Here is a 142,294-nt window from a genome sequence, read left to right as displayed (position 1 = left end):
CACTGAAATGAGGATCTTTCACAGACTCCTCACCCGCCTGGAGAGAGTGCGGTCTGTGACACATTTTGTGCTGTCAGGAAATAAAGGGTATTTTGGGGGGGTGGGGGGTGTTTTAGGAAGCGGTTGGAATGATGGTGGTGGAGATGGCAGTTGGGCTTGAAGTGTTCTCCCCCTGACAGGTTCGTTTAGAGTCGAGCTCTCCTGGCTTCAGGTTGCGTAATTACCTATCAGGTCTTTTGCCCTCCCACAATTCACTAGCACCCAGACGCACAGCTCAGAATTCTGAGCATGTTCCTTGCTTCCTGTTTTTCACTCACTCTTCTTCTTTCCTCCTCCTCCTCCCTCTCTATCAGTCTCTTTTTCCTTTTCTTCAAGTCTTCATTTCCTCCTCTGTACTGCCCTCTACTATTTTCAGCTGTCAGCCTCGCGTCAATTCCTCACTCTGTCTATCTCCTCAAACTGCCACGATTCCTGCTCTCTTTCTGTCTCTGTCTCTCCCCTTGTCTTCTCTGCTATCTCCCCCATCTATCTCCCTGCTGCAGCTCGGAGCCTCTGTTAGCCATTATTTTTGCGGTGAAAGAGAGAAGGGAAAGATGTCAGACCAACCTGGAGCTTTGAGTGCTGTGATATCTGATGAATAATGGACAAACTGCCTCCGCGGCAGACCAAATCTGTCCCCCGAAATGAAGTTTGATACAACAGATATGTGCTCACTATTCCAAGGGGAATAGAAAGTAGGCTACCATTTTATATTCCATTACATTTATTAATTTAGCTGACACTACATGGGGTAGTCTGGGTGAAAGTCTAATTAATTAAGCTTCAGATGAAATATGCCAGATTACTAAACCCTTCTGACAGAGCTGACTGAATGAAAGGCACAAAGTCATTATTATTGTTAAGAAACATTGCATACTACTACAATACTATTACATATTACAGTGATACAGGCATAAGACAGATTTCCCAAATAATTGTATTCTTGTATCTTTTGTGTCTGTCAGTTGTCTGCCATTTGTTTGCATTTAAAAGCCGTTAAAATATTGTGACTCATATCAATTACACAGAAGGGCCTACACATAATGAAATACGTGCATTTCTGTGGATTTAGTCTTCGTGAATGCTATACCCCATATCAGGGGCGGTTTTAGGCACGGGCGACCCGGGCAGCCGCCCGGGGCGGCACTTTTTCATAAGACGTGGGGGGCGGCAAGAGCACTTAAAAAAAAAATCATCTGGGCCGCGAAGCGGTTTTCTATTATCTATCATATCACTGTGTGTGGAATTGGCAAATTGGCGCCCCCTGCAGCTGCAGGCGCCTCTGCTCGCTAAGAAGGTGCCGTGGACAGATCCTGCGTGAGAAGGGGGAAGGGGAGGGGGCGCGGGGATCCACTGTATAGCAGTCACACCTCGACTTTCTTCCCAATAACGCACATTCATAACATTATAATTACAGGCCTATAATTCCTGCACGTTTTCGTTTTTCTGAATTGTGTGAAATGGCTAATACAAATAGGTAATACAGAACGATGATGTGGTCACCAAGGGCAAGGTGAATTGGTGGAAGGAGACCACTGACTGCTTCAACTTATCCAACTGGTGAAGGTAGTACGTAGTTAGCAGAGTATAGGTAGATAGATAGATACTTTATTTATCCCGAGGGAAATTAAATACATCTTTTACAGAGTAGTCTATTACATTATCAAGAAAGCTATTGAAGGATGCTCAAGTGGACAAGGTAAAAATGTGTTTTCAGTCAAGTGTAACTTAACCTAAATTCCTATTAAGGCAACCAGCTAATGTTGAGCACCAACAGAATTGTTTGCTAGCTAGCGTTAGCTAGCTGATTTGACCATAGGGTATGAACATGTTCATTCATCTGACACTAGGCTAGGTGTTAGCGAAGTCCCGCTAGCCACAACTAACAGAATATAACAGCATACAGAGTACTAGTATAATCTTAATAATGAACAGGTCGATAGCTAGCTGGTTAGACCATATATTTCCTTTTGACACAACTATACTAGCCAGCGTTAGCGAAATCCCGTTAGCCACGATTAGCTAACTCAACTATACCATAATGCATGTTGAGTGCTTAACCTAACTTGCAGAGAGCTGGTTAGCTAACATTAATGTACATGATGTGTGCATTGATTCTCTTAAGTGTGTTAGTCAAATTTTCTATTGAAGGATTTGTGCAATTGATACATTTAAGTTTGTCTTTCACTTATATTGTTATAATAAAAAATAAATAAGATTCTTTTTTTTCCGGCGGGGGGGGGGGGGGGGGGGGGGGGGGGGGGCGCTCAGAGGGGGTTTCGCCCGGGGCGTAATTCCATGTAGAACCGCCACTGCCCCATATGTGCACTTGGCGACGGCGCAGTAGTTGGTTCAACATTCGCCGCTGGTTTTCGGTTCCACCTTTAAAAAGCGCATTTTCGCCGCTACATGGCACTGTTTACCGCAGTGTTGAACTATCCTGCAGAACTGGATGAGCTTCACTATCGCTCAAGCAGCCAAGTGGTCAGTCGTAAAACAAAACGTGCAACTACACATGAAGCGCACAGTAGCAGCTTTTAATGACTTGATTGGTATAGTTTAAGTAGGCTATTTAGCAGAAGCTTTTTTTCAAAGCAGCTTACAACATATTGGATAGACTGAGGCCATGCGCAGTAATAAGAATAATGCAATGTGTAATGCAATACAAAATGTATTTAAAATAGGCTATATATTAAAGTAAACCCGTAAATTATTATAACACAATACAACAACAACAATAATACAAATAATAGTAATAATGTGGCGAGTTGGCCCAGAAGAAGGGAGGCGGACACAAAGATGTATTACTCACTCACTCACTCTAAAGAAAAATCTATTGCATTCACTATGCAGGGAACCAGACATTCAAACAACGGGCAGATTTCGCACGGTACATTCCGAAACATTCCATGTCGGTAACGTAGCACTAGTAATGGCAATGGAACTGCTTACCTCCGGTGAAATAAATTAAAGGCAGGCAACAAATAGGCATATTTAGCTCAAATGCAGTCTATATTTTCCATGTTATTCAAAAGTTTAATTTGGCTTTTGTTTCATTACTCATTACTTGATTTCCTTTGCTGTACACGAATCAAAAAGTAGGCTATAGGCTATAATAAAAAGTTAAATTAAACCAAAACCATTTGCAGTGGAGTCTATTCTAAAGGTTCTCAGACATACAGTGGGGGAAATAAGTATTTGAACCCTTGCCGATTTCGCAAGTTTGGCCACTTGCAAAGAAATGTGTGATCTATAATTGTAATGGTAGGTGTATTTTAACAGTGAGAAATAGAATATCAACAAACAAATCCAGAAAACTGCATTTTATAACATTTATGACTTTATTTGTATTTGATGCAGAAAATAAGTATTTGAACCCCCAAGCAAATAGCAAGAATTCTGGCTCCCGATGACCAGTTATGTGCCCAAGAAGCACATAGATTAGTCCTCATTAGGCCTAACAAGGTACACCTGATCTCAACTGGTGACGTGTATAAAAGAAACCTGTCCAAAGAATCATACTTCACACCTTCAACCTCACCACCATGGGCAAGACCAAAGAGTTGACCAAGGACGTCAGAGATAAGATTGTAGACCTGCACAAGGCTGGAATGGGTTACAAAACCATCGGCAAGCAGCTTGGTGAGAAGCAGACAACTATTAGTGCGATTATTCGTAAATGGAAGCAACACCAAACAACTGTCAATCTCTCTAGGTCTGGGGCTCCATGCAAGATACCCCCTCGTGCGGTATCAGTGATCATCCGAAAGGTGCAGAATAACCCCAGAACTACACAGGGGGAGCTTGTGAATGATCTCAAGGCAGCTGGGACCACATTCACCAAGAAAACCATTGGCAACACACTACGCCGTAATGGTTTGAAGTACTGAAGCACTCACAAGGTCCCCCTGCTCAAGGAAGCACATGTACAGGGCCGTCTGAAGTTGGCCAATGAACACTTGAATGATTCTAAGGAGGATTGGGAGACAGGATGTGGTCAGATGAGACCAAAATCAAGCTCTTTGGCATCAACTCGACTTGCCGCGTTTGGAGGGGGAAGAATGCTGAATATGACCCCAAGAACACCATCCCCACCGTCAAGCATGGAGGTGGAAACATTATGCTTTGGGGCTGTTTCTCTGCCAAGGGTACAGGACGACTCCAGTGCATCGAGGGGACTATGGATGGGGCCATGTAGCGTGGAATATTGGGCTTGAACCTCATTCCCCCATTCCCTCCCATTGAAAACACAACCTTAAGGATTTGGAGAGGATCTGCAAAGAAGAGTGGACCAAAATCCCTCCTGAGATGTGTGTAAACCTGGTGACCAACTACAAGAAAAGTCTGTCGTCTGTGCTTGCCAACAAGGGTTATTCCACCAAGTAAGTCATGTTTTGCTAGGGGTTCAAATACTTATTTTCTGCATCAAATGCAAATTAAGTCATAAATGTTATAAAATGCAGTTTTCTGGATTTTTTTTGTCGATATTCTGTTTCTCACTGTTAAAATACACCTACTATTACAATTATAGATCACACATTTCTTTGCAAGTGGCCAAACTTGCGAAATCGGCAGGGGTTCAAATACTTATTTTCCCCACTGTAACTTAATTGTAACGTCTTATTCAGTACGTTCACCTTGCAAAGAAGTGTGGTGTACTGGAAAAAATTGACGGGCTCTGTTGTAGTGGACATCGTTTGTACACTACAATTTGTGGCGCGCAGCTGGGTTTTTGCAGTGCACTATGGTGAATGAACAGCACAACAAAATGGCTGATTGATTCACTATATAGTGGGTAAGTGGACGTTCCGAACATAGCTCCAGTTCTGCAGAATAGCTTGACAAATGCGGTAAACATTGCCATCTAGCGGTGAAAATACGTCACTGACCAGTTTTTAAGGTGGAACCAACACTAACGGTGCAAACCCATGACAGCGACGCGATACGCTTCCATCACTTTGAGTGGGCGTGTTGTAACGTGTGGAAATAGCATTTTCAAACTGTCGGAGACGACACCAAACATTCTGATTGGCCGCTGCGGGAAAAATCGCTCCTCATTTGCATAGGATTCAACATTTTTCAACTTTTATCGGTCGCGTCGCCCAAAAAGGTGGTCTACGTCACAATGGATTGGCTCCCGTTGAAATGCATGGGATTAGAATATCGCGTCGCTCGTAACGGTGTCATGGTTTTCCACCGTAACAGTGCGACTTTTTGATGTATGTTTTTATAAGCAACTACTTTTGGTATGATCTTTAAATTAATTCAAATATTATTTGGTGATGTCAAAAGCACACCTGTCCACGCTATGCACCATGTCCACTATCCGTCCAGGCTAAACACCATGTAGTTATGTGGTCTGGGACGGAACACATTGCAAAAATGAAAGAAATGCCTTCACAGCATGACATCGCCAACAGTTGGTGGTATTTGCAAGGTTTTGCCTGCTTTTACGGTAATTACTTTTCTAGTTATAGACCAACTCCACCATGCTGCATGCAGCGAATGTTGAGCTAACTTCAGCGTTGTCACTTGGTAGTTGTGTTTACAAACTCTGAAAGGATATGGTGATTGATCATGTCTCTACGTTGTCTATTGTAGGGGGATGTGTACATCAATTTGTGTGATCTTACTATATTTATTTAGATTATAGAGTCCCAACAATATTGTTTCGTGTTGGGGGTGCCTGGGTGATAGTGGACTGTTGTGGGTGACAAGTCTGTTATCGTTCAGGGTGTGTATCCCTTTTGTGTCCGGTAGAGAATGTGTGATTGTCCATCATTAGTTATGTGTTGTGTCAATTAATTCTGTATTTCCCCTGCCTAGCGTGTCAGTTAGGTTCCTCCTGTGTGTCATTACAATACTAAAAATATGTAGTTATAGTTAAGGTATTTAGCAGACGCTTTTGTCCAAAGCGACTTTTCCACAAGCAGTGAAAACAAGAATGAGAAAATTAAGTAATAGCATAATGAAAGACATTTTAAAATCAATCAATCAATTACTATTAAATTAATTATAATAATAATAATAATAACAACACCAAAACTATAATTATATTTATACAGTATGCCTAAAACAAATTAACTAATTAGACAATTGCTGTTTTGGGGAAATGTGCACCCGTAAATAAAACAAATTAAACATGACTAAAACTAAAACAAAAAGACTGACATGCGTGTGAGCTCCCCAAAATGATTACACGTTTGTCCACTTGATGGAGCCCGAGGGTCGGTGGCATTCCTTGCGAGCCAGGAGCGCATCACTAGGGTACCGCTCCGCTCGCCTTGACCTACGCTAGTGTGAGTTCCCTGGTTCAGATCTACAGTGAGGACAACCGCGCTCACAGACACGCAGGTTCTGCGTTTTGTCCCAGCTCTTAACGCCAAGAAACCTCTCTTTCTGCCACGATGCCTTCGAATCAGAATACTCAAGGTAAAATTACCAAATTTTGCTATTTAAAACGTTGTTTAAACGGTACATTTTTAGTTAGATACCTCGAACAGCTAGGCTGGTCACCTAACGTTATCAACTGGAATGCTAGTGCTGTGATGTTGGCTAACACTGCTGGAGAGGTTCTTATCAAACCTGCTAGCCTCTGTTAGCAAATATAGGTAAAGCTAGCCTCAGTGCAATGTGAAATTTCGAATATTTAAATAAGATTTGTAATGTCTGCAGGAGGAAAAACCTTTGGAGTACTGAAAGCCCAACAAAGGGACAGACTGGAGGAAATAAATAAGGTGGGATATTCTTCGACTGCCATTCTGTGTGTCTATCCTTACCACATTGTGCCGCCGGTTTTCTCGTATTGGTGTCTCGTATTAACGTTAATGCAATTCAGCACACTTGGCCTTGAACTCGTCGATATAAACCCATTAATCCTTTGAAAATAAGGGCACAATTAAACGTTTTAAAAGAGAGGAAAAGCTGCATGGCTTGTTATGAGTCGTAAGACAAATTTGAATGTGTTGTAAAATATGATTCTGTCAGTTTGTCGATTAATTCTACTTAGATGGCCACTTGACATAAATTACCCCGCCGGCTTCTCCCCCTAAGGAAAGCCACTTGTTGCTTTTATGTCAGTCCCAGCTGTGGTGTTGGGTGGGGGGTACAGCATGTGCTAAGGATCCTCCCTTGCACGACCTCCCAACGGAAACCTTTGTCAATGGCTCATACTCTGCGTTCTGACCTTTTATAAAGCACAATTAGCCAGTATATAAACTGAAAATAATGCTTCTGAATCGAGCAGGGGCCCCGTCTTCACCCTTGAGCCTGCAACCCTCTTGCGCTCAGACGGGAAGCAGGTGTCTCGATAGCGGAATGAATGCGCCCATTGTGTCGCGTCTGCGACGGTGAACCAGAGCAGCTATGGCATTTGAGCCTTCGCAACGGTTCCCACAGTCCCTTCTCTGTTTCTGTCTTTCTCTCCTTTCTTGGGTTTCTCTAGCAAGCTGTCAGATAGGTTTGCTTTGCTCTCAGTACTGTTGCCGGAGTTATTCAGGTTGTCGTGCCGGGTCTCGGCGGGAGAACTGGTGGGATTGAGCTGCTGATGGCAAGGGTGCGCCTCATCAGTGCATTCAACCGACATAAGCTGGCTAACTCAACGGCATAATGCTACTAGCTGCATTTAGCTGGAAGGAGTAATTATAATGGGTATGAAATGCGAAAGGGCTTACAACTTGGATATGATTTTAAACCCTTGTGTTTTCACGTTTGAAATCAGCGGTGTTGACTTGGTGATTCAGAGGGTCGCTTTCCTTCCTATCTCTCGCGGTCATGGTCATCTCTGACTACGCGCTGGCGTCACTCTTATAGCCGAAAGTAGGCGTGAATATCGGCGACAGTATTATCAGCCCCCTTTTCCCGTCTCGCCGACCAAGACAACCGTGTCAACACTGCCTTAATCTCACTAGTTGGCCATCTCGTGCCGTGTGTTTCAGTGATGAGTCAGGTCTTACTGTACCCTTTCCTTCAGGCATAGATGACCACAAAAACACTCGTGAAGGTTATGTCAGCACATTCCCTTACAGGCTAGCACAAACACTCTAGCTTATTCCATACTCCCCCTTCACACAGTCAACCACACGCCTGAATAGGACACCTCACACTCTAAATGAACATTGGTAAAACGGGCAAATTACCTAAGACAAGCCATTGGTTTAGACACTGACATATTCACCTTGGTCGTGTATGAATGGAAATATGATGTGAACCATATTGTTTGATTGCTGTCTCGCATGTATACATATAGTGTTAGGTGCCACTATTGTCTTGCACTTAAATGACAAAACCTCTCTATGACTAACACACACACACACACAGATGTTTTGGTGTGCAATGTGTCTCCTGTGTGGTGTAAGCCCCCAGCATGGTAGCATTGATGGCCAGTTATCGGTCCTGAACTGCCTGCGCCCAGACAGACTGTGTCTATTGAACCCTTTTCCATTTCAAACACGGCTTTGGCTCCGCAACAGTCATCATAATACTCAGCTGGGTCTGTGCCTAGTGTGTGTTAAATCATCATTTTGACAAAAACTCACTCATATCCTGCACACCTCTCTCTCTATCTCACACACAAACACAAACAGATATGCATACACACAGGACATTTGTGATACACTTTTCGCTCTGTCATGCTCAGCATGACTTTTTCCAGCACATTTCTTTTGCACACACACACACACACACACACACACACACACACAGTCATCCACATTTAGTACTGATTGTCAGACTTCCATATCAGCTGTGATTAAAACATCTATATATACACCATCTCTGTTTTTTCATTCAGAAATGTAAACACAAAATACACACTGTATATATTCACACATCCTAGCCTTAGTGACACACACACACACACACACACACACACACACACAGACAGCGTTAATGTCTGTCCACAGAAGCAGCTTTCTTTAGTCTTGGGTCATCAGTCGGGGAGCATGTTATAAATATATGAATCTGCCCAAATGACTGAGAACAGTGCAGAGGATAACAGTCAGTGAACCACACAGCTTCCTCTACAGTTAAAACACACACACACATTTTGGGTCACACACACTGAGGGTTTGTTATCCAAGCTGTGCTGTTCTCTAGGTTTTGTCTTATGGGACTGGATGACTGGGAATCTGATCTGTGTTTGTGTTTCTTTCTCCTCTTCTCCCTCTTTCTCTTTATCCCTCATCTTTTTCTCTTTCTTTCTGTCGCTCTCTCGCGCTCTTTCTCTGTCTCTCTTTTTCTCCCACTTTTTGACTCAAGGAGTATATGGAAGATCAGAAGTACCGAGATGAAGAGGATCTTGCTGAGAAACTGGACTCCTTTAAAAGTAAGCAGGACTGGTCACTCAGACTGTGTGTGTGTGTGCGCGCACAGAGCTGCTCTAGTCTTTCCGTGGCTTCTCAAGCTGTGGGTGTTTGTGGTTGAGTGTGTGTGTGTGTGTGTGTGTGTGTGTGTGTGTGGTTGTGGGGTTTTTACCACAGCAGTTCTGCAGTGTTTGTGGCCACTTAGGTTGCAGAGACGGTGAAAGATTACCAGTAACACCAAGATGTATATTGGAGAAAAAAAATTGGTGAGACTGTAGGACATAGGAGCGTCCTGGCCTGGCTCCTAGTTGGGCCAGTGTGTGTGTGTGTGTGTGTGTGTGTCTAAGCCACTGGCTCCTAGTTGGGCCAGTGTGTGTGTGTGTCTAAGCCACTGGCTCCCAGAGTTTGGCCAGTATGTGTGTGTGTCTAAGCCACTGGCTCCCAGAGTTTGGCCAATGTGTGTGTATCTAAGCCACTGGGGTGATCCGCTCACAAACATGTCACCAGTCCACTGGCCTCACCCGGCCTGCAGCTGGTCCAAATATGACACAGCTGGCTGCATCACAGCTGAGCCCGCGGCTCTGAAATGAAGTTCTGATTCTGAGGACAAACTGCCCTCCCGACCGTTCCCTGTTCTTTCTCCTTGCCAAACCCTGGCATTGCCATACCACTTTACATACCACCCAGTATACCACTTTCTATACCATGTAGACGGGATACAATATACCATAGTCATTGTCCTTCTGTCTCGAGGTATCAGTGAGACCTTACCCCTCATTGGGCATGTATTAGGTCTGTGAGCCAGATTCATTCTTAGATTGGTAGCAGCGGTGTGTGTGTGGACTGTTGTGTATCTTTAGAGAACATCTCTATTAGCACACTTCCTGCTTTAGATGCTCGTTCAGAGGCAGAACTAGGATGTGTGTATGAGTGGTCCCAGAATTAGTGAGGGTGTGTGTGTGTGTGTGTGTGTGTGTGTGTTTTTCTTGGGTGCTTGTAGGAATGCATGACTGTGTATACAAACATTGTCTGGTCTCTAGGCTCTTGTGCAGGTGTGTGTGGTGGTGGTTTTCCCAGACAACCCTATACCCATGTGAGTGTGTGAGAATGTTGTAATGTGAGTTGTATGTTTTTGCATACAATCTTGGCACACAGATTGTGGCACCTGTGAATGACCTATCTCTTGTGTAGGCTGTGTGAGTGTGGATCTGTTTACCAGATAGCTCTATCCTAGTGTGTATGGGTTATGAATGTGTGTGATTGCGTTGTTTTCTGTTTTAGACCGTTTTGGGGGTTTGTGTGTGTGTGTGTGTGTGTGTCAGTGTTGTGATTCATGTGTCCGAAGAGAAGCCTTCTCCGCAGTGGCAACAGAGGAATGTTCCAGACCTCTCTGCCTCACCACTGGTGGCTCCCAGGCCTGTGTGTGTGTGTGTGTGTGTGAGGCCATAGGGGAGAACATGTGGCTTAAGACGAGGTAAATAGAGAGTAAGAAGTGTGTGTGTGTGTGTGTGTGTGTGTGTGTGAGTAATTCAGACAGCCAAGCTAAATGCTAAGACCAAGATCTCACAGACGACTCCCAGTGCTTAACTTATGATTTCCCCTGCAGATACCACTGTTATTACTAACCCCACTCAGAGCTGTGTGTGTGTGTGTGTGTGTGTGTGTGTGTGTGTGTGTGTGTGTGTGTGTGTTTGCGTGTGTGTGTTTGCGTGCGTGCGATTGGTATAAGCCAAAGAAAGTTATTGCATTGTATATGAGAGACACGGGAAGTGTGTGTGTGTGTAAGGAATGTGTATGGAAAGTGTGTGTGTGTGTGTGTGGTATAAACACACACACACGTGTGTATACAGAGATACTTCCCAGTTTTGTGAATACATGTGTGTAAATTAATGTGTGTGTGTTTTGCAGTCTGGGAGCCAGGGTATGTGTATGTAGGATAGGAAGACACACACTCACACACAAGGTCATTGACCTATATATAGATAGATAGATAGATAGATAGATAGATAGATAGATAGATAGATAGATAGACAAACAAACAATCTTTAAGATTCACTCTTCTCACACACACAGACACACACTGACCACTGGGGGCCCAGGGCTTCTGAGGGCCTGTATTTCCTGTTCTTCTGCTTGCCCTTACACCCCTCACCTTAGACTCTAATGCTTCCTTCCTGCTGGGTGATGAAGTTGAGCTTCCCTGTATGGGACTGTGTGTGTGTGTGTGTGTGTGTGTGTGTGGAGGAATGCTTACTTGTTTTTGTATGAGGTTTCCCGAGATGGACCACAGCATGCACAGAGGGAGGGAGAGGGACATGGAGAGAATGAGGGGGAGAGAGAGGGACATGGAGAGAATGAGGGGGAGAGAGAGGGAGGGAGAGAATGAGAGGGGGAGGGAGAGAGAGAGGAACATGGAGAGAGAGAGATAGAGAGGGAGGGAAGAAGGAAAGTTCTGGAGTGGAGGAAAGAATAAATGATTTGCTGAGGACATGAAACGAAGAAGGAATGAAAACATGAGCTGCAGAAAGAGGTGTTTTGTTCTGATTTGTAATTGTATGAACGTGAAAAACCTCAAAGAGAAGACAAACTGTCCCTGTCCTTAGTGAGAGAGAAAGCAAACGGTCTCCGTCTTTAGTAGGGTTGGGTACCGAGAACCGGTTCCAATACAACCGGTACCTACCCGGACCGAAATGCAACGCAGAATTCGATGCTTCATTTCGGTGCCTGAGCCAATTGAAAACGGTTGCTAGGCAGATTCCGCGGGGCACATGTAAAACTGCCCCAGCTTCCAATGTAAACTTTGTCCTGTGTCGCTCACGCTCATTGGTGTTTTCATAGCAACAGTCTTATGACAGTGAAGAGCATGCAGCATTTCACAGAGCAAGCACAAACAGAACTAGCCAACAACCTTTTAACAGAGAAAATACCGAAAGGTAAACGGTCAAAAGTGTGGCTGTATTTCGCACAAAAATATTCAAACATCGCGACGTGCAGCAAATGCAACAAAACAATTGCGTGAAAAGAGGGGAGAGAATGCAAGAGTCAACGGCAGATCAGCAACCGAAGACTGAAAAGTATGATGACAGCTACACTTAGCCTACGGTAGTCTCTTAAAGGGGCAGTACACATTTTCTCGTACTCAGTGTGTTCAAGTAACAAGATTAACTATAAACAAGATAGAAAAGATAGGTATAAACAAATCATAAAATGGTGAAATTTCATGAAATAAATGCAAACAAAATAATACATTTTTGACTCCAAAGGCAAGAAGTTTGAAGCTGTTTTTTGTATTTATTTATATTTATTTAAGTATACTATAAACTGTTGTTTACAGTTGATATAATATTCATAGTTTGAAGTTAAAATTTTTGAAGCTGTAGTTTGAAGCCAAGTGTTTTGTACTTTGTACTATTGCCTTGGCAATAAAAAAAAGCCTTTTTTTAATGTCGTCAATCGTCATTTTTTTTAAATTTTTTATAAAAGTATCGGTTCCGGCACCGTTTAGGCACCGGTATCGTTTTAAAAGTATCGGTTATGTATCGGATAAAAACCAAACGATACCCATCCCTAGTCTTTAGTGAGAAAGAAAGAAAGAGAGTATACATACATAAGTAATAGTGGGAATAGTGTGTGCGTACATTTGTGCATGTGTGTGTTTGATGCTTGAGTCCAGGTGGATGTTTTCTGTCTTGTGGTTTAGGTTGGATGGTCATCAGGGCCAACACTGCAGATGGAGTTTGAGCTGAAAAAAAGGCATAGGAGAACAGCTCCTTAGAAGTGTCTGAAGGAGGACAGTCCACTACAGACTGACCTGGCGAAGTTCTGGACATAAACAAGTCACCTTACTGTGGTGGCGTCGTCATGCAATATGTGCACGTTTCTATAATGTACCTATATCAGTAACTGGGGGCAGCTGTCTAACGTCGTCAATCCAAATACCCATGCTGCTGCTGTCACTGTCAGACTGAGTCTCCACGACTTGCCACCGCAGTAATGGGAGCGGTGCAAGATGGCGGAGCACACCAATCGGTCACCGGATTCGTCCTTGTAACAGCTGTGTGAATGATCAGACCCAACAGAAAGCTAAATACCAGTGTTTGTATTGTAGCCTCTAAGAGACGGGACTAAGAGACTGTGTGTGTGTGTGTAGACGGGACTAAGCAACTGTGTGTGTGTGTGTGTGTGTGTGTGTAGAGACGGGACTAAGAGACTGTGTGTGTAGAGACGGGACTAACAGGACTAAGAGACTGTGTGTGTAGAGACGGGACTAAGAGACTGTGTGTGTGTGTGTGTGTGTGTGTGTAGAGACGGGACTAACAGGACAGTCAGAATAAACACTAGTTGCATGTTTACTTATCTGGCTTGGATTGGTCGGAATTCAGAAGAGATCTAGTACAGGCCAAGTTCCATAAAACTGTTTGCCACAGACCGTGTGTGAGAGGAAAGGTGAGTTAAGGCAGAAAATGATATAATGGGTGGCATCCTCTTGAGCTTTTCAAATGGAGAGGCACCATCCATGCTGGAGACTAGCAAAAAAAAACACACACTGTCTCTCTCTCTCTCTCTCCCCCTCCCTCTCTGTCTCTCTCTCACATACACAGGCCCTTGTTGTCCCTGAAGGGAAGGGATTGGAGGGGTCTGGAATGTCACTGGGCGCAATTGTCTCTGTCACACACACAAACACACACACACACACACACACACACACGCCATAGTTGGGGAACTCAAGGCCCCCCGAACAACAGAACCACTTTTGTAACCAAAGATCCATTCAGTGCTGAGAGATAGAGGGGGAGAGAAAGAGAGAGAAACAAAAGGATGGAGGGAGCGAAAAAGAGGGGGAGAGAAAGAGAGTGGGGGAGGAATGGAGGGAGAAAGAGAGGGAAACAAAGGGATGGAAGGAGAGGAATTGAGAGAAAGAGAGAGGGTGAGGAATGGAGAGAGGGGGTGATGGAGAGAACAGTACTGCTCTTACAGTAGATGTATACCCTACTGTAATACAGCAGAACTGTGTGTGTGTGTGTGTGTGTGTGTGTGTGTGTGTCGTTTTACATTCTGTCATTATTTGACATTCTCTTGTAGCGTGCTACCTCTGATTGGCTACCATGAAATAGAGTGATTATTTAAAGGGAAAAAATCATGGTAAGGTATTTAAGCAGAAACTGAATCAATAAAGAGAGAGATCTACAGAGATGGAAGAAAGGATGAGGGAGGGAGAGAGAAAGGGAGAAGAAAGGAGAAGCAGAAGCAGACCAGAGGTATCAGCATCTCCACTATACTGGTTATGTCTCTTTCTGTATCTCCATGCTCCTTTCTCTCTACCTCTTCCCATCCCTATATCTTCCTCTGGCTCTCTCTCTGTATCTCTTTGCCACCACATCACCCCATCTCTTTTCTTCTCCTTCTGACCTCAATCTCTCTAGCTCTCTCTTTCTCTCCCTCGCTCTGTATCTCTCTCTATCCCCCTACCTCTTTATCCCTCTCTCTTCTCCACCCTATCACCCCGTCTCTCTCCCTTCCATCCTCTTCACTCTCCACCACCTCAGCTGACCTCTAAATGACCTTGGTCTACCACACACACACACCTGCCACTGACAGGTGTGTGTGTGTGTGTGTGTGTGTGTGTGTGTGTGTGTGTGTGTGTGTGTGTGTGTGTGTGTGTGTGTGTGTGTGTGTGTGTGTGTGTGTGTGTGTGTGTGTGTGTGTGTGTGTGTGTGAGAGAGAGAGAGAGAGAGAAGCCCAGTTAACTCATTAAGCCACTCTGTTTTTCCAGGTCTTAAAACATTGATGTTTTTTTCTTTTCCAGATAAATATGCAGAGTTTGACCTTAACGACCAAGGAGACATTGGTGAGTTTCGGACTGTGTGTGTGTGTCTGTATTGTGTAGCAAGCATGTCCACTTGTATTGTGATACTTATCCCCTCTTAAGTATAATTAAGACTCTACTGTGCTGTACGTGTGTGTGAGAGACGTCCCTGTCTTTGTGTATGTCTTTCTGCACTATCCCCTCCTAACTGTAGTTAAGACTATGCTCTGCGTATCGAGTGGGGTGTGTATGTGTCCGTGTGTGTGGGCCTCCCACTGTGAAAGTGATACTCCAGCCTCATTTTCAACAGGTGTGAGGCGTACACACACGTGTCTGTTTGCAGCTTTTGGCCCAGTTGGGTAGTGAAACATCCGTGAAATACTTTTCTTTCTTTCATTGTTTTAACATGGGCTGAGGACCGCTGTGTGCGCATGTATGTCAGGCAGTTACTGAATGTTGCTGGGATGGTGTATGCAGTATAAGCTGGAGTGACTGTGTGTGTGTGTGTGTGTGTGTGTATTAAAGACATGATGGGTCTGAAGCGCATGATGGAGAAGTTGGGCGTGCCGAAGACGCACCTGGAGATGAAGAAGATGATCTCCGAGGTAACGGGAGGCAGCAGCGAGACCATCAACTACCGCGACTTCGTCAAAATGATGCTGGGCAAGAGATCAGCCGTGCTCAAACTGTGAGTGTTTGTGTGTGTGTGTGTGTGTGTGTGTGAGAGAGAGTGTAAGTAAGAGAGAGAGAGAGTAAAGCCTTTCACATACAAAACCCATTACTGTATTGGGTGAAATCACCACGGGATAGGTTTTCGTCCCCGCTCCATAACGGTAAGGTCACGGGTGTTGTGATTTCCCAGCTGCCTGTATTTAACGGGATGCTACGGAGCACAAACCTCTGCGATCTCTCAGCCCAGTTAACCTAGCCTCAGAGACTTTGCTAGCTGTCAACTGTCCTGGCTGTCTCTGTCTTATGGAACCTTCTTAACAGTTGGCAGTTGCTAGGGTGTGTTAATATGAACTAATTAGCTGCTAGTTAAGTTAAACTTATGTATTTGTGGATTCGACCAATGAAGCTGCACAGTCACCCTGAGCATTTCTGCCTTTTCCAATTATAATTTTAAAGTTAAAAAAGTTAATTAATAGAGCTATCATTTCATGCAAAGGGAACTCTGCCATTTAAACCTTAGCTAGCAAAGCAACTAGGAAAATAATCGTCAGGGGGATAGAATAACGATTCAACTTAACCATTTAGCGTCCATTCCCACACGACACCATCAGAGTAAAACAGCTATGAATAAATGGCTTTCAGTATGAGGTGGAATAAGGTGCGTGTGCATATTTGTGCTACTTTGTGCGTCCAGTGCTTTTTTGAAAGGGGGAGGGATTGATGTCACATTGTAGCCTGGATGCCAGACGAACTTAGCCACGCCCACACATTTTTTGGTCGGGAAGTTCGGTCTGGTGTCGCTCCGTTGGGGAGAAATGATCTCCTCACAAAAATCTGTGAGGAGATAGATAGACCAATCAAATTGTCAGGGCGGGCTTTATACGATGATGGACAGATGATCAACCCTAACGTAATCAACCACGTCACCAAAGAGCTTTTGGGGTGAATTCGTTTTCAACAAACATGGCTGCCGTTGGAGAGCTGAAATGTGGAAATTCGAGTCTGTTTTAGAAGACATTGACAGCACATTCATTTTGAAAGAGGAACAGAGAAACGCGATCAAGGCATTTGTCGATCGAAAAGATGTTTTTGCCGTCCTTCCTACGGGATCCGGTAAAAGTTTAATGTATCAGCTGGCCCCATGGTCTACGTTATGGTCATACTACGTTGCTCTGATTGGTTCTAGATATATCTAATTGAGCGAAGAGGCATTTTTTTCCTGGTTCGGTTGAAACACGCCCCATAATCACAGTCCAACGGAGCGGTATCAGACTCATATTCTGACTAGAATTATGAGTATGACATCGTCAGGCTAGTCACATTGGGTATTTAGAGGAAATTCCATTTGCATATGTGTGTGTGTGTGTGTGTGTGTGTGTGTGTGTGAATTTTAGGAAAAATGCGTCCAACTTGTCACTAACATGTGTCACTCACTTTTCTGTGAGAGAGAGAGAGAGAGAGAGAGAGAGAGAGAGAGAGAGAGAGTGATGGACAAAGAGAAAGAGTGTGTGTGTCAGGGACTGTTGAAAGAGAAAGAGTGTGTGTGTCAGGGGCTGTTGAAAGGACAGCTGTTGTACGTGTCTGTGCCAAATTGCTGCTCTCACACCTGTTCTTTTCTCCTCCTTGGGAGTGTGTGTGTGTGTGTGTGTGTGGAGCGTCAGCATCTCTACCGCATGACCAGTTTGTTTTTGTTGTTACACCTCCGCAGGGGGTGGAATTATGGTGTCATCTCTGTTCACCACATGGTCACTCCTGCCTCTCCATGGTTACATAACCCGTCCCCTAACCTCTTTGATTGATGAGCGGAAACCAGATGCAGTGTGTGTGTGTGTCTGTGTATATGTCTGTGTGTATGCATGTTTTCGAGTGTCTGCCCGCACGTTCCTGTGTGTACATTCATAATCATGCAGTGTGTTTGTGTCATTGTGTCCGTTAGCCGGTAATTACCATTTTTTGCCTGGTAAAATATATTTAAAAAGTTAAAGGCCGGTTAAAATGTCCAGTAATAATGCTCATACAGAACATCTAACGTATCCTTAAACAGGACATTAGTGTTTGACCAAAGGAAATAAATCAATCACTGAACTAAATCTTAACGTATATTTTATTGATTAATCCATGTCACAAAATCCGACCACTTCCTACTCCCATTAGACAGCGTGGGAAAGAAATTGATTTTATCCAATCGCATTCAAAAGCAAAGCACTTTGAGCTGCATTGTTTTGTATGAAAGGTGCTATACAAATAAAGTTTATTATTATTATTATTTAATTCTCCATGAAGCTTCTGTCTGAGCTCCGCCCTCTAAAGCCTTCTCCATGTCCATGGTTGTGGCAATGCCTAGAAAATCTAATTTGGATTGTCAGACACATCATGGTGATAAGATAATCTAATTGTTCTATTTCTACAAAGAGGGTTTGTTCCACTGCTATGCTGATAGCCTTGTGTAACCTAGTTGTAGGCTTGCAGCATAGGTTATGCAAGAAATATGGTTTCACAACGACCTCGCCAGCAACAGTAAACAATGCATTTCTGTAGTCTCAGAATGCTTGAAATGGGTATGGGTCTAAAATCGAAAATGTTTTTCTCCCTGGCTGAACATTTCTTTCTTTAGTTTTACGGCTTCTGTTGCTTAGCAGGACAGTTTGACAGTTTTTGATTGCTTGTCAAGCACGATCATGCTGCAAAGTTGCTATTGCAGCATAAACAGTGGCAGACGGGTAGGATTTGGACATTATCTATTTATGTTAAATTTAGTTGCCCACCCTACATCCAAATACCCACAGGATGACATCCTGGTAGCAGTCAAACTGATTTGAGGATGTTGTCATTCTAGGTGTCCTATTTGTGTTTGTTACAAACATTAGCATGCGTTGGCGAGTTTCAAAGTGTGTGCAGAGTAGGGCTGGGTATGGGCACAGACGCCTCAGTGTTATTCAAGTATGATTCACAAGCTTTTGATTCAGTATTGATAGAAATTATTTGAAATACTAGCAGCTTTCCATATTTGGAGAGAGATTTAAAAAGCTCTAAAAGGAACATACATTTATATAAACTAATATTTAAAATGCAGAGTCGTGGAAACAAAACGTGAAAACCACCAAAGAAAAGGCCAAGGGCTTGTCTACCAAATTCTTTTTTTTTTTAGGCACACAGGGGTATAGTTGCTTTAACAGTGAAAACATACATATAACAACAGGTTGTCCTCTATGCGGTCGCAGGTAAATGAGATCGACATCTAATGGAGAGCACTGGTAATAATTGGATTGCCTTTAATACGAAGCCATGTTTAACCATTGCAGAAATCAACCATTTCTTTTCATATTCCATTCACACATTTTTTCAGATCGGTATCAAATCGTGTGTGTGAGAGAAAGATGGATATATTGTGAAAGTGTGTGTGAGAGAGAGATGGATAGAATGTGAAAAAGTGTGTGTGTGTGTGAGCGAGAGGATATAGTCAGCGAGAGACCCACTTAGCTGTGCTGAAATAAAGGTGCTCTAGTTTGGTGGTAGATTTCTCATAGCTCAACTCAGGACAGCAGGGTCAGCTTGTTATCTGGCAGTGCCACAGTATCAGTCAGGTCAGCCAGACACACTACACTGCAGCCCACACCAAAGAAGGTCAGTCCAACACATAAGATGGCAGCACACTTGTGTAGTTCCAGTGCCTCTGTCTTGTCATTTATGTATGTATGTATGTATGTATGTATGTATGTATGTATGTATGTATGTATGTATGTAGATAGCGCTCATGGAAGTGACCTATTTCATTTCCAAAATGAAAAAAGCTTGGTTGTATCTGTAGTTCTCGTCAGAATGAGGTTCTCAGTCATTTTAAAATAGCTGGGAAGCAGAGGAATGCGCTAGAATAAGGGTGCACTGATTGGACTTTGCTGAGGTTTTTTTCTTTTTGCCTTTTCAGTGGGGCATAATTGTCAGGGGAACGGCCTCCAGTGGAGCCTCTTGAAGGTGTTTCATTTAAAATCTTCCCCCTATTTCTATTAGGGGATCTAGAAGGGGTGATGCTGAAGGTCTGTCTTTAATGTGTCGTCATGCGCATGGGGATTTTGGAAACTTTAATAGACTGCATACATGCGTGCATGCACAGACACACACACACACAGAGCTTAGACGTTCATGATGTTTGTTAGAAAGCTAAATAACATACTGCAGACATCCTGCAGATACCATATGAACATGCAAATCATCCTGTGTGTGTGTTTGTGTGTGTGTTGACTGCAAACATGTGCTCACTGCAGCATGTGGCTTGGACTCTCCAAACGCAGTCATTTCCATGGCCCCTTAACTGAACAAATCCCCCTGTAATCCTTCATACTCTAATCACTGGAGCAAAAGAGCAGTTTCTTTTACCCGCTCTCTAACTATGTGTCTTTATTCTTCCTCTTCTCTCATATACATACACACACACACACACACACTCTCTCTCTCCATCTCAATCCCTGCCTCACTTCTATGGAAGTGAATGTTAAGTTGACTGTGTGTGTGTTCACTTCTCTGCTCTGTCACAGCTTGGGTGTATTACCACTGAGGGTGGTCAAGTTATCTGCCAACAACTCCAAATTGAGCCTTAAATCTACTAAGCACTTCCTCCAAAGCATATCACACACATACACACTCCCAAAACAAAAGCTGATTACTGGCTTATGAAATTAATGGAAGGATTGGAGGCTTTAGATGTCAATCATTCATAGTGGTGACTGAACTGGGCAGTTCTGGACATCCCCAGACTGTGCTGCAGCAATGCTAGCTATTGAAGGTCATGCAGAGGGATTCTCTACCTTACAGGGCTTGTGTGTGTGTGTGTGTGTGTGTGTGTTCGGTAAATGTGGTGAAGACTTTGGTGAGCAATTTTCAGTGAATATATGTGAACCTGCAGCGTGTGTGTGTGTTTTGTGTTTACATTCATGCGGGTGTGTATTTCTAGCAGTGTACGTTGGGTTTGTGGTGAGCATTGGATGTATGGGAAAGCTGTGACGTGTGTGTGTGTGTGTGTGTGTGTGTGTGTGTGTGTGTCTCTGTGTCTCCTCTTTTCCACTGACTCTAGTTGTTCTATTCTTTCTGTTCGCTGTTCTCAGCTTTCTGTTCTTTTTCCTTTATGGTGAATTCTCTCTGGACTTCACACTGACCTCGTTCTGACTTTGCGCGCACACACACACACTTATCAGTGACTTTGAGAGACCTGCCAATGACTTCATACACACACAGTCACACACACACATAAGACAAACACACATACACATTGCTGAGTTGTTATCTTACCCTCCAAGTTCCCCTTCTCCTCCTCTTGCATTCCTCTGTCCACTTATCCACTTCAAGAGTCATCACACACACTGACACAGACATGCCTACATACACACTGACACACTGGCTTATTCACTGGACTCTGAGAACAACGAGGGAGGGAGGGAGGGAGGGGAAGAGGGAGATAAGAGAGTGGTGAAAGAAAGTAACAGAGACAAGCCGGGAATCTGCTCTGCCTTTAAAAGCTACTCTCCTAATTCTCTACCTCCTATTAGTTTTTCTCTATCACCCTATCTCACTCCTCCTCTTGGCTTTCACACACTGGCACTCTCTCCACCTCCTTCTCTTTCTCTCCCCACCCACCCCAACTCCCTCGTTCTCTTCAGTTGGTAATGTATGCATTAGTGTGTGTGTGTGGTAATGTATGCGTGTGTGGTAATGTGCGTGTGTGTGTGTGTGTGTGTGTGTGTGTGTGTGTGCGTGCGCTCTGTCGGTTGGCAGGGGAAACTTCAGCAGCTTTCTATTCTTCTGTTTTTCTTTCCCAGGGGGAGAGGGTTTTTTTTTTTTCACATTGGACAGAAAACAGACCTCTCTTTCTCTTACACTCTACGCTCTACCTTTCTCTTTCTCTCTGTTTCTCTCTCTCTCTCTCCTTTGCTTCCATTTGCTCTGTTCCTCTCATTAGCTCTTTCACCTTGTCTGTCTCTCCACACCTCTCTATCTATCTATCTATCTCTCTCTCTCTCTCTTTCTTTCTTTCTTTCTTTCTTTCTTTCTTTCTTTCTCTCTCTCTCATTTGCTCCTCTTTTTCCCTCATGTTCATTCGCTTGTTTTCTCTATCTTCCCATCACATTCACCTGCTCTGTCTGGCTCTCCTCCCCATCTGTCTGTTCATCTCTCTCTCTTTATCCTTCAGTCCCTCTGGTCTCTCTCTGTCTATCCCTCCCTCTCTGACACACACACACACTCTGCCTCCCTCCCTCTCTCTCTCTCTCTCTCTCTCTCTCTCTCTCTCTCCTCTCTCTTTTTTTTCTTTTTTTCTTTCTTTCTTTCTTTCTTCCTTCCTTTGCCTTTTGGCCCAGTTGAGAGGAGTTGGCAGTGACTGGTCACAGCAGCTGTGCATCAGTTACATTCAATGTCTGATTGGGTGGCAACGTCTAGCAGGCTACCCTCAGTATGTTGGGTCAGTTATAGCTAATTACACACACACACACACACACACACACACTAGGCCACACTAGTTACGTCATTAAGCATGTTGTTGCACAAATTAACTAGTTCACTAGACATAGAATATAGGTTCTTTCTAGACTGATGGAGTAGCTAGAGTTCATCACTTTGTAATGAGAGAAGAAAACAACAATGACAGGGAGTCACATCAGCATGACTGAAAACATTGAACTCTAGGAGCATTTCAAACCCTGGCCCCCACAAGGAGGATCGTCATGTTTTAATTAGTAAATAAAGTACCTTGAACCAAACATCTCATTCAATTACTGGTAGAATCTGTATATAATAGTAGTATATGCCTTAAAACAGTTTTTTGTTTATAGTTAAACGCAGAGACGCTCAGGCAGGACTTTGTTAAAAAATCTGTTGATTTGACCCACATACACACATACACACACAAACAGCCAGACCGACACAGCCACCTTGATGCCCCCCCCCCCACACACTCACTCACACACACACACAACAACAACGCATACAGAGGAAAGACAGGCCAGACCCATATGACTGTTTGTTGTCTACGTGACACCAGTCATGAATCTGACATATTGATCAGTTCATGTGCTTTAAACACAACGGTACATGCACACATGCACGCACACACACACACACACACACCCTCACATACACACACAGCACATTCTCACAGTACATATGTAACGGATGGAATGCTCTCACATACACCCACACTTTCACACACACGTGGCATATTTGCAAATAAGGCTCAGTACACATGCCATGCGCAAAGGCATGCTTTGTATAATGTAGTGAGCACACACACACACTGGGCCTAATGCATCACACTCTGGTCTATCTGCAGTTCTCTCTACAGTCCAGTCCTCAGTCACTCTCTCAGCACTGCACAGGGTTAGCAGTGTGCCAGCTACCGTTCATGCAGTCTGTGTGTAAGCTACCCTGTGTGTGTGTGTAGGCTCCTTGGGCGAGAACGGTGACCTCTTTTCTCTGGTAGATAATCCTGAACTTCAGGCAGGAACCCTGCAGCGCTGGCCCCAGCTCACTCAGAAAATTGGGACCTAAAACAAGAAGCTGTGGGGTATGGAAGTGGAATTCTGGGCAATGTAGTTTTTCAGGATGGTTTGGGATAAGGAAAGCAGTGAAAAGTCGGTTGTATAGTTAATTCGGAAAGTTTTCAGACCCTTTCACACTTTCCTTTCCCATTTTGCTATTGTTTCAGAGTCGTCTTTTTTTCTCGTCAATCTACACACAATACTGTGGGGGTTTTTTTTATTCAGTAAAACTAAAAGACTGAAATATCCAGACCCTTAGTTATGACCCTTACAGTTGAGCTGTGGTCTATCCTGCATCAATGATCCTTTAGATGCATCTACAACTTGATTGGTGACCACCTGTGCCTAATTCAATTCATAGGACATAGGGAAGGATACAAAAACATTTCTGCAGCATTGAAAGTCCCCAAGAGCAAGGCAACCTCCATCATTCTCAAATGAGAGATTTGGAACCACCAACAGTCTTCCTAGATCTGAGCACAGGAACCCAATGCTCACTAGGGATGTAGATCCAGAGTTCCTTTGTGGAGATGAGAGAACCTTTCAGGAGTACAACCATCAGTGCAGCACTCCACCAATCTGGCCACTCTACCATAAAGGCCTGACAGAAGCCATTCCTCACTAAAAGGCACACTAGGGCTTTTCCAAAAAAACACCTGAATGACTCTCAGACCATGAGAACCAAAATCCTCCTAGTCCAGCTTGTGTGTATGTATGTATGTATGTATGTATGTATGTATGTATGTATGTATGTATGTATGTGTGTGTATGGATGGTTGGATGTAATGTATGTATGTATGTATGTGTGTGTGTGTGTGTATGGATGGTTGGATGTAATGTATGTATGTATGTACTATGTATGTATGTATGTATCTATGTATGTATGTATGTATGTATGTATGTATGTATGTATGTATGTATGTGGTGAAATAAGAGGTCTGTGTGTGTGTGATTAGTGAGAAGCTGGTGGTGTGTGAGTGTGCGTATGATCACTGCTTGTTAAGGGCTTATCAGAGCTTTGCTGAGGTTTACCAGAAATGGAAAGCAAGACTTCAGCTCTGAATAGACCTGTCAGCTCTCATACATACCCCCCCCCTCTCTCTCCCTCTCTCCCCCCCTCTCTCCTTCTCGCTCTCCTTCTTTTTCCCTCTTTCTCTCATGCTCTTCTTTTTTTCTGCTCACCTTTCTTTCCCCCACTTTATTGACCATTATTGTTTTTACCCGTAACTGTTTCATCCCTAATCACTGTATGTGTTTGACGAACAAACAAAGCACAGAACACAATGTCAGTCTATCTCGCTCTCATATTTCACTCCCTGTCACTTTCCCCCTCTCTCTCTCTCCCTCTCGCGCTGTCTCTCTCTTTCTGTTCTCCCTCTCTAATCCTCTTGTTTGACTCAGTGGGTTGCCGAGCTGATCTGTCTGGTTTGGTTCTCTTCAGCTCTGACCAGCAGCACTTTCATCTCAGCTGCAGCCCCTCCACTGCCTCTCACAGGAGGCCAACCTGACATTGCAGGCTGTCGCCAAAACTCCCTGAGTGCCCAGACCAGTTCTCTCTGTGTGTGTGTGTGTCTGTCTGTCTGTCTGTCTGTCTGTCTGTCTGTCTGTCTGTCTGTCTGTCTGTCTGTCTGTCTGTCTGTATGTATGTCTGTTTAATAGGCAATTCACACTTTTAGAATAGTTATAGAATGTAGCATAAAGAATATTTTATAATATTTCAGAATTTTGATGAAACATCAGATCCCAAGCACTGGGTGAGTTCATATCTGAAGATAAATAAAATCTCTCTCTCTTTCTCTCTCTCTCAGGGTGATGATATTTGAGGACAAGGCCAATGGTGCTAGCGGTAAACCAAATGGACCGCCCCCCAAACGAGACATCTCCAGCTTACCGTAGACCAGAGGAGAATCGGTTACCTGATCTGGATCCACCCCCCTTGCACCCAAACCCCGCCTCTCCTAAATGGGGCGGGGCTACATGTACATAGCCTTACCCAGCATCCTTTGCTCCAGAGGAAGCTCAGTGGCTCGGTAGAGAGGGATAATGTAAAATCACAAACACAAAAAGAAAGAAAAAAATCTATCTATATATTTGCTGTGAAGACATAAAGCCGCAAAGTAGCTTTTTTTTATGAAGAAAAAACTGCGTGTATATATTTATATAAAAAGGTGACGGAAATTCTGGTGTTTCTAATTAGCGTTTGAGTAATTGAGTTGTTTTTAAGAAGATGATCCAGTATTGAATCTGTGATTGGCGAGGCTGCTACCTTCAACAGTAATGCTCTTAGTAATGTAACACAAAATGTGTTTAAGTGTAGTTTCCAAGTATGGGCAGAGTAACATTTACCCGATTCATAAGATAAATGTAAAGATTGTGAGGTTTACAATTGTAAGTTATGGGAGGGTGTTTTCTTAAATTCTTATAATTTGTATCATTGTTGTTATTCACACGTGGTTGGTTCAGTTTGCCATGCAGAAGAGGCTTGTTATATGGAAGAAGACCTCTGAAGAGCACAGTAACTGTAGAAGCTAAAGTTGTCATCCCATCATGTGAGCTCTGCTTTGTGTGATGTCATAAAGGTTTATCGGGGCAGATGTTAACTACAATTCTAATTCCATTATGTCGGTGCAACGGTTGTCACCATGGCAATTGGCGCAAAGTGGTTAATATCGGTTTCTTTCCAAACTCTGGATTTTTTTTTTTAATTGTCAAGTAGACTAGTCTTTGAAGAGAAGTGTGGTGAAAGTCCTTTTCCTATTGTCTTGTGTACCCATAATAGTACTGTGAGGGTTTTTGCTGGTATAGGTTGTCAGGGTAACATGAGATGTGACGGTGACTATAGGGATATTCAAGTGTTTTTTTTTTTTTTTTTGTCAAGGCAGAAATGCATCATGGGTATGTGAGCCAGACAATCGTCTTATGTCCTCCTGTGATGTGAATCTTCCTCTGGCCCAGCAGGAGGGCCACTCTGTGTCCTGCTGGGCCTCTGCTCTTGGAATAGAGAGAGTGAGAGTGACGGCGGGAGGGAGGGTAAGGGCCAAACAGAGCTGCTTATTTCTGCTGGCATGCTTTAGGAGAGGGGAAAAGGGAAGTAGAAAAACACACTTGAGGCTTGCTAAAGGCCACATTCCTCTCAGCTTAGTTTGGCTTTCCTCTCTCCTTCCTCTCCTCCCTCTCTTTCACCCTCTCATCTCCAGCTACCGTTTTCTGTCTTCCTCAGCATGTGAAGTACCCTGTTTGATCCCTGAGTTGGTGTGTTTATGTGTCCACATGATAAGAGCACAGGTAGTCGAGCACCAATACTGAAGCACATTTTGTAGTCATTTTAGTCATTTACAGTAAGAACACGAGAACTTTTCTATTTGCATGTTGGTAACGGGGACCCCTACAGTAAGCGTGCTAATTCCTCACGGTTTCAGTCCGACCAGATTACCCAGAGAGGTGATTTCAGAGTCGTGACCGAGATTAGCGTTACTTTTTACGTTTTACGTTTAACAGATGCATTTATCCTGAGCAACTTGCAGGAAGCTAGCAGGTGACTCAGGGACCAATGGAACGCAGATGTGGCCGAGATCTTACCCTCGTCTCGCACGCGTCCACTGCTCTCTGGCCAGGCCCATATTTAACATACCTTAGCCCCCTGACCCCCAGGCCCTCGTTTCCCATATAGAACCTTAATGTAGAACAGATCTGGCCCTGATCTGGTGCAGAACCAGGGCAGCCGTTCTCAGGGTTCTAAGTCCAAGATCCCCCAGTTATGCCACAAGAGGACGACTCTGGTGTTCTGTACACAGGAAGGTTAGACTGCATCAGAATCTTATTTGGTTGTGGAGGTGCATGAAAAAAAACGCTTCTTCCAGTCATCCTTTTAGAACCCTTAAGGATTCTTTTTTAGAATATGCATAGGTTCTCTTTTAGATAAGCGGTTCAAGATTCCATAACTTGTCTTTTGGATCCCTTTAGGAGTCCCTTTAGGAGTTTAGAAGTGGGAGTTGGGACAGAAAGCTCTTGTCATTCACTCCTTCATGTGGAGCCCCACTGAATGCTAACTAAGCCCCTTTAAGACACCTTCAGGTGCAGTCTGCTGCTGCTTAGCCTGGCTAGCCTGGGCCTCTGTGTCTGAACTCACACTCCTTCCAAGTGCCTATCTGTGAGAGTAGTAATGGAGGAGACTGGGGGGTCAGGAGCTCTCCAGGGGAAGAGGGAGGGGTCAGTCCTGACCCTCTATGATTCGCCATTCAGCATTCAGCATGTAGATTACGGTCCCTCCTGGTGTGGTCTGGCCGCTATAGGTGTGTTTGTGTGTGTGTGTGTGTGTGTGTGTGTGTTCTCTTCAGGTTTGTAACACACTCGGTCTGCATGTTTGTGTGAACATGTGTATCTTTACTGACTGTGGTTGCTTAAGTGTAAGTTTCATGACTTACCTTTGGCTGATCGTCTTGGTGGTGGTTTTGTTTTATATACACAGTGAAGTTTATAAGTTCAACTGCAGACAGATGAGCATTTCTCAACATCACTCCCTGCCATCCTGATCCGTTTCATTCACACACCGTTTCATTCTCACCTTGTTCTGGTGCTCTGTTGAGACGTCACCAAAGAACCATTCAGGGTTCTGTACTGCACCGCCCTTACCAGTAGAACACCATCAGGTTGTGAGACGTTCATGCCGAGGTATCAGCTGACTGAGGAACCGATCCGGCTCCGTTCTCGGCGTCCTCGTGTAGTTCTCCCGTCTCACGGGTTTCTGCCTCGTCTCACTTTTACTCCTGTTTCACTCCGTTCATTTCCTGGTCCGGATAATGGCGTGCCGTAGAACAGGTCTGGACCAGATCTGGCACACATCCGGCGTAGAGCCGCACCAGGTCTGGTCCAGGGTCGGCGCCTTTCCTAACGACCACAGTGGGGCCCAGTCATGAGCCCAGCCGAGCTCCTGGATGTGTGTTCTCACATACGCGTGAAGTCCATCCCCGCAGCAGGGTGATCTAGAGGCCCTGGAGACCGACCCTTGTTCTCCCACCTTCTGCTCCGGTCAGATCCTCCAGGAGCTCGGCTCTGCATCCTCTAACTCATGAGGCCCACGGGGGGGAAATACACACCTGTCAGGCAGGGTTTGTGTGTGTAACAGTCGCTCTGCTCTGTGCCTCTGTGTGTGTGTGTGTGTGTGTGTGTGTTTGTCTGTGTGTGTATGAAATTGCATTTGACTTTCTCACTCGTGTTGAAGCATTAAAGCATAAGGTTAGCTATACTGCTACAGCTAAAGCACATGAGTAATTTATTAGTGCTGCATTTATTAACCTCTGGCATTTTCATTTGTGACTAGTGATGCCATTTTTAATATTGTCATGACCTGTATTGTTATTTCTAGATGGATGTTGATCACCTGTGTAATAGATTAAAATACAGTTTTTGTTTTGTTTGTGTTTTTTTTGCAAGCACCAAAGGAAGTAAAAATGTTTTACTGTTACACCGATGCCATTTGTGATGACTCATTTTTTCTGTGTGTGTGTGTGTGTGAGAGAGAGAGAAACGGACAGGAGAGTTAATGTTTGTCATTCTGATGGTTTTGGAATGGTCTTTTGGTTTTGCATTTTAGTTTAAGTTTAAGAGTGTTAATTCAGCCAAGTTGCAAGGAACAGCTTTCAGTGTGTGCTTTTCTTTTCTCCCCGAGAATCAAATATTAACACGTTCCTTTTTCTCCCCTAAATATTTGATCCAAAAGCCCTTTTCTCATAGTTTTTTACACAATTGGTTTCCTTTATAGCCTTGCATCCAGATTACGCTTCATAACCATTCTGTCACGCCAGCTCTCAATCTGACACAAAAATCTACATCTTCAAGGCTGAACTAGGACTCCTGGGTCAACCGCTTGTTTGCCAGCTGCTAAAAATAACCCAGCATGCCGCAGGGCTGCAGTAAGCGCGGCCTCCAGCAGTACTCCGTGCACAGCCAGGGGGGCAGACACCGATTGGGGCGATTAATAAATCAGAAATGCCATGAGGGAGGAGGGCAGTGAGCTACCTACCCCCAGGGGTGGCCACCAGTTAGGGATGAGCAGATGGACTGAGGGTGCTAACCCAGTTTCTCTGTCCCTCTCTCTCCCTCCCTCCATCTCTCCCTCGTTCCCTAAGTATGTTCATACATGCGCGAATATTATTCAGGAGGGCGCATTGCCACCCAGCCGAATTAGCACACGAACCACAAACAGTGGCAATGTTTGTATAAACCTACACATGCTCTACATACAACTACATGTGCTTGGATGAGGACTCTGGTGCTCACAGTGCATTCACCTACTCCCCTTAATCTGTCATTAAAGCACGGGTGAGTGAAGATGTGTGTCAGTGAATGTGATATTTGGCAGACTCTTTTGTGTGTGTGTGTTCAGATGGGATTTTTATGTGCCTACTCATGCTCAACACATTAGTGTGTGGAAGCACATTGCTGAATGAGTGCACGCAGCACAGAGCAACATCTTGGCTGCCGAAGTTCACAGACAGGGTGAAGTAGGAGCTCAAGGCAGACCTAAAAGCAATGGATCTGCCTTCAGCACGGATCAGATTTGGCCCGGATCTGGCCCGGGCTCCAGAGGGACAGGATGTGTTATTACAGTCCAGCTGCAACAGAGAACCAGGCAGCTGTGGGGTCAGAGATCTCAGTGGAGGCTGAGCCTGAGAGAGGGGCCTGGTAAGCAGGGCTTTTTGCTGTGGGTGGAGAGAGAGATAGAGAGCGCAGGGGGGAGCAAATGGCACTTAAGCATTACCCCAGAGAACTGGCAGACCAGCGATAGAGGAAGCACACTAACAAGCGTGTTAATGAGCTCTAACATCAGTCTTCATTTGAATCCAATCAAAGGATGCCTGAACAAACTATTATGGCCTACATCTTGCATGGCAGATTTTTGTTAGTTATTTGTTTAATCAAAACAGACCCACATCCTGTAGTCATGACTGCACCTATTAGGTCATGTGTACTGCCAGCAAAAGTGTATTTTTTCCGAGGATGCATTTCTTAAAGGCTCCATTTTTGTTATTCTTACACATCGACTCCCTCCCTGTCCCTCTCTTTTTATGTTCTTAATATAGCTTGAGAAATTTGAAGCTGGGATCACAGATGCGTTTGATCTTAAAAGAAAACTAGCTTTTGTTTTGCTTTGTGTTTGATTGAAATCCTGGAACAGAGGGAACAGCCTGTAAGACGACTGATTTCCTGTGTGTGTGTGTGTGTGTGAGAGAGAGAGATAAAGAAAGAAAGAGAGAGAGACAGACAGAAAGAGAGGGGGAGTGTGCGTGTGCGAGAGAGAGAAGGGGAGTGTGTTTGTGTGTGAGAGAGAGAGTGTGTGTGTGTATGTGTGTGTGAGAGAGAGAGAGTGTGTGTGTGTGTATATGTGAGTGTGTGTGAGAGAGAAGGGGAGTGTGTGTGTGAGAGAGAGAGTGTGTGTGTGTGAGAGAGAGAGAGAGAGTGTGTGTGTGAGAGAGAGAGAGTGAGTATGTGTGAGTGAGAGCATGCGTCTATATGTGTAGGCAGCATGTGGAGGTGGGGGGATTACGTAGCTTGTTCTGGTCAACTGTCCAGTCGCAGGTGTTTGTACATGTGATCCTGCTCAACTGTTGTCCTCTCTCTTCTTCTCCCTGACACACACACACACACACACACACACACACACACACACACACACACACACACAGGTCGAAAGCCTGGTTCTATTTTAATGAGCTTTGAATCACATCAGCTTTGTTGGGAGACACCAGGTTGAGAATTAGCACTCAGTGACTGCAGAGGAATAGACTAAGCGGTCAAGTAAATGAGGAAGTCAAGCCATTCTGGCCAGTGATCTCACAGAATGAGACGTGTATGAGTGGTAGTATGTGAATGTTTAAATGAATAAACACGGTTATAAACATAATGTATTTATTACACACATGTGGGCCTACCTGTATGTAACATAAATTCATTTCTAACATGCTTAACAGAATACATTTCTGCACATACTTGATTATCATTTCATATATTTCATGTTATTATTTGAGTAAGAACGCCTCGAAAAAAAGAGTTTTATCTTGAGCTCCTGTATATTTACAGTCTGGAATGTCGTTGTACCGTTATCTACTGGCGAACAGACCAAAAACGTGAATTGAGAAGAAACAGCTAAAGCAGAGACACGTCTGTATTGCCATCTGCTGGTTGAACGAATATCGGGTTTGGAATTGAGTTAAATGTAACGCTGCACAATAATTCTGAAGCATCGAATACCCAACATAGCACTAATTTAATTTACTAGGTAACGATGTTCTCTCGATGACTCTATCTCGGGGGAAATGGCCCTGAAACTATGCTCTATCGTCCACTGTAGGTAGGCAGACAGACAGACAGTTAAATCCCTACAAATCCCCTCTCGGAACCAAAGTCACTGCGCATTGTTTCCTGTGTGCATGTGTTACAGTTACAATGTGTTTACCTAACGTGAGGGATATGTCAGTGGATAAAGTTTGACAGATTTGTTAAGTCCATCAACATTTATAGATTTTGGACATGAAGCATCAGACATCATTTACGTAAAAATACCCTGGAAGGACACAGTATGCGTTTTGGTGTAACATTTAGCATCTTACGAGCGGTAAGTGACAGAGATTGTCAGCGACTCTAGCCACAGACAGTCATTCATTTAACCTTAAGGGCTGTAGTATGTAACATCTCGCTAACCGATACAAATGAATGATATTACCTGTGCTGTATCCTGCAGTATGCCGGCTCCTGCAAGAATGGAGGTCAAACGTACAGGTGGAGATGGCAAGGGAAAAGAAGCTATCGGTCGTTACCAGGTCTGTCCAAATCGTCCCTTAACCCACAACAAGGGATGGAAGAGATAAGATATTTCCCACGCTCATATTTATAGAGCTAAGCTTGTCCTTTTTTCTCATCACCAGATGATGTCAAATCGCCACGACAGGTGGTCAGTCCGGACATATCAAAGTATGTCTGTTTTGCTCATGATTTTAGATGTAGGATACAATGGTTGTGTACTGGTACTGTTTGTGTACTTACATCACCACTTCTTTAGAATCAGAAACATTGGGATCATGGCGCACATCGACGCGGGGAAAACTACCACCACGGAGAGGATGCTGTTCTACTCCGGCTACACCCGAGCGCTGGGAGGTAAGTGAAAGCGAAGGGTTTTGGTACTTAGAGGTTGAGGGCGGTTATAGTGCATAGTCGGCTACTAGATGATGTAGAATGAAGTTTAGAATATTCTCTGGAGAAACAGTAGGAGACTAAGCAATGTGAGTAATTGTTACTATGAATTAACTGTTACAGGTAAGTTTAACTGCCAGGTAGTAGGCTAATCAGGAATGTAGCCAAGCCACTGTACATTTTCTATGGCCCAAAGAATCATCACCACTTTTTGCCATCTACTGAATGCATCCCCTCTGCTTCACCAAAAGAGGCTTAGAGATAAATACATCAAATACATCAAATTACCAAATACCATAAAGATGACCACATCTAGGGTAATTCTTAGGCCCTGCAGGACTAAACCTCCTTTGTCTTTTTCTCCACTTAGATGTGGATGATGGGGACACAGTGACAGACTACATGGCACAGGAGAGAGAGAGAGGCATCACCATCCAATCAGCAGCCGTCACATTTGACTGGAAGCAGCACAGGATCAACCTCATAGACACACCAGGTGCTCTCTTTAGGAATTCCTCCTCTTCAGTTACTTCCTTGATGTTCCCTCCCTATGTGTCATATCTTATTACATTGGTTTGGATAGTCTTCAGTGCTTGTTGCCGATAGTCTTTGTGCTGTCTGCATCCTCCTTACAATAAGCCAATCAGGACTGATGTCATTTGTTACAGGATTAGTTTGAGCATTATGAAGATTGCTGGTGCTTACTGTGTCAATCGTGATTGCTTGTTAATGGTGCATGTTTTGTTAGAAACATTGTCAGGAAGTTATTGAAAGTGTTTGGTGTTTGTCATCACTAGTGTTATCATCCAATGTGGCATGTTGTTATTGTAGGGCACGTTGACTTCACTTTGGAGGTGGAGAGAGCGCTGAGGGTGCTGGATGGGGCTGTGGCCGTGTTTGATGTTTCAGCAGGAGTGGAGGTGAGGGGACCGCGCCGCAGCACCTAAGACAAGGCTGGACATATCTAGTGTTCAACCACACTTGAGTGGGCCAGGAAAGCGTGTTTCAATCATAGGTGTGTGTGTGTGTGTGTGTGTGTCTTCGTTCTTAAGGCCCAAACCATGACTGTTTGGCGGCAGGCAGAGAAACATGAAGTGCCTTGCATGTGCTTTTTGAACAAGATGGATAAGCCTGGAGCCAGGTAATATTCATGTATACACTCTCTCTCTTTCGCTCGCTCTCTTTCACACACACACGCATTCACGCACACACACTTCACTTCAGTACCATCTAGCAGCTCTCTTGTGTCATTGCGGCTCTGATTATAGGTGCCTAGAACAAAACGTAAGGACAATGTAGCAATAGATTGCAATGTACATTTGTACAGGTTGAATGAGGGTGAGATTTGTGTTTAATTGTCTCTCCATAGTCTGAGCCTCTCCCTCCAAAGTATGAAGGACAAACTGAAAGCCAACCCAGTCCTGCTGCAGGTACCGACATGCTTTATGCCATCACAATCAGAATCGCACTGAATAAGTGCATGCCTTTTCTGGCCAGTTATTCACTTTGGATAAAGACAACATCTTAAATGAATAAATATATGTAAATGTGTGTGTCAGTTTCATTATAGATAGAAAGATAGATTGATTAATGTATTACTTTATTGATCCCCAAAGGGAAATTGTAGCGTTGCAGCAGCAATTCACATAATGATAAGCTGTTACCAGTGATCTAGACCTCAAACATAAAGAAAGGAGCAATGTGACACCGTCTCTGTAATGTTTAATTCCAGATTCCCATTGGTAGTGGGAAAAGCTTCAGTGGATTGGTGGACCTGATCACCAAGCAGCGAATGGCGTGGCGGATGAGAGGGCGGGAGGATGACGGGCGTGTGTTTGAGGTGAAGGACCTGGGGCCCGCGGATGACCCGGAGCTCCTCCAGCAGGCCAGTGAGGCCAGAGGGGCCCTCATAGACCAGGTGAGCCAGACACCCTGACAGGTGAAATGCCCCCATTACCAGACACTGGATGAATATTTGTGCTTTATAGTTAGAAATGTTTTAGTCTGAAGTAAGCTATCATTATAGGCATAGTTATGACATTATAATTGTGGGAGATGATAGTAGTAATGTGAAGGTGGTATTACATGAAGGTGCAAAATTATTTGATATAGTATAACGTTGGGGAAATGTAGATAGAACTCCGAAAGTTCTCTAACCATGATTTAGATCAGTGACTGTGGATGGGTAGGGTAGATGTCTGTTAATGTGTCTGTGTGTGTGTGTGCGCGTATGTGTGTGAGCTTAGGTGGCAGATCTAGATGATGAGTTTGCTGAGCTGCTGTTGGGGGAGTTCAGTGAGGACTTTGATGCTGTTCCTCCAGGGAAGGTAAGTGGAGAAAACAACACTAATGTGCTCTGTGTGGTTGTGTGTGTGAGAGAGAGAGAGTGAGAATGAAAGAGAGAGAGAGAGAGAGAGTGAGAGTGAGAGAGACTTTTCTATTTCGAGGGAGTTTCTCACATATCCTTATGAATTTTGGTCTATGATACTGATCCTCACACATCTGACTGGTATATGATGTTTAAGCTTTTGTGTGTGTGTGCGTGTGTGTGTGTGTTTTTCAGCTTCAGCAGGCAGTGCGGCGTGTCACACTGGCACGAAAAGGTGTTCCCGTCCTGGTGGGCAGTGCCCTGCGCAACAAAGGTGTCCAGCCACTCCTGGATGCCATCACTCTCTACCTGCCGGCCCCCAATGAGAGGCACCACGACCTGGTGTGCGTCACAATGGGCCAGATCAAAAGATAAACACATGAACAGACAGCAGAGACAAGAAACTAGTACACGAGCATAGCATAGACGAGAAACTAGTACACGATCATAGCTTAGACAAGAAACTAGTAGACGATCATAGCGTAGACAAGAAACTAGTACACGATCATAGCGTAGACGAGAAACTAGTACACGATCATAGCGTAGACAAGAAACTAGTACACGATCATAGCGTAGACAAGAAACTAGTACACGATCATAGACTGTTTGTTAGCCCTGTTCCAGGTTGCCGGTTTAAGTCTCTCCTTACACTTCCTCACCTGAGTGGACTACCAACTAAACTGACTAAACATTGTAGTAACATGTTCCCCCTGTAGCAAATGTTAAGACTAGGAGAGTAAGCCCAGTTCATGAATAAAATATTTGGAGTTGTTGTCATATAGGTTTTGCATCCATACTAGAGTTTCTCCAACAGAGAGCTGTATGCTGCCTCTGACACAGCAGTTTATTGTTAGTAGTAAGTAATGGTGTTGGTAGTGTTAGTAAGTAGTCGTGTTGTTAGTAGTTAGTAGTATTAGTAGTAAATTGAGGGTGTATTAGCATTAAAGTGATGTTTGCACTAAGGTGCATGTTTCTCTTAACAATCATGGATGTAAGAGTGACTTGTGTACTAAAGAGTGTGTTCTCCTTGCAGGCGCTGGTATAAGGATGACCTGTGTGCGTTGGCTTTTAAAGTCGTCCATGACAAACAGAGAGGGCCGCTGGTGTTCCTGCGGATTTACTCCGGTTCCATGAAGCCCCAGTCCTCGGTCCATAACATCAACAGGAACGGAACGTATGTTGTCAACACGCCACGTCATTCATTCTGAACTGTACAAACACTCGGTTTGAAGACAACTTGATGACAATGAGGACAACTCACTTCTGTGTTTTGATCTTAACCGCTACGTTATGATAGAATGTATACCTAACCTGTACTGATGTTAGCTTGGGAGAAAAGCAAGCTAAATGAAAACATGTAAATATCAGTGTAAAAGTCAAATAGTGAAATGATGAGTTGTCCAACAGCTGTTCGTAATAGCATGGTGTTGTCTTAGGGAGAGGATGAGTCGTCTGCTGCTGCCGTTTGCTGATCAGCATGTGGAGATTCCTTCTCTTAGTGCAGGAAACATCGCCCTCACTGTCGGACTCAAACAGGTGTCAGAGACACAGCACACACACACACACACACACACACACACACACACACACACACACACACACACACAGACACAGACACAGACACAGACACACACACACACTTAGTTCATGATGCACGTTTAGTGTGTACGAGTATGACACACATATGAACACAAACGTACACATTATTTCAGACACTTCAGTGCAAAATTTCTAGCATACATACTCACTATGCAGACACATAGACACCCATACAGACATATGCACAGTAGATGTCCTTGATAAAACAAGACCTGACCTTTTGCATGTGTGTGTTTATTTTGTATTCTTGACAGACGGTCACAGGCGACACCATCGTGTCCTCCAGGGCATCTGCGGTGGCAGCAGCCAGGCGTGCCCAGGAGGATGTCCAGGAGAGGAGCACCTCAGCTGGGGGAGAGGGAGGCAAGGAGGCCCCGGGACTGGTCCTGGCCGGGGTGGAGGTGCCTGAACCCGTCTTCTTCTGCTCCATAGAGCCTCCATCTATGGCCAAACAGGCCGGTGAGTCAGTGCCACTGCCAAAGAGACGCTCGTAGAAAGGGAAAATAGACTTAGATAGACGTCAAAATAGACGTCATCTTAAATTTTCCTCAGATTTCATGTATTTGTACTTGTGTGCGTGGGTGTGTGTGTGTGTGTGTGTGTGTGTGATTTGTGTGTGTAGACTTGGAGCATGCCCTCACTTGCCTGCAGAGGGAGGACCCCAGTCTGAAGGTCCGCATAGACCCAGACTCTGGACAGGTAACCGCACACACGAACGCACGAACGCACGCACGCACGCACGAACACACAAAGACACAAAGACAGACACACAATCATTCAACATTAAATCACAGAATCAACTTACAACTGTTTGTCATATCTCCTCTCTTTCCCTCTGTTCTGTCCCACCTTTTCTCCTCCTCCTCTTCTTCATCAGACCGTTCTGTGTGGTATGGGTGAGCTGCACATTGAGGTCATCCATGACCGCATCAGGAGAGAGTACGGCATTGAGACGCACCTGGGCCCCCTACAGGTGGCCTACCGAGAGACCATCCTCCAATCAGCATCCACCACAGGTGAGCTCAGTAGCATCTCAGCCAATCACACATCACTTCAATCTAATGGTCAGAAGCGGTACTATCAAAAGGACACAAACTCCTGGATGTGTAAGACATGTCCAAGAAAACACCCTTATGCCATTCTTCTCTCAGATGCCTGTAGTCAGTATGACGGTAGAGTATGGCCATACAGGATTATCAGGGGCAATAGTACAGTTGAAGTAAAAGGCCTTAACACCAAAACAGATCCCATGATCGAGTGAAAGGGAGTGATGTAGATGTAAGATTGTCAAACCGTAATTTACAGGCAGAAAGTGTATGACTTCACCACTAGGGTGCACTATAGAGCAAAACTTGCTCCTGAATGTGAATACCCTCTACGCGCGCGTGTGCGCGTGTGCGCGTGTGCGTGTGTGTGTGTGTGTGTTGTATGCTTCTGTGTTTTATAGTTCACCTCAGCTCTTGGATGGCCTTCGCTCATGTGTGAGGTTGATATCGCACCACTGATGCATAATATACTATGACAGCAAATCAAGCATGAACATCTCTGAGCACTGATTAAAAATGTACCAGAGTTAATGAGCCAGATATCTCTCTGATGTGTATTATTGCTTTAGAACCTCTCAGATAAGAAGGATTGTCCTCCTGGGTAGACCAAAGAAAGATGGGCAGGTTCTCCAACTGTCCACCATACTGTCACCTTTTGGTGTTAATCTTGATGCTTGGTGATGATGGATTGCTGGAAGAATTCCATAATATATTTAATTTGGTGTCACTATATTTTTAAATTGAATGTTGTGACTTGGATGTTATCGTCTGACAGCTCTGTGTGTGTTTAAGACACTCTGGACCGGACTGTGGGGGAGCGGAGACACGTGGCCACTGTCAGTCTGTCTGTCCATCCCAGTGACGACCCATCATCCTCTTCTTCCTGTGACGTGTCCTTGGAGGAGGAAGTGGAGCAGCAGCTTCCTGCTGAGCTGCGGGAGGCGGTGGAGAATGGTGTGCAGAGCTCTTATCTCCAAGGTAACCAGAATCCATGACCTGAGAAACCAGGGTGAAGGGGGCTCAGTTTCAATATGCGTGGAAGACAGACCTCACTGGCCTAGATCCCTCCAGATACACACACACACACACACACACACACTGTGAACCTGACCTGTTTCACAGGTTAATACCCTGTAAGGGCTATTTTTGAACTGTTCCCGTGTCACTAGGGCCGTTGCTTGGATACCCGATGCAGGGCGTGAGTGCCACCATCCAGAGTGTGGGCATCGAGCCGGGCACCTCACCAGCCATGGTGGCAGCTTGTGTGTCGCGCTGCATGCTCAAGGTGCGTGTGTGTGTGTGAGAAAAAGAGTGACGCTCTTTAATGTGTAAAAAAAGTTCAAGTGAATGATATATTGTTGAATGATTAGAGGCAGTAATTGACTATTTGTGAAGATGTGAGTGATAGATATTAAACTATAGTTTTAAGTTCTGTGGTGTGTGTGTATGTGTGTGTGTGTGTGTGTGTGTGTGTGTGTGTGTGTGTGTGTAGGCGCTAAAGCAGGCTGGTGGGCAGGTCCTGGAGCCGGTGATGTCACTTGAGGTGACAGTGGAGGAGGAGCTTCTAGGCCCTGTGCTTGGAGACATCGCCCAGCGGCGGGGCGCTGTCCAAGATATCCGGAGTCGCCACGACAACAAGGTGCTGCTGGCCACTGTCCCACTGGCCAAGATGATGGTGGGTTGGGCAGGCAGCACAAACACATCCAGACTCCTCCACAGATCACATCTGTGAATAAATCTTCACTTCCTTTTGATTTTCAGGGCTACTCTACAGTCCTGCGAACTTTGACCTCCGGGAACGCCACCTTCTCTCTGCAGCTGTCCAGCTATGAGGCCATGAACCCGCAGGACCAGACTGCTCTGCTCAACAAGATGGCAGGCCTGGCATGAAGGCCTTTCCCTCTGCATGCCAATACAGTTGAGGAAAATGAGGCTTTAAACCAGGCACTTGAAACCTAAGGCCTGGCAACTCAACAGGAACTAATGTTGCCGCCGTATGCAGTTCCTCAGTGAAGCAGTGGTTTACCATGGGAGGACTTCATCTCAAAACTCAGAAAAGACTGTTATGCAAAAAAAGTGGGAGGTGAGCGTGTCATTGACATAAGGACGTTACTGGGTATTTAAAATGTGTATGTCAATAAATGTATGTATGTATATGTGAGATTTCTCATTGAATGTGACTATGTGTGTATGATTGGAAGTGTTGTGTATGTTCAGTAGGTCACCTCAAAACACACACACACACACGCAGGCACGCACACACACACACACACACACACACAAAAGTCACTTCAATCACTTTTATTGTCATCCATAAAACATTCTGAACAATTCACAAAATTTGTAATCACAAACAGTTGTTTTATAAAAATCTGACTGTAGAGATCACATTAAACCAGCAGTCAATGTAAATCTGGAACAATACCTGATGGTTTGTCACAAAATGATTTGTTTGAGCATAGAAACACACACACACGCACGCACGCACACACTCATCCGAATAAAAAAAAGACAGTGAAAATCGGCTCAGTGCATCAGGGACGATGGGTTCTCGCTGTGTGAATGAAGATCATCTGTGGTTGGTCGGTGCTTAAGAAGCCATTGTGGCTTGCCGTTCTTCCCTTTTCAGTTGAGCACAGGCTTGCTATAGTTCTCAAAGGTTTCCTTTGTACTCGTGCGGACAGTAGCCCACAAACAGAGGTTCGGCTGCAATACCGCGCCTGGACACACAGACACAAAAACTCATGATGATCATACTTACCAAGACAGAAACCAATGATTAACATTACAGAATATCATGCCTAGACACACTGAAACTGAAACTCTTGATAAACATGCTCATTTCAATTCAGTTATTTAATTCAGTTATTTAATTAAGTTATCTAACTTGAATCAAACATACGTCCTATCCTATGTTTTTGCCTATCTACATCTAAGATGCTGAATATGAACATAACTAGGAACACATCCTCCTCATAGGCTTCCCAAGCATTCACGAAATACAGGACATATTTCTGGGCATGGTGCGGTACTCACTCGACCATCCGACAGCGGTGCTGCACCAGGCGGACGTAGGCTTTATTCACATCCTTAACGCTCGCGTCACTCCATAGACGCTCACTCACGGCACTGGCACGCGGCCTACAGACAGACAGACAGACAGACATCTTTGTTTAGAGGCAAACATGAATGCATTCTGTAGAGGTCTGTTTTAACTAGAAAAGAACAGCAGTTTAGGCTCTGTGGATGAGGCATAGTTATGGTGGTGGTGGTGTTGTGTGGGGTGGGTAGGAAGCCCACGCTAGAAGTCTCCATCTTACCAGAGGCGGGGCGTGATGTTGGTGGCATCCACATACTCTCCCCAGAGACAAGCCTCTCCTCCAATCACAAGCTTCTTTTGCTCGTCAGTGCCTGGGGTCAAAGGTGAAATGTCCAGTTAAAGGTCAGCCCTCAGACAACTCCAAAAGCAGAATAATAATAACAACCATCATCATCATGTAAAATTAGTATGAACACGTAACTACTGATATGCACAGTCTAGCTAACATTTACCACACAAATACATGATCAGATGAATATGACTTTAGCTGATTGAGGATATTAAAGTATATTTATATAATGGTTGGCTTATCACTTGTTAACTACTACTGCAAATAAAACAAAATAAGGTTCCTCGTAAACAACAATGTCATCACCTGCATTGCTAACAATCCTGGAGAAAATGTCACCCCAGGCTTCCCTTTGGTTGCACTTACACACACACACCCTGCCTCATATACACACACACACACACCCTGTCACACACACAACCCTGTGACTCAGCAGTGAAGTCTTGTGACTATGAGACAATGTATTATCCTAGTGCTGCAAGTACATGAACAAAGAGAGAGACACCCTGTGGACAGGGTAAACTTTAACTGACAAAGTCAAGTACAACTGCAGCTCCAGACTGGATCATGTGACCTCAGCATAGAACCTCCAGTGCCAGACTGTCACTAGTCATCATGTGATAGGCAATCGCTTGCTGTCACACACACACTCTCTCACACACACACACACACACACACACACACACACACACACACACACACACACACACACACACACACACACACACACACACACACACACACACACACACACACACACACACACACACACACACACACACACAGTATGAGGAGAGTACAGTATCCATCTTAGCTCCACACACACACACACACACACCGGTGAAGTTGCAGGGGTCGGCCTTGTAAATGTTGACCCAGTCCTGGCCGTAGGAGATGCGGTTGAGGTACCAGGGAGTGGAGAGGAGGGTGGCAAACCCTGCAGCAGTCACACGCGCCAGCTCAGCCTGGTACTGCACCTGACTGCCCTTCCACACATGGATCAGGGTGTCCATATTCAGCTACACACATGCATACGCGCACACACACACACACACACACACAGAAATGTGTGCAGAGGCTTTCTTTAAGAGTTGTCCACAAGCAAAATATTTCACTTAATTGGCAGTTTAATTGGCATGTTTAAGTCATAGCCTTCTATTCTTGCAGGCATCTTAGTATTACCATGAGCCTGAAGCAAGGCAGGTACTGACTTATACATGCAAATGCCTCTAGACCAAGCATATCAGTGAGGACATCTGATGGCTGGATGACACTGATTAGTCCACGGTCAGGTTTTGCTTGTCAGTCTATGGTGCATTGTTAAGAGCTGACTACAACACATGCAGCAGCAGCATAGTGGGAAGCCATAGGGTTGACCATAGAGATTTATTGAGGGAAACACAGCAGGTGAAGGGGATTGTGGGACAGCTGTGGGAGTGTGGAGAACAACTGGAGTCATCAGTGGGATTATTTAGTTTCAGGGTGTTAAATTAACACAGAGTGAAGATGGAATTTATAATTCATTTATGGATTGAGATTTGAGGGATAAGTTAGAGACAAAAGGCATTGTGTTCCATCCTGTGAGATATCATGGTAGCTCAAGGAGATGACCCTCAATCTCCCCATGAGGTCCTGGAAAACTTAATGGGTCACACACACCTGCGTGCACACAGTCTTTCAAGGGTTTAACCATTTGAAACAAACGTTTTAGGCCTATTCTTTATTATTTATTTTTGTAAAGCCTGCCAGGATATGTGTCAACTTCGAACATATTAACCCATTACACAGGATGCATTAACACAGGTTTGCTCCTAGTTCCTTGTCAACACAGAAATGCGCCACTCGTCCAAAAAAGGGAATGTGATATTTTTTGCCAGATAGATAAATCAGATAGAGACGAATGTCACCACACTAACATTTACTCCAAAATTCACTCTTCTGCTGAAGTTTTCATTTATTGCCGGAGTTTAAGACAACCCAACGATGCAGAGTACGCCGTTTTCTGCCTGAGCTTCCCCAGCCAAACTAGGGCCCATCGTGTAAGTGGCACAGGTTCTGACAATCATGACTAACTATTAAACACAGAAACCCTCAGTTACCCAGCAACTAGCTGGGTGAAGATCTAAGAATATTAGGGTACATCCTGGATAACAATGTCTTACTTTAGAGTAAGTAGTGGGTTTCCCCCATAACTGATGAGGTGTGGGACCTCCACACACTTCATCTTTGCAAAATCCTCCTGGTAGTTTACCGTATTTCCTGACTATAAACCGCACCGTATATAAACCGCATTACAGTATTTACATAATTTTACAAAACAAACCTGTGTATTGATCGCACTCGTGTATTAACTGCAGTTTATTCAACGTTACATCATCCCACCACGTAAAACGAAATGCCATGGTTGTGGTGATAGTGCTACTAGCCATTTAAAAGTCGTATGGGATGGGCATTTCAAGCAAAAATGGTACACCCTCTCCTCGCACACACACACACCCATAGGCTTCCTCATTCCCATTCACAGTGTTATGGTGCTGTGTGGGAATGGATGCTAAATGTTTCAGTCGAATCGTTAATAGTCCCCCTGGCAACTACTGAATTAACGAGAAGAGCAAGGGGGAGGAGGGACTTCACCCCCTTTATACACTAGACTGGTATCAGAGTAAGCCCTTGCTCCACTGAGGTCCTATTATTTCTCATCCACAAGTGGTTGTGATCACTCTGAACCCAAGACTGCCTTTTAATGGTGAGGTGATTATGTGAATTTAAACTTTGCTTCAGGTTATGCAGCTTGGTTACTATGGTTGCCTAGTTGCAAAGCTAGCTAGCTAGAAACTTTAAATTGCAGAATTGTAAAATTGCAGAATTCCATTTGCATGATGGGATAGCTAGCTAATTTTACTAAATCAATGTGTAAGATATGGAAAATGGTTGGGAAATTACGGTGGTCAGATTGACTTTTGCTACATTCACACCAACCACACACACACACACACACACACACACCATTAAAGTTGTGGGGCTCGACGCTGTATATGCGTTTCCAGTCCTGCCCATAGGCGATATCGTTGAGGTACCAATTAGCCGAGAGGAGGGCTCGGTATCCAGCACCAGTGACCTTGGCCAGTTCCTCCTGGTACTGCCTGCCCTTCCACACAGTGATCAGTGCATCCTGCTTCAGCTATAAATAGCCAAAAAATACATAAAAAAACAGAGAGACTAGAGCACACATGTAAATAGTCTTCCACCACAACACCAATAAAGGCAACCCAAACAGCAGAGAGGTACCATAAGCAAAAGCCCAAAAAAAGCCCAAAAAACATGTAGCCCACAGTCCCCCTGGCCAGAACACCTCTGGAACCCAGAGGGAAAACAAGCACCTGCCACAACCTCCAAATCCCACCGTTGGCACATCTAACGCTTCCTTTCTGCACAATCCCACCTCTGGAACATCCAACGCTTCCTTTCTGCACAATCCCACCTCTGGAACATCTAACGCTTCCTTTCTGCACAATCCCACCTCTGGAACATCCAACGCTTCCTTTCTGCACAATCCCACACAGCCTTTCACACAGACAGACTCAAGCAGAGTTTTATCAGTGGAGGCCAGAGATGTCTAAAAGTAGAAGTGTCTGAAACTGCAGTGCCATGATCTGTGGTTGATCTGCAGCCTGGCAAACAAAACAAGGAACCATGTCTTATGACCTGTCCTTTTGGTTTATCGATAAGCTATTGTTTGGTAACTTGTGACATTCCCATATAGTTCTTCTTTATAAGAGTCATCATGGGGTTTTAAAAAAAGAGCAAAGTCTGTTTTTCCACATGTGGTGAAAGTCAAGTGGTCAACAAAGTAGAACTTGTTGAAGTAGAACAAACCTGAACACATACTCAGATAAGACAGAACCTTTCACACATTTAAAACACACCAAAGTCATCATGTTACACTGGCACAGTGCTTTCTCTTCTTGAAGAGAGCTCACGGACACACGGACACACAGTTTCTTTAGTGGACATCAGTGAAGTAGGACTGGCAACACAAATGTTCAGATAGACCATCATAAACCGTTGGAGACCGTTACTACCACACCAAGCTTGTGAGGTAAAGTGAGGTCACATCCCTTGAGAGTAGTCCAGAACCTTCCCAAGCAGACGTCACTGAGGCAGGGTCTACTCATCACCTCAAAGCTGTTCACGCTTTCAGTCAAACTGAACAGGTCCATCCACTGGACATGTCTTTGCACAGTCTGATGAACTGCTTTAGTACCCCGTCTTCAAAAACAAACACACCGTTGAAATTGTGGGGGTCCTCTTTGTAGAGATTCTTCCAGTCCTGGCCATATGAGATGATGTTTAGGTACCAGGGGGCAGATAGAAGGGTTTGGTATCCAGCGGAGGTGACACGGGACAGCTCATCTTTGTAACCGCCCTTACCCCACCAGATCCACACGTGAACCAATGTCTCTGGCTTCAGCTGAACACCACACACAGAGATACACGCGCATACACGCACACACAAACAGAGTAGGACAATGAACACCTGCCACTAAAATGATGCATCTGAATTATAATGTCAAGACGGGGCTCCGTCTTGCAAGTCCTTAAGCAGCGATAATTAGATACATCTCACCCAAGCACTGGCAAGCAACATTCACTAAACACAGACAAAAAGAAAAAAGAAAACCGCATTCACTCTGAGATTTGTAACTGGCTATGAGATCAGACGACAAAAAGACACCCAATCCCCCAGCAAGCCAGACAGAGTCACACATGCATCACATTTCACAAGAGTGTTCTTTGATAAGAAAGAAAGAAAGAAAGAAAGAAATAAAGAAAGAAAAGAAAAGAAAAGAAAAGAAAGCAGAGAGAGCAAGAGTGAGATGCAAAAAAGGAATGGAGAGAGACAAAAAGAGAGAAAGATATAGAGGGAAGGGAAGCGAGAAAGAAAGACAGAAAGAAAGAAAGAGATGAGTAATTGCAGAACAAGTACTGATGGAAGTTGCAGCATTAACTTGTCATTATCTACACACCGGGCAAAGACGAACCCAAGCGACTTCTGCCAAAAAAAATAAAAAATCCCCCTCCACCCAAATCCAGCCTGAGCCACAGCACAGAGGGAACCCCAGCGGAATACAAAAGCCCCACATCTGGCGGCCATCTCTCACTTCTCTACACACAGCCACGAGAGGACAAGAATTACTTGTCAAGCCCAAATGTAGCTTTGACTGTAGAAATCACACTGGGTGCCCATATTGAAAGGAAGGGTCAGAGGCTACATGCCTAGTGGCCATGGTCACTTATTTCTGCTGATACAGACCCAACATAGTGGCCCCAGCTTTGAGGATGATGACGGCTGGCAGAAATGGAAGCACATTCGCACTGTTGCACAGGAGTAAGGTCAGGGGTAAAGGTAGGCCAAAGTCAGGCCAAAGTCAATTAATGAAAGGTTTGGTCAGCTCTTGCTTCCTTGCTAATACAGAAATAGGTATGTATAATAGGCCACTCTTCCGAAATAGGGAACATGATATTTTTTGCCATATAGATAAATCAGACTTGGGCAATGATATTTTATGATTGGCATATTGAAAATGTTTCGTCACGCCCATATTCAAATTCCACACCTCGGCAGAGAACTTTGTTTATGGCAGGAGTTTAGACAACCCGCCCGGGCAGTTTCTGCCAGCCGTTATCGTCCTCAAAATAGGGGCCAGTGTGTTTGACCCCCGCTGGAGCCGCTCATGTAGACAAGCCAACAAAACACACACCTATTATTTTACTATAAGCCAGTTTCAGGAGCTGCGGTTCCAGGATCTGTGTATGGGGCCAGTTTGGGAAAAGACAAAAGGAACCACAGCTTGTTACCAGTCCTGACTATGGTTTATTGATCATTGCTTGCGTGAGGAGGTCAACCTCAGCTTCGTTCCTAATTAAAAGGGGAACCGTATGAGGTTTTAGAACAGAGATGTTCTCACATCAAAGACAACACAAAGTGCACACCACACTGAACCCTTGCTGGGGTGAGCTCAGTAGTCCTCACACCTCCAACAACTGAGAGGCCAATCATGGACCATCTCTTGAGGTAAGCACACATTCTGTGAGTATGCCCCACGACCTTCACTGACCTCCAGGAGGCCATCAAGGCAGAACCTACTCATCTCAACACAGGATGCTCAATCTTTCACTCTTCATGAAGTCTATCCATCAAAAGTTCTAAATGTCTTTGTGAATATGCAGCTTTAACTGCTTTTTGGGTTTTTTTTTAGGCTGAATCACACACACCATTGAAATCGTAGGGGTCGGCTTTGTAGAGCTTCTGCCAGTCCTGGCCGTATGAGATCTGGTCCAGGTACCAAGGGGCGGAGAGGAGGGTCTGATATCCAGCGGCGGTGACACGGGACATCTCATTTGTCCACCCGCCCGCATTAAACCAGATCCACACGTGGACCAGTGTGTCGGCTTTCAGCTGAACACCACACACACACACACACACACACACACACACAGGGACATAATGCGCTCCTGCTTCTAAAACAATGTTTTTGTCTAAACACACAAATCACAGTCAGCATGATTGCCTCTTACCAAGTTACAAACCTCAGAGAAACAGAAATCACCCGAAAGCCAGAGCAAGCAGTAGGCCACATTTCCCCTCACTTTAACCACAATGTTGAGGATGACATGAAGTCAGTAAGCACAAACTCTCCAAACACACTGAGAAAGTCAGAACCAGCCTCTCCACGTTTACGATCATCTCGTTTTTACGCTTTCAAACGGAAGCCTGAGAGTAACATTTTTAATCATTCCTTATAATTAAGACTACTGTAAGAAAAATACCAACCATCCACAATAATCAGAAGGTCTCATTTTGTATAAAAGTTCTAAATCTAAGGTCCTGTAATAAATGAACATTGTTGAGCTAGGTTCTAACAGGACCACTATGTTAGAACATCTACAGACAAGCTGAGTTTTAAAAAACAAAAAAGACTAACCACTGAAATTGAGAGGCTCCACCTTGTAGTAATCCTCCCAATCCTGGCCATAACTAATCCAGTCTAGGTACCAGGGGGCGGAAAGAATGGTGGGATAGCCCGCCCCTGTCACTTGCTGTAGCTCCTCCTCCAGATTGTTGTTCTTCCACACCCCCACCACAGTGTCAGCTTTCAGCTGCAACAGGCACAGTGATTGGCTGCCCACTAAACAAGTACACAGCTGATTGGCTGCACACTAGCTAATTCAACAAGCGCAGAGGTGATTGGATGCACACTAAATGCGTCCGGCATGCTGGGTAGCTCACTGTCCTGAACAGCATTCTATGCAAGAGCTGGGAGTCTGATTCTACGTGTTTGAAGTTCAAGGGCTCAAAGCTTCATTAGCAGCAGAAGCAGCATGCATGGATTACTTTGCCAAATGATCATTAGAGCCTTATTCATATATTATCTACTATGCTGATATTAGACATGGATGTCTTGTCATGTTTTAGTTCACCCCAAAATCATATTCAATTTAAATTCAACATACTTTATTTATTACTATATACATTTAAGTGCAGGGGAAATGGGAGTTATCCATTTCAGTCATTGGCTGAGGCTCTGATGATCATGTAAGCAGCCACCCTTGGTGAAAAGCTCAACTTACCTTCACTCCGTTGTCAAACACCTCCTGCCAGATCATGTACCCTTTATTAGTGGTGCTCACAATGTCCAGGAGCCTATAAATATGCAGAGGAAACACAGGCCAAACAGATTGTGTCAGATCAGAAGCAGACATAAGCCATGTTGAAATCCAATATTATGAGTTTCCAGCTTGAGTGAGAAGATGCACACGTGTCAATCAGAAAGCTGAAAGATAACCCGCCACATGGAGAAAAGTTTACGCCTCAAAGGTCTCTTCATCAGACACCAAAGGTCACATAAGGAGAAATCCTGCAGCTGCCATACCGTGCTGTAGTTGTGTTCAGGTGTGTTTGTCACAGTACCTCTGGATGTAGTAGGACTCCAGTTTGCTGTAGTCTTTGCCAAACCCCTGTTCCGCCATAAACTTTGTGATATCAGGGTTGGATTTCCTGTTGGTTAAGGGGAAATGTTCAATTACGTACAACATTATCTTAACAAAAGCCATCTGTATTGGGTGAGTCAAACTCCAAGTCTGACAGGTGTATATATAGTTCTTTGTCCTAAATCAAGTCAGTTATTGATAGTCACGGTCTGCTGAGTCTGTACATCACATGACAACACTTTCCTTTCCTGTTACTCTGGAGAGGGAACTACCCCTTTTGCCACCTAATGGCAAATGTGATATAAATCAAGGAAGAACGAAGAATGAACATGCAGAAATAAAAAAATCTTGGTTTATCTGTAAACCCCCCAACTGGGAGCTGTACATTAAACATGTTTATTAGCCACAGCACTCTGATAAGTCACTGGCCTACTTGGCTAAGATAAGCGAAAGCTAATTAGCCTTCTGACCAGCAGGAGAAGTCGACCTCGTCTCCCCCGAGGTGCACGTAAGCGTCCGGGAACACGGAGCTGATCTCCTTGAAGAAGGACGCCATGAAGTCGTAGGTGGAGTTAAGCATGGGATTGACCGGCCCGTACGACCCACTAGGAGTGGCGCCCGAGTAGCAGGGGGTCAGCAGGTCCTTCTGGCCTACCAGCCCAAAACAGGAAGTGAGGCGGGAAGTCACATGATTAATAATAGAGAATTTGCACGATCACACACTTGGATCTGATAAGAGATTCCAGGAAAAGTATATGTAATATCTGTTGCTACTTGAAGAGTTAGAAAAGCCAGTGAATAGCACTTTCTTTAGCTCTCCTTATTGCAGAGACAGAGAGTCACTTGATTAATTGAGTTAAGAACTTGAAACAAACACACACGCACATCAGTTCAATATTTCAGAAATAGACACTGATAATTCTACAACTCCTCTGCTATTGCTCATTTAAGGATAAAAGGACATTGAAAGGAATCATCTTAAGCGCTCGTTATTAGTCTGGAGACTCCCTGCCTCGTAACAGCATGGTACCGAAGTCTGTCTGGACGTACAACCTCTGATCTCACTCACTTTTGCCCCACGACTGCGTGTGACCTGGTGTGTCAAACTCTGGAATGACCCGGATACCCCTCATGCGAGCGAACTCGATCACCATCTTCACGTCGGAGGGAGTGTACACGTGTGTGTACGGGTGATAGGCGCCCTGACCACACAATGGGGAGAGAAGAAGCTTTAACAGAGGATGCTACATCAACTTGCCTGCTTAACTGAGCTATATGATTATGTTCATGGATGTAGGTCATTCAATGCTCTTTTTTTCCAGGCATCAAACTGTAGAGTGAAGTCTGTTTGTTTCTATTTGTGAGGCATGGTACTACACGCCTACTCATACTTCATCCCCATTATGACAATCATCAATCAGGTCGTCCTCACTTTCCTCATAGTCATGACTCATAACCACATTAACCCTTCTCAGTAATAGGGAAGTGAGTGGACTAAAGGAACCCAAATAGGTCCCAATCCATCATGGGTCAAATTAGATGCGACCAGAGAACTATCAGACTGATGAAGTGAAATAGCAACCAAGGCTACAGCTGCCCCCATCAAGCCCTCTCCTAGTGTAAGAGGAGTCTCCTGTGAATGGACATTCATTCGAGATGACCTGGCAGATGAGGCCAGATCTGGCCGTTATGTGGGTAGAGACTCACCTTCTGGCTCAGGTCGGGGAAGGTGCGACTCACGTAGGGGAAGGACGGGTCATCTACGATGTGCCAGTGGAAGACGTTAAACTTGTTCATGGCCATGGCTTCCTGTTAGGGTTGAAAACAAATCTCTTCCTTAACACTCATGAGTGGGGAAGGATAGATGGATGGATGCAAGAACATTAAATATGACCAGTTCATCATATTTTAGTCCTACAGTTCTATCACAAACACAAAAAAGGTTCTAAAGACAAACAGCTAAGGTCAGAGAAGAACCATGCTTAACTCTCCACTAGAATGGATAGATGGTTAATGAACAGACAAATCCACCCTTCATCCATTCATCTACAAAAAATAGGTAGATCATGTGTTCCTACCACACATTTTGCATAATGCTTCCAAAACGATGCTATACGCATGTGACCTGAAACGGCACTAAAGGCCAGCTTACTGCTGATGAAAACAATCAAGTTTTCAAGTGCATGACTGTGCAAAAGATCCACTTTTGCCCCAGCTACACTTTCTGCTAATATCAACTTGCAGAGGAAGAATGTAATGTTTCCAAACAGGCTTTAAGTAACACTAAAGTTTATTTAGCTACCATTACAAACCAGTTTAATGAGCGTCAGACATATATCACAGGCCTGAGCCAACAGAGTCACCTGACTTGTAAAACGCCAATGGGAAAAAGCACCACCCTATCAATCAGGTTTTGTTACAATATGACAGTCACCTGAGTCTCATCTAGACACTCCTGAACTCTGACCAATCCTCAGGTATGACACACACACCTTCATAATAACCTAATTACCTGAATTATCTACGTCAATAACCACAGACAACCTATTCCACTGTTGGAACTGTGTATGGTGCTCAGATTGTATGACAGACTTTCTTTTCAGAGTAATTTAAGGCCTTTTAACAAGGCTTTAAGTAGCAAGACAGAAGAAAGGCCTGGGATATTGTTCATCAACAAGACAGCAAGACAGCCAAACAAAACCAACATGATTACATTTTCACCTCTTCTAACCTTCAGTTACATTGACATTATATGGCTTTAGTAAGTGGATGACATCCTGTGACATGCTGTAATAACATGACAGTTAAGGACAGCGGTTTTAACCTTGGCAGAGTTGTTCAGAAAATTTGCAAAACAGCACTACTCTTCGCCACAACATGTGATGGCTGCCTTGTGATTTCAGCTGCAAACAGGAACAATAAATAATATCGTTTCACCACAGCTCTGCTTCACCAGCTCAACCACAAGATTTCTAAATGCCTACAGCGGAGGCGGGACGCACCACTCACCAGATTGGCCAAGATGACTTTGAGTGGCAGGTAGTGGCGAGATGTGTCCAAAAGCACTCCTCTATGGGCAAACCGGGGGAAGTCCGAGATGGCCGTCTTATTGATATTTCTCTGTTGAAAGAAAAAACAAGAAAAATATTGGTGTTTAGGGATGCATGTACAGCTCTTGTGTATGTTAACAGGGTGTCTGTTTTTTTATGCAGTGCTTTAGCTGATACAAATATATAGTTTCTGATACTTCACAAATGTCGTGTTTTGTCTTATGACTTGTTGGACCAAAAATAATTCCAAAGTCCAATCAAGTTATTGTTTAACGTTAAATGTGTGAACGCCCTACATGGCTAGATGAATCAGAAACATTCAAAGTCTGAATATAACAGTTTTAATAGATTAAAAAGGTCTTCCAATACATCACAAACATCTTTCTGTCAGTGTCATTGTTTAGCATGACAAGTTTGAGCACCATACATATGGCATGGCCAGAGTACACAGACACATTCATGACCAGGATATAACAACTTTAATGATTTAACAAGGACTTACACTTCCATACGCATCTTCATACACCAGCTGGCTAAACGTCTCAAGGCCTGTCAGGGGAAATAAGTTATTGTTTATAAATCAATGTGGACTTTCCACAGACGACACAGGGGTAAATTCACTGAGGGCGAATAGATCCGTTTCAGTGTCCATGGCGTGAAGGCTAAAAAGTTACATGATTATTGAGGAAATAATGTCTCAGAATTATTTGTAAATGCATGTACCATGTTCCACAAACATTTAACGATTTACAAATGTGTTTTTCCATCCACAAACACAGAACTCCTTACTTGTGACTCATTTTAAGTAACGCAAAAAATGAATTTATATTTGTTAATATATACTTTATAATTTGTAAATATACATCAGGGTCGCCGACTCTGCTACTGGTAACATTGTAACCCAGTACAACCTGCCGCATGGACGGGTGGTCGGCGTCTAAATCCCCCCCGCCCCCCTCCATTGTATGCTGGTGAGGAGGGTGGCATGTCACCCAGCAGGTTTAAAAACAAGACCTGTCAAAGGGCGGATGAGCTCCTCGTGAACCAACGGCCATCTGACTATATGTTACTGTGTATGCAAGTGTGTTTGAGTGTGCGTGTCTACGCACATATGCACACACTTTTGTCAGTCAGTGTGTGTGTCTGCTTTTGTCAGTTGGGGTGTGTGTGTGTGTGTGTGTGTGTGTGTGTGTGTGTGTGTGTGTGTGTGTGTGTGTGTGTGTGTGTGTGTGTGTGTGTGTGTGTGTGTGTGTGTCAAATGAACATGTCTGTGTTGAGAGGTTCCCAGTGGGCCTTATGTAGGTGATTTCTCTGTTACCTCTCAGGGCTCCCCACACCGTTGGAGCTTGGAGCACTGCTGACGGCTGGTCTACGCTCAGCAGATCTGCAGAGGAGACAGGACATGCAGTTCTTGAGAAACAACACCACCTTGTGACCACTTGCTCAGTTCAACTGGTGAGTGTAAAATGCTATGAATGTAAAAAGCTAGCTAGGGTTTACATCCACAGAATGCATCTTTAGTAAACAACAGTCTACATTAAAGTGTTATCAAGGGGAATTCCCCAGATTAAACACATTTAGACGTTTAATCTTTTTCCAAAGCACTTGTCATGTTTTGTGCATGTTTATCAGTGTCAAACAATACACGTTTAGTTCTACACCACCTATTAAAATAAACTGACGAAACGTTCAGCATTTGACTGAAGCCAATGGTGTAACTAAAATTAGGTTTCTTAGATTCAGCCGCCAGGTGACCGTACGTAGATTATCCAGTGACACTAGGTAATCTCGGCATTTAAATGGATTTGTGTGCGAAACTATTTAGCGTGTCATTCTGCTGGTTGAACAGGTTAGGGCGGTCGACATGCAGCAGAGACAATAATCATACTCACATGACTCGTCGGACTTCAAACCCGGATAGCCGTCGCATTCAGAATCACTTGATGTGATCAAAACCTGAAGCTCCAACACTTCTTCGCCAACTGTCTTTTTCGGCTCTTTACTGAAGCCTTGTTTCTTCATGTAGCCAAATATGTAGTCGAAATACCTGTCATTATAAGAGTTTCAGTGGATTCCCCATGCTACAATCGCCACTTCTCTTGTTAATGTATACAAATTAAATCGGGAATGTAAATGTACATGTTTACATCCTTGTGTCTTATACCAGTTAATGATTAACAAGAACCAATTTACCAAACAAGTCCCTAACTCAGTAGGAAGTAGTAGCCGTTGATAACAGATAGCAGGGGGGTAGGCCTACAGTACAAAACAAAGACTTACCTGCGAAATGCCGTTTGCAGAAGACTACAGCCGGGTCCAGCAGACGATTGTTTAGCATGGACAATCTGGAAGTTGGAGCTGCTCAGTTTGAAAGCAGTTACGGACGTCTGTACTTTTTGTGGCATTGGCCACAGAGACAGATAGTCCGTGTCTTTTAGTTTGTGGCCGTCGTAGTCCCAGATGTCTTGATATGCCTGACACACAGCGACCACTAACACTAGAATCCCCAACTTCACAAGAAAACCCATAGTGCTTTCTATCAGAAACACTGAAGCTGTAGTGTACAGCGTAGTGTACAGTGTAGTCTAGTTTACAGTCAGCTGAGCAGTGGCGGTAACCGCGCAAACACAGCAAATACATTGAAGGGGAAGTGGGCGGTATAAGGGGCGGTGTTATAGATGAGTACGGAAGTAAGGCATAGTAGCAGGATGCAGTCAATTCCATCGCTTGTGTAGAAAAGTAGGCTGTGACATACAGCTGAATTTGTGCAAATCTCGTATTATTCAATGTATATGCAAAGTAAGTGACAGCCATGATTTTTTTAAAATACATTCCTCGTGGTGAATTTAGTGATATACAAATCACAAAATAAAGATCAGAGAAAATGTAGTTTTTGTTCTTTTTGTTTTGTTTATTTGAGTAAGAACCAAATCAGTTATTTGTGTCTTCATTGCTAAGATTGTTTTAGGGGGCACCTAATCTATTTCACAAACAGTGTACTTACCAAACTAGAGCCCAGTCCACCGCAAAGCAGAAAGACCTGCAATGACCTGCAAAGGCAGCGTCACCTAAAATAGTACCAGATTACACAGCCATGTCCACTTCTGCAATCTCCTGCAAACCGACAATAATTGCAACACAGAACATTACCATGATTTTAATTCTAAACAGGAAAAGATGTTAAATTCCTTGTGCTATTGATTTGAGACATCCCACAGCGGTCAATCCTCTCACTGTCATATGCAAGTGCACATATCCAACAATCTAACCTAACCGAAATAACAATTGCCCAACGATAGATCTGGCGTCCTAGACTTACTCCGCTCGTGATGGGTTAGGACACTTGCCACTACCAGAGACATAAGATAGACCTTGCCAAGGTTTCACAAATCTCAGTTCAGGTTAGTTCACGACCCCAAGTCGTTTGCCAGCAACTCAGCCACAACCACTGGCTCGCTTTTTCAGCAGCCTCAGACAACTCCTTTAAAGCTCCTGTGAGTGACCGTCCTAGAAAACCAAAATCCGACAGAAGTGTTGTGGTTGATTTAGCTACAAAGCCTCTGTCACCTATCTCCACTGGTCTCGTGTGTGCTTGCCAACCTCATTCCCTCGCTTCCGCTGCTTTCATCTCTTTCGCTCTTTCATCGCCCAAACACATCTATGCCAACATTAGGTGGCTCCATGCTGAGCCTGTCTAGTGGCATGAACTTCTCACTTTCCCTTAAGCTTTCGGTATGTGATGCATTCAAAGAACACTCTGTTCATGCATCTCTTGCCACAGATGATCCAATTATCGGCAGATCTGACATCTCCCTCAGTAAAGTGACGTCCCTGGTGTCATGTCTGCTCGTGAAAGTGCATACTAACAGGGCAGCTGCATGATGGTGTCCAGGCAAGATCAATGGTCTTAGTTTGCTCTAGCAAGACAACCTCCAACCCTCAACCCTCATCCTGGTCAATAAATGGATCCAGGGACCATTTGAATGTTGACATTGGATGTGAGACACTGTAGCTCTTTCTCATAGGCCTCACGTTGGTCTCTTCTGATGATGACTGCTGTGCTCTGATTGAGAACATCTACTGCTAGGGGAGTGATGTCATCCCCATACACTCCTGAATGGTGTTGTCCTTTCCTTTCTTGAAGCACCAATAGCCCTTGTAAGAGAACTCCAGCGTGAGAAGCGATTGAAGCGCTGAGACCCAAGATGTTTAGGAACTGTGGTTGACAGTGCCGTCACCTGTGGCCAGAAGTCAGAATCTTATTCTGGCTCCAATAGCTTGAATGTTTTTACAGCGGTTGGCACATCTGTGACACAGCCTGACTCAAAGCTATGTCAACTGAATGGGAGACGGACGAGGGATGAACGAAGTTACAATAATTTATTTACAAAGATAATGAAATAAAGATAACACAGTCAAAACACAGCCATCTGCAACAGGGAAGGGATCTCTCTCGGGAACTGGAGAAGGAGTCCTGATATAGGCCAGAGCCAAACCGGGCACAGGTGTAACTCATCAGCCTGATGTGGAAACCTGGAAATGAACCAGCAAGAGGGAAAAGACCCCTAGTGGCGTGGAGGGGGCGTCACAACATCTTCAAGCAAGAATGCTAAATTATATTTCTTAGATCAGTGTTTTTCAACCTTTTTTGCGTCAAGGCACACTTAAAACACAGAAAAAATCTCACGGCACACCAACAACCGGAAATGATATGAAAATCAAACCCAAACATAGTTTCAGCATGAGCATAATATACTCTAATGGTCTGCTGGGATAGAGCATATTGCAGTGTGTGCAGGATTGTGTTCTGTGTACACATAACCCCACTGTTGTTGTGGCAGTGTGCTTCGTCTGATTCTTTGAACTCGGTTGCCTATATAAAACCTACTTTTCTCATTGTAAATGTGCCCGAGCACGTTAGCTCAGGTAAAGACTCAGAATACACTTTGAAATTTAGATTATATACCAACAATGCCTTCAAAGACAAACGTAAAGTCGAAGAAGTTGTAGAAACACAGAGGAGCAGACCATGCTTTCCAATTAAAAAAACAGTGGGAGTGACAGACATAATTTTATACGCCGCGGATTAACATTGTTTTTGTCCCTATGAGAGAATGAAATGGGTTTTGGGAAATTGTCAAAGTAACTCATGTGGTAGTTAAATAACTGCTCAACAGAATCTGCATCAATTCCGTTCAATAAAACGCATGTGTACTGTATGTCGTCTCCGTATAGAGTTTAGACCCCTTCATCCATCTCTAAACTATCCCTCTGCTAACAGCGAAAAATAACGGACTGCAACAACTCAGTTTCACAAGGTGAGCAGAAGCTAACCATAGGTAGCTTCATAGACATAGTATACTATACATGTATACATGTCTATGGGTAGCTTTACCGATTGTGGATCACAAGTGTTCTCACAACAACGACGCTGTTAGATAGAGTCACTAGATGGCGCACCAAACCCTTCTGAAGGAAGCGGAATACGCACACCGGAAACAAAGTCAAAGGCGGAAGCAGCATGAATGGAGAGCTGCATGCTTACACGGAGGTGACCTTATTGATACGCTAGTTTCATGTTTAAGAGCAGTATTTAAGCGCTTCTATAATAGACCCATAACAGGCAACAGAATATGGCTGAAGCACATCAAGCTCGGGTATCAAAAGCTGTTGAAGATATGGTTCAGAGCCTGGAGCGAAACCATATACGCAAGATGCAGGTAAGACCATAGACATATATAAATATGTCTATGGGTAAGACTCCTTGCACACACAGGTTCTGTTAACCCTGAGAGACTCTGCCTTGCCTCTAGCCGGTAGCTATATCGCTTTACTGATCTCTTAGATATGCATAGGTATCTTAACATAACTCATGGAAACTTGTCATGTGAAAAGAATGCTTAAAATCCCAGAGAAACACTCTCACAGTTGGAATACACACTAAGCAACAACACTGACACCATCATTGAATTCATCTTAAAAAGCCTAATAGCCTAACTGATCATTTCCATAATGTTTCCATTACTAATGCCTTGGATGTGTTGTCTGACGACATATGCCCTTAAGTATTGTTGACCAATGTGTCATCAGCAATAAATGGATGGTTTGTTGGGGACCCTAAGGTGACCGCTAAACAGTTGAATTACAGTGTTTCCGAAGCAGTATGCAGACAATGGCTCTAACAGACAAACAACGTCTAAATGATGGAAAGTCCACACACCACTTAACATTGTAATCGTCTCCATCAGTAACGATTAGAGGATTTAGAAAGCCGCCCAGTCTAATCACCTTTTCTCTCTCTGTTTTGGCTGCGCGCTCATTCAGGGCCGTATGTTCCAGTGTAGCGCAGACTGTTGCGAGCGCTCTACGGACAGCATGACGCAGGTGCATCAGTGCATCGAACGCTGCCACACACCCCTCGGTCAGGCGCAAGGAACAGTGACTGCGGAGCTTGAGAAATTCCAGGTAAGGCCAAAACGGCTCTTCCTTTACAGGTGTCTCACTGTCATCAGGTTAATATGGACCTCATGAAGACACTTGAACATTTAACTGATTTCTTCAAATGCTCAAAGTTTACAGTCAAAATTGTGAAGCTGTTCTCAAAAAAAAAACCAAACGATAATGAATATTGCCAAAGGCACCAGAAAGGACTGTAGTCTGAAGTTGCATGTAAATTGTGCACATATTACAGGTTATGTAAATGCCATGAGAAGTGAGTTATTTTGAAGTACTTGACTGATTTAGCCATTAAAGTGAATTTGCTTATCCACCAAGGTTTAGTTATGTAGTTTCATTTCAGTATTGCTGACTAGATACGGCTAATACAGCAGATAACAGGGCAGATAGCCCTAAATACTCACTGAGCTCAAGAGGAGAGCCCCCACCCCCAGATGGGTGTAGTAATTATGTGATGACTATGCACACTCAAGTGATCAACATATCAGTATATCCACCACAACCATAGTAACAACCTTGCTTTCTGAATCTGACTGACTCACAATCCGCATCTCTCCACTCGCAGGATAGGCTGTCCCGCTGCACCATGCACTGCAATGATAAGGCGCGGGACCTGTTTGACTCAGGGGCCAAGGAGCCGGCCGTCAGGGCCATGATGGAGAATTGTGTAGGCAGCTGTGTGGACGACCACATCAACCTCCTGCCCAGTATGACACGCAAGCTACAGGAGAACCTGGACTCCATATCGCAGTTGCAGTGACAAGCCTGGAGGAAGCGTAACGCTGGTTGGGTCGATCTGGCAGCTACGTCATAGCAGTGCAGATCGGGGGATGAACTAGTGTCATAAAATTCCCAAGAGGGGGATTTATATGTATGGTTAATCAGATTCAAAATAAGGCAGCCAAGAGGGCTAAGAGATGTTTGTGTACCATGAGTTATAAACTGTGGGGGGAGGTTTAGTGCAGATTTTCTAGTCACTGGAAAATCAAATGGGGGGGGGGGGAATGCTGTCAGCTTGAAACTGAACGATATGTTGTTGGTAAACAGCATAAGACAGGGAAGAGCAGTTGTTACCGAAAATACAGAATATGGTGCTTAATGTCCAGCTGACCTGGTCAGGCTTTAGGTAACAAGGCCTTGTGTTTATTACTCACCTGCCTCAGTGTCTTGTATGTCATTCTAAAATGTCATTTTTGACAACTCCGACTTATGCTGTATCTCTGTCTGTCTTTATCTGTCACCAGTGGATAGTGATGTCAGCACTACATGTTTGCATGCCTTGTGTGTGTGATGAATTATTGCAGATTTTTGACAGTCTGTGGGAATGGAGAGAGGCTGAGGTTTCAGTTTGGTGCCCGTTCATGCATATCTGCCTCCTAATCTTAATGCGTTTTCCCCCTGTGAAACCAGTTGTGAACTGTGAAGCACCGGCCTTCTAACCTTGTTCTCTTGTTTGTTTTTGTTCAGACAATAGATCAAAGAATGAAATAATTCAACAGTCGTCTATTATAAATTATTCAAGCACACATTTTTTCCACACTGTCCTGTAAAACATCAAAAACTGTTTTTTTTTTTTAATCTTTTCTAGGATTTTTAAGTGTATAAGGTATAACATTCAATATGAAAGTAAACTGAAATGCAGTAGTAGGGATCATTTGTTGTCTTTGTAAACGTATGTGGGAGCGCACGCACACACGCATATAAAATCAAATGGTGGCAGTATGCCACACCATGTCACATCCCGTGCTTCAGAACAGAAGTGAAGAGAGAAACACCACTGCAGCTGGTTAGTTGTGTATTTAATGGACATTTGGCCATGTCTTCTGCCCAGTGTTGGTTTGGTCCCAACTTCACGACTCAACTCTGAACAACGGGCAGCAGTCAGCATGATGTGGAAATGTTCACAAATGTAAGACATCATACGTCGACCACAAAATACCCAGTTACATCAAGGAAGGGCTAAATATACCCGTGACATGAGAGGAGGGCAGTGGAATGCCCCCGTTACATCTGGGAAGGGGCTTAAAATACCCCCGGTATATCTCGGAAGGGGCTTAAAATACCCCCGGTACATCAAAATAGGACAATAGATGCCCCATTTGCATCTTAGGAGGCCCCCCCCCCCCCTCATATCTGAGGGCAGCCCAAAAATGCCCCCCTAACATCAGGGCAGTAGAGTATATAAAATGCTCCCTTGTACTTGAAAAGATGGACGGTAAAACGTCCCCAATCCTGGCTCCAGAAGGTTGTCCGAGTCCCGCATTTCATGCGAGTAGAGACAACTGTTTTTCCTTCAGCTTACCTGTCAAGAGGAGCACCTGAGAGGACTGGCCGCCTCGCATCAGAGGCAGCACACACCTCTAATAAACACCCACATCTCAGAGCACCACAGATCAGAACACTCAGCTTGTGGACTGGATCAAAACGATACCATTATAAATAGGAATGAAACATAAGGTGTTCTAAAGAAATAACATAAAAAAGGCATGTAAAAAGAAAGTTGGATTCGCTGAGAATGTTCTTGAATGAGACAAAGGTGATTCAAATCTATGTAGCTGCCCAGAGCACACTCAAGTGTGTTGATTTGTTATTGGCATTTGGATTTGTAAATGATAAAAAAGGCTGATGGAACAAAAACTTTAGACTGATAAGGCATGTGAATGATTGTGTGTGTGTGTGTGTGTGTGTGTGTAGGGGGGGGCGGGGTCATGAGACACTCCTGGCACTGCTCTCTGGCTCCGGGGCCTCCAGGCGGCGCTCAGACTGGGGCGATGTGTAGAGGAAGTTACAGCACACGTAGAGGGGGAAGAACAGGAGACGGCTGTCCAGGTTCATCACCACATACTCCTAAAAGGGGAGGGGGAGGGGAGAGGTGGGGTGGGCGAACAAAGGTAATTACTTACTCTTGCAAGCACCCAAACTAGAGGTTCAGGCACTTATTTACAAATGAGGTTAAAAGACAGACTCAAATTCCTGTTTTTGTATTTTGTACATTGTCGACCACCATTCCCTCAGTAAAGGTATGTTTTTACTTATATTTAAGTAAATAAAACCGTAAGCGATGGTAGCTAGTGTGATGCGTTGAGTTCACTAACCTGGTCCTTTTCCAGGGTGAGGAGCTGGTAACCGGTGCTGCGACTGCAGACCAGTTTACCGCTGTTGTCAAAAGAGGCCAGCCGTAACCTGAACAGATAAAGGGATTACAAGCTGGGACAACAGAAGTTCATTTTAGGCAGGTTAGGCCTCAGGTGAAGGGAAAACACAAGTCGAGACATATCACAGTAACTGGCATGCAATCATGGTGGCAGCTAGGCTGAGTGAGACTAAGTGAACATATGTGTGACTGTGAGGCTGCAAAAGAGTGCAGGTGGTCTCTGGAATCAGGTATATCCTGCAGAGCGATGCACAAAAGAAGCACACCTGTACGCCAGGTGTCTTCGTGGCTGTAGGCTCACAGCGCCCCCGCATGGCTGGCTCAGGGTATTGCGCTTAAACATGATGAAACGGTTGGTGTAGGTCACCAGCAGGTCAAAGCCAAAGTTGAAGCCCGTCCATCGCCAGCAGTACTGCAGAAAAATTAAAATTGCTCATTTAAACCAATCAGTCAGAGAGAGACAGTCATACAGAGATCCATATCAAATAACAACCTAGAGCAGGAGCTAAAACTTAGAGGTGGGACATGTTGCTTTGTTGACAAAAAACAAATGCATCAAACTGTGTTTTATAGCTGAATTATATAATAGTGAAGGCATTACAGACAGACAGTGGTACACACTATCCCTGTGCAATGCATTCATCTTTGTTATACCTCCGGATACCTCCATCATTTGTTTACATTTTTGACCTTGAAATATGTAAGCAACAAATACAAAAAATCAGGTTATGTAATCAGAGCGCAGTCACATGATGTGACATCATGTGATCAGCACTCAGGCATGATTACTGAGGAGTAAAGAAAAAGGTGAGGACCTACATCTCCATCTTTGCTCAGCTTCCTCCCACATCGCATACTGTTCAGCTCAAACTCCTCTTTGTTAGCTTCTTGAGGTCTATGGTGGGAAGGTATACAGAAAGAGAGAAAGAAAGAAAGAAAGAAAGAGAGAGTGTAGTTTAATACACTACTACTCCAATAACTAGCTAATAACCATGTGTCAACTCCTCCATTATTGATCCCAATATTACAGCTATCAACAACAATTGTAAGCATGTGCATTGGTTTATCCTTGTGTTGAATATCTTTTCAAATAATTGAATTTGATTAAAATCAAAATACATGTCTAGATGTCAGATCCAAAATGTAAGGAGGTGCTTCTGAGCATGGTCTTTATAGTTTCCAAAGTCCAATGCAGATGAATAAGCAGAGGGAGCTGAAGGTGTGCTTCTCACCCGTGGTCGTTGTCATGTTCCGTCCTCAACATGGTGAACCACTGCTGCTTGTACATGGAGGTGAGCCAGTCTAGAGGAAACACGAGAGGATCACATTCACAACAATAACAGAAGCACACGTATACTAGTCCAATATATCTTCCCAATACTAGTAGTCGTCTCATACCTGGTGGGAGGATGTTGTCTCGCTCCAGGATGCGTGCTGAGGACAGGTCGTTAATGATGTACTGCAAACGAATGTGACGGAAGACAGGGGCGTAGGGCAAGCCCTCCTCTGAGGTCAGGAAAGGCTCCTCCTCTCCGATGTCTGTCAGACACACACACGGTCAGAAATGGTCTGTTTTTTCTTTTCTTTAAATAAGGCACACATGTATACACTCAAAAGATGGATATACTCTTACACACATTCCTATAGTCAAACGGATTAAATATTTAATATGGTGTACCTAAACATTACAGTACATCAACGGTGTGAGAAATGTAACAGGGTTTCGTCAGCTGGCAAAAAAGCCAGGTAAAATGGATTTTAAAAACTATAAATGCCAACTGTCCAAATGTCTGGTAATAATGCTCATACTGATGGTAATTTTGTACCACAGAAATGGAGACTCAGTCAGGAGGAATATAGAAGGAGGCATATCCATTGAGCTGTGCACTGCAGGAATGGCAAGTCCACAACAAGATGCTCAAGGCATCTCTGATTCTCGTATCTTACATCTCTGACCACCAAAGAATCAGTCTAACCTTAAGTACACTACCAGGGCCCAGCCTACGTAGGCCACCCTGGGTTTATCACACCAGACTGCCTTTATGCACCAATGCAACCCTGGTGATTAAACACAGATACCCAATGACACAGGAAATGCACTCAGGAGTAACAGTGAGATCCGAGAACTTGTCTGTTGTGTTGACTGTGAAGTCTGACTACGCTCATCTCACTTCCCCATTTGATCTGCAGCAGCCTTTGCAGCCTTGTCTGCAAGATCATTACCCTTAGTTAGGGAGTCCTTGGCTCGAACATTTATGGACAATCGGGGTGCCTGCTGCTGCTGTTGTGAAATGACATCTTTTCCAGACTGGACCCCAGGTGTGAGTTGAATGAAATGCATAGGCGCCATCGATGCAAAACATAAAACATGTCCTGTTTGTGTTGTAACAAAAGCAAATAAATAAATAAGATCTTATTATTATCTTATTTTATTGATTAATGTGAGTCACAAAATCCAACTGCTTCCCATTTGACAGTGCGGGAAAGAAACAGATTTTATCCAATCATGTTTCATTCTCTGTGAAGCTTAAGTCTGAGCTCCGCCCTCCAAAACCTTCACTTTGTCCGCAGTTGTGGCAATGAATAGAAAATCTAATTTTGATTGTCAGACAAATCACGGTGATTAGCTAATAAAAAAAAATCTATTTCTATGAGGAAGGCATAGTCTATCAGAAACATCAGCAATTTTCTGGGTTTGTTTGTTAGCCTATAATATAAAGGTAAATGCCAACAACCTTCAAAAGGGTAAACTAGGTTATTCACTTCACTGGGGCAGTTCTGTTTGCCATTGCTGTAACTTTTGCTACAACTTGCAGCATAGGTTATGCTAGGAGAAATATGGTTTCACATTCACATTGACCTAGCTAGCAACAGTAAACAAAGCATTTCTGTAGTCATTTTCGTCTTAGAATGCTTAAAAAGTGTGAGTTTAAAAGCTAAACTAAAAGTTTCTTTCTTCAGTTTTAAACTTTAGTTTCACGTCTGTTGTTGCTAGGCAGGACAGGTTGACAGTTTTTGATTGCATCAAATTAGAATAAAGTGGTGTCATGCGCAATCATGCTGTGACGTTGCAGCTGCAGCCTAGACTATGGCAGACTAGTAGGATTTGGACATTTTAGTCACCCACCCTACATCCAAATGCTCACCCTAGGATGACATCCTGGTAACAGTCAAACTGATTTGAGGACGCTGTGATCGTTTTGTTAACCTAGGTGTACATTACATTTGGCTACGTTGTGTTTTTGTTTGTAAACATGCACCGGCAAGTTTCAAATTTGTAAAAAATCAGTTTAGTAAATATGGTAAAATATATTCTTTCCAGACACCGGGCCCGGCAACACAAAATCCTAGTGGAAACCCTGGTGTGTCTTTATGCCTGATGTAACATGAGTGCAGATGTACTACACATACCACCACAAGATTCATAGTAAAAACAATACATACACTTTTGGAATAACACCAGTGTTTGTGTCATGTGCGTGAATGGTGTGTATGTGTGTGTGTGTATATGTATGTATGTATGTATGCATGCATGTAAGAATGTGCATGTGTAATGTAATACTCACCAGTCCTACGCTTGCAGAGCCAGTTCTCTGCATCGGGAAGCAACTGCTTGAGGGGCCCTTCCCAGGACGGGTTGAGTTGCAGGAACATCCACTAAAGTAAGTGTATATGAGTGTGTGTGTGTGTGTGTGTGTGTGTGTGTGTGTGGTAGAGAGGACAGAAAAAGTAGATTTACTTTACTACTCAGTCTTCTGTCAAGGACACATTCCCCATTCTCAGAGGGGGGAGGGTTTCCTCTGCGCGGACTTTCTTTAGTGACCTATTTCAAGATGAGCACTAACTACCTTGAGAGGCATCCTGGATACTGGCCCAGATTGAGTGCCGACTTCACCAGCACTCAACAGAAGTAAGTGAATCAAGAGTCCCCTTCACTTAACCCATTTTATCAAGTCATTAGAGACACAGTTTCTTACTTTCTCTTACTTTGTGGAACAACAGTCAGACATGCTATGCACAGGACGAGGCAAAGCAACAGACCCTACAAAGAACCAACACATTTGCCACTTTAAAGCTAAAAGTGCCACTTGGAGAGCAGACACTATGTAATACACCACAGCTCTTACCACAGCTCTTTCCATCGAACATGCAAAAGGCTCAGTATTAGTAGTTTTAGTACAACACAGCAACTACTACTGAACACACAGGAAGCACCAGCACATCTGGCCTGCATGTCAAGCTTTAACATTAATCAACAAATCACCATTTTTACGAGCACTTTTTTAGCAGACAAACCCTGTGCTTTTTGAACATCCAGCTGCAGTACCTTTTTGAGTGCCGTGTAGATATCCATTTCCACCTGCATGACGAACAGGTCGGAGGACTGGATGAGTTGCTCCATCACATCCACTCTGTGAGCACAACAAACACATACGCGTCACAGTGGCTTTCTCTGCTAGAAATCGTATGGGCAGGGGCTTGTGAGTGGTGGTAAAGAGATAGCCAGCATAGAGGAGTGTGATGGCTAGTTAGTTAGACTACAGCTAATGAAGGACAATGACATACCCCAGTTCTTTCATAAGGTCTACATTTTGATTGGTCATGAAGTTATTGAGGAGCCACTCCAGGCATCTGGAACAAACAAACACACACACACACACATCATATTGTGTTTACTGGGCATGTGGTGACTTGACACTGATGTGATAACGTGGATAAAGGAATCAGGAGGCGCCTCTCACTTCTTCATTACAGAGTCTAGGCCGTAGATACTGGCGGCAGCATAGTAGCCACACACCGTCTTGGCACTGACGTTCTCCTTCATCGTCTCACCACACTGCTGGATCAGGCCGTCCTAACAGGGTACAGAGCAAGACCATCAGGACAGTCTACTCTAAACACCTGCACATAAACTACATGCATGGTCCCAGATCCACTCTTATGCACAGGGCACACAAAATGACAAGCTGCACAGCAACTGTACATAGTTTTGATGTTGGTGTAACCATCATCCATTCAAACATTAGGGCAATTCTGTTGATATCTGAAGAAAACAACAGGGAGAAATGACTGCAGCAGCTTAACATAATGCTATTAACTCTTCTTGGTGCTCAGTATGACAGACAGAATATAAGTCCTCTCGGGCGTTCTCTGACACACTAGAATAGAATCCTTGACATTCAGTATTTCACCACCCTTCAGTCAGGTTGGTGCTGCTTTGGTGCTCACCAGTTGTAGCATGCAAGCAGCGGCCAGAATGCTGACCACCCTGCTAGGCTTGATCAGGACGTCATCCCTGTAGAGCGAACCAAACACGACCTGCAGGGCTAGAGAAACGGAAGAGAAAGCAGAGAGAAAAGACAGAGAATCAAAAAACATAGAGGTGCCTTAGGACTTAACGCTGAGAATGATCACTGCAGGATCACATTTCACATATGACATGGTGGCCTCACCTTCAGTGTCAATATTCTGATCTGGAATTTCCAGTTCGATGACCATCATGTTTGACTCCTTCCATGATCCACTAAACATACTGGAGAAATATCCAGACTAGAGAGAGAGAGCGAGCGAGCGAGCGAGAGAGAGAGAGACACATTTGATATAAAAAAAAAACATTTAAGATGGCCTGAAAGACTATAAGACCCTTAGTATCTGAAATCAGAGGACAACAACTAAGATTACCATTATATTACATGCAACTATGATTCCTACAAATGTCTACTGTCTGTATTTAATATTGAAAGAGGCAACTTCCACTTACCTGACACAAATATATTTTATGCAGATTCCACTCCTGGCCCAAAGCACAGATACGAATGTCACTGTTCTCCCCATTCAGGAAGAGTGTCTGGTAGATGTATTTTGAGGTGCTTTTTAACTTTTTCCTTCAGATAAACAAAATAAACCCAATAATTACTCAGACGTACGCACAATGTAAACAGCTTACTCCCCGTTATTGTTCTCTGTGATTCATCTGGCCTGAAATATGATTGCAAACGAAACGTTGTCCTTCCTGTCAATTAGCATACCTGCGAGGTGTGTCAAGAAGACTGTCATCTTCCTCTGGCTCGCTGTCACACTCACAGTGCGAAGTCCGCTTTCTCTTTCTGCATTCACAACTATGTCCTTTTCTTTCACAGACTTCCTCCGATACCTCTTCAGTCGGTCGCGACGATGCACTCTGAAATCTGCTGCCCAAGGACCCCATCTCCCATGCTGAAGATGTTAAAATATGAACGAATAATAAAAACACATCTATTATTGAACGTTGCACTCATCAACGTCCTCAACATATCTACATTACTAGATGGTTTACTTGTGCTAGGCTCACAATAATGTTCTTCGACAAAGATGGGTCCACGGTATAACTTGTGTTAAACTAGGAACTGAACATTAATGTTGACTGTTTACGTTGGTTAGCTATCGCTAACTAACCTGAGCTAGCAAGCGCAGGACCTGCAACGTATACAAGTTTTGCGCCGGTTAAAATGACATTGGAGCTTCGCAAAACTCACTTCTTGTACATGCGTTTAAACGTATGGAGCAAGATAAGAAGCTCAGATGATATGTAACGTTAAATATCTTAACATACTTAATAAGGTTAGCTAACATTATGTTGCTACTTATTCTGCTAGTCACTGCCTAGCTACCACACATACCGTTAATTAACACAAGAACAATACATTTGTTTGTCATTGAATATGTGGAGACCTTTAATGGCGTATCCTAAGGACTTACCAAAAAATGAACAAAAACCGATGAAATGATGGCTGGTTAGCTAGCCAGCAGGCACAGCAAACCACAGCCCAGCTGGTTAACGTTATTGTCGTGGTCTGAACGACACCAAATCTATTGTTTGTGTATGAAGATTAACTCTAATCCGACTTCAAATACACTCCGATTCGAAATACCTTCAGAACCCAGTTGTGCTAGTTCAGAAATACGGCGATATGACATCAATGGCCAATAGTACAAATACTATACCTAAATTGAAAAAGGTGGAATGTTTTGGTAGCTTCCTCTTTAATCAAAACTGAAGTTGTGAAAAATATCAACTGGTGCACTACTGCCACCACATGGCGTGAATGACAAGTCAGCATTTTCATCAGAAAGTTTTGTCTGAAAACCGATGACGGCTTGCTGGTCACTGCCGCGGGCCCCCGATCCTGGTTCCACCTGTTCAGGCCTTCCAGTGGGTACAACTGAAAATGCAGTACGTTTGCGCTGGTTCCTGGGAAAATAATAAAATATTTTGGCCAATGAAAAAGGTTTTGCTTTTCAATCTGAATAATGCTTTCCTAAAAATATTCAACTTATTTGAAATCATGCATAAGACCAACATTTACCTGTGTGAATTAACCTGTTCAGGTGGCAGTGGAAAGACTTCAGGGATGTGGAACCTCTGGCACAGCGGTACCTGGCCAGGATGACGGCCCCTATGGTTGTGGTGCCTACCTCGGTGTGCAGATGCACACCCGGCATTTCCTGGATGCACCTGACATGGCGTTTCTGCACACGCCAGATGTGCTCCATGCGCACATGGTCCAGCAGTGGCACACCCATGAGGTCTCTCCCTTTTGGCCCCTCCAGTTCCTGCAGCAACTGCTGAGTAAGGCTTATGGTGGCCTCCACGTCGTGCATCCTCCTGCGGCAGTTATAGCTCAGTGCCTTCGTACTGATTCTCGTGTCCACCAGGAGATCAGAAAGGACTGGCACACCCTGCTGCCTGAGCAGCTCTCTGTTCACCTGCCGCAACAGAGTGAGGTCCCCTGCTTCCCACGCAAAGATGCATGCAGACAGGCAGCCCATGCAGGTGGGGTAGAGGGGATGAGCGTTAGCGGTGCAGCCGAAGGCCAGCCTCCTCATGAAATGACACGTCCAGCCATATGTGGAGGTCTGACCACTCTGCAAACCTGGTCTGCAGCTTGCTCCCCACCCTCACTCACGCAACAGCCACAGTCCATGTTTGAACAGCACTGGGGCGGAACAGCTGCCTGGCGCTACCATTCCATCACACCAGACACCATCCTGTCCAGTCCCGGCCCCTCCTGCAACGACAGGACACTGGTCAGGATATCATTGCCAATGGAGATCAACTTATTTGTGGTCTGGAATTTGATGCAGTTATGATTAAGATAATGCACTTTTTTGTGGTCTGGAATTTGATGCAGTAATGTTTAAGATAATGCACTTTTTTCATATTATTATTATCTATAGAAGTAAGTGTATGTAGATTGAATACAAAGCAAACATTTATATTAACTGCATATTTAATGTTATCACTGACAACAACATTAATGTGTATATGAAAGTATACATACATATTACATATTATACAATCAGATTATTTATTACCTTTTTGGTTGGAGGTGATGCTGGCCTTGATATGATCCATGCGGGAGAGGATGTCCCTGCAGTACACAGACAGCAGCCAGCGACTGGTGGGCATGTCGATGGGCTCCGGGCAGACCACTGGGTAGAGGCTGGGCTGATCCACAAAGTCATTCTTGCACATTGTTGCAGTGATTAGTTACATGTTCATTGGAGGATAATTTCAGTAGGATAAGTCTGCACAATCACCATATTTTCAAACTGCTTTACTCACTTCTGGGTCAGGATCAACCAGAACATCCTCTGATGTGGCAGGTCCAGCTGGTCCCGGACAGTCTGACTGGTGGACAGCTAGTCCACAGTCTGGCCGCAGTTAGCCAGAGTGACCCTTACCCTAACCCATTATCTATATGACAATTTAGACAATGATCAGTTAATCAGGTGAATATTAGGTAATTTAAGGAACAGAATGTATTGATTAATCTGTAGTTGGTTTACCTGCTACTACATTACGTGCTATATAAATGTATTTGCTGGTGGAGTGTGAAAAAATATATTAAATACAGTAGCATGAATTTATCAAACCATATTATTATATAGTATAGTTATACCACTCTGGAAGAGAGTTTGCTTCCGCAGCTTCACATATAGGTAAAGCCCCTCAATGGACTGCTGCAGTTCAATGATTGAATATAAAACTAATTTAAGCCAAACTTGGTATGTGCACTTCCTGCAGGGAAACTGGAATATACGATAAAACGGACATTAACATGGCATAACATCTGATGCTGCGTAATACTGTGATAACTCAAAGTATTAAAGGGCAGGGAGGGGGTGCACACAGTCGTATTGTGTATCGTAATTATGAACGGAAGGGGGCGGTATACATTTGTGATGGTCATTTGATGGTCGCGATAATGCATTATCGAAAACATGCTCAGTCGTCCCCGCCGAAGGTGGGCGCTGTTTCGTGTGGAACAGAAGTCATGCAATTGAAATCTCAGAAGAGGAAGACGTGCTGCGGTGTTTACCTTTTCCCTCGTTTTTAATTACATATGTCAGTTAAAACCAAAAGGCGATAATTCAGACTATTTTCTCTGCTTTGTTTTCTCAGCTTCGTGCGCTGACGTTGTCACAGCAAACACGTACTAAATCTTTCAGACTGTTTATCTCTGTGCCATTGCTCTGCTGCGAGCTCGTGGTATGTTAGCTGAGAAGGGGCGCGCGAAAACCTGGGAACCCAACAGCCCGAGTAACGTTACTCGAGCCAAAGGGTTTCAGAGCGTTTCTTTTCCGCATTCAGATATGGAAGAACAGAAGGAGAATATCCAAGATCAGGACGAAAATAAGAGTCCGGGTGATTCTGGGGCCCGTGACACCCCCCATGTAAGTAACTAGCTACTTGTTTTTATCCATAACCTAAAGTCAGCCCAGTTAGCTTCTTTGGAAATGACCAAAGTTGGGGAAGTAGCCAGGTCACGTTGACGTTAGCTATGTAAATTGTCTGACATGTACACTCAGCTAGCTGGCTATTAGTGTTGTTCTGATTTAATATGAACAAGTGTTCGAGATATTACTTTCAACTGCGAAATGTCAATTGGAGGTTCTATCCTAACTAAGTTCTATCCTAACTATCTAAGTTTGGCTGCAAGCTAAGTAATGTCAGAACTACCCAGTGTCATTACATTAGCGATAGCTAACATTAGCGTGGCTGTATTAACCTGTCATCAGATGCACTCGAACACGTCAGATCAGTTGTAACGCTTCAGATTTGTGCCCCAAAATATATGCCAATATATCATCATTGACGTGGTGTGTCATTTAAGTTGGCATTATAGTTAACAAAAATCCACTTGTTAGTGTTGTTATTATACCAGCTAGCTACTACTTTGACTTTTCCTGCTAATTTAGCTGCTTGTATAGTCTCTCATCAAATAATAAGATAGACTCAGGCAGCGAACGTCTGCTTTAAAAATAAAAAAGCTGAATATCGTCCCTCTTTCTCGCTGGTCAGTTGAAACCCGCTTGCCCTCCCGGTAGCAGCATCGTGGATTCGGAGCCAGCTGTGCCGCCTTCGCACAGGGAGTTCAGCGACCCTGTGTACAAAGAGATTGCTCTGGCCAACGGACACATCAACCGCATGAATCGGGATGAGCTGCGCGCCAAGCTGTCCGAACTGAAGTTGGACACGAGGTTAGAGCCGCGTTGTTACCCCGGTAATGATGTCATGGGATTGGCAGGGCAGATTGATATGGGTCAGACTGATAGTTATGTGCCAGCCACAACTATAACAGCTTTCAGTTATGTGCCAGCCACAACTATCCAGAACAGCAGTGATATATGCAACTCATTGCTTTTCATTTGGTACAATTTCTTTAATATGAACATACATACATTTTTGAAACACAAGTGTCCCACATGCATTCTGATAGACTGGATGTAGAAGAGATTGTATTTTTGTGCGTAATTGTATTGTAACAATTGTAGAAGTGTGCCTTTTTATTGATTTAGTGTTTGTGCGCGTCCTTGTCCGTATGGTGTACATCTGGAGACGTACAGCCAACATGGCACTTTCCAACCTTTTTTTTGTTTGTTTGTGTGTGTGTGTGTGTAAGGGGTGTGAAAGATGTACTGAAGAAACGCTTGAAAAGCTACTACAAGAAGCAGAAACTGACACTCTCTGCAGCTGAGGCGGCGAAGACGGGCATGTTCTATGACTTAATCTGTGTGGTCGACTTTGAGGCCACTTGCGAAGAGAACAACCCTCAGGACTTTGAGCACGAAATCATCGAGTTCCCCATCGTCCTCATCGACACACACACACTGGAGATTGTGAGTGGGTGAGGGAACATGCCAGTGTTCCATGGATCGATATTTCCTTATATCCATTAATCTGTCTGTCTGTCTGTCTGTCTGTCAGTCAATCAGTGTTTGTTGTCCTGTTTCTGTCAGTTTCTTTGGCATTAAAATAGAATGATTGGACATCATTTTGTTAATAGATACAGTATAACATGTTGATGTACAGTATATGTTGTGTGAAATGCCCATGTGTGTTCTTAAGTTGCAGGGACCCATGTCCCACCAGAAGTGGAACCAACTGCCACATTTGACCTAAGAGCCAATCATAGCCACTTTGCCTTTTGTTCCATGACTGTTTGTTGTGAGGTCATTTGAAACGCCCAGTCTTTCTCTTTCAGGTTGACAGCTTTCAGGAGTATGTGAAGCCAGAGATCAACCCCAAGCTTTCAGATTTCTGCGTCCAGTTGACCGGAATCACACAGGTCAGGCATGCTCCTTGAGGTCTGCGCTCCTTTAGCCACATGTTATAGTGTTGTATACATTTGTGGCTCTGGTTCTCCTCACCAAGCCCTTCAACAGCATCACAACTCTGGAGACACGCACACATTGCATCCCAGTTGGTGTTAACCCCTGCAGAATAGAACATATCTGCATATATGTCCTTGTTATCTAATCAGGTGTTTCATGTTTTTTGCTAGTAACAGTTGAATTCTACACTCCAAATGATCGTGTTATTCAAGTAAGAGTTGAATTTTAAACTGAACATGGTCGTTTTTATTTTGTTTGTTTTTTTAGAAAATGGTGGATGAAGCAGACACCTTCCCCGCCGTGCTCCGACGAGTGGTCAGCTGGCTGCAGGAGAAAGAGCTGGGCACAAAATACAGATATACACTACTGACAGATGGGTAAGCACAGATATACTCTACCCAGACTATCAGCACCGTGGAGATTCTCAGGCTTTTCATATAGATGGCAATGTTTTAGTAGACGTTTTTATCAACGTACAGCACACTGCAGATGCACCTTTTTAACAGTATGTTAACATGTGACTTGTGTTGAACCTTGGTGTTGTTAGCACCTTGCTCTACTAATTGAGCAGCAACAAATTTACCCCAATAATGAAAACTAGTCAAATACTACAGTCTACAGTCAGATGGTATAATTATAATGAGTCTGTCACCTGATATAGCTAGTTGTATTTTCGGAGATTAGTTCGACTATGATGGAGCTTTATCAGCATGATGTGTTTTTTTTTGCAGGTCTTGGGACATGAGCAAGTTCCTCAATATTCAGTGTAGAATTAGTGGAATCAGATATCCACCCTTTGCCAGGAAATGGATCAATATCAGAAAATCCTACGGGAACTTTTACAAGGTATGATTGTTATTATGAAAGTGTAACTGTCATTCATTGAAAAAAATAAATCCTATACTTTTGAACTCAAAAGTAAAAGTATGGGCGAATTTTAAGGTAAATCCAAATCTGGTGAAGTATCTTTTCAAACACCCAAAGTAATGCAGTGGACCCTGAAGCTTAGACATAACCCAAATAAATGGTGTTTCGCCCTTGCAGGTTCCACGCACAAATACGAAGCTGAGCAGCATGTTGGAGAAGCTAGGGTTGAAGTACGAGGGACGGCCACACTGTGGTCTGGACGACGCGCGCAATATCTCCCGCATCGCCCTGCGCATGCTGCAAGACGGCTGCCAGCTGCGCGACAATGAGCACTTGCACGAAGGCCAACTCCAGAGCGTGCCCAGTTCAGATCCGCCTGAGGGAGCTCCACCCCCACACAACCCCAAAGGCAGACACTAGACCCACAAGCATGTCCTGATTGGTGGGGTCACTGAGAAATCACTGTCTTCAGTGTCCTGTTACGGATATAATAGAAAATGGAATCCATTATCTTTTCAGTACATTGATTGTGACGGCACAAAAATGGAATCCCACAACTAAGGAAATAAAGTAGGGAATCCATTATGTCTCAGATTGTGACTTCACAAAAATGGAGTTTATTACCCCTCTAGTGTATGATTATGTCAAGAGGGTCCAGGATTATTCACCTGAGCCCCAAAGCATGGACTCAATTTAGGGACAGCTGCTCTCTGCTCTTCCCCTATAGCACATATGTCAATATCTCTGTCCGGTTAGAGCTTTCACCTCCATCCTTCCTCCATCTTTTTTATGCAGTGCCTTGAAAAATGTCCATGATGTCAGTGTTTCCAGGCATTCCAAGGGGTTGCAGTCTTTTGAACAATGGTGGTCCTACACTTGTGTGCTTGTGTATACTTGTGTTCCACATTTTGTGCTTGTCTTGGGCAGAGCTGTGACGGCTCAGCTTTTTATGCTCTGTGGTCTTTCTTCTCTGTGTCTTTATTTAATGTTAGTGGAAAAGAGAAATATTGCAACATTTTTGCACACGTCAGATGGATTACGCAAATGCTTCTCTGTTCATCTGTCTTGTCCCATCAATAAAAACATTGCCCTCTTTCGTTGTATTTGCTTGTGAATTTTTTACTTCTTTGGGTTCCTGGAGAAAGGCACAGGGAATGGTCACCCAGATAATTCTTTAAAGATGAGTTTAGTAAATGTATACATATTATAGAATGTAAATGTATGTGACATATATGTATTCTGTCAGACAGAAATGTTAAAGTATTTTACCTGCCTGGACCAGTTCGGAAAAGTATTTGGTTATTTCATGTGTTAATGTAGGTGTACTGTACTGTTTCTGACAGAGCACAGGCTACCTACACTTGGATGAAAAGTTTGTTGTGCTTTCTTCTCTTGGTGCAGCACTGTATCTTTTGTAGACAACATGGGAATGTTAAAATGTTCTCTGTGAAGCTCTCTTGCCCTCTCCTTCCCATGTCTGCCAAGTCAAAGGACACTTCAGAGAACCACGTAGTATGGGGATGTTCTCCTGTAGCCAAAAAAACCAAAAAACAAGCCAAGTCTAACCTGTGGTAAACTCATAACATAAATATTACCCATACACAGGTACACTACATTGTTCTAAGAAACTAGTCTTGTTCTTGCACAAGTCGCCGACAGGGGGAGGCAAATTCAAGTATAATATGCATCTTTGTTGCAAACAAAATCTTCGCTGGTATTTGTATATTATTTACCGTCGATAGTGTTATTTCTCTTCATTAAGTTTAATACCAGCTTCTTTTAACGCTGCATCGGAAATCTGTTGTGCTAACTGAAATACAATGACGTATGTGAAGTGATTTCTGTTTCAGGAGGAGTTCATGGTTCTAGTTTTGTCACATGTCTCCTGTACCATAACACAAATTGACTAAATTGATGAGTTTATAATTTATTTTACTTTAGAATACTACGACCATCTCGAAAATATTATCAAATTATTGAAACTAATCAATTCACCCAATAATCCGTGAAAAAAAATATTTTAAAAGCCCACATTAAAAATAAAACCGTTTTAGTCATTTCAAAGAGGTGCCTTTATTTCCTGATATTACTTGGCATTTTTCTTTGGAGAGTGTGCCCAAGCTACACCTTATTCCTCCCGCTTTTCCGAGCGTTTCCTTCTTCGGGAAGGTGGGCTCTTGATTCTGACGCAGTGTAATAGGCGGTGCTGGTGTTTTCCTCCGAGTAATTGAGACTGCAGTCAGCGAGAACACACACACTCATACACAGAGGCGGAGGTAGCTCAAGCTGAGAGGGACGAGGCACCGTGCGGTTAGTGATTTGAATCGAATTTATTTGCCTACTAAATGTCTGAACGAGCTTGAATGCGGTGGTACTGGAGCACGCACTGGCAGTGCCAGGCGAACCGTGTGCCCTCCAAACTGGACCCGTTTCACCTTTGAATTGGCGGTGGGTTTCGTGTGTCCTGTAACGTTACTAGTCGATGGCGCAGCGCGTGAGGATGTTTGGAACACTGCTGTATCGTCTTGGGCGCTCGGAAGCAGTTGAAAAGCTCAATGGATTTTGTGCTCGGGATGTATTTGGCTGTGTTGTTGTTGTTACGTTTCCTTGGAACCTTGAACCCGTGAGGACTTCCGCACAGTGCATGGGAATCGATGAAGCATGCGGAGCGATCACCATGTTGCCAGGATAAATGATTGCTCCCAATGAAAACAAGGAGGAGGGGTCTAGCTGCAGTACCATGGCTGAAAATGAGAACAATCTAAAGACGGCCAGGTTATGGAGAGATGCAGCTTTGCGCTCTAGAAAGCTGAGGAGTAACCTGCGCCAGCTTACCCTCAGCACTAAAAATAGCCAAAAAATCACTCTCCCCGAAAACATCAAGGACATCGAGGTTCTGAATGTGGGTAATAACTGCCTTCAGGAGCTCCCCGAGGGGCTGGGGTCAACGTTGACGAAACTGCGTATCCTCATCCTTCGCAGGAACAAGTTTGCCACTGTACCCCAGGCCGTCTTTCAGCTCAACCAGTTGGTGGAGCTGGATATCAGCCATAATTGCCTGAGTCATTTTTCAGAAGATATTGTGCTGCTCAAGGGCTTGAAAAAGCTCTGCATGAGCCACAACAAGATCCAGTACCTGCCCTCGGGAATTGGGAGTCTACAGTGCTTGGAGGAGCTGGATATCAGTTTCAATGAGCTCCACGATTTCCCCAGGTCCTTCTCTCAGCTCAGGAAGCTCCGCACACTGGATGCGGACCACAACAAGCTACACCATTTTCCTCTGGAAATCCTAGCTTTGAATGACCTGGAGGAACTAGACTGCTCCGGCAATAAATTTGAGTGTCTCCCTAATAACATTATGATGCTGGAGTCAATCAAAATCATGTGGCTTAGCAATACACTAATATCCTTTTTACCAGAGACTTTCAGTGACCTGCGAAACCTGGAGAGTCTGATGCTGGACGGTAACGTGTTGACAGCGCTGCCTCAGTCTTTTTGGAAACTACAAAAACTGAAAATGCTTAATCTCTCTTCAAACCTTTTTGAAAATTTCCCACAGGTCATCCTCAGAATCAGTGTGCTGGAAGAGCTGTATTTGAGCAGAAATAGACTGACGTTTCTTCCAGAGGAGCTGGGTCAGCTGGTCAGGTTGGCCAATTTGTGGCTGGACAATAACAAAATCACATTTCTACCAGACTCCATTGTGGATCTGGAGAGACTTGAGGAGCTTGTTTTACAGGGTAACCAAATCGCCATTCTTCCAGACAACTTTGGAAAGCTTGCTAAAGTGAACATTTGGAAGGTTAAGGATAATCCCCTCATACAACCTCCCTATGAGGTCTGTATGAAAGGTATACCTTACATAGCAGCCTATCAGAAAGAGCTGGCCAACTCACAGCCTGCTGTGAAACCCAGATTAAAACTGGTGTTAATGGGGCAGAAGAATGCTGGAAAAACATGCCTCAGGCAGTGTGTTGTCAGCAAAGCACAGGATGCAAAGTCACAGGCGGGAAACAAAGGCATCGATGTGACGAACTGGGTGGCAGATGTCGCCAGAAGTCTCACGTTTATAGTCTATGACCTGTCAGGGATGCAGAACTACGATCTGATCAAGCCCTTTTTCCTCTCCCCGGGGGCTCTCTACATCCTGGTGGTAAATTTGAAAACATATACGCCCAAAAGCTTCAAAGACCACGTGGGCTTCTTCCTCCACCTGCTGAGTGCCAAGGTGCCCCACGCAGTGGTGCTGATGGTGGGCACGCACACGGACCTGTGCGAGGAGGTGGAGCTGGAGGAGAAGTGCTTGGACATCCACCGGCAGATCTCCCTGCAGGAACGTCACGACACCGACTGCCTACAGAGCATGGCCCAGCAGGTGGATGAAGCGCTGGAGCTGGGTTACGACGTGCGCACGTCCAGCCCGCACGTACTCTTCTACGGCGTCTCCGACAAGAACCTGCGGCGCAAGAAGGCGCAGCTGCAGTATCTGCTCAACCACCGACTGCAGATCCTCTCGCCGGTGCTGCACGTGAGCTGCACTGAGTCGCGGAGGAACATCGAGAGACTGAAGGAGAAGCTCATGTCGGTCGCCGACCACCGGGAGATCTTCCCCAACCTCCACCGCGTGCTGCCCAAGTCCTGGCAGATGCTGGAGGAGCTGCATTTTAAGCCACAAGACCTGTGGTTGTCCTGGTGGGACTCTGCACGCCTGGGCCTCCAGGCGGGGCTGACCGAGGACCGGCTGCAGAGTGCGCTCTCCTACCTGCACGAGAGCGGCAAACTGCTCTACTTCGAGGACAGCCTCACGCTGAAGGAGTACGTCTTCCACAACCTGCCGCGCTTCATCGCCATCCTTAATGTCTTCTTCCAGAGGGACGCAGCCACCATGCTGGAGCGTCTGCTGGCTGAGGCCGATGGGGAGGACCGTGTGCGGGCATCCCAGATGAAGCACCTGGCTGAGGGTTTCCTCCAGACCGGCCTGCTCCCCTCTAACGTGATCCGGCTGCTGCTGCAGCCACTTGTGCAGACGCAGCAGGACCTGACGCTCATCATGGAGCTGCTGGAGAAGATGGGCGTGTGCTATTGCATCAACAAGCCCCGCACGAAGCCACTCAATGGCGCAACCGTGTGGTACAAGTTCCCCAGCCACGTCAGCAATGAGGAGCCCCACGCCCACGCCCAGGACTCGTGGGCAAGTGGGTCAGCCTCGCCCGTCTCCAGCCAGTTCTTCTCCGTGGAGCAGCTGCAGATCGAGTACAGCTTCCCCTTTATGTTCCCCCCGGGGCTGTTCGCTCGCTACAGCGCCCAGATCAACGCCCACGTGGTGCAGCGCTCCGATAGCCGGCACCAGATCTTTGCCTACCGTGGCAAAGTGCCGGTTGTGGTCAGCTATCGGCCTTCCCGCACCAGGCTGCAGGCCGAGGGGCTGTCCATAACCAGCTACGCATCTTTGCCAAATATCTGGACAGCTTGGCAGGCCATCACCCCCCTGGTGGAAGAGTTGAATGTCCTTCTGCAGGAATGGCCAGGCCTTTACTACTCTGTGCATGTCCTGTGCTCCAAGTGCCTGAAAAGAGGTTCGCCAAACCCACATACCTTCCCAGGTAATTCCTTTTCCGCCCCTACTCTCCAGCTTTGGCAGGTCAAATGGCGTCTACTCTAGACAAAGTAATTTATATTTTGCTCTGATTGATGTGAATTGTTTTGATTTTAGGCCCACATACTGCATTCATTGTACATTAAGTCTTTAGTGTGGCAATATCACGTAATTTTGTATTGACATTGGTAACATTATGTAGTGATCCAGTAGAGGATGATATCTCTTCTGGACTTGTGGATGTTTTGTTTATTGATGTTGGTGTGGTGTTGCACCCTTGGGTACTATCATATTTAAAGAGACAGTGTTCTGGTATATTATTATAGTATAGTATTATCCTCGTAGACTCTGTATGCTATAATTGTTCTGTTTTGTGTAGTCTTGAATGAGGGCAATGACAAAGCATATTTGCGCCTTTATCAACTGAAAGGTTTACTGCTTTGTGCCTAAGTTGACATTAAATATTGACATAAAGTTAGGTAAAGGTTTAACCAGGGGAGACGGAGCAAACAAAGAAGCAAAGATGGTAAGCTGTGAGTGTGTGTGAGAGAGAGAGAGAGAGAGAGAGAGAGAAGGGAGGGAGGGAGGGAGGGAGGGAGGGGGTGTGTGTGTGGGGGCTTGAAGCCCCACCTAAAAACTGAAATTGGTTGAGACCAGCTTGTTTTAGTGATGAAAGATCAGGGTGTGTCGAATGCACTGACATGGTCGCAGAAGCTGGAGGAGGTTACCATGACGACGGACCATGCATATTTTGACTTTCCATTGTGTGTGTGTTTTTCAATAAATGTTGTAGTGGTGTGGATGAAACATATCTGTCTCAGCACGTAGTTGTACCTGTCCAGCTTCTCTGGCTGTGTCACTAGAGTTGTGTAAGCATGCTTGGCAGCTTACTACTTGAAAGCTTTCTGAAAAGAAAGAAAGAGCTAGGATTGCCTGATCTTTTGTGGGATTTCTCTGTGGGAGAATGCTAAATGCGTGTAATGATGTGACGCTCACTGCCATTCGTGCTGCTTCTGCTCCAGCCAAGACTACATGCACACACCCGTGTGTTTGAGACGCTGTGTGAATGTGCTGAAACGAGGGAGTAGTTGCACTAGCCTTTCATCCATTTTGTCAGTGCTTTATGACTGCATCATTTAATATGCCGCTGCTGGAGAGGCAGGGAGTGGCTGGTAGCTTTCATGAGCCCATGCTGCAGAAGGAGTCGCGCGTCTGTCAAAAGGCATGATGGGTAGCGCTCCAACTCCCCTCTGCACCCCGCCACCCTTCTCTCTCTCCTCCCCACCTCCCCATGCTGGCTCTGGATGTGTCTGCGTAAGTTTGCTCTGGCTGCTGCTGTGGATTAGTTCATGTCTGTGGTCGCCGCTGGTTTAAATCATTGACTGCTGTGAGGAACCCTGTGAGGGCTCCAGCACTGCCACTGGTACGCCACCGCTAGCTGTCTGGAGGTCATGCCAGGGCTGAGGCTGAGAATGGCATTCAGATGGCTGAAGAGAGTGTGTGCTCAGATGTGTGAACATGTGCTGCTGACACTGACATTAGATATATACTTTTATTCACAGTCTAATCAAATGCACCATTACGTTTATATGTTTAACATACGGAACAAAGGAAGAAGATGAGTGTCATGGGGGGGGGGGAGGGATTGAGTCATTTATGAAAATATGGCAGCTTGCTGTAAGCCTTTGTGCTGTGTGTAATGCATTTTAATTGACACCAGTGCTGCTGGCTGTAGTGACCCTGGAGGAGAGAGTGACTGTTAGGAGACGGACAGCTGGCCTCTTGGGAAATCCACACTTCCTGTGTAGCCTCCTGCCCAAACACCCTCCCATAGCTGCCAATCACTCAGTCTGAGGGCTTTAGCAGTGTTGCTCCTGTAAAGAGAGAACTGATTGGGGAAAAAACATGTATCTTTTCACAGAGGTAATTGATTGGGTTCTTTTGCACTGGCACAGAGGGTTCTTATGTAAGGAGTGCGGAATAGGCCACATGTCCTGGCGGCTTGCTGTGTTGGCCAAGAGCAGCGGGAGAATCTGTAAGTGTGTCTTTCATGCCAGCTAACGAGGCAGAGAGAGATGAGCCATCATACACCAGCGCTCCTGGCAAGAGTAGAAAGAAAAGTTTCTGTGTGTGTGTGTTTTTTTTTTCTTCTAAAGTTACCGGACCATGGAGAATGACCCTCAGCTAGGTTTTTTTTATGTGTACGGGAAAGGCCAAGCATTTTCCTTTTTTTTGGCAAGGGCCGGTGGCTCTGTTTCCATGAAACTATTTATAATGTTGTGTATGTTTCTATGGACACGGCATCTCTATTATTACTTTGATAGGCTCACTAGAAACAGACAGACAGTTTGAGTCATTGGCTTCTGTGAACTTCCTTCTGTTCCAAGGGTAGTGAAACAGGACAGCGGTATGGCCTACTGAAGAAATTAGGACCAAAATCCAGACTGCATTTTTATGCATAGAAACGTTTTTACATTGCAGAATACACTATATTTTCATTGCAGAATACACAATATCTGGACACTTTTGCTTTGCTTAGATTGCACATGCTGCTTGTGATTACAAAGAGTCATCATGCTTTACTGGTGAGCCTTTTGAAGAGTATTTCTTAGTACTGAGCAGTTCTGAGGAACCTCTTTTTAGTTGGTCTTTTATAATGTTACCCAGGTGTGCTTGAGTTGTCCTGCCAAGTTGACCATCTTCTGCAGTTTTGCTGAGGGATTTAAGCCGCCGTGTTGCGTGTGAGGATCGGAACAGGATGTGTGTTTTTGCTTGGCAGCTCCCAGCTTCCTGAAGCACTTGAGACTCCCCGCTCCCATCCTAACCCTTCCCCCGCTCAGCGCAGAACTATGTGTGTCAAGCCCAGGTTAAAGAGAAGCAGACATCTGCTGACGCTCAGCCAGGCCTCAGAAGTCTGGAGGGAACGAATCGCCCTGCCGAGAGAGTCAGTCAGTGACACCTGCGCGTCACCATGGCAATGCCCTGCATGTCTTTTGTTTGCCTGAACAACAACCTGCAGAATGCCTGCTTACCCTGATGAGTGCAAATAGGTCAAGAACCGGTATTAGTCACATTTCGTTTTTATTATAATGCTGACACGTGTCAACACAGCACTTATTTGGTTGTAAATGAGAATTTGGTTTGGAATGCCTAGTTAATGACCCCACTTAATGCGCAAAAGTACCTGGCAATGTGTTGACTTCCCATGATTTAGATCTCTTCTGTTGTTGCCACGGTGATGTGAAAGTCAGTAAATGTAGATCTTATTACACATAGCCCCAAGACAAAGTTTAGCAGCACAGTTTTTCATCAGTCCAAATTTGGGAATGATATTTTTGGCCAAACTCACTTGTTGATTCAGTCTTGGGGCTCCACTCTCGCACAGACTAAACATGGTAGATGGAGCGCAGAGCACAGAGGGTCCCTGTTACTGCTGGCGCAGATAGCGGTGCGCTGTCAAACACATCTTGCATGCGTCTGGCCCAGATATGTTCTACAGTCTTCCTAGCAACTTGGATAACATCTGAACCTAGCCCTGGTTTGGCCCGGGTCTGGCGCAGGTCTGGAATGGGCCTAGTCCTGGTGGTCTGGTGCAGGTCTAGGCCCTGGTCCTCTGGATCAGCACCAACTCTGACTCTGTCCATGACTCCGCTGCTGTCAGGGAAAACACAGATTCAGCCTCTGGGCTTCAGTTACTTTATTCTCTTTCAGCTCATTCCCACAGGCTCTCCTCCACACCATACCTCTCTATTTTTAATTACAGGCCCTCGCTCAATGGCCTTTAAGTAACCTTAACCTTAACAAGGGTGCATTTGAGAGTGTGTGTGTGTGTGTGTGTGTGTGGACAAGAAAGAGTAATGTATCTCTGTGTGTGTGTGTGTTAGTGTGTGTGTGTGAGAGAGAGAGAGAGAAAGAAATAAAGGATTGTCTGTGTGGGTTAAAGTAATGAGGTGTTAATTAATGTAGTCACCACACAGGTCTTTACTTGGATGTGGAATAATGCAACCCAATGTGACAGACATGAAATCTTCATCAGTGCATTGATTTGATCTCCTCCTTGCAAGTCATGTTGAAGAAATAAATGTCTCAGTCTACTGATGGCATAGATCGTGGGACATCTATCTTAACCATCTATCTCTTCATAGAGGGAATTTCCAGCCGTGTTCATCTCATTTTCACATTTGTCAGTCTAAGGTGCCAGTCTTCTGGTCGCACTGTTTCTTGTTTCAAATGGATAACCGGTCACTGACTTTCTATTTATGTAAGTGGGATATCAGAACTGCTGACATTTTCGTCCCATGCATTCTTTGGGCTCACCCCCTACTCTTTAAGCTTCTATGAGATGAACATGCACCTACCTTTTACATTCCTGACCTGTTTTGGGCTGTTTTTTTTACCCGTCAAATTCCTCAACGTGTTGTAACTTTAGTGGTGGCTGAAGATGTTTAGAGTTACTGTTAATCTGTTGACACCTCCCGTTCTCCTGGTTCCATGCCCCTGGCTCGGTAACATGGTACAGTATCACAGCACAGTGTCAGGGTGAGAGCCCAGGTCGGTACAATGTTGGGGTTTAGAGGCCTGGCCGGGAGCCATTTTGGACATGCAGCCAGGGAGCGACATTTGAACCCCTCGTGTGGTTTCGGTGTTGGGTACATGTGTGAGAAATTAGAGCCATCATACCGTCCCTCAGGGCATCAGGCATGTTCCACCACTGCATCCCTCACAGGTCACTGTGTGCTCTCTAATACGGGGATTATCTGACTGGACAAGCACACAGCTGACCTTATACTACACAGCCTAATACTTTAAGGGTCTGTAGGTATCTCTACAGGTGAATACGCATCTTATTACACCATTGGTACCGTGTTGTTGGAGCTTAGTAGTTGCTTTGGTACAAAGTTGAACTTCAACCAAAATGTCACGTATCTATTATCGTCATTGGTAACCTAGTATATTTGTTCAAATTTGTCTCCAGATTGTTGTGGCAAAATGCAGTTGTCAGGTTGTGATTTTCCACAGCAAGTACCTGTTGGCTGTAGCAACGTAGAGGAAAATGGACAACTGAGATGTCCAGTTCAACTGAGTTCTCCACTATCCCACATTCTCTGACATTACTCTTAACTCCCTGTGTGTTTCTCCACTTTGTGCCATCATAAACAGATGTCCAGTTTGAGCCCTCGGAGCCTTTTCAGCTTGTGGTGCCATCTCTGCATGGCCGAGAATAGCCCACTTAAGGCTGTAGGGTTGGGCTGCTGTCTGTGTGGATGATTGTGTGTGTCTCTCAAGGCCTTTCTATCATCATACTGGGCAGGGTCCCCTTTCCACGTTAAGCACCTCTTTTCTGAGCACGTGCAGTTCGACACGTGTCACTTCCTCTGACCTCCCTGATCTTTCCTGTGACTTTTCCCCCTCAGACGATTGTGTGATACTAGTGGTTGTTGATTCAGGTGCTTTGGTAGAGGATGTCTCACGGCCTCCCTTCTCTGAGGTAAAGTCTGGTCTATCTGACGGGACCGAAGTGTGATGAAAGGAATGTATGCAATCAGGTTATGATGCACATATAATCCAGGTTAGGATTAGAGTTATGGATGGGTTGAAACATGCTAACGTTGGGGTTAGCCAGGTCTAGTCATTATGTTTTGTCCCAGGTTGACACACAAAGGGCATTTTGTTGTCTGAACCACTCCCTTCAGAGTGCCTGGACTGGTCCCAGCTCATTACACATTGTCTGAGTTGTCAAAACAAGTGGTAACAGCCACTAATTCACATCGGATCTCCATCGTGATGAAATACATTCGGAAATATCTCCTGTTGGTGTGCCCTTTTTTCAACTCTCAGGGTGCAACAGGTGATGGCGGTACTGTAAGGACAACCAGACTTGTAGTAGAACGTCACTGCATGAGAACTTTGTTGAATGAGGTGACCAAATGCACACAAACAATCCAATAAGATATTGCCCCTGCATCCTGAGACTCGTGTCTCTGTGCTGATCTTCGTCGGCTTGCTGAGGTTGATCTCTTGAACACTTTCTCTCTCTCTTTGCGTTGCTGGTCCCGTCTGACGGTGCCTACTGCCCTGCACACCCCACCGTAATCCAGTTAGCGTAATCTGTGCAGATTAGAACATGAGGGAGGGACGGGTAGGTGACTTTTCAATTAAGTCAAGGTGGAGTTGGTTAACTGATTACTGGGTAGAATCTAACCGATCCACGAGACGCAATCAGAATCAGAGTTCAAGGTGGAGTCATGTTTGGTGTATTTCGTGGTGAAACATTGCCATGTCCCTTCTGAACATGTTGTGAAGTATCTACTTAAGTCTGGTTATCTAGCCAACTCCAAATATTAGAACGCATTAGGATTCAACATATATGGAATATTCAATATTAGATCAAGACTTACGCTAAAACGAATTAACGTAATAGTTTAATTTATTTTACATCACTGACATGCAGGGTTATGAAGGGTCACTCCAAGTTTTCGAGCCTCTGGTCAATACTAGTGCAGCTGTTTTTGCTCACAGCAGTGAGAGGAACAAAAATAAACAAGTGAAGAACGGAAAGAAGAAAACGAAACAAACGTAAATCTTTATGCTGCCTTTATTGGTCATCCCCACCAGTAGAGTAGCAAAGCTCAAAAAGAGTGGACTGTGACTCTTCTCCCTTGCCAAGTGTTCCAGAATCCATTTTAGATCTCTAGGTCTTGCCCTGGCTTCCAGAATTCTTTCTAGATCTCTCACTCAGTTGTAGGTGTCATCGTAAATCTCTTGCTGTCTTTACATTCGGTTGCAACATTCCTTTGGATCGGCAGCAAACATGTGAGAGCTTGTAAAACACAAAAGATCAGCCCCGAGGTACAAGCACACATATTTAACTGTGCCAGAAACTAAACACTTCTGACAAGACATGCCGGTTCAGACACATGGCCAATAATGTGGGGGTTTCACACAAAGTGAAAAGAGGTTGTTGGGCTTGTTGTGGTTGACGTCACAGTGATGAGGGGCCTCTCGGTTCCTATGTTGGGTTTCTGGATGTGGCCGTATAGAAACAATAAGGAGTTCTTTGATGACTCATGAACTGTGAAAACATCCCCATGCTGTGAATCACTGTGGCCGCCAGTATCAGGTTCAGGTCCACGCAGACACGCACGAAAACCAGCACAGCTTTTTCCTACACGCTTCCTTGTTCGTTATCAGTCGCCCGCACGCCGACCGCAGCCCGTTTCAAAGTCCGGAATGTGGGAAAGCGGTGTTGAGTGAAAGCTGTGTGTGTGTGTGTGTGTGTGTGTGTGTGCGTGTGTGCATGAGAGAGAGTAGAAAAGCACCATAAAACTAGCACTGGAGCTCATTTTGAAGCAACAGAAGGTGTGATCAGTGGCATTTCCCACCACAAACAGCCAGTACTCTGATTCCTTCAGCGTTTGGACAGTGCAGTCATGCCGTAGGCTATCCCCCAGCCTCCACAGATAGCCACCTGGAACCGTGTCCATCTGGCGCGTCTACTAGTGTGCCTGTGTTTTTGGGTGGGGCTCTGGAGACTTGAAAAAGATTACTATCATATTAGTGGGAGAAACAGGAAACCTGGGGGTGGTTTCTGTTGTAATGGATGGGGTCAGATGTCTGGCTTTCCTGACCTACTGTCAGGCGTGGAAGTGAAAGCAATATGGCTGTAATTTAGCACAAGTTGTTCAATGACAGGCCCGTAGTTGAGCTAAAGGTCTTCCATCAGTTAAAGCTTTTAGAGGTCTTTCAAAGGAGAGGGCTCAAATGTTCCACACAGTAATGGGGCTGTTTGTATCCAACTTCAGCAACATGAGGAGGGAGCCTGGCAGCTCTTTTAAAGCTACCATTTGGCAGTCATACATAGTCACATAAACTGCTTGCCCTGCAAATATGGACCTCAGTGTTAATTGTTAATACTTCAACAGAGATGAGTTTTAATCAGTTTAAGGTGAACTCCACCTCAGTGATAATTGTTAATATTTCGACAGAGGAGATGAGTTTGAATCAGTTTAAGGTGAACTCTTCTTAAATCTGTCTTTGGACTTTGCATCTGTCTTCGGTCAGGTGAGGGCATTAATGGTGACCTCACACATATTAGTCACCTCTCACAGAGAAAGGGATGAAAAACTTGTTTCTTAGTGTGTGTGTGTGTGAGCGGATTACTGTGTGTGTGTGTTCTGGTTCAGAACCCCAAAAAGTGTCCTGCACGGAACGCTTTTCATCTTTCTCATTGTAACACATGAAAGCCGCGTTGCACTGTGCTGCGGCCTAATCTGTAGGACATGGCCGAGGGCAATCCTGTTATGTCACCGCCAGCCCCAGAAGTCTCCTCCGTAAGCTGGCTGAATCATCCTGCACATGTGACCCAGGACAGGAGAGCCTGAGCGCTGAAGGGGCTTTGACAGGAGCCTCCACCACAGGTGCATCATGGGTAGTCTCTCGGTGTCTCTCCGGTCAGTCACCGGAGATCGTGACAAACGCGAGTGTGTGTGATCTCCGCTCGGAGCGTCTCTAAATGGTGAACACAAAAAGAGTGAAAAGAGGAGTTTGTGTACTGCCTCACACGAGTAAGTTCTCATAATGGGGCAATCAGTGGATCTCTGCTGTGTGTTTGTGCCCGCCTGTTAACCTGCGGCGCATCCGGCCTGGGTGGCTGAGCTGCATGAAGCTTTACGGCCGGGCCTCTGTGGAGCTGTTTTACGCATATTTACACAAACTAAGCTTGCGTGTCGCCCCTCCGGTCCTGTCCCTTTTAGATTTGTATTCACAAGGCAAGCGCTGGCCAAAGGACAGCCGAGTCAGGAAACACAGCGCGGCGCCCTGCCGGACCACATCCAGATTCTTCCCAGGACCCAGTCTTGTGTGTGTGTGTGTGTGTGTGTGTGTGTGTGTGTGTGTGTGTTTGTAGATGAGAGGGATTTCTCACATTGTACCCCAACAGTCCTTTGCAGGTCCTCTGCTGGAAACATCTCCTGATTTACTGCACACACTCACACACACACACACACACACACACACAGAGCGTGTGAGAGGCCTCTCTGTAGTCTTCCTGTAGTGTGTGTGTGTGTGTGTGAGTGTGAGTGAGGGCAGAGAGCTCCAGCTCAAGCCTGTTGTTGTCATTAGTTTCAGCCTCAGAGCCTCCAGTCTGTACAGTTCAGAGTACTTCAGTATTCATCATGAATACTTCACACACACTCTTCTTCAAGAATGTCTCATTCCCCCCTCACCCCCTCAGAACATACTGTATAGTAGCTGTTCCCTTTTCATTATCTAGTTATCCTCCAAATGTTAAATTACATTACAACCAGGGATCTAAAGAACATGTACTGGATAAACCCCTTAATCTAAACTGAATTATCATTATATTTTACATCACTGATGTGTGACGTTTCGAAAGGGTCAGATAAAGTACTAGAGCCATGGTAGTGTTTTACTGCCGGTGTGTCTGAGCAAATAGAAACACACACACACACACATACACACACACACTCGGGCTGTGCTGTGCTGGTAATCTGGACCAAGGCAGCTTCGCCTGTCTCTCTGCATCAATCACTCCCATAGTCTGCCAACCTCCTCAGGCAGCCATCCGTCCGGCTTCGCCGCCTCACGCTCCGAGCGAGTGCTTTTTCTCTCTCTCGCCCTTTCCCTTTCACCCACTCTCATCCACGTCTGCACAGAGAGGGCGCCGGTCCAAGTCATGCTGGCTCACCACTCCTACCCCCACCTCCCTCGCTCCCTGGCCGCTGTCTTGGAGTCTGATCTCACAGGATGTTTGTTCATGTCTTGGGTTATTATTTCATTTTGACCCAAAAGTTCACTTGCACTAAACCATTCAGTTGAATTCCTGTTACAGTCGCAGCTCAAGGGTACATATACGTAGACACAGCTCGGGCCAAACAGGCTCCCACTTCTGTAAACTTCATGCGAAGACTGTCAGAGGTGTGTGTAACCACTGGAGACTATTGTTTTGGACAAAGAGGATGTGTAATCAATTGGCTTTCCTCTTCCAGATGTTCAGTCACAAAGGCAGAATATTCTTATGCAGGCAGCATTGCAAAATGAGTTGCAGCTTATTTCCAAACTGCTGACAAAACACTACATCTGATTTATCAGCAGTGTTTTGGCACTGTAGCTGTGTGTCTGCCAGGACTGTTCCTGTGTGTGTGTGTGTGTGTGTGTGTGTGTGTGTGTGTGTGTGTGTGTGTGTGCCTGCTTGTGTGTGTGCGTGAGTGTGTGTGTGTGTGTGTGTGTGTGTGTGTGTGTGCGTGTGTTTGAGTAATGGTGTAAGGCAACATGACCTCTGCTAAGGAGTGTTGGAGTCAGTGCCCTGGGAATGTCTCCTCATCATTAGATCACACAGACAAGTCAAAAGGACAGGAGTGCAGCATCCCACGCGATTCTAAACTTATCCAGAATCACCCTGTTTCAGATTGCCCAACACTACACAAAATCGTTCCAGAATCATTTTGCACGGCTCCAGATGATGTTCTACTGTCTCCGACTGTTCAGCATGATCCCAGACTCTGGCAGACAGTTCTAGAACCTCCTGGCATGGGTTACAGTCTAAACTCTTTAACCTTTGGCAGGAACACTGCTGCTAACAGCATAAACACTTGTAGATCAGAAGTAAATATAGATTACATATCACATTTTCAGAGTTATCGGAGAGGGACCACTGTCAGTGAGCAAATCATCATGTGGGTTCTCTATGTCTGTCCTAATCCTAAGAGGTTAAGAAGTGTAAATTGATATACTGTCTGTTGGGAGTCTTCATGTAGGGATCAGTTCAGTCCTGGCAACCAAAGAAGAGGCTTTCAAATGAACCCCTACTGATGTCGGTCTGGCGGGCCAACGGGGCAATATGTTGCTCTGGCACTGTGACAAGGCTATTAGGGCCTTGATTATGTCTGTCAGACATAGCCGATCAACAAGCATTTTCACCCATTTGGTTCATACTCAGATTATTTTGCCAATACATCTAGATCTAAAATCAAGATTTATATTTCATGTGGTATTACAGCACCACGGACTTACTTAGAGTGTGTGTGTGTGTGTGTGTGTGTGTGTGTGTGTGTGTGTGTGTGTGTATATATGTGTATGCATATGAATGTGTGTGTGTGAGCGTCTGTGTATTTGACCCCGGTCAGATGTGTGTAGTGTAGTTGTGTGAAGCCTCTCTGTGGGATTAGGGAGAGAGGGCTGCTGAAGCCTCATCTGGCAGTGCTGTGCAAAGACCCCTTTGGCTCCTGCTTCTGCTCCCACTCTTGCTCCTGTCCCCACTCCTCGTCCTCTTACTCTTACTCCTCCTGCTCCTGCTCCTGCTCCTGCTCCTGCTCCTGCTGCAGCTCCTACCCCTGTGTTTTTGGTTCTGATAAGGTTTTATGGGTTTATGGCTAGTGATGGGATAGAGTGGCTGGGTTTTGGGAGCTTCAGGCTCCTTGGGGGGAGAGCTAGAGCAGGAGGATGGAGATGACCAAATCACTCCAGGAGTGGTGTGTGTGACCACTGAGTGCTGGGAGGGGCGGGGGGCTGGTGGTGACAAACGAGTGTCTGTGTGTATATGTGTGTGTGTGTGTCTGTGTGATCTTTATGCACCATGTGGAGAAGGCAGAGCAGGAGGGTAGAGGTTCTGAAATTATTATTAGTCGGACAGTGCTGAGTGTGTGTCTTTCAGCAGGTGAGTGTCAAGCTGCTTGTGAGGAACACTGGGTGTGACAAATGAGTGTGTGTGTGTATGTGTGTGTGTGTGTGTGTGTGTTCACACTCAAAAGCTTTTTCTTAAGCTTAGATGATACATTTCCCTGCTCTTGCTAATCTCACAGGTCCCTGGCTCTATATAGCCTCTGAGTTGGCTTCCCTCTGGGTCCAAGTGGGATGTGTGTTTATGCCTTTGGCCTTAGTTGTGCTTGTCTTGGTGTTGACCTCTTGCCCAGTCATCGCCGGGTCCGGTCACATTCCTCAGAGCAGTGCTGCTGGTCTCTGCTGGGTTTCTGACCACCCTCCTCACAAGTTCTCAAATTTCACAGAACTTTACTTTTTTTCCATGGAAATATCATCCTGCCTTGAGCATTCTTGAGGAAGGCCATTACAATTCTACACCAAAATAACCTTGATTAATGAAATGTGTGCCATCCCAGTCCACAGCAGGTCAGGTTATACAGCTGTGTGTGTGTGTGTGGTAGTGATGAGTGGTTCCCGGTGGTGCCTTATGCCTTTGTGTTTGTATTGATTGTCCCGTCTGACAGAGTCCAGTCACCCTCAGGTCTAGTGCAGATGTTACATAATGGACATCGCAGGCAAACACAGGGCCGGCATAATGCTAGGCTAGGCCTCAAAGGGAACGCCGCAGTTTCCAGGGAGGACTATTCTGGTCTGGAACACAAGATGGACTCCAGCTCCAGCTCCTCCTATTCCAGGATCAGAGAGCAGAGGAACTGACCTCAGGCTAGTCCAGTTAGCATCTGATCTCTGTCCGAGCATAACCTGAGCTATGTGAGGAAGCATGAGTAATTCCTGAGCATGTGTTCATAGTACACAGGGAAGCCTCGCGTTGGTTCAGTAAATAAAGTATAATATGTTGTGTGTAGATGTAATGGATACATTGAGGTGTCCCGTTATATGAAATTAATAGATGAGGCGGAGACCAAGAACTCTGACGTGAAGTGAACGCCTTGAAGGGCGTTATCCCACTTATTCCCTGGTTCCCACACATGTAGGCATGCATGCATGTATAGCCCTCAAAGGAAACATTAGGCTCTGTTTAAAAATAAGGCAACCTGTTTAGTTTGTAGTATTTCTGTCTTTAGTCACAGGCAAGAATAATGTTGGGTGATTCCACTGTTGCTAAGCCGAATCCTTTAGCTTGCTAGCTGTTTCTGATTCCATGCTTGCTAGCTTGCTTCAGATAACATGTTATTTAACCCTGAGAGAATATGTTTATTTTGTTCATTCATTAGCCTGCCTTTAGGTGTTCCGTTATAGAGAATTAATGGACACCTGTCAGCCAATCAGACAAGAGTATTTCTCGTCTCTGGGGGAAAAAATATAATATAAAAAATATATAAAATGGACATAATGTATGAATTTCCAGTTTTGTTTGAATGAGATTTTGTACAGACGTAAGCATCTGTAGTTCAGTGTTATCTATCTTGTACTTCCATTTTTCGACAGCAGAACACAAGATTGTGAAGATTTGCCCTTTTTGTCACAGATCTGTTTAGTCTGAATGAGGCTTTTCTTCCCCTGAATAACGTGCCAGTCTGTCCCTTTTCCTTCCTCTGGCTGTGTGTGTTTTGGAGATCGGAGATCGGAGAAGATGTTTGGGGCGTGCCTCTGCTTTTGAATATGCTGCCTTGCCTCAGTGGGCACAGATTAAATGATCTTCACTGTAGCGCCCCCCTCTCCCTTTCCTCGCACGCCGTCGCCCGAGGCCCACCCAGCACCGCGTTTCATAACTCATCTGCGCTAATGCTCACTGACATTCTGTGCCGCGGCCAAGCAGGCCCTCGGCTGCACAGAATAAAAACACTCTTATCGATGGGCATGTAATATCTAGTCCTCGAGGTCCTCTGCACTAATCCAAACACAGAAGTGAGGTAATGTCTGTGAAGCCTCATGCGGATTGGAGAGTGTGCTTTTCTCATGTGGTCTCGTAGCAGTGTTACAGTCGGCTCTGCTTCATGTAGTCATCCGCGCAGTGATGAGGTAATGCCTGCTATAGACTCTCCAAACCTCATTACAGATTCACCCATTAAACGTCAGTGACGGAGCTGCGTATCGAGCTTTCAGGCACTTTGCTCTGATTAAATGGATTATGGCGTAGCCTTCAGCTATCTTATTGTTGGGACTAATTAGTATCATCATAGAGGATGTACAGTTTTATCATTTTAATTAATAATGACTCCGGGAAGGGGTGGAATAGGTCTGGGGGTGGGGGGGCTGGGGGTGGGGTTGGGTTGTCCATCATAGCCCCTGGGCGGGGTGGGGATGAGCGAATTTGTGATCTGATTGGCAGCCATAGGAAGCGCGGTGCAGTGGCAATGATCTCATTGTTCACCATATGCCAGCATCTGGGCACGGGGCTTTGGTATTTCACGCCCACACAGTGATCACCACTACTGCTGCAGTGCCTCTGTGATCTGTGTGTGTTAATGTGTTCTTCTAGCTCAACTGGTAACACCTTGAAAACGAGATGGCACATCTCAAGGGGTTATTCCAAATAAAGACATTTCCAACAGTGTCATGGGTTAGATGCCCAGGAGGCACACGTATTGATTAAAAGGCATATCTGTACACCAGTGTTAAGCACTTCGGTTAAAGTATCTGACTAAGTAGATGACTAAATATAAATGTTCATGTTGTCCCTCCGCACACAACATGGTGTCCACCAGGCATTTAAACATTGTATAGTAGTGCTCTGTGTGATATTTGTCAAGGGATAGAGGGGGATTAAAAAGGGCAGTATTTTTAGGCCATTCCTCGTTGGACTGCCGCCCAGCATTGCATTGTGGGTGAAAGGCACATTGTGTAAATGTTTTCAGCAGTTAGCGGAGCGGCGAACACCAGCAGCCTTGAGCTTGAAACGGCTCCTCAGTGGAACAGCCTGTGCCACCACATCACAGATGTGGCTGTGGAGAGAGCTCTCATGTCTAATTAAATACGGCCCCCCCAAACCCACTCTTACCCCAGCTGAGGCAGACCCCAGCCGCAGACGTGCTTGAAGTCGCAGGTGCTCTTGGCCCCATTTCACCGTATTAGCACCCTAGAGACATTGGGGGGAGGGTGGTCTTTGAGACTGCCATGTCTGCTCCAGACGTCACCCACACACTTCTGGAGTTTCCATGGAAATATCCTCAAGAATGACACTGGGGGGATGGGGGGGGGGTGGAGGTTCATCTGTGACTTTTATGGAGGCTTGGTATGGGGGGGTGGGGGGGGGGGTGGAGTGGAGTGCAGTCTTGGCTTGTTTTGACCTCATTCAAGATGTGTACTGTTTGCGAAACCTTTCTTAGCAGTAAGTGACATTGGAACGAATCAGGTCTGTTCTGGCATGGTTTCAGTGGACTGGGTCAGGTCCGGCATGGTCTCAGTGGACTGGCTCAGGTCCGGCATGGTCTTACTGGACTGGGTCAGGTCTGGTAAGCAGCTCCTGACTGGGTTATGGCATTCCTGTGTGTGTGAAGAGAAGAGTCTGTCATGGCAGAGACTGAACCATAGAGTCAGTATCTCTCTCTCTCATACACACACACACACAATGAGCCAAGCTTTAGAATGCAGTGATTGCTCAGAAGCTTGCTGTTCACACAGGCCTGCTTCCCTTATCACCATGGATACATATTTGTTTGCCTTTCCCTCTGAACCAATCTTGTTCTCAGGAAGGGTTTCGTTTTTCCCCCTCCCATCACAAATACCAGCTGGTATGAGGGAAACTGAACTAGGCCTGTACTGTCGTGTAGAGAATGGAAGTGTTCTGGACAGATTCTGAGTGTAATGTTCTGTGTTCTGAAACAGCATTCCAAGCTCAGTAATGGTTGCCATGGATACCACACTATTCTGTATTCCACTGTTTTGAAAGATAGGCTTCACCCTCTATATTACATTGTTTTCATACAAAATATGAATAATTTACAAACCTTTATCATACAGTAGTGAGAGAATGGTTACTGTATGAGTATGTACAGGAACATTTCCTCGTGCCATATTGCTGAAAGAAATGAGGATGGGTTGAGCTATTGTTCTAGGATCAAAGGATCACACTCTTTGCCGCAGACAGTGTCAGCATTCTGTTGCCCCAGGGCTGCCTGGGACTGCTCTTGCCCCTGGCAGCTAGAGACACTCATACATTTACATCTGTTTAGCGATTTCTTAATCCTGTCCACACTTCACACGGGCCTGTTTCATCATTCAAGTGGCAAGACTGTCAAGATGGCCCTAATTCAGGATACAATATGAAGATGCACCCATATCAACCTTAAGGGATACCAGCAATAAGGACATGATGAGGACAATAGAAAAAGAAAAGTATTTGTATGCCTTCGGGATTAAACAAATGGTGTTACATGGCATTACAGTGTGTACCATCAGCCTTAGGTTGAGAAGACACTGCAAGAGTTGATGTAGCAAATCCAGGCGGATGCAGAAGCTTATTGGGTGATGTCAATATATATATGTCTGCTTATTCCATCAAGGCGTCATTAGCTGCGTAGCGGCGGCTGTCGTGGCAGCCAAAAGCCCTGTGAATGAGACGAGTGCGGTTAACCTTTGACCCTGCCTTGGTTGGCCTTTTCAGCACTGCAGTCTGCTCAAACAGCTTGTTGGCAGTTTCATCAGGTCAACACTCTAATTGAAACTTTTCAGCCTGCCAAACAGATGCTTAAGCTGTGTGTGTGTGTGTGTGTGTGTGTGTGTGTGTGTGTGTGTGTGTGTGTGTGTGTGTGTGTGTGTGTGTGTGTGTGTGTGTGTGTGTGTTTGTAGATGAGAGGGATTTCTCACATTGTACCCCAACAGTCCTTTGTGTGTGAGAGACTGAGTGAACGGGGAACATAGGGGAAGTGAGTTCATGTGTGTATAAGAATGTTCAGATATTCTATCCCCCCTTAACTTAAATGTGAATTTTAATTTTAAACTACCGGTATGTATATATTTCAGGCTATGTGTGTGTTGCAGGCTATGTGCATCTTGTGGGTTTCCCTGCACCTGTGTGTGTGTGTGTGTAATAGGTCTCGTGTGTGTGTGTGTGTGCGTGTGCGTGTGCGTGTGCGTGGGCGTGTGTGTGGGTAATGGGCCTCATCTCTGTGTGGGCGTGTGTGTGTAATGGGCCACATCTCTGTGTGTGTAATTCTCATGGGTGTTAATCCCCAGTGGCTGTGCTGCTGGCCTGAGTGTCTGACCACAGCTGTGCATACTCACGTCTCTCTCAGGCCTGTGCTTGTCATCCCCTTCTAAAATAGTGTACTTGGAACCATACTTATCTGTAGAGGGCCCATACACTATGTTCTTACGGGATGAAACAACTGAATTAGACTGAATTGTCACAGTTAGCCTGAATTGTTGTAGTTTTCTTAGAGATACTTTGAAAAGGAACCTTAAAAAACAGTACACTAGTATGTCAAGCAAATGGGCAACTTTAAAATGTTCTTTGAGACGAGTTTGTGTTTTGTCAGGGATTGTTTTCTACTCTCTTGTGAGATCAAACTCAGGTACTCCGCTCCAACTCCTAGCCTCTGCATCAGGGCTCGTTATCAAGAGCAGAGCGTGGACTCCAGACTCTGTAGAGAATGTATGGATGTGTTTGTTTGTTAGGTTGTTAGTTTGTTGGCTGCGTGTTGTGATGGGAGAGTCTCTTGGTTGTAACCACATCAGGTCAACCAGAACACGCCACAATACAAGAGGACAGCATGTCCCAGCTAAGCTGCTACATGCACATAAATACATTTGTTTACACACACACACACACACACAGACACACAAATACAGACACACTCAAACATGCACACAAACACACACATGCATACTGTACACACTCACAAACTGTTCACGTCCCCAACACACACAGACGTTTTAATACACACTATGCATATACACGTTGTACACACTCACAACCTCAAACACTCACATGCGCACTGTTTGTCTCTGCCTCCTCTCCAGACCTGGGCCATGCAGTGTGTTGCTGCTCCTCACTGACCCACTTTCCCCACAGGCAGTCTGCAGTCTGCAGCAGCGGTGGCGGTGGCACAAAAGCTTTCACTGAGGCATGTTGTGGCACGCATGAGCCTGTCAGCTGGTGATGACGACTCTCAGGAATGCAGGGTCCTCGGGGAGGGGGGGGGGGGGGGGGGGCTCAGGTTGAAGGTGTACCTTTGTCCTCTGAGAGGTGTTTCTTTTGTCCACCTCGTCCTCCGAAACCTCTCCTGGGGTTCTTTTGTTTTTGTTTTCCCAAGCACGCCGGCAGAGGTGGTGTCATACTGATTACATCGTGCAACGTTGCTCCTGCTCCTGCTCCTGCTCCTGCTCCTGCCCACAGATCTCTAAAATGCCAGCTGAAATGTCAACTATGTGTGTGCATCAGCGCAACAAAGTCCAGTCTCTTTGTCCATCTGCTATCCCTGCTCATGAGTTGGTGAGAAGTTGACTCACTGGAAGGCCTATCAAAAAGCTCTGAGCTCCAGTGATCCTTTACCTTGGTTTTAGAGCCAAGCGCTTCTGTTTGTGTCAAAAACACTTGTTAAAATGTGTATCCTCCCGGTACAGCAAGCTATGGTCGATGATAAATGCCTCTGTTGATTAAATGCATACATTTTAAACACAACTACAGACCAGGTGCTGTGTCATGACCTTTTATCGTCGGGTCTTATATCATAAACTTTACACACTTCACATTCACACTGCATTCTAAAGACGAGCTGACCCTGGATCAGGGTCAAATACATGCCAGGTTCCACTGCTAGCTATCAGTGATGGCCCACCATACCTGGACGGTCAAGCAGCACAAGCAACCCTCTGTATGCCCAGTGGACGGTGGTTCATGCTCCGTTCTGTTCTGTGCAACAAACAACAGACCAAAAGCCTTGGGCCTGGTACTGTTTTTATCTCTCTGCTCTGTCACTCTCTGAAATCCCCTTCTGTCTGTTGGTAGGGCTGGAGCATGCAGCATTTAGAAGGTGTGTGAGTGTGTGCGCGTGCGTGCGTGTATTAGTATGTATACATTTGTGTGTGTGTGTGTGTGTGTGGGGGGGGGGGGGTGTGTGTGTGTGTGTGTGTGTGTGTGTGTATTAGTATATATATGTGTGTGGGGGTGCGCGCATGTGTGTGGGTGTGCGTGTATTAGTGTATATATGTGTGTGTGTGTGAGTGTGAGTGTGCATATATTTGGCATCTCCTCCACAGGGGCGAGGCAAGAGCCCAGAGGCATCTGTCAAAGCCCACTGCATTATTCTCTTTTAATATAGCCTGCCTCCCTCATTAGGCATTACACACCCACAAACACACATATTCTCAAACATGTGCATACACACATATTCTCAAACATGTGCATACACACACACACACACACACACACACACACACACACACACACACACATACATACATTCATATAAATGTACACATACACACAGCCACTAGACCTGAAGGATGATATGGTGTGTGTGTGGATTATTGTGTGTGTGTGTGTGTGTGTGTGTGTGTGTGTGTGTGTGTGTGTGTGTGTGTGTGTGTGTGTGTGTGTGTGGATTAATGGAATGTGTTCTGATGATGTGTGTTGTGTTGTATGCATGTTGATGTTGCAGCTGTTGTTGTGTATAGGTCTGTGCTTTGTATCTTGTGTGCGTGTATGTCAATGATGAATATGTCTTGTTTTGTCTGTGTTTGTTTGTGATGGTGCTGTGGGGTACGGTGGCCATCTTGGTTAGGTCTTCTGTGTTATCGCTGTGCGAGCCCAATGGATAACCTGATGAAATTGGTTTTCCTTTAATCCGTTGTGTGTCTGACATAAGCTGATTTAGTCTTTGTATGAGACCAGAAGATGATCTGTTCTCCTCTATCAAATCCCTTACTAAATGCCCTGGTTTTATGTAGAAATGATTGTGGTCATTATCCAGGAGGGGAGAAAAACACCATTAGGGCAGTTTATCTGACTGTGTGTTTGCTGTGATGTTGAACGCTCCAGCCAGACGCTGATGAAGGAGCAAGGAAATGTATCATCTCAGCTTGATAAAAAGCTTCTCAGTGTGAACTCACACACACACACACACACACACACACACTTCTTATTTCTCCTCTCCTCTTTCTCCCTCTGCCAGCCTCTCCATCACTCCCACTTACTCTTGTTGTCTCTCTCTCTGACACAAACACAGACACACACTCTCTCTTCCTCTCTCTCCCATGCCCCCGTCTCTCTGTCTCTCTCCCCCATCACATTTGACCTCTCTCTCTTTCTCCCTCCCTCCCTCTCTCTTCTTCTCTCTCTCTTCATTAATATGGGTGCTGTGGATGACTGGGAGAAAGGCAGCCAGTAAGGCCTGACCTTGGCCCCATGCCAGCTCTGTCTGAACACCCCCCCCCCCCCCAACACACACACACACACACACACACACACCCTCCGCCAGTGGGGGAAAGTTGCCACCAATCCTTGGGGGCCTTCTGGTTGTCCTGGTTACCACTTCCTCCCTAAATGCTGTGCTGTCTTATTTACCAAACACAAAGCACTTGAATGTGGCAGAGGTAGAGGAGGCACTGGAGGAGGACATCTCACTCATTTACATACCAGTGTACAACTTTGTGTTAAGTGTGTGTGTGTGTGTGTGTGTGTGTGTGTGTGTGTGTGTGTGTGTGTGTGTGTGTGTGTGTGTGTGTGTGTGTGTGTGTGTGTGTGTGTGTGTGTGAAGGAGAGAGGGGGGCTGGGTTGGGCTTGAGTGGGAGGGGGGAAAGGGGGTTAAGCTCATTGTTGAGGGGATAGTGAGGTCACACCCTGTGGTGCTGACATGAAGGATATCAGCACTCATTCAGAAACACAGCACACACACATGCACACACACACACACACACAGCCCACAGACACACACACGCACACACACACACACACACAGCCCACAGACACACACACACACACACACACACACACATTCTGACCACAGACACTTAAACACACACACACACACGTCTGTTTCCACCTGACCCACTTCCATTTCATACACATTATGCTCTTAGGGAGAGAAACATGGGGGAGGATTTACTTAGAACTGACCCACACACACACACTCTCACACACACACACACACACAGACTCACAAACGCAGAGCAGATCAAATATTTGGGTAATATTTGAATAATGGAAGTAGGCTGTGTGTCCTCCTTTTCTCTGCTAGGAATCTGAGGAATCCTAACATGCTATGCATTATAACATTATGTGGCGAGTTATACATGAATATGTGGAATATATAGGCTCTCTGGCGCAGCTGTGGCGGCCAAGCCTGCAGCCCCTCATATGCTGGGTAGTTGGAATTGAAGGCAGCCCCTTAAAAGCTGACCTCACACTACCTTCACTGAACCAGAAGGAACGCCGACACAGTTCTGCTCTGCTTTTGTGTTCGTGCAACTCGACCAACTCTAATGAGTGTTCTTAATAAGAGGAGAGGAGATGAGTGTTCTTAATAAGAGGAGAGGAGAGGAGTGTTCTTAAGAAGAGGAGAGGAGATGAGTGCTCTTAATAAGAGGAGAGGAGAGGAGTGTTCTTAAGGAGAGGAGATGTGATATCGTGAGAGAGAAAGAAAAGATGGCTTAAATGGCACGTTATAGAATGTCTCTGCTATTGCACTCCATGGCATATGGTCCTGTCATGTGTAAAATGTGACTAACACACACACACCCCACACCCCCCCTCCGGACACCCCTTGTTCGAACAAAGAAGAGGAAGTACAGAAGCCATTGTCAATAGAGTCGTCCGTGGCAACCCAGCAAGACTTCCCCTGTGTTGCTCCCAAATACAGTCAGCATGCCTTGAAACAGGAAAAGGCTTTTTTTATACAATTTTTTTCCCTCTCTCTCTCTCATTCCAGGAAACTCCAGAGAAATGGCCGTTCTCCTTTTATGGCTTTGATAGTTCACTGCAGCATAAATGAAAAAGAATGATGGAGAGATAAAAAAAGAGAGACACAAAGAGATATGGTTAAACCGAGAAAGTAGAGACCGCCAGAGAGACGTAGGAAGAGAAAGCTGAAATAGAGAAGGGGAAAAGAAGAGAGGGATGAGCACAGATAGAGAATGAATGCGAGTGGGAATATGAAACTGGTGAAAGAACGAACCCTGCGTATCTTAGTGCAGCAGATCTGGGCCAGTCCCCTGGAATTCACCTCATTGCTGCAGCTGGTAATGTTATTTAAGAGTGAGGGAGGTGTGTGTGTGTGTCTGTCTGGTGGTGGTGGTGGTGGGGGTGTACAGGACAGGACGATGGCACATTCCTTTGCCGTGATGCCAGAGCTGAGCCCAGCGTCGGTGATGCGTATAAGAACAAGCCACACACAGCACAGAGCCTCTGATTGGGCAGTGGCCCAGACGGTTGTGTGTGTGTGTGTGTGTGTGTGTGTCTCATGAACAGCCTGAGAGTTATGCGACATGAATCAGCACCCAGCTCACACTGATTTCACTCCTCTGTCTTGCTCTGATTCAGAAAACACATGATGGGAAACCGTCTGGCCAGAGAGGCCTGCTGTAGAAAGGGCGGGTGTGGCACGGGACGTAAGAAAGGAAGGAGTGGATAAGAAGGGAAAGAATGGGAATGAATGAATAAGGGGAATCAAAAAAGACAAATGGGAAATGAAAGAGGAAGGGAAATAAAGACAAAAAATGAAGGACTGTGACTGTCCCCTCCCTCTGATTCAAAAAACACAATGAGGAAACTACCTAAAAGTTGCCTCTTCACATACTCCTGATATAGTGTCCTGTCTGAGACCTTTCATACCCAGCTCTCCCCTTAGAGATATCCGGAGACCTCACTGGAGTCTAAAGACAGAAACTGAGATATTTCATCCTCAGATGACATTTCCCTTGAAGCTGTCTAGTGTCGCGAGCCCAAAGACTGAGACTTAGACCTCGCATAGAGCTGTGGAGTCTCCTGAAAGCAGCACTCACTCAGATGTGACTTCTCTCCTCCTCATCCTCACTCCACTTCTCTGCCACTGACTGCCTGCTGCGTACCGATCTTTATTCCGGATAAGGCCCATCTCCCACTCACTCACTCAGTCATTCATTCATTTATTAATTTAGTCACAGTCACTAACTCACTGAGCCACTCATTAATTAACTCATTCACTCATTAACTAACTCACTCACTCACTCACTCAGTGAATCCGCAGCCGCACTCTCACGCCCACTGAAATATTAATATGGCCAAGAGTCTGCCTCTGGCCTCGCTGCTTTGGGCTGAACTGGCCTTGCACTTCACTGTGGTCAGACTTTCCCTCATTTAAATGGAGGAGAGAGAGCGAGAGAGAGAGTGGGTGAGTGAATGAGAGAGAGAGAGAGAGTGAGAGAGAGAGTGGGGGAGTGAGTGAGTGAGGAAGGGAGGGAGAGAGAGAGAGGGTGAGTGAGTGAGCGAGGGAGGGAGGGAGAGAGAGAGAGGGAGAGAGAGGACCAACTCAGTAGCACTAATGGCTAAAGTGGCAGCCAGGCTTTATTGCCTTCAGTGCAGCCGAGAGGCCATTCAGGGTAAAACACTGATGTAATCTGGGCATAGCGTGTCAAATAGAATAGAACATACTGTATACAGTACACTTGCGATATACCTCCTTGTTGCTGGGATGTCTTCAGATGTAGAACGAACTAGAAGGAGTGTGTGAAGGCTTCTAATAAACCGGGTCAATCTGTGTCTGCCACTCATAAGCCTAGATCAGACTATCTGTTTACAGGTCAGACTGACATTAGTGGTCTTGGAGCAGATGCATATGAGTGTGTGTCTATGTGTGTGTGTCTGTGTGTGTGTCTGTGTGTGTGTGTCTGTGTTCTCCCCTGACATTAACACAGATCACCCTCGTCTAAATATCAAGAGGCTTTACGCTCGGCTGATCACCACAGAGCTTTCTTGGCATCAAATCTGTGTTACTGCTAAGCCAAACATTTTAGAAAAGTGCTTTTGAATCAACCCCAAAAATATCTTCCCTTAAAAAACCTCAATGTGTTCTCTCTTCTGTCTCACTCACTCTCTCTGTCTTTCTCCACCACACACACTGAGCTATCTAAAGTAGTACATGAATGTGTGTGTGTTTGTGTTGTATTCTGCTCTCTATGTAGCTCAGGCTTTCTTTAATAACTTTATTTTGTAAATCCGTTGTGAGCATGTGGCCTTGCTCATTCACGCAGGTTTGGGGGTTCCTCTGGTTCTCCCATTCTCCCCCTACTGGTTCTCCCCATTCTCCCCCTACTGGTTCTCCCCATTCTCCCCCTACTGGTTCTCCTCATTCTCCCCCTACTGGTTCTCCTCATTCTCCCCATACTGGTTCATAGTCTGGTGGTGTGAGCCGGAGAAAGATCCGGTGACTCAACCAAGAACAACGCTTCAAGGATTTAGTCTGATAGTCTGATATAGTGAGCAAGAATTCACCACTGAGGGAGAAAGAGAGGGAGAGGGAGAGAAAGAAAGAGACAAAGAGAGCTGAAGTCACTAAGCAGTGTTAGCAGTAAAGGGTTCGGCTGTCACACAGAAAGGTTTTGGACTCCCTATAATCTCTTAAACTGACACATGATGTAACGCTTTGTTTCATGACTGGATGAATCTGATCCCCCTTCAAGAACACACACACACACAGCCACATACACATGTTCAGGCACATACACACACACACACACACACACACTCCTTTTGTATCTACTTTTCTATCTTTCCATCTCTGTATTTCTGTGACTGTTCCATCTTTTCCCCCCTTCAGGTTTTCTGACAATTCCATCTCTGTTGCTCATGAGGTCACACGAATCCTCCTGTACATGGTGTTATATTTGGGGGGGGGGGGGGGGGCTGCTCCTTTACTGTAGGCTGTTGAGGTCAGCATTTCTGCATGTGTGTGTGTGTGTGTGTGTGTGTGTGTGCCTGCCTGCCTGTGTGCTGTTGTCATCATTATTGAAGTGCACAGTCACCATGGGATCTGTGTTAGGGAGGCGTTCTTCCCAGGATTTACTCCCCTCCCTTGTTAAGTGACATGGCATTGTTAATTGAACTGAATGGCCTGGTGCTACTCCCTTGTGGTAAGAGTGCTGTGATTCAGATGCTGTCTTTGGCTTCCATCCAGCATTGTTGAGTGTCAACAACACAAAAGCAGCCTGGTCAAGAATGTGTGCAATATGAATAATGCATTTATGCATTTATATTTATTGCATGTACAGGATTCAGATATTTAAGTTTACATTGGACACTCCACTGTGTCAACTGGTAATTTGTAGTGAGAAGGATGCAAATAAAAGTATCCAGACCGACTTGGCGTTAGGTGTGACCACTATTTGAAGTGCAGTAGTGCTTTAGAATGATGCAGCATCATTAGGTTGATTTACTGTAACGGGTCCACTGTTTCTTAGAATATGCAGAAGGACTGTCTGTACAAAAGAAACGCTGCAGGGTTCTTTCCCCCGCTCTCTCTCTTTCCTTGGACACATGACATTCCATATGACGCGAAGAATCAGAGTCAGATTGCTGTTGGTGTATTTGTAAACAACTGTGCAGTCACCTTAATGAGATCTTAGCAGTATAGTTAGATTAGAGCCATCAAACTAAGCTCGCACTCTATAGACATCAAAGGCCTGTTTTGTGTGTTAAGAGCATAGACATAAGAACCTAGGCCTACACTTCAGAGCCGAGAGTTGGCTCTTGTCATGCATGCCATCTAGTGGACAAACGTGGTAGTGCTGATAAATGCCAACATGGGTGTGTTGATGTGCCTCCAAATGTGGATTTAATGATATATCCTTTTCCAGAAGAAATGTCTTTACGAAGGGGACAGTTTGTAATCAGACTGAAAAAGCAGTTTGTAATCAGACTGAAAAAGCAGTTTGTAATCCTTCAAAATCCACTGATGTCAGTGGACCCGGCCTCTCCACCTTTTTAAAATTGGTTTGGTCCAAAACTAAGACTGATCCTATCTGTGATTTTCATTAATCAGGAGGATAACATGTTGTTCTGATAGTGTATGATATGTATTATAATAGTGTATTATCTCTCTCTCTCTCTCTCCCTCTCTCTCTCTCTCTCCCTCTCTCTGTCTCTCTTTCAGGCGAGCTCCTGAGCCAGCCCCGCCCAGAGGGCCTGACTGAAATCATCTGCCCTAAGAACGGCTCTGAGCGGGTCAACGTGGCGCTGGTGTACCCCCCCACCCCCACCGTGGTCAGCCCCTGTCTCAAATGACTCTCTTTTCTCTCGTGGCTTACCCCCTCCGCGCCCCCTCTCAGTATCCCCAGCTCCCCTTGGCCCTCTCCAGAACACAGACCCCCACCTGCTCAGGAGAACACAGCTCGACTGCACACACACACACACACACACAGACGGGCCGACACACAAAAGTTGAATGATTCTTGCTCATTCATTTTGTCAGAGTTGGATGGTCACTTGTGCAGCACCCATGATATACATATGAAGACTTGCCATGGAAAGATTGCCATGGCTAAAAACCCCCCTGATAGGTGGGCATGGCCAAAACAGGAATGCCATGGCATAAAGAGATTCCTGTTTTGTCACGTTAATCACTCACTTGTAGTACATGTGCTGCACAGACTGCGCCTCCCCAACCAAAGCTGTGTTCATTGGCCTGCACAGTCTTTCCCTTTGTTCATTAATTTCTTTTGTTTCTTCTTTTTTGTATTTTTTCTTGGCAGGGTAATCGTCTCTGACTACCGGTCCTCAGTCTTAGAGACTGCTGAACTGAAACCAGCACCATCCTCTCGCTACTGGTGTGTGGGACGGACGATTGGTTACAGGCCCCTTTTTTCTTTGACACTCCCCCCAGGGGGCTAAAGTTATAGCCACAGTGCCTGCACCGTCACAGTTGTGTGTGTGTGTGTGTGTGTGTGTGTGTGTGTGTGTGTGTGTGTGTTGCAGCACACAGATAGGTATCTCCTGTCACACAGCATCGACATATACAGGTTTGGGCCAGAGAGGAAAGCATTATGTGAGTGACATCTGTGGGAGGAGAGCAGGGGCAGAGGCTGGTGGATACATGGATGGATGGGGGAGAGGACAGGATGTCATGTTGGAGAGAAAACAGCTTCCTTGAATGATTGAGACTGGATTGAGGGGCATATGGCTTGTGGACTATTGAAGCTTGTGACACTCACTCACTTAACTCACTCACTCACTCACTCACTCACACACACACACTGACCCTCACAAAGGCGCAAACCAAACACTGACATCAGAGAGTTTTTATTTCAAGACCCCCCATATCAAAGTGCTGGGTTAGCGGGATAGCAACCACAAATTCAGTACAACCTGTATTCATAACCTGCATTGAAATTCATGACGTTCAGCACATTATAAACATCTCCCAACATGACAACATATGGAAAATGCACCATGTGTGGTGTTCTCTGTATGTATGGACTCCTCTGAAAGATAAAGCCTGGACTGGTTGTCAGCACCTACTGTCGCCACGGAGATTAACGCACCAAACAGCTCGTCAGTAGAGACAGGAGAAGACCATCATCCTCCAGGACATGAACAGTTCTCTTGTGATTATCCTGTGATGAGTAATCCAAATTTGAGTTCAGCTCCTGTGCTGTGCTGTCAACACCTAGAATAGTGCCCAGTTGTTGTTTGTGATAGCTATGCTACGCCTTCAATGTTTCATCGCCATTTTGTACATTATGTTTGACTGCCCTCAGACTGATCAGACCACAGGCCCAACAGTATGACTGTCAGTAGTGTTCTGAAATAGGAGGCATCTCCTTACAAGCCAAGGATGTGACATTTTAGTGGATTATGGAAAGGGGTTTGGATATATCATGCCCCTGTGCAGTTATCTGATTTGTTTCTGTGAGTTGAGCACTAAAAACGGTTTTAAGCATTGTTCCAAAAAAAATGTGTATATTTGAGTGTACATACAAAAGTGTACAGAGACGTTAAAAAGGAAGATGTTGAAAGTGTGTTGAGTTGGCCAACAGGTCATTAATCAACACTCAGCTATGTCACAAATGACAAAAAAGAATCCATTTCAGTAGTTTCCATGTAGGGAATGGGGGAGGGGGGGACATACTGTAATATGTCAAATGTTGACACCTTTTGTATATAATATTTTTATTTTTGTAAGTTGACTGAAGGTTGTCACGATCCACTTTTTCAGCGTTAATCAGAATTGAGCATTGTGCATGATCCACGTGCTCGATGTCAGAATGTACAGTACAAACGGTTTTATATGTCCTCAGATGGCTGCCGTCTCTGGCCCAGACCTGGCCCAGACCTGGCCCTGATGCGCTCCAGCCATCTGCTCTCTGGGATTTGTTGCTGGTTCATCCATTTCACACTTCATGAAAAAGCACCAAATACAATAAACCAATAAAAGGTTTCGATACAAAAACTGTGTTTTGTTGTCCAAATACTTCCAGAATTATCTTGTGATTCTAAAAATGACTTTGTTAGACGCCAACATCTTTCATTTCAGGGATACAACAAAAAAAAACAAAGACTGAATATAGGAATTGGTCATTTAGAGCTCAATTTAAAATCTTTGCAAAAGCAGGTTTTGTAGCACTGTGATATGCTAGGCCTAATAATTACAAACTGGCTTCACCCTGATAGCCCACATGTCAACAGCTCAGATTTGATGACAATATTAAACTGTTCTAGATATGGTTGCAGAATGTATTCATTTTTACTGATTTATTATAAATGTATTATTTTCTAAATGTATGTAAGAAATGGGCCCACATGTAGGCCTGTCAACTGAACTAAAATCGTGCTGAGCACTTAAAACAGATGAAAAGACACAAGGGAAACGTGTACAAAACATAATGTACTCATCCTTTGGTAAAGCAACGTACAGTGCAAGTTGTAAAATGGAGACGTGCGTGACCTCGCTAGGAATACATTGTCAATATATTAATGTATTATTCGCTTTATTTAGCATATTAGCCCTAATCTAACTTTGAACACAGATATGACCCACAGGACATACCGGCAGGATGCGCAGCAAGATCATTTCAAGATGTCATCATGTCTGCTGGTGCATTGTCGCTCACCTAAAGCCTAGTCCAACTTTAAACTTTACTCTGAAAGTGCTTGGAATTATGTTTTAATAAGGTATCGCAAAAAGTGTTTGCATTTCTATCACATGTGCATTTGAAGCATATGCTTATGTATTTTGTCCATGTAACTTTATTTTAATTCTTTATTTTTGGTTCTTATCATTTTTCTTGACATGAAAATAGCCAAAGGTGCTGACATGACATGAAGCCAAATTTAGCTACTCAGGCTACCTACCAGTGAAACCTAAAGTGAATCTTTATAACATAAAGGAGAACATCTGGTGTAGTGTGCAGCTGTCTGTACCTCACCATCTCACCACAGGGGTGCCCGAAGGTTCGGTGTTGGGACCACTTCTCTTTGCCATTTACACTGCTATGCAGATGATACCCAACTGTATCTTTCTTTCTGTGCGCATTACTAACTTCCAGGCGAATAAAAAGCATTTTATATATGTATGCGTATGAACCAAACCTGAGCATTAATCGCAGGGCTGCAGAAATTTAACAAAAGCAATGTATGAACAGCGGTTAATAGTCTGGAAATTACGGTAGCATGCTTCGTTGGCTTTTTGCCTTAAACCTTAACGTTGTCTTTACTGCCACCTTGTGGCCACACTGTATTTATTGAGCATATTATCAAAAATGATCTTGCACATTAAACCCTTGTGTCTTTCTCTTCTATTTCACTGTCAGAGATTTTTCTGCATAACACTGAGGCCCATGCAGGTTTTCTGGTAGCAGCCTTCTGGCAGTTTCCTGTAGATTCATGCCTCATACCATAGCATGCTTTCTAGTATGTTAGGCTATGAACTAAACAGGGGAAATGTTGCTTTTGCCACATTTTTTATTTTTTTTATTTATGTATTTCTTCTCAGTTTTAACCTAGCTTCCTCTCTCTCAAGAACTTCTTTAGTTCTTGACAAAAGTTTCAATGTTGCATTGTAACCTTACATGCGCTGCATGGTCAACATTCTGTAATACACTTGCATGTGTTTATCATTCTTTGGAATTCATTGGGTCAACTTTGCAAACTGATGTCTTCAAATAAAAGGGGCACATCAATTTGCTATTTTGTTATTTTCAGCTAAGTTATAGCTGGGTGAGAGAAAGATAGTTTTGCATTTGGGTCTCCATACTGCTTATCCTAACTGGAAGGTTTTAGAGTACCAACCCCATACATAACTATATGTTTTTGTCCTGCTCCGGCCCCAAGCCCTGTGAAGCATGTCGTGTGGAGGGTATATTTGAAAAGTCTCAGTACATGCTGTACAAAAAAGAAGTTTGTTTGGAGAAATGACTGCAAGAATATCTTGCTTTAGATGGTAGATACCTCTGATCATTTCTCTACCTGGCCCTTTCTGCACACATTCTGTGTGTGTGGTCCCTTCTGCACACACTCAATGCTACTGATACATGGCAGCGAAATGAGCGAAGTGAAGTTCTGTGTTCCATTAATTTCAAGGGCTGGGCCATGTGATCACTGATATGCACGCTGCAGTGAAGGCATTTCAAACCAAACTGCGCCTGTGGGAGATCTGCGTAGATGCTGCAAAAAACCTGGGCCATTTCCCGTGCTGCAGAACTATGAAAGAACAGGTCTCCTTGTTACCATTTGCTGAAAAACTCGGCATACTTAGTGCCAACTTCACACGCCGATTTGCCGACCAAAGGAGTAGGTTTGAACTGCTCAGTAATCCATTTGCCATTGACGAGGCCAGCGCATCACCCAACCTCCAAATGGAGCTGATCGAACTCCAATGTAGCGACACACTCAAGGCAAAGTATGTCTCTGTGGGCACTGCGCAGTTTCCACGTTTCATCCCAGACACAATGCCCCAGCTGCCTACCCAAGCTGCTAAAATTCTCTCTATGTTTGGCAGCACATACCGGTGTAAACAACTTTTCTCTTTGATGAAGATGAACAAAACATCACACAGGAGTCGACTTACTGATGAACACCTTCACTCAATCCTGAGAATGTCTTCAGCTCAGAGCCTGACCCCAAACATTGATGAAATTGTATCTAAAATGAGATGCCAAGTATCTGGCTCAGGCTAATGTGCATCAGAGCACACCAGAGTGCAGTAAACTGAGCTTTAATGTAGCCTAGATTTCCTTTTTGCACTTTACCCTTGCTACTGCAAGGCATGGACTGTTAATAGTTGGATGTTTGGATTTCCATTGAAGGAAATTCGTTTTTGGCTGTTGTTGTCATGAAAAATGTCATTGCAAATTAATCTGGTAAAGCGGCAGAAAGAGAGGCATAAGAAATGAATGCCACAGATGTTTATTTTATTTAAAAATCTGATCTCTGTGTTTATAACTACATTTACTTTTACAGTGTGATTTAGCAGACTAATAGGCCTACGCTTTAGGCTGCTTGTCCCAGATTCAATAGGCCTATGTTAAACTTAAGTTCTTTACATATGAAACAATATAATATAACTTTTTTCCCCCGAATAAATATTGATTATGTCCGGCCCTCTGTGTATTTGAGTTTGACACCCCTGCTCTAGATGCTAAAAAGGACATACTTGCAAAGCTAGCGAGATGCGGTGATGCACTGTGCATTCAAACTGATCCGAAGAAGATGAAGAAGCAACTAGCGAGATCTAGGCTGGAATGGTTCTCGCGAGACGTTGTTGACGACTTTAACTCCCAGAATGCTCTCTACTTCCTCTTCCCCTCCGCGGCCTGAGAATGTAAGTAAAGCCACACAAACTGTGGAGTTTGAATGATCGAATAATCTTATAAAAATCGTAGCCATCCAGTTGTAGAATACTATGAAAACACTAACATGGCTTGTATACATCACGTTGTTGTTGTTCAGGATATTATTTAGTCGTATAACGTGAATTTTGTGAAGATTTCTATGTGTCTTCCTATTGCATGTCGCCGTCTAAACAGAACCCCATTTTGCTAGTCTTTAAGGCCGAGTACGCTAGTTGCCTATTGCTTTATTCATCTCGTCTGATCTCATAAAACACATTGACTTCATTTCACTCTCATACGTTCACAACAACGAGTCATTATAGTTCGTCTTTGCTCTGTTTGCTACCTAGCTGGCTAACTCGTTAGCTGCGGTATGCTGCAAAGTAATGTTAGCTAACAAAAGCTAGCATTTACTAGTTAGCCTCGTCATCATGCCCTGATTGCGATTCATGTCGAGTTTTAATTGAGGTGTTTTCTTGCTACACAGACCCTCTTATTTTTCTTGTTCTTGTTTATTCTAGACCTCCGAAGATGGTCCGCTACTCGCTTGACCCCGAGAATCCAACAAAGTGTAAGTTGAATGTTCTAAGCTACATGAAGACTGGAAGACATGTCTTAACAAATGTCTTGCTTGTCTAACCTGATTGTTGTTTTCTATTTAAAGCATGCAAGTCCAGGGGTTCCAATCTCCGCGTTCACTTCAAGGTAAGCATATTGTTTATTTTTGCACACACAACTGCTTGATCTGAGATGTGCGTTATAGTATGTAGTAGTGGTCTTCAGTTTTGTGTACCGGGGCGCTTTCTTGTCCATTAGTATCATGACATGACCAATAGCTGAGATCACCCAGGTTGCAATGATGACAATCTTAGGACACCTTTGGAATTTAACATGAAAACAAAACCGTACCTATCTGAGCAACCTGGGGAAGTCGAGGGGTATTGTGTACTTTGGTGCAATGCACTACAGATTGACTGCTTCTGCGTTGTCAGGGTTTAACATGTCTCTCTGATCTTTAATTCTGCTAGAACACCCGTGAGACTGCTCAGGCCATCAAAGGCATGCACATCCGCAAGGCCACCAAGTACCTGAAGGATGTCGTCATCAAGCACCAGTGTGTCCCCTTCCGTCGCTACAATGGTGGTGTTGGCAGGTGTGCCCAGGTGAGACAATGGTCATGTTTATGTGTATCAGGACAAGACACTAAATGTTGGTTCATTTAAACCAACTAGTAGTTGCCCTTGCCACAAACCACTCTGCACATGGTGACCCTGTTGCAATGATGACAATCTTAGGACACCTTTGGAATTAATCATGAAAACAACACTGTACCTATCTGAGCAACCTGTCCCAACACCTGGTGCTGTTATTTGTGGGTTTTATCGTGAGTGTTTCTGACACATGTGCTTCTGGTTCCTTCAGGCTAAGCAGCATGGCTGGACTCAGGGTCGCTGGCCCAAGAAAAGCGCAGAGTTCCTTCTGCACATGCTGAAGAACGCTGAGAGCAACGCTGAGCTGAAGGTAGGAGTGTTCATAGGTTCTGGAAGATGCCCTTGTCTCAGGCACTTTGGTGGTCTGTTGTAGGCCTATGCTCTCCCTGCTTGTGTTGAGGAGTTAAGTTGGACATTTATAAGGCCCAGTTCATTAATAAATAAATCTACCCTTGTGAGCTTAGCACCTCAGATGATTTTCTCTGTTTTCCAATGAAGAGTGCTTCTGATATTGCTCAGTCTGTGTTGATACTGATGCGAAAAGGACACTCCTAATAATAATTCATTTAATTTATAGCGCACTTTACATTCACCTGAATCTGAGTGCCACAGTGCATAGTGAGATCTTATTCCCCGTTTCTGGCTTTTTGCACTGCTAAACTAGTGGTGGTAGCAAGTATTTGTTGAACTTAATGAAATTTGTCACTCAGTATTTTGACCTAGTGATCTCTTGTTTTAAGAGTGTTTGCTTTTAACTCAACGCAGCCGATGGAGACGCGTACTCGCGTTTCTTTTAGCTGAATGCACTTTACATATGCTGATGAGTTGGATGGAAATCCATCTACTGCTAGTAAGCAGGTGCATTTGGTTTGTTGTGATGGTATAGTTCTTCCATATACTGCTATGCAATTATACGGCAAGTTGAACAATAAGGTGATCTTTGGGTGCTTTCAGAGTAAACCCTGATTGACTTGACAGTTGTGATGCGTTAAAGCTAGATCTTTCACAAATGGATTGCATGTGATTACACATGGTGGGCACTACCTTTATGGGTAATATTTTGTCTAGGCTGCTATGCTCACCGCTTCCCCCTCTAGTTCCAACAGTAGACAGACTGGAAAAATGTAAGCATGCACCACCATGTTTTAATAGCATGTGTGATATATAATGATTATGTGTAACATAATGATTGAAATCGCAGCAACCTATTGCTTAGGTTCTCAAGCTATTGATTCCAGATGAGCATGCTCTCCTAGTTCTCTTTTAAACAAGTTTTTATTAGGGGACTTTGTTCGTCCCTGCAATATTCTGTGGCTTGGGATTGTTGGTGTAGGTTTCATTTTTGGGTACTTGCTGTCACTGTGTGAGACAACAACTTGATTGCAATGATGACAACTTAGGACACCTTTGGATAACTCATGAAAAGACTTCACTGACTGAGCAATCAAGTTCCCTTTCATTGTGTTACTTCAGTGAGACACCAATCCCATAAACTCGCATCAGCAGCTCTTTTTGACACACTGTACTCTCCGTAGGGTCTGGATGTGGACTCCCTGGTGATCGAGCACATACAAGTGAACAAGGCCCCTAAGATGCGCAGGCGTACGTACCGTGCCCACGGCCGCATCAACCCCTACATGAGCTCCCCCTGCCACATCGAGATGATCCTCACAGAGAAGGAGCAGATCGTGCCCAAACCTGAGGAGGAGGTCACCCAGAAGAAAAAGGTAAACATGCCTTCAGGATTGAAGTGTTTATACTTCACCGTGGTAACATGGTACTGTGATTTAGAGATGAGCTGATCCTTATTGTAGATTTGCTGATGGTAACCACACTGCACATGGTGACACTGTTGCAATGATGACAATCTTAGGACACCTTTGGAATTAATCATGAAAACAAAACTGTACCTATCTGAGCAACCTGTCCCAACACCTGGTGCTGTTATTTGTGGTAATCCTTCCTGGTTACTATATGTGGGTGGGTGTGTCCCCTGCCCCACCCTACACGGGCACATTTCACTGCCTTTGGGTCTTGAGTTACTCGTCGTAGGTAAGAGACTAGATTCTTACTGGACTGGATTCAGACCAGAGAATGTTAAGCTTGTTTAACAACACTTGATTTGTGCCCATTAACATGTGTCCACTCAGTTCTTACTAAAACTATGGAAGGAATTCCCCCTACCCTCAATGTATGTCTGTTGTTGAATTTAGACCATCAAATGTTGGGTTTCTAATGACACTTGATTTGAAATTTCGGTGGCAAGGAAACCTGTAGAATTGCCCTTAATTTGCTCTTTGATTCTTTTTTTTTTAGGTATCTCAGAAGAAGCTGAAGAAGCAGAAACTGATGGCTCGGGAGTAAATGTATATAAAATAAACCATTCGTACCCAAGCGAAATGTTTGTGCTGCTATCCTCCTTCCATTCAGTCCTGTAGATGACGGATTATAAATTGACATGGTTTTGGGTGGCATGGTGTTTAGTGTGTCGGTGCCTAGTCATGAGTTTAAAAGAAAAAAGTACTTGCAACAGTGAAATGGTACTCGACATCCTATGAGAAGGATGGCATTTTTTTATGTAGGCCTAACCATTGCATATTTAAACTAGACAGAGTAGTTTTATGTTGCGAATTACCTGCAATGGCATGAAAAGCCTCTTTGATATTAAGATGCTCAAATGACCAGGGAACGCAGTCAATGCATCCAGCAGTTCAGAGTGAATTCAAGTAGTCTACCACCCTGCGAACTGCACGCCATGCATTAGCCCATTCTTGCTAACATGTTCAGCATTACCGATGGAACAGTCTCCGCTCACAAAAAAAGGCTATGTTCAACAGTGACTGCATCACTCAAGCGAGGGGTGTAGAAGACATCTGGGCCTAGCCGCCGCCGAAAAGGTTACATTTTTCAGAGAACATCGGAATAGACTGAAGGATTTTGACGGTCGGTCTTTAAAACATCCTCTACCGGCCGAGTGAACCTCAATCCGTGCGCCAATGTCTGAAGATTATGGGCAATGTCTATGTAGGATAACATCGAGTTCTAAACGAACATGACTGCTGTAGACAGATTAATAAATGCATCGTTAATGGGCATGACTGCAAACCGTCAATGTTTCTACCTTTCTGGTTAATCCAGAAAATGACACTCCTTGAAATTACCTCTTTTACTAGAATAACCCTCGGGATTTGACACACTAGGTCATAAACTCAGTCAAAACAGATGAGCTGTTTTAAACCATGTTGTGATTTTAGCATAGCAAATGTGTGACCATAATCCTAAATAGTGGTTCTCAAATGTTTTCTGTCATTCCCCACTTTGAACAAGAGGGGCTTTTCAAGCCCCACCTGTCACTCATCGCTCAAATACAATGGTCAAATGTATTGAAATGACGATAAACTCAATCTTAATAACGAATAACATCAGTTCAAAAATACAGAAAATCTATAACAAATAATCAGTTCAGAAATAAAAAAAATAAAAGTGCCAATGGTGTCAATAGCCTACTTGCCTCAAACGGACTGAGTTCCAAAAATAAAGAAAACGAGCCTACTATGCAAATGTGTTATCAAGGGTAGGCCAAGTTTAAAATCTCCCTTGTTTGGGTAAAAGCGTCTACTAAATGACAATGAAATGTAAAATTGTCAAATTTATTGAAATTTTTCTTTTTGGTGGATCAGCTGTCTTTTTCACCACTGGTACTGAATCGCCAACCTTTGCATTTCGTGACACAAATGTATCCATAACGTCAATATTAGCCTATCGCCCACTACACTTTCATGCTCCTTTTTTTTTTCACTGTCCCGCTGCAATTAATACGCCGACGTCAATCAACATTTTCGCACTATGGTTCCAGGTCACATTTTTATCCCGGTCCCCCATCTAATGTTAATACAGTGTTGTATAATGGTGCGGCTCGTATAATGTATAATGTAGCAATGTATGTATTATGGGCCACATCTTGCCAGGGACCAAGATGATACTCTCAGCCAGCTCAGCTTCACTTCGGTATTTGGGGTTATGGCAGCGTTTCTCAAAGTGTGGGACACACCCCACTGGTGGGGCGCTGAGACGTGACAGGTGGGACGGGAATGTCTTCCTTTATAGATGTAACGGGTCCTTCTGCGTTGTGTTCTATTTGTCTGCTTTGCTGAACAAGAAACGGCCACGAACTGATGGTTTGCGTATTTATTCCTGTACAGAACAATACACACGAGACAGTTAACATGCAGTCTTCTTATTCGCTGGATACTAGCCTACTGTCTTCAGCTCAGCAACCGCAGACTCAATCATTTTACCACAATGAACCTTATGTGAAAGCACATAAAATCTAACATTACAACTTTACACATTCGAACAACAATACAGGAAACAATACATGACAATTAACATACACTGAATTCAACATACCTGTACAGAACAATACACACGAGACAGTTAACATGCAGTCTTCTTATTCGCTGGATACTAGCCTACTAGCAAAGGAAAACATATGCTAAAGACCTCATGACTTCATACAAAACTAAATATATGTATTCAATATCACAATATCAGAATGACAAATTGCATGCTAACTATTTTCTAGTATTAACCCCTTTATGACAACATTATATCTAATATATGTGTGTTTACTACTTATAAATATATGTTTAATTTGCTAGACATGGGAAGAAGCATACCTGTCTTCAGCTCAGCAACCGCAGACTGAAGACTAAACGGGGTTTCCAACGTACTAAACTAATTCTCTTAAAGGGGCAGTACAGATTAGTACTCAGTGTGTTCAATCATCAACATTTAATATATACAAGACAGAAAATAAAAGGCATAATCAAATCAGAATCTGGTTACATTTCATTAAATAAATGCAACCAAAATAATACATTTTTAACTTCGTTACATAGACAATAACAATCATACACCCCCATCGCACTAAAACAACCAGACCAGACTCATTGTATTAATTAGCCATTAAGTATTGTATTGTATTCATTAGCCTGTTGTAAACCTTTCCTGCTAGTCGTAGTCGGTGATTACAGGGGAGACTTTTGTTTACTGCTCCAGGGCCATCTCCCTTTCCCGGCGGTAGATGAGCAAATAAATGGCCACTTGATTTGGCCCACGAATTTATTCTCCACACTGGTTGCACAGAGTTCAATGTTGCAGCAACATAACTTTGCTCCGGTCGCTACATCTGATCTATCCGTGTGCATCACCGTTCTCTGTCTCTTGCTGGCTCGCTCTGCCTCACCCACTAGCCTACTCTCTCACTCTCTCGCTCTACCACACCCACGTAGGCTAGTGGCGTAACGTCACAGGCGAATTTTTGTAGTGTCCTCCCAGTTTTTGTAACAACAAACAAGGCTGACTTCAGTCAGTTCTTTTATTGCCACAAGCGGCACACTGCAACACACACGTGTATTTTATGGAGGCGACACAGGACACACACACACACACACACACACACACACACGCACGCACGCACACGCAGGCAGGCCTGAGGTCGCTGTGAAATGTACGCTCTGCATTTGACCCATCCCGGACCATCCTTCCTCCAGGACCCTCCAGGAGCAGTGGGTAGCTTCTCAGCGCCCGGGGACCAAGTGAACCGTCCGTCTCGGTCACGGACGGACAGGAGAATGTTCTGTTTTTGCATGTTTTTCCTGTTGGGGTTCTTATTGGAGGAAACCTCTTGTGAACACGGGGAGAACATGCAAACTCCACACAGAAAGGCCCGGGAGATAGCCCACCTGAGCACTGAAGGTCTGGGGAGGACCTGCCCCCCTGAGCCAACAGCGCCCAAGCGGGAATCGAACCCATGACCTTCTTGCTGTGAGGCGGCAGTGCAAGCACCTGACTCCTCCCAGTAGACTCCTCCCAGTGTGCATCCCTGTGCATAACCTGATGTGAACAGTCAATTTACAAGAAAGAAGCTGCGTACTATCACCGCTTTGGAGTTGTATTGGTTTTTAGGTACAGGCCACTGAGCGTATCGGTATTCACCAAGCGGTAAGTAGCCTATTGCTTGGGGTGTACGCCGACTAAATCGATGTTGTTAAGAAGCTGGTTAGGAATTGAATGACATTAACAAGCCACACTTTAAGATGTCTTAAATCCAGTACTGTTTAATCTATTTGCATCAGACCATTGTTCGAAACAGGTTTCTAAAAGTTTCAGCTGTAACCTATATGAGCAAACCTGACGTGAAAAGATGTTTATTAACGGTTTCAAAACGGTAACTTAACACAAGCGAGGGTGAAGGCGAAGTGCGCGATTCTAACTAGTCCTGTTCGAGTATTCACAATAGGTTCACGTTAGGCTGTGTTAAGGTTTTAGGCTGTGGTAACAGTGATTCATGTGGAAGAAGAGTCGTTCAGCAATCGGAAGGTTGCTAGTTTCATCCCGACTTCTGTCACTGAACTGAACTCCCAACCGTTCCCACCTTAGAAAGTAGCCTTTGCCGTCGGTGTGTGATGGGTAGATGTCTGAGGCTGATGGGTAGATCACCTGTAAAGCGCTTCGAATGGAAAATCGCTATACAAATGCAGTCCATTTACGGAGTGCTGAGTGACTTAACGCATGAAAGAAGTGTTAAGAAGCTGGTTGACATTAACAAGCCACACTTTAATGTATCTTAAAATCCAGTGTTTAATCTATTTGGATCAGAGCATTGTTCCAAACAGGTTTCTAAAAGTTTCAGCAATAGCCTATATGAGAAAAGAGCAAAGACTTGAAGAAACTGTGTTAAATCCAACTGTTGGTGTGGCTGTGAAAAGACTTACGTCTGACTGTTTCAAATATAATATAGAAGTTTTTCGCGGGGTTGGCGGACATTCCTCTGACATTACGCCTCAAAGATTCTGTAGCCTAATGTATTTTCCACCTTTATACACTAGGTGTCAGTATGTTATTGTTTCCACTAATTTGGGCTGTTTCTATCAGGGTTTTGTTCCTGATTAACAATAGACTAGTTTCAAAACGGTAAGTAACACAAACGAGGGTATCAGTAGAAAACTGCTGTAGTCCATTTACGGCCAACAGGTCGATCAACACAATTCTGAAACTTTCTAGCGACATGGCTACCAACTGGGACACGTTCAACGAAGCCTTTGAAGACTATATGCGTTGTCAAGATTGCTGTACAAAGCACAGGAGGCACAGGCAGCAACATTTAGAAGGGTCATTGCTAGCGAAATGCCAGCAACATCAGCCATCACCCGAGGTGAGATCTCTTCCACACGGCATGGGATTCACATGGCACATGACACCTTCAGCGAAGACTTTGAGGACTATACGCTAGCATCAAGATTGCTGAACAAAGCACTGGAGGCACTTTGAGAAAACACTGATGCCAGAGCTGCCACATTGCCGGCTCCACTTCAAAAGCGCACAGTGGGAGAAATGCAAAGTTGAATCACAACTGGCCGCTGTTTTTCTAGAGGTCGCTGTTCATACCCATCCAATATGGCCAGCTTTACTGGCATATGCCCTACCTAGTTTATGAGGATTCTTACCATAATCTTTTCTTTTATTATCAGGTCTTAAACGATTATGGGAGAGTGGCAGATGAGGTAGGCCTCAATATAAAAATATGTATGACTACAATATGGCTGAAATACAGTTTCCCTTTAGCATAAGCAATTGTCAGTCAACTAAGTAATTGTAAGTGTATCTCATCTAGCTAACTGTCTGTCTCTATCCATCCATCCATCATCACAGCTGTTCAGAAAATGTGCGGGTTACGGATGACCTGGTGTCCGCTGAGATAGGAAAACGTATGCAGGTAGGCTGCCTGTGTCTTTCCTGCATTGAATCATTTCCTGTGAACATGGATGTGTGATGCATACTTCAACTCACAAAATGAAAACAATACTAAAAACACCACAAAAACATTGTAAGACTATTTTAGTGAGGTTTAATAGCCTGCCCTGCCAGGACACCAATGTGTTTTCAGAATAGCATTGTTGATTTTATTTGTTTTCATTAAACTTACTTATAGGCCTATCTTAACTATGTTCTGCATATCCTGACACATGTGATGTGTCATACTGAATTAACCTAGTTAATTGTTGGTGTTGTTGTATGCTATCTAAGTTAACAAGCACATTCAATACCTCATAACTGTCTTTCTTTTCAGGGCCCTTTGCAATGTGTAGATAACCCTAGGGGATATGGTGTGAGGGTTTATATGGACAAGACCTTTTATATTGCTCCTCTACCTCAGGTATGGATGGTTCATGATAACTGAACCTGATGCAGTGACTTATTAAAGATATAATGGCAACAATGTTTTTGTTGATGGTACAAGGATTACAATTCATCATACAAAATTAAACCAGTTTCAGGCAAGGCGAGGGTAAATTAAGGAGGAAGAGTGCAGAATGATCTAGATCAGTGGTTCCCAAACTTTTTACAGTCCCGTACCCCTTCAGATCTCCAGCTACTTTTCATGTTTGTAACCGCTGCCACGCCCCCTCCCCCGCGCACATATTCAGCCTATAACAACAACAAGGCTGACTGCTGTCAGTTTTTTATTGCACAAACGACCCACTGCAACACACACGTGTTATATATGTAGGCGACACAGGACACACACACGCAGGCCTGAGGTCGCCATGAATTCAACTTCTGCCTTTAACCCATCCCGGATTGTCCCTCCTCCAGGAGCAGTGGGCAGCTTCTCAGCGCCCGGGGACCAATTGAACCGTCCGTCTCGGTCAGCGACGGACAGGAGTGTTCTGTTCTTTTTGCATGTTTTTCTGATTGGGGTTATGAACACGGGGAGAACATGCAAACTCCACACAGAAAGGCCCGGGAGATAGCCCACCTGAGCACTGAAGGTCTGGGGAGGACCTGCCGAAACCAAAACACATCAGCGAGTAAGCTAGTAAGCATTCCCTTGTGGGAATTGAACCCATGACCTTCTTGCTGTGAGGCGGCAGTGCAAGCACATGAGCCACCGTGCCACACTTGAAACTATGAAATTGTCAGGGTAGGTCCCTAACCTACCTGTAGGGACAATGATTTTCTGTTTTAAAAAAATGAGTTTTCCTTTTCACCTTTTGGTGAATTCCGTTTTATTCTGTTTTGGCTCATGTTGTTAACCCTGAGGTAGATTGATGGCTTAAAATGAGTGAATAATATGTGCCACAAGTGACCCAAACCTTCTAATATTGTTGTTTGCCAGCCATCAACAGAACAGAAGACTAAAAAAACATTATTTGGAGGCCATTGGGAAGATGAGCGAATTAATGTGACAGGCTGTAGCGGAGGTGTGTGCGTCAACCGTTGGACAGGGGGGCGTGGCCGGAGCGGAGTTCAGCGCAGACGTGACATTTTCTCAGTGGTTTTGTTTTTTAATTAATGTTTGTTCATCATTGCGATCGTTGTTGTGTTTATTTGAAAGAAATACAGCCTTGCAGGGAAAAATACAGGGGAATTTGGAAGATTTTGATGCCTATTTATAGCTCAGTTTGAAAATGTAATGGGCTTTTTCACTCTGAAAACGCAAATCCCCGCGTACCCCCTGAACCACTTTGCGTACCCCAATTTGGGAACCGAGGATCTAGATGAAATTTACTCAGTGTGCATCACTGTATCCGTCTGAAACCACTTTTTTTGCTCAGCCAGGAACTTTGAAACATGAATTGTAGAAGTTATTTGCATGTGATTGACAATGTTTATTTGTGAGAGACATGATGGCTATTGTCTTACAGATCCCATTTCAATGTGTTGACAACCCAGAAGGACATGACGTAAGGATTTACTATGACAAGACCTTTTACATAGGACCTCAATCTCAGGTAAGACCAGTTCATGGACACCCTGTGACACAGCTCTAAATGAGACACACATTATATTGAACTGGCCTATTGCTGATATCATTACTCAACATAATGCTTTGACATTGCATAGGTATCTGACAATGATGGACGTGACCCAGCCCCAGGCACTGTACCATTATGTGAGGCAAGTAGATCATATAATTATCAGTCAAATGTGCTCCTCCACAGCTGATATACCTGTGATATACCTACAAACCTGTGATGTTATACAGAACTTTGCTGTGTATTGACATTGCAACTGTTTCTTTTTTTGCAGCGATGTGGAACAGTGAGACCAACTTGAAGATGATTAATATACAAAAAAAGGCACAACCTTTATGTCTTTTTATGCTTGAAAGGGAACAGCTTTTACATTTGTTATTTAGCACTTATTCCCAGAAGGTGTGTGTGTGTGTGTGTGTGTGTGTGTGTGTGTGTGTGTGTGTGTGTGTGTGTGTGTGTGTGTGTGTGTGTGTGTGTGTGTGTGTGTGTGTGTGTGTGTGTGTGTGTGTGTGTGTGTGTGTAAACTAACAAGGAAAGAGCCAACATATTTGCCTTACAGACACCACCAACAGCATAGTTTGCACTGATAGACGCTTACTAGCTTACTCGCTGATGTGTTTTGGTTTCGGCTTTTGGACCTGGACCACAGAACTACATAGTGTACAGCCTGGGCAGCTAGTAGGAAAAACAGGTGTGTTCATGTCCTTCACGTGACATCAAAATGAATTTGAAAACGTTACCAAAATGAGTTACCTGCACGTCCCTCAAAAATGGTAGAAACTGTGTAATGTCCAAAGAATGTGAATACAGCTACTTAACTGTTATGTGTCAAAAGGAGATGTAATGACATTTTTATTTTGGTATTGCTTTAAAAAAGAAGAAAAAAATCAAAAATACATCCTGCATACTAGAGAAGCCTGTGGACCAGTTCTGCCATTACGCTGTGTCCCTCAATGCACATGTCACTGTTACTGTTTGACAAAAACATATACATTGTGTCAAAGCTGCTCCAAAACTGTTACCCAGACACACACGTGCACTTTCTTGTGATCTGTTTTTTGTATTTGTCTGTTATAAGCCTTCTGTCTGGACATGCTTGTAAAACCGTTTGATTTAGTAACTCAGGTATTTTTGTACTTTCAAACAATACAGAAATATTAAAAAACAAATGAAGATTGAAGAATAAATAAAATGATGTATGAATGTTATCCTTTATTTCCTTTTATTTAATATTTTTCAATTTAAGTTAATGAATTTCTTGACATTTTCCCTTCTGGAGAGATTCACACCAACTAAAAACTTCTCTGGCCCAGTTTACTATCTTCAGTGTGGGAAAAAAGGTATTTAGTGCTAGTGTTTAGTGTTGTGAGTGCTGTCTGCTTTACGTCTTACAAAACCACAGAATGTAACTCACAGGTACTGTTTCACACCCCATCAGTGCACAGCCGCCATATCCACAAAATACAGTTCCTTACATTTTCACTCAGAGTAAGACATACAACCTTTCTAGTCTGTATTTGCCGTTTGCCGTCATCATTCAGGATCACACACTTTTCTTGGAACGGAAAATATCTTCTTATTTCACAAAAATCTTGCTCATTCTCTGGCCTGTTTTACTTCATGGGTGTATTGGGCACAGGCCCAGAGCTCACAGGGGCCCTAAAAACCTGCATCAAGTAACCTTGAGAGACCTGAAAAGGCCCCTAGCGATACTCAAAGGGATACATAGGCCCTCAGCCTGAATGCAAGTGGTCTAGACTCTCGAGATCCAGTGGCTTCGTTAGGTCTCATCACTGGAATATTATAAGCCTAGCTCTATTATTTTTGCCCTGAAAACTGAGGTGTTTATAGCAAAACAACAGATCGACTGTCTAACAGAGTGGACCTTGACTTGCAGCGTGGAAGATGCGCACACCCTGATGGAAAACACAATCTTCTTCTTGGCTATTTTGAGAAGAAAACTCAAGGTAAATCATTAAACGTGGGTATGTAGACAATGTATTGAATTATGTTGATGCCAAATGTCCTCCTTCCATTCAGTCCGGTAGATGCCTGATTATAAATTTACAGTACATTGTTATGGGTGGCATGGTCTTTAGTGTGTCAATGCCAAGTCATGAGTTTGTAAAAAAGTACTTGCAGCGGTGAAATGGTACTCAGGAATCAGCCCTAAAGCAATTCATTGACAGTAACATTGTGTTCGCCAGCTATAAATGGGCGTGGACAAAAATAGTTCTCTGGAATGCAACCTGGACATTTTGAAAGTTGTCAAAGTTATCAAAGAAGGCAGGCTGACTAAACATATCATTCCAGAGAACTATTTTTGTCCACGCCCATTAATAGCTGGCGAACACAATGTTACTGTTCTAAAGTGTGCCCATTCAGAAACAGTGGGTGGAATTCCCCCTACCCTCAATTTTCAAAGTTTGTCTGTTGTTAAATTCGGACAATAAAATGTTGGGTTTCTTATGACACTTGGTTTGAAATTTCAGTGGCAAGGAAACCTGTAGAATTGCCTTTAATTTGCTCTTTGATTCTTTTGTTTTCAGGTATCCCAGAAGAAGCTGAAGAAGCAGAAACTGATGGCTCGTGAGTAGTATATAAAATAAACCATTCGTACCCAAGGGAAAATGTTTGTGCTGCTATCCTTCTTCCATTCAGTCCTGTAGATGACGGATTATAATTTTACATTGTTATGGGTGTCATGGTGTTTAGTGCGTCAGGGCCAAGTCATTGGCCTATTGCTGGTATCATTACTTAACTTAATGCTTTGACATTGCGTTGCATGCTGGGTATGTTTTCGGAAGTAGATCATATAATTATCAGTCAAATGTGCTCCTCCACAACTTATTGCTCAGACAAGGCGTGACCTGTGATATACCTACAAACCTGTGATGTTACGGTACTTTGCTGTGTATTTACATTGGAACTGTTCCTTTTTATTGCAACGATGCGGAACAGTGAAACCAACTTGAAGATGATTAATATATACAGTAAAGGGCACAACTTGGACGCCAGCTGGCTCACTCACTGATGTGTTTTGGTTTCGGCTTTGGGACCTGAATCATAAAAAGACATAGTGTAAAGCCTGGGCAGCCTGTTTATGTCATTCACATGACCACATATCAGATGAATTTGAAAAAATTAGTTACCTACAAAAATATCCCTCAAAAACAGTAGTAAACTGTGTAATGTCCAAAGAATGTGATCCCCCCCCCCCCCCCCCCTCCCGCCACGAGCCTGTAGGGCCTGTAGCCCAACCCCCAACCTGGAGGTTGTTTTTTCTTTCTGGGTTTCCCTTCCCCGATTCCCGATTGATGTGTCATGTACGCTCTGCAGTTTTAACGGCATGCCCAGGAATGTGAATACAGCAAATTAACTGTTAATGCGTCAAAAGGAGATTTCTAATCTTTCATTAGCCTGGCAATCACTGAAAATATGTGTAAATGGTAAATCGAATGAATGTGATATAAATAACATTATGTTATGCTAGCAAGCCTGCCGTGTTTGATCGGTTTGGAAAGGTCAGGCAGGGTCAGTGGCATGGCATGCTGAGACAGGAACAAGATGAACAGACACAGCATCTGCCTGTGGTATTAGTCTCATATTTCCTGTATAATGGGATATACAAGTGTGTTTTTATTTTGTCCATTAATGATATATTTAGGCGAGTGAATGGTTATGGTTCTGGTGTGAATGGTTTTGTTGGCCCTGCCAAGGGAGCCTGTCTAGATGTGGATCTGTTTGTTCATGGTGGAGAATGGACATGCTGCACTGAATCCATGATCACATTCTCTACAGACCTGGTGTGGACCCACCTGCACACACACATGAAAGGCAGAAGCACAGTGGAAAATTCCATGAGACTGGGTAAGCAAAAGTATCCCCCCCCCCCCCCCCCCCCATCTAGATAATCTGCCCGTACTATTAAGGGAGGCATGACATGCTAGCATTACTTTGATAGGCCTACACACCTCACAAACATTGATACGTTCCCCTGACTACCAGATAGCACTATTAGGTGTAGCACCAAGGACTGTTTAGTGGTCTTATCTCTAGGCTCTTATCTCTTTCTATTGGTTTTATCAGAAAATCTCCCCAAACCTCAGTTCAATTGGAGCTCAGTACTGTCCACATCCAGAATGGATTAGCGTAGCGGTCAGTATGTTAAAATATCTACGTAAGTTGTAAAGTCATGATAAACAAGATGATGCCAATCGCCTCTCTGATCAGTGTGTGATGGGGTGTGATGTTCTGGTTTACAAAATACGACAAAATGTTTTGCAAGAGCCCACATTCTCAAGGACACCTCGTACTAGCTCATGACACTGAATGCGTTGTATTACTGTAAAACACACGTACACACATTTCCAATGTCATGGCATTAAATGGTTGTAAAAAAGGGCGTGGAGATTGGTCATAGCAACACAAATATATTACTTATTGCCTGTAACGTCAGCTGTGTATATCTGTTATCTGTGCATGAATACTATCTTTCAGGTTTTTTTTTTGTTCGTCCACGCAAATAACTTTTGCAATAATGATTCCTTATTATCTGGGATATATCCATAATAGCTTACATTTATTCAGCCAGAATGTTTCGTCAGTTGATTAAAAATTACCTCTTGCACATCCAGCACGTCTCTTATCAGTGAACTTCTTGTTCTCACCAGGAGATGGCAGAGGAGAGCAAAGAGCGAATGTTGGATTTGAGTATCTGAAAATGTATTTACAAACAAACAAGGCCACTTAACATAATTATGTGAATTACATTACTGAATTACAATAAAAAAGGAAAATAAACCAGGTTTGAGCAATGCTTCAACCTGGTTGTCAATAAAAGAAAGATTCTCAGAGATAAATCTACTTTTTTCTTTTCTTTTTTTAAAACTATAATGGCGAGGTTCAGAAGAGCTGACAACATATTCAGTCAATGACGCACAAGAGTAGGGCAAACATATTCAGAATGTTCCATTGGGTCCTGTAACAGACAGAATGCCTAGAGCCAGAAACCAGGGGTTTTGTCACCTGTGACATATCTTGTTTATAAGCACCTTATGACATATATTATTTATAAGCACCTGTGACATATCTTATCTATAGACACCTCTAAACAATCCAGAACTGTGTTATACATATGGTATGAATGATACACAATGGCACATATCTTGGTCTCATTCCTATTTTCTATCAATCCTCCTCAGAGGAAACGTCGAGCTGTGTGATGGCAATGCCATGTGAAGCTTCTGTGCTAGGAGCAAATATGTGAAAATTATATTAACATTTAGCAGGATTTCAAACATGGAGGTACCTATATAGGCCTGTCACATGGACAGGCTATTCTGATGCACTATTTACACACCACCGCTAGATGGCAATAGATGGCAAGCTTTTTGACGTGGACATTATGTTACAGTACCAAAACGTCGTCGTATCTAATAAAAATAACGTAAGCCGTTCCAGAGCTGTGTAGTTGTTATGACAAATATTTATATTTCCAGAATTTACACATCTACACAGGCTATTTCTTAAAGGGAGATACTACTAATCTATTAGATGTTATTATTAATAAGCTACCCTATTGACCAACTTCCTATTTAGCTTTTTATTGGGCTCAGTTAATTGGCTATATAGGAGAACATATTCATTGTCTTCCTCTACTTTTCCTTAATGAAATATTACTTCGTATATACCTTCTGCTCAAAACATCGTTTAACTCGTTTCAACTGAAACCACTTGACAGTTCAGAGAAAACTGAACACGCCGTTGGACGTGCCGTTTTATAAAAGCCTACAGACCAAATTAATCTACGTGTTTGTATGGCTATACCGTCTTGTAGAATGCACTCTCTGTTAATACGGTATCATATTTCTTCACACAAGTCTCACACAGGCCTATCCAGAGGGGCGCCTCCGAGGTGAGGTGAGCTGCACTTGCCGAGGGGGGGAATTTAATTGTTTTGAGACTACCTCTGTTCGACACAATGGAGATTACAAGCACCCATTGATCGCCCAGTAGGACCACATAAGGGACTCTTATCCCCTATATTCCTCCTTCATTTTTCTCTTTCTTTCGCCTCTGAAAGAGATCAAATAGGGCGCAGCAGGCCTGAGTAAAGACACCCGCGAGCCCTTCTGCGGGCGCACAATGCCGCCAGCTCCCGTCCGTCGTCGGCGTTGGGACCCTGATTAAAACGCTTCCTGCGTGTGGTTGAGAGTGGGGAGCTAAACCAAAATCAACAAAGGCATCCAGGCAATAAAAGGACTTCTTTCAAGTACTGTTCTTTGCGCAAGGAAGGTGTGTGTGTGTGTGTGTGTGTGTGTGTGTGTGTGTTTCCTTGATGGAGCGTCCTACTTTCTTCAGTTTTGTTTGAAAAAGCTGCGTCTTCAGGTTGGCAGGTTGTATACTGTACTCTGACAATTAAAATGAAATATTTTTAAATTGTATGCTTAGTTCTTGAGATAATTCACCCCAAATTCGTCTAAGTTTGACAGTATACCATTGGGAATGTATTGCTGCACCAATTAATACCAATTCTTCAAATGTAGGCTTATGTGCCATACCATCAAAATGATACATTTGGTAAATTGGTGTTCTCCTTAGTGTCCACTATTAGTGAGTTATCACACATGGCCTGTATGGCAGATTGAACAGAGGGAGAAGTTTTCTCTGGAGGGCAACTAGTTCTGATCTCTGCCATATCCAGGCCAGAACTGAAAGAATCCCTTCACATTTACTGTAAACCATCCTTTGTGTTAGTGTTTTATCTGCCTGTCTGTCTGTCTGTCTGTCTGTCTGTCTGTCTGTCTGTATGTCTGTCTGTCTGTCTGTCTGTCTGTCTGTCTGTCTGTCTGTCTGTCTTTCCTGGCCGTCTGTCTGTCTGTCTGTCTGTCTGTCTGTCCTGGCAGTCTGTCTGTCTGTCCCTCTGTCTGTCTGTCCTGGTAGTCTGCAGTCCCTGAGTATGTTCCCAGAGATGTGAATGGACTGGCTGCCGCTGCAGCGTCCCCTCAGTCCTCCGCATCCGGGAGAAAAGAAGGAGCTTGCGAGTCTGTCTGTTAGGCCGCCCCTGGCTGGCAGGCTTGGCCTCAGATGAAAGAAGCCTGCAGGTGAGGCCCTAAGCTCTGACTCCAAAGACCCATACAGCCAGGGTGGGGGACCGCTGGACATGCCACAACTAAAGTCTCACACACACACACACACACACACACACACACACACACACACACACACACACACACACACACACACACACACACACACACACACACACACACACACACACACACACACACACACACACACGCACACACACACACACACACACATAGAGAGAGGGAGATGTAAGAGCTTTTGACTCTTCACAATCTTGTCCAGTACAAAGCTGAGGGTTTAGATGAGCGTTTAGACAGCCTGCCAGAGAGAAAAAAGATGAACTGACAGGCATATTTTTCTTGTCCACCTTCCTTGTCTGAGGTGGTTTTGTTTTTCACCAAAGGAGATAATTAAGAAAAGAGTTAGAAAGAGGAGCGGAAAGAAAAGCAAATGGTTTTGTACATTCTTACCAGACATTTTTTCAACACATGAGTAAAATTGTATGAAATGACTATGTGTGACACGATAATTTGACATGACAACTTTTTTTTCTTTGTTTTTCTGTACAACTCATCAGAGCATTTCCATCCTTTCAGCCAAACTGAAGGAATTCTATGTCCATAAATTGTTGCCACCGGTAACCTCTTGCCCTCAAATGTCAACAGACCTTGTGTGGGCCACCCTCAGACAACCTCACATCTCTTAGCGTTTAACAGGCCCTCATGGTTTTTGGAGAGGAGTAGGGGAGGGGGGGGGGGGGGGCAGTTATTTCAAGATGGGGGTCTATCTTCAATTATGGGCTAAGACCCCCGTGACAGAGAGCAGTTAACCCCTGGCCCATGCCGTCCCTTGGGGCAGGGAGAGTGCAGAGCACTGGGCAACACCCTCCAGCCACCATGTAATCCGTGTGTTGTGGATGAGGCAATGGCAGCGGACTCCTAGAGATGGGGATCTGCCCCTCATCTAACGAGGGTCCCTGGAGGATCTGATCCAGAACCAGGCTCTGTGGGTTGGAACCGTGCCGCTGGTAGCCATTAAGTGGGAAGAACCTTTGCGTTTGCAGGCTGTGTTCTCTCTGCATGTCCAAGCACATAGATCCAGAACAGGCTCTCTTCTGCACCAGAACAGGGCTGTATTTGTGGAGGGGCCTGGCTTCCCTCGCTGGGGCCATTCTTGGCTCATGAGTCCAGGATATATGGACCTTTCTTGTCTAAACTAGGCTTTTATGAGAGATTTTTGGCACTTGTGGGAGAGAGACTACAGGAAAACAGATGATTTGGACTGAATTGTACTGGTTGTACTTTATTTATTCATTCATTTATTTATGTTGATTTGTTTTTTATTTCAGTGAAATAAATGAACTCCTTTCTGCCCCAGAAAAAAACACACTATATTATAGAAGTTACTGAATTGAATTTAAAAAGAAATAACATTTTTGTTGATAATTTTAACTTACTTTGAAATAACAGCAGAGTTTCAGATGTTTTTGTTTTTTTTAAGATTTCTGTGTGTCTGTGTGCTCATAGGTGTGTATGTGTTTGTGAAACCACAGACGTATGCAGTACCACTGACCAGCCTGTTCTCCTGCGTAAATGGATGTGACAGAGTGGTAATGCTACTCGCTGCTTTTGCATGGACTGGCAACAGCGTTGAGGAGGCAGGGTTGGATTGGATGCCCCCTCTGCTCATTGTCTGCTTACTTTAATGAGATCTATAGCCTTTCTTTTCTGCTATATTTTTCAATCGCTCTTTTTGTTATTGTGTGTGTGCGTGTACATGTACATGAATATCTGTGTGTGGGTCTGTGTGTGTGTGTGTGTGTGTGAGTGTGTTTGTGTACGCATGTGTGTCAGAGTATAAACTGTGTCAGTTTATGTACTGTATACAGGTTTATGTTAGTGTGTTTATATATATACAGTAAATATATATATATATATATATATATATATATATATAAATATTTGAAATGTAATACTGAGTGTATGTATATATAATATCTTACAAACCCTATTATCTTAGTAGTATTGTTACTGTTTTGACATTGCATCTAAAACAGAGTAGGTCTTGCGTTGCAAATAGCTTGTAAAACTGAAGGAGCACACATCCTTAAATAGAGCTGTAGGTTTTTATTTTTATTTCATAAAGTACACATCCTTAACCAGAGCTGTACTAGGAATGTCAATATATTCCATGTACTGTTTAATTATTTGGTTTTGGTTTTCAGTTTGTGTTCTGCTTGAATTAAAGGACAATTGAAAGTTGGAGTTTAGCAAGAGTTTAAAATTCAATTCAGATTTATTTATATAGCGCCAAAACAATAAAATTGTCTCTAGGCAACTTTACAGAGCCCAGGGCCTGAACCCCTTCAGAGCAAGCACAATGGTGACAGGGGAAAGGAAGACTCCCTGGCACATAAGGACCATCTTGTTTGTAATGTGTATTTGCCATAAAGGGAGGTCTTTGTTATTAGAGCACAATATTTCACATGGAACTGGAAGCTTGTGTGGTAAAATTTCTTGCAGCTTACAGGGACTACCTTGCATTTCAGCATTATATATGCATTTCATCAATTCTGTTAATGATAGACTTGACCATGAAGTTACTTTGGCGAGATGTAGAGTGGATGTCACTAGATGTCTAGTTTTGTATACATTTGAAGATGTGTCTATTTCAGAGCTGGTTGTGAGTGATATTTCGTTGTCTCAGTACTTGTACTTTGTGCAATGACAATAAAGTTGAATCTAATCTAATCTAACATTGAATAGAGCTCTGTTTTGTTCTTGCAAAAAAGTGTTTTCAATTTTTTTTTTTTTACATTTGACAAAAAAACTAACTAGGCCATTACTGTTGGGATAAACAGGTACACTGAAATACTGTGCAAAAATGAAGCTAGTAAAAAATGGTGTCAGTGACCTCTTCGAGAGTCTGTTGGCACAAGACTAGTAAGGTCAGTGGGTCATGTTGTCCTGCAACTGACCATCAGCTTCTCCTTTTCTTGTTTTTACAAAAGGAGTCCTCTTCGTTGGTCACTTAACTCTCCCGGCCACGCTCGCCCTGTCTCCCCTCCGCACAGTGCAAATTAAGACACTTGACCGCCCATCCCTTGACCTCTCTCTGTGTCCACCCATATGGACACAAGGCCAGCGTGTTGTTAGGGAGTTCCTGAGGTGAAAGGTTACTGGATGATTACAAGGAAAGAGCGACAGTGAACATGCCCCTCATGGGACAAAGAACATCCCCTTTCCTGGGGTCAGTTGGTCCTTCTCTGGTCTGTTGCGAGTTCATGTAAAGATGGTAAAAAAAAAAAAAATGTTTATTTTTATTTACAATTACAGTTATTTATTAATACACAACCTTTCCTTTTGTTTAATCATTGCAGTAATTCTGTCAACGACGATCTTTATCACAGCTTTTGGCTGAAGGAAGTGCCAGCGTGCAGAGGACACACGTTTTTTTGCTATGTGCTAAAGCTGTTGGTTATGGTGCGCAATTTTGTCTAGTTATTTGTCATGCAGAACCATCCCTGTCTCTGTCTATCTATGTGTGGGAAAGTGTGTGTGTGTGTGTGTGTGTATGTGTGTGTATGTGTGTGTGTGTGTGTGTGTGTGTGTGTGTGTGTGTGTGTGTGTGTGTGAGAACATGTCTATGGGTGTGAGAAAATGTGTCTCTGTGTCTGGGTCTGGTGTCTGTGAGAGAGCATGTGTGTTTGTGTGTATGTAATTGTTTTGTGCATGTGTGTATGGTGTCTGTGTTTTTTTGTGAGTGTGTAAACTTGTCTGTGAGCGTGTATCAATGTGTGTGTGTGTGAGATCCAGACAGACGTCGAAGCAGACGTCCAACCGCCTGCACCAGGTTATGAATATGCTTATAAAGAGGGGCTTTGTCTTGTGGCGGCTCCGCCCGCGTTGAGAGCCCTCACGCCGTGACCCCAGGGTCATGGGGGGCGCTGGGATGGTGTCGGGGAGCCCTCGGAGTAGTTTTTCCCACGCGCCTCTCCGGCCCCTATTGTCCCGTGTGCGGAGAAGCCCCCCCCCCCCATCCCCCCCACCATTAACGTTTGGCCCGTCTCCGTGCGGCCGCGGCTGCAGCCCTGCTGAAACAGAGGGGTGGTGGATGGGTTGAAATAAATCCTGGGGAATGGCTTCCTTGCAAACGGGGCTAATAGGGGGGTTGGGGTGGTGGGGTTGGGGGCTAAGAACACCAGTGTGGGGGCGATTTTCCGGCCTACTGGGTCTGTAAGAACTCTTCTGACGAGCACTGCCTGAGACCGCGATCCTTCAGGGGAGTGTGTGTGGGGAGAGAGGGCTGCCCAGGCACGCCAGTGTGTGTGTGTGTGTGTGTGTGTGTGTGTGTGTGTGTGTGTGTGTGTGTGTGTGTGTGTGTGTGTGTGTGTGTGTGTGTGTGTGTGTGTGTGTGTGTGTGTGTGTGTGTGTGTGTGTGTGTGTGTGTGTGTGTGTGTGTGTAAGAGAGAGTAAACAGAGAAAGAGAGGACCTGCTTCATCTAGTAGTGAGACTGAATAAAAATGTATGCTTAAATAAGTGAATGCATATGTATGTATGTAGGTTTCTATTAGAGACTAAATAGATTGCATGTGTGTGAATATATAAGTGTGTGAGTGTGTGTGTGTGTGTGTGTGTTTGTGTGTGTGTGTGTGTGTGTGTGTGTGTGTGTGTGTGTGTGTGTGTGTGTGTTTGTGTGTGTGTGTGTGTGTGTGTGAATATATAAGTGTGTGAATGTGTGTGTGTGTTATTACCTATTACACAAATAAAACTGACATGGCCCTTCACTGATATAGCTTATTACTCTTTTTAAAGCTGCTTACACACAAAATATTTACATGTCCCACATTTCTGAAACCTGTCACTCACATCCGCACGACCATAAGCTAATTCTCAGCCTTTGACTCAGTTTTCAATTTCATAAAACACTTGTTGCAAAGCATTACACACACAGTTCACTTTCCAAGATCCAATTATCAGACCATGAACACTGCCCTTCAAAAGGCAAGACATATAGCATATGTGATAAAACACACACACACACACACACAAACAAACACACACACACACACACACACACACACACACACACACACACACACACACACACACACACACACACACACACACATATATACATAACATATTTGTCCAGAAGACCCAAATAGGAAGCTTCTCTTTTTATGTAAAATGTAAATTGAGTCCATTTAGTTTTTCTCCCATACCCTACTGTAAAATATTGCATATGGTGTGTTTCTATACTGAACACTTTAAAATGCTGTTTTGGTAAATTTTCTCCACTGTAAAATGTCTGTTCCAGCCCTTTGCATCAAACATGGGCTAGGCTGTATGTGTTAGCTACTAATAAAGTATGTTTCAGTTTGCTGTAATTCACTTTTGTTTTTGGCAAACTGTTCTGTATTTTGTACATTCTAGCACTGACATTGAAAAAGGTGCACTATATGTGTGTGCAACACAGTGACATTTGTGAGAGTACTCTATTTATGTATTTATATATTCAGCCGGTTTTGTTAGATCTCTCTATGAAGTGCGCTGTAACACTGTAATGGCAAAAGGCTTTAGCCTAAAAAAGACAGAAGGGTTTTAGAATTATTACATTTGTGTGTATCTAGTGACTGAAAGTGTAACCATATGAATAGTTGTGTTTACCATTTGACACAAAAGTTAGATTTTGAGAAGGGGATTATTATTACGTTTTGAATACAGTGTGTCATTTTGTAGGAGATCTGTGGTGTTTTGCATTTTGCGTGCATGTAGAGTTTTGATAAAATTAGACCTAGTTTCAGAAAACGTGTGTAAGCAGTTGTAAAAAAACTTAATGTAACAGTCTCCTGTTGAGGTCCTTGCGAATGATAGCCTCTTGATAACATACAGAATTTTCTGTGTGCGTGTGAGTGTCTGAACATGCAAATGTTGCTGCAGAACTAAATATTTTCCTGCTACCGACCACACCCCACCTACAGGGGGGGGGGGGGGGGGGGCATACATTCTGCTGTAGCTCCACAGAAGTGCTAATTATAGAATTAATTTATAAATTGAAAAATTATTTTCCCAAACACAACAAATGCCCTTCCGTCCATCCGTCCAGGGGAATTCTCCCGTGAGCTGCCTGTGACATGGGCTCTTTTGCCTGTGACATGGGACTTTGTCACAGGTGAGGAAATTGGCAGGACTCTGAAGATGGTTTCCAGTTAGAATCATGGGCTGGGGGTCTCTTTGGTAGCTCTTGGTGATCACCGCTGTGCCCCGGTTAAAGGCAGGCTCATTAACATGCTTGTCGTGCGTTGGACAGGCATTCGTGTTAGGGAGAGAACACATCACGTGTAGCCGAGCAACAGCGCTTCAGCACTGATTGTTGTGCTGTGTACATTTGCAACATCCAAACCCCTTTATTATATTCCCACTGTAATCCACAAACACACACACACTCATTTTCGTATGCACAAATCTTTGTGTTTGTATGTGTGTGTGCCCCTAATTTGCGTGCGTGTGGGTGCACCTAGCATTCTGTACACACGCATACATACACATGCCCTTGCCTGCACCTGCCTGTGTGTTGGCACATGGAATACACAGATATACACGTACTGATACACTCTCTCTCTCTCTTTTGTGCACACACACACATACTTATTCACTTACACATGCACACACACACTCATACGTGCACACACATACAGACACAAACGTGCATGTATGTTACTTGTTAGATGCGTGCATTAGCGAGAGACGGAACAGAGTGACCAGCAGCTGGTGTTTGAGTCTCCCAGCCCTGCCCTTTATCTCCTCAGGCAGGCAGAGAAATCTTCCCATACATACACACACACACTCACACGTGCACGTGCACACACACTGTTCACAGACATGCACACACACACACACACACTCACACGCGCACACACACACACACTGTTCACAGACATGCACACACACACACACACGCTCAAGAGAGAAAGCGGAAGAGGAGTCATCAGAGGCTGCCTGTATGTGAGTGTGTGTGTGAGGGACGAAAAGGGGGGGGGTTCTGCCAGATGAGTCACTGTGATGGTAATGAGGTTTGGGCCTGAGGGTGTTAATGGGGGAACGAGCTCGTTAGCGGGGCGCTAATTAATGTGTGCAGCCAGCGCAGGCTGGGGGTTGGGTGGGAAAGAGAGAGAGAGAGAGATAAAGAGAGAGAGAGAGAGAGAAAGTAAGAAAGGCCAAGAGAGAAATAAATAAAGAGGGAAAGAAAGGGCGAGAGCGAAAGAAAGGGATAGACAGAAATGAATAAAGAGAGAAAAAGAGAAAGAAAGAAAGAAAGAAAGAGAGAGGGAGGGATGAGCTGTGGTGTGATGTGAATTTATAATGCCACACTGGACCTGAGAAGAACATGGCCAAGCAAGACCAGGCTGTTTCTCTGCATTAATATCACACTGCAAACATGTCTCTCACTGTGTCTTCCTCTAGCAGTGTCAGCCAGTATTCTTGCTTAAAGAAGAGGTTATAGACTTCTAAAAGGCCTCTGCTTTTTAACGTGTATGTGTGTGTGTTTGTGTGTGTGTGTGTGTGTGTTTGCTGAGGTTTGTTTGGAAGTGCAGCGGTAGCGATCCTTGCCGCTCTGTCCCCAGCCTAAGGAGGATCAGGACTGCTTAAAAGCCGCTGTAGGAAGCCAGACAGCGCCGAGATGCTTTGGGCCTCGGTACCCTGGCAACTGTCGCCGTGACAGAGTCTCCCATGGCTGTGGTCGGCCCTGGCGCTCTGGTGCCCCAGACGAGACGGCCTCCTGATGGACTGGACTTGGATGAAATGACCTGGTCATTGAAGTCTGAAATAAATCTGACAAGAAGCACACTCCCCCATCCCACGTCCTTTATTCCCTCCCAGCATTCCCCACAACTCCCAGCACCATCTTCTTCGGATCATCTCTGAGATGTGTGTGTGTGTGAGAGAGAGAGAGAGAATATGTGTGTGTGCATGTGTGTGTGTATGGGGGGGGGGGGGTGGTCTGAATACATCTGTGTGTGTGAATATAAATGTGTGTGTGAATATGCATGCCTGTGTGTGTGTGTGTGTGTGTGTGTGTGTGTGTGTGTGTATCACCCTCCCTCCTTTTCTCTAGTCCCATTGTCGTGGTCTCTTCCCAGGGCTGTGGCAGTAATGTCATAATTTACAGACGTGTATTGTGCAAGATGAGTGATGCCCACTCTCTTGAGTTAATAAGCATTACCCTTTAACAGATAATAGCCCTTTGGTAGTGCACAGTTGGAAGGGGAGAGAGCCTGAAAAAAGGGAACACCTTCAAAAGGATTTTTCTCTCTTTTAGTTCTTAGTTTCGAGTTAATAGGGGGAGGGTTTGTAATGATTCTATTTAATGAGGCCAAGGATCTTACCCTGCCGCCAGGGACAACCTGCTCTTTGCTTTCTGCAGTCTTGTTACCTCAAAGACATAGAGGAGCATATAACATTATAGTATCCTGCAAATATACTAATAGATCCAAATAGATGTTTACATTATGTTTTGTTTGTCCCAGATCAGGGCCAGATCAGGGTTATGTGAAAGCCAGACAGCTGCTGCTTGGGATGATCTAATATGGCCTTGTTCTGCCATCTTAGGTGGGTTTGATTGATTTTATTTCTTTTAACTGATGATTCACACTAAGATCCCCTAAACTAACTTTGAATCTCCAGTGTAAATTGCAATGTAAAACTATCTGATTGATTCCATATCACTCAAAAGCACTCTTCAGGCAAATAAAATATAATAATCTCTATTATAATTTGTTTTCATTGCACCGATGAATCCACAGTTTGGTTCAGTATCCCTGTGTGTCGCTGTGGCTCTCGCGCGGACCACTTGAGCGATTAAATGTGGTTGAGTAGTTTAAAAACCTCATTGGAGAGATTGCGTAAGCAATTACATTACTGCTCTTTTATTTATTTTCTTTATTCCACCTTTTTTTGGCATTGCTTCTGCCCCTAGTGCTTTTGACATATGGACACTACTCCAACTCTGACACGTCCGTACTGATCCTGTGCAATGCTTGCATTAATGCTAGTGTTTAGAGTTTTGGGAAGTGGACACACAGTAAACTCACAAGTCCAAAAGTCATAGTGAAGTTTATTATTTCAAACACCTCACCTATGCGCTGGTGGTCTCAGGTTAGGTGGTTTGTTTGACGCCTCAATCATGGGGCCTTCGTCAGGTACTAATATTGTAGTTGAAATGATGGTGTCTCAGAGGCACTAGGTAGAGAGTGAATGTCTGTCGTGTTTGATCTCTTCATTCAGAACCTGTGCCAAACTACTGTGTTTCAGACAAGCATGGCTTTGGCTTTGTGGATGAAAATTCCTCTGAAACGTTTCAGAAATATCCCTGAAATGTTTAAAAAGTGCCTATGCAAAGTTTCAAAAATGCTCCACATATCTGCAATGTGGAGGGATAAAGTGTTTTTTTCATCTGTTAAATGTGTTGCATTAATGAGCATGGATGTCATTAAATAGTGTGATGCCTGAATGTTTTTATTTCATTCTGTGTGCTTTCCTTATGCCGTGTGATAAAGTACTCCACAAATCCCAAAATTGCCTACCACTGATGTGCAGGTACTAATCTTTAAATAAAGACCTGTAGAATTATTATTCAGCCAGCTGTGACACACGAGACTTTGGTCTACAGGACACAAAAACAGAACAAGATAACAACAGGAAGAAAAGGCTTCCGTTGGCAGGTGCTATGGGCAGGTGGATGCTCAGTGATTAAAGAAATGATACAGCAACGAGGCATGGAACCCGACCATAGAATTAGGATAGGGTGTGAACATTCCAATTCCCAGAATGCTTTGTTCCCTGTGAATCAGGAAGAGGAAGTGAACAATCTAGGCTTTTGATATTTGATCACATACAATAAGTGTCCTGGGGTACCTCTTTAGAGATACAATGTAAGCCTGTAGTTAGCTGCTGTAAGTGTTGGTTCTGGTCAAGCATAAATACCATCTGGTCTGACCAATTCATAAATACAGTGGGTGTTGGAGTCGGCTTGGTGTAGCTTCTGCACTGGATATCTGTCAGTAATCTATGTCAGAACGGAAAAAGCACACATAGACTGTAATTAGTCTGACATCAGGCCGTTGTTATGAGTGTAACACATAACGAGGAACGAGTAACGAGTGCACCAGCGGAGTTGCATGCAGAGTGGAAATGAAAATGGATTCCATCCCACCGTGAAGGCGGTGGACGTTAAATCAGAGCGGGGTGCCAGGGTGAAGCGGCGAGGCTGCTGGTCAAGAGGCCGTCGGAGTCGCCGTGAGGCAATTAGGTCTGTGGAGCTCCGGTTGGGGGCCTTTGTGGAGCAGCACTTAGAGGAAACGCAGGCGGCGAGCAGCGCAGGCCGAGAACCCGCCCCCTCGATGAATCGGTGCTGTCACCCCCCACCCCGCTGTGAGAGGCCGTTATACCCCCTGGAATGGAAGAGCCTTTCAGGTTGCTCACTGGAAATGGCAACAAACGCCTCGCCGTTCGCCTCATAGATGCCGGACTGGCGAGTCCAGTGCAGTGCAGGGCGTGTTTAGGCTTGACAGCACACAGAGGAGAAGCGTGAATAGGTTGGGAGCTGAGAGCTGAAAGAAAGAAAGACAGAAAGAAAGAAAGCAAATGCAGGTTTGATGTGGGGAAGAAAGAGGTTTTGAAGAGCAGAAAAGGCTTCCACGGTGACTAGCCTACAACGGGTGGAATTTGTACAATCAAAGCCTTGCGTAAAGAACAAAAAAGCTTGTGTAGAAAATGAATTGAATCCAATATGCAGAAAAGAGTGTGAGAGGTTATTAGATATCATTTACTCAAGTAGTGTACTTACCAGTCCCACTGCCTTAGCGGGTCCAAGGGGCTGAAGCAGAATGTGGAGGACTGAGATTTCTCCCAGGTTATTGGGTCATACCTTACACTTTATTGGATAAAAAGGGGCCTCAGGTTCTCAGAGGCCAGAAATAGATGCCTGCCCGTCTCTGTGGTTACTTGGGCAAACGACGGGCACATTCTGAGGGCTCAAGTGTGCATTAGGAGCCATCTCGATTGCTGCGTTAATGGTCCTGATGTTGGCACATTAGGTGGGCTTTTTCCCCATCCATTAGTTCCTTCATACCCCTGACGCTTGACATCTCTTAGGAGCTAATGCAGCACCACCCCATCCCACATACCCCTGTTGAAGAGGTACACTTCACCTATCTGCTGAAGCACCCCCTGACTCCCCCAAGGGGGCAAATCACAGGGGCTATTATAAGATTCTTAGCTCTGATGGCAAGTGTCAGTGGACCGGATCTGGTGATGATGTGGCTCATCTGCGCTACACCAGGGTCAGAGGCTGATCCAGAGGCACCTACAGTCTGGGAATTGATCTCTATTTCTCTAAGCTTTGGAAGATGAGGAGCCTGCCGTAGGCTGTAGGAGCCGTAGGCTTGAGGTGCGCTGTGGGATTTCATACAACACTCAAGTGTTCAGCTGTGCCATTTATAACTGGTGTGAAATACTGAAGTAAATAATAGTCTGACTGTGTTTGATGACTGTGTTACCTACTCTTTTGTACCAAAGCATATTCAAGTAAAATGGTAAAATGGAAAGGGAACAACATGATAGTTCAACTATCAGAAGTGATTTAAGAAAAATGTGTCTACGGGCGTAAAATGGTCTCAAAATGAGAAAACTATTTAAGAAATCTGAGAAACACTTGTACCTACACAGGCCAGGCAAATGTACAGCCAAGATGCACCGTATCAGTCTGGAAAAATACAGATCAGGTTGAATTATGTAATAACTCTTTATGTTGCCAGGTACTCACAAAGATTTTTTTGCAACAAACTGCCTGTCAGACAGACATAAAACGTTAAGGCGTTCATGGTTGCACTTCTAATGCATCTTATTTAACGTCCAATTTCAAAAGTATCATGTAATGTCCTGGTGTCAGGCGAGAAGAACTGACAGTTCACTTCTTTTACGCCCAAATGAACAAAAAATACGATTTTCAGTGTCCAGTGCTGGTGTGTTTTGTCTGTGAGAGGTATCATGCAGGTCAAGCATATCAGGGCGACCTACCTTTGTTCGAAGGACATTTCACAAAATGATAGCATGAGATCTGTCATTACCATGGTAAATACCAGCTGGATAGCAATCAGGCTACAGAGGGGGATGGATGAGGGGGATGGATGAAGTTAAAGTGCTAAAAGTGTTACATATATAAAGTACATACAGTTGTTACAAAAAGAACTCCCACATGACATAGTTATAGGCCACGATTCGTTAAGTTACTGAGAACTTTCACTGGACTGGACTTTATGAAGGCAGAAAGACACCAGGTGAGAGTGCCAGCCCAGCTGTAGGCTTTGCTGTTGCCATTGAAAGCCAATCACAGATACCTATTTCTGTGCACATAGATGAATTTGTTCACCTTCAATTAAATTAAATTAAATTCAATTCAATTCAATTCAATTCAATTCAATTCAGTTCAATTCATCACTATAGCTTCAAATGGAAAGGCTGTCATGTCAAATCACAATTACATAACGGAGACGCCACAGTACATATCAACAAAACTGACGTGTAAACAGAACATGAAGTCTGTAGCAGTCAAATACTGGACCTACTTGTATATATAGGGCAATTTGTGTCATGTCTGCTGTTGTTGTCTAAATATCTTATCTGCAGTCTTTTCTCTTTCTCATCTCTCGTCTCTTCTCTCTATCACTGGGAGATATCAGCTGTGATGGTTTGTACCCGTACTCTTGGCACTCTATAAAACAGAAACAATCCAGTTAAACAGCAACAAGGGCCATTTGGGTTGGACCTCTAGGGTGAAAGGTCATGACCTGTGCTTGACCCTCAGTTCCACATGATTGTAATCCAATGAGCTCCTACCCGTGAAGGCAATAAGACAGCACCTTGTGAATGAACCTGGGGTCAAATTGATTATTTTTGAATATTTATTAGGAATTTATATGGAATTTATATTTATAAGTGCAATGGGAATAGAATAATAATCCACCTTACCCAG

The 142,294-nt window shown here is 44.3% G+C and overlaps 8 protein-coding genes and 4 non-coding genes across 17 annotated transcripts; 10 read left to right on the top strand and 2 right to left on the bottom strand.

The window, feature by feature from the left end:
* Nucleotides 1–6,256: 6,256 nt before the first annotated feature.
* On the top strand, nucleotides 6,257–28,813 carry aif1l (allograft inflammatory factor 1-like). Its single transcript, XM_012815949.3, has 6 exons — nucleotides 6,257–6,471; nucleotides 6,715–6,776; nucleotides 9,298–9,364; nucleotides 15,148–15,189; nucleotides 15,673–15,835; nucleotides 25,151–28,813. Exons 1-6 carry the CDS (start codon nucleotides 6,447–6,449, stop codon nucleotides 25,236–25,238), a joined length of 447 nt encoding a protein of 148 aa, XP_012671403.1. The 5' UTR covers nucleotides 6,257–6,446; the 3' UTR covers nucleotides 25,239–28,813.
* Nucleotides 28,814–31,758: 2,945 nt separating this feature from the next.
* Nucleotides 31,759–39,722, top strand: gfm2 (GTP dependent ribosome recycling factor mitochondrial 2). Its single transcript, XM_012815907.3, has 20 exons — nucleotides 31,759–31,956; nucleotides 32,083–32,161; nucleotides 32,267–32,312; nucleotides 32,401–32,498; nucleotides 32,905–33,030; nucleotides 33,366–33,454; nucleotides 33,587–33,675; nucleotides 33,904–33,964; nucleotides 34,267–34,452; nucleotides 34,781–34,861; nucleotides 35,098–35,246; nucleotides 35,936–36,076; nucleotides 36,339–36,438; nucleotides 36,756–36,960; nucleotides 37,124–37,200; nucleotides 37,379–37,517; nucleotides 38,340–38,525; nucleotides 38,717–38,832; nucleotides 39,040–39,222; nucleotides 39,309–39,722. The coding sequence occupies exons 1-20, from the start codon at nucleotides 31,921–31,923 to the stop codon at nucleotides 39,435–39,437; spliced, it is 2,316 nt and encodes a 771-aa protein (XP_012671361.1). The 5' UTR covers nucleotides 31,759–31,920; the 3' UTR covers nucleotides 39,438–39,722.
* Nucleotides 39,723–39,833: 111 nt separating this feature from the next.
* Nucleotides 39,834–54,607, bottom strand: hexb (hexosaminidase B (beta polypeptide)). Of its 5 annotated transcripts, none has more exons than XM_031577424.1 (14): nucleotides 54,259–54,607; nucleotides 53,871–54,025; nucleotides 53,297–53,362; nucleotides 52,481–52,527; nucleotides 51,938–52,048; nucleotides 50,636–50,737; nucleotides 49,998–50,130; nucleotides 49,399–49,579; nucleotides 48,909–48,995; nucleotides 48,569–48,641; nucleotides 47,923–48,097; nucleotides 40,868–40,958; nucleotides 40,584–40,688; nucleotides 39,834–40,267 (listed from the first exon to the last, which is right to left on the bottom strand). In XM_031577424.1, the coding sequence occupies exons 1-14, from the start codon at nucleotides 54,504–54,506 to the stop codon at nucleotides 40,201–40,203; spliced, it is 1,641 nt and encodes a 546-aa protein (XP_031433284.1). In that variant the 5' UTR covers nucleotides 54,507–54,607; the 3' UTR covers nucleotides 39,834–40,200. The 5 variants fall into 5 exon arrangements, with proteins under 5 accessions (XP_031433284.1, XP_012671380.2, XP_012671391.2 ...); XM_012815926.2 differs by lacking the exon at nucleotides 47,923–48,097 and adding an exon at nucleotides 45,224–45,407; XM_012815937.2 differs by lacking the exon at nucleotides 47,923–48,097 and adding an exon at nucleotides 43,943–44,117.
* A 2,841-nt stretch (nucleotides 54,608–57,448) lies between these two features.
* fam136a (family with sequence similarity 136 member A) lies at nucleotides 57,449–60,078 on the top strand. The gene is made up of 3 exons (XM_012814208.3): nucleotides 57,449–57,698; nucleotides 58,303–58,443; nucleotides 59,000–60,078. The coding sequence occupies exons 1-3, from the start codon at nucleotides 57,612–57,614 to the stop codon at nucleotides 59,192–59,194; spliced, it is 423 nt and encodes a 140-aa protein (XP_012669662.1). The 5' UTR covers nucleotides 57,449–57,611; the 3' UTR covers nucleotides 59,195–60,078.
* Nucleotides 60,079–60,212: 134 nt separating this feature from the next.
* Nucleotides 60,213–68,667, bottom strand: gmcl1 (germ cell-less, spermatogenesis associated). The gene is made up of 15 exons (XM_012816760.3): nucleotides 68,327–68,667; nucleotides 67,618–67,804; nucleotides 67,350–67,473; nucleotides 67,042–67,138; nucleotides 66,818–66,915; nucleotides 66,331–66,443; nucleotides 66,155–66,220; nucleotides 65,916–66,000; nucleotides 65,155–65,245; nucleotides 62,987–63,127; nucleotides 62,821–62,890; nucleotides 62,408–62,483; nucleotides 61,855–62,000; nucleotides 61,530–61,617; nucleotides 60,213–61,281 (listed from the first exon to the last, which is right to left on the bottom strand). The coding sequence occupies exons 2-15, from the start codon at nucleotides 67,794–67,796 to the stop codon at nucleotides 61,141–61,143; spliced, it is 1,515 nt and encodes a 504-aa protein (XP_012672214.1). The 5' UTR covers nucleotides 67,797–67,804; nucleotides 68,327–68,667; the 3' UTR covers nucleotides 60,213–61,140.
* A 2,196-nt stretch (nucleotides 68,668–70,863) lies between these two features.
* eri1 (exoribonuclease 1) lies at nucleotides 70,864–75,209 on the top strand. The gene is made up of 7 exons (XM_012816771.3): nucleotides 70,864–71,305; nucleotides 71,934–72,112; nucleotides 72,535–72,751; nucleotides 73,117–73,200; nucleotides 73,514–73,623; nucleotides 73,978–74,092; nucleotides 74,291–75,209. The coding sequence occupies exons 1-7, from the start codon at nucleotides 71,123–71,125 to the stop codon at nucleotides 74,531–74,533; spliced, it is 1,131 nt and encodes a 376-aa protein (XP_012672225.2). The 5' UTR covers nucleotides 70,864–71,122; the 3' UTR covers nucleotides 74,534–75,209.
* A 1,080-nt stretch (nucleotides 75,210–76,289) lies between these two features.
* On the top strand, nucleotides 76,290–107,752 carry mfhas1 (multifunctional ROCO family signaling regulator 1). Its single transcript, XM_012814518.2, has 2 exons — nucleotides 76,290–79,716; nucleotides 105,458–107,752. The coding sequence occupies exons 1-2, from the start codon at nucleotides 76,806–76,808 to the stop codon at nucleotides 105,586–105,588; spliced, it is 3,042 nt and encodes a 1,013-aa protein (XP_012669972.2). The 5' UTR covers nucleotides 76,290–76,805; the 3' UTR covers nucleotides 105,589–107,752.
* A 2,639-nt stretch (nucleotides 107,753–110,391) lies between these two features.
* Nucleotides 110,392–114,742, top strand: rpl17 (ribosomal protein L17). Of its 2 annotated transcripts, none has more exons than XM_042709304.1 (7): nucleotides 110,392–110,398; nucleotides 111,653–111,702; nucleotides 111,796–111,836; nucleotides 112,160–112,294; nucleotides 112,554–112,652; nucleotides 113,878–114,069; nucleotides 114,659–114,742. In XM_042709304.1, the coding sequence occupies exons 2-7, from the start codon at nucleotides 111,663–111,665 to the stop codon at nucleotides 114,704–114,706; spliced, it is 555 nt and encodes a 184-aa protein (XP_042565238.1). In that variant the 5' UTR covers nucleotides 110,392–110,398; nucleotides 111,653–111,662; the 3' UTR covers nucleotides 114,707–114,742. The 2 variants fall into 2 exon arrangements, with proteins under 2 accessions (XP_042565238.1, XP_012672094.1); XM_012816640.3 differs by lacking the exon at nucleotides 110,392–110,398 and adding an exon at nucleotides 111,072–111,121.
* On the top strand, nucleotides 111,983–112,053 carry LOC116223025. Its single transcript, XR_004164893.1, has one exon. It is a non-coding gene; the product is annotated as a small nucleolar RNA SNORD58 (small nucleolar RNA).
* Nucleotides 112,406–112,476, top strand: LOC116223027. Its single transcript, XR_004164895.1, has one exon. It is a non-coding gene; the product is annotated as a small nucleolar RNA SNORD58 (small nucleolar RNA).
* LOC116223028 lies at nucleotides 113,723–113,787 on the top strand. Its single transcript, XR_004164896.1, has one exon. It is a non-coding gene; the product is annotated as a small nucleolar RNA SNORD58 (small nucleolar RNA).
* Nucleotides 114,195–114,265, top strand: LOC116223024. The gene has a single exon (XR_004164892.1). It is a non-coding gene; the product is annotated as a small nucleolar RNA SNORD58 (small nucleolar RNA).
* Nucleotides 114,743–142,294: the final 27,552 nt, after the last annotated feature.

This window comes from Clupea harengus, chromosome 12 (genome assembly GCF_900700415.2).
Source record: "Clupea harengus chromosome 12, Ch_v2.0.2, whole genome shotgun sequence".
Taxonomy (NCBI): Eukaryota; Metazoa; Chordata; class Actinopteri; order Clupeiformes; family Clupeidae; genus Clupea; species Clupea harengus.
Note: the sequence above shows the minus strand (reverse complement) of the source record. Positions and strands in the feature narration are given on the sequence as shown.

Coding starts and splice junctions, on each gene's coding strand:
- aif1l (XM_012815949.3), top strand. CDS start 6,447: ATGCCTTCGAATCAGAATACTCAAG. Junction 9,365..15,147: donor GAAACTGGACTCCTTTAAAA/GTAAGCAGGACT, acceptor TTTCTTTTCCAG/ATAAATATGCAGAGTTTGAC. Junction 15,190..15,672: donor TAACGACCAAGGAGACATTG/GTGAGTTTCGGA, acceptor TGTGTATTAAAG/ACATGATGGGTCTGAAGCGC.
- gfm2 (XM_012815907.3), top strand. CDS start 31,921: ATGCGTTTTGGTGTAACATTTAGCATCTTACGAGCG. Junction 33,965..34,266: donor CCAACCCAGTCCTGCTGCAG/GTACCGACATGC, acceptor GTTTAATTCCAG/ATTCCCATTGGTAGTGGGAA. Junction 37,201..37,378: donor TAGACCCAGACTCTGGACAG/GTAACCGCACAC, acceptor CTTCTTCATCAG/ACCGTTCTGTGTGGTATGGG.
- hexb (XM_012815926.2), bottom strand. CDS start 54,506: ATGGGTTTTCTTGTGAAGTTGGGGATTCTAGTGTTAGTGGTCGCTGTG. Junction 53,363..53,870: donor TTTGAAGTCCGACGAGTCAT/GTGAGTATGATT, acceptor TCTCCTCTGCAG/ATCTGCTGAGCGTAGACCAG. Junction 40,959..45,223: donor GGACCCCCACAATTTCAACG/GTGTGTTTGTTT, acceptor CTTTGACCCCAG/GCACTGACGAGCAAAAGAAG.
- fam136a (XM_012814208.3), top strand. CDS start 57,612: ATGGCTGAAGCACATCAAGCTCGGGTATCAAAAGCTGTTGAAGATATG. Junction 57,699..58,302: donor ACCATATACGCAAGATGCAG/GTAAGACCATAG, acceptor GCGCTCATTCAG/GGCCGTATGTTCCAGTGTAG. Junction 58,444..58,999: donor CGGAGCTTGAGAAATTCCAG/GTAAGGCCAAAA, acceptor CTCCACTCGCAG/GATAGGCTGTCCCGCTGCAC.
- gmcl1 (XM_012816760.3), bottom strand. CDS start 67,796: ATGGGGTCCTTGGGCAGCAGATTTCAGAGTGCATCGTCGCGACCGACT. Junction 66,001..66,154: donor GACCTTATGAAAGAACTGGG/GTATGTCATTGT, acceptor TTGTGCTCACAG/AGTGGATGTGATGGAGCAAC. Junction 62,484..62,820: donor GAACATGACAACGACCACGG/GTGAGAAGCACA, acceptor TTCCCACCATAG/ACCTCAAGAAGCTAACAAAG.
- eri1 (XM_012816771.3), top strand. CDS start 71,123: ATGTTAGCTGAGAAGGGGCGCGCGAAAACCTGGGAACCCAACAGCCCG. Junction 73,201..73,513: donor AGTTGACCGGAATCACACAG/GTCAGGCATGCT, acceptor TTGTTTTTTTAG/AAAATGGTGGATGAAGCAGA. Junction 74,093..74,290: donor CCTACGGGAACTTTTACAAG/GTATGATTGTTA, acceptor TCGCCCTTGCAG/GTTCCACGCACAAATACGAA.
- mfhas1 (XM_012814518.2), top strand. CDS start 76,806: ATGATTGCTCCCAATGAAAACAAGGAGGAGGGGTCTAGCTGCAGTACC. Junction 79,717..105,457: donor AAACCCACATACCTTCCCAG/GTAATTCCTTTT, acceptor TCTCTCTTTCAG/GCGAGCTCCTGAGCCAGCCC.
- rpl17 (XM_042709304.1), top strand. CDS start 111,663: ATGGTCCGCTACTCGCTTGACCCCGAGAATCCAACAAAGT. Junction 112,295..112,553: donor GTGTTGGCAGGTGTGCCCAG/GTGAGACAATGG, acceptor TGGTTCCTTCAG/GCTAAGCAGCATGGCTGGAC. Junction 112,653..113,877: donor AGAGCAACGCTGAGCTGAAG/GTAGGAGTGTTC, acceptor TACTCTCCGTAG/GGTCTGGATGTGGACTCCCT.